Below are 144,179 nucleotides of genomic sequence, written 5' to 3'. Positions count from 1 at the left end.
AGGACCAGCAAAAAGGTCAGCTAACCACACTAATTCTGAGCCTCAAATTGCAGAATCACCTGATATAGTATATCATAGAGGAATAAGACATTAGAATATTGGAAAGGCATCAGAGGCAGGTTATAAAAGCCAATAAATAATTTTATATTTATTCAGGGAAAGTAATAAGGATCTACTAAAGTTTACTGAATAGAGGATGGCAGCATGGTCAATATGGCTATTCCTTTAAGAAAATCACTTTGAAAATTGAGTTGGAAGATATAGTGATCAAATGAGATATATAATTTATGTAAACTTTATAATTATAATTATATTTATAATACATATAATTATAATTTATATAATTATATATGTAAACTATATAATTTATGCAAACTTTAAAGTGCCATAAAAATGTTGGTTCTTATTGTGATCAGGATGAGTATCCAGTAATAGCTCTTTCTAGTTGATTAAAATGAAACTGTATAATCCAAGTTCCAAAAAAATTGCATGGATGATACAATTTAGTAAAATTGTTAATCAAGTCAATTGAATTATCACAAAATATTTACTTCAGTTTAAAAGTCTATACATCCTAATAATAATACTAAATTGATCTGTCAGGGCAATTAAAATAAAAATTGAGGAACGCAATTTGTGTTCCTTCCCTCTTCAATGGATCCATTATCTTTTCAATATGGCTACTTGTCCCACTTCTTATCCTGTAGCTTCTCATCCTGACTCACTTTTGTACATATTCTCATTACATGAGTACCTCACTGCCTGTTTTCAATCATATGTTTCTTCTCTCTTTCATTTCTTGAGCAGAGGTCATTATTGGAATTATGCTACAGTCTACTGTAGCTACCACCATGAATCTCCCCATGACTCTTGCTCTAGCAAGATCTTTGGATTTACCACCACCACCTCATGTAGAATTTCTTCAAGTGGGGGACTTTACCTTCTGTTTCCTTTACAGTAACTGTTTTCTTTCTTCACATAGCAACTAGTACAGTAGTTTATACCCCATTGAGCTTGAAGAAACAAGTGATTATAATTGTATATAGCAGAAACATTCTTTTTATTTTATTTTTAAAATTCTGTATCTCTATTAAAAAAAAAAAAAAAGGTATAGGGACTGGATCTATGATTTCACTGGTTTAAAGAATACCAGGTGAGGAAACTCCTTTCTAGCAGTGCAAGTTAGCATTTTCTCTGCTTCTTATGGTCATAGAGATTTTCCTCTTAAATAAGTGACTTGCCCAAAGGACACATAGCAGTTTAGCTTATAGGCAGGACTTAAACTGAGATCTAACTGGTCTTAAGGCCAGCTTCTTTTCCTAGTTTCCCCATTACTAATATTTTCACTTTGAGAATACATTTAATTTACACTGTTTATATTTTTTTATAACTTTTTGTGTGTGATATCTCTTCTATGAAAAAAATGTGAGCTTCTTAAGAATAGGAATTACATTTTTGCCTATCTTTGTATCCCTGGTTCTTAGCACAGTGCCTGGCACAGAGTAAATACTTAATACATGCTTATTCACTGAATGAATGACTGACTCTACCCACTAGAGGATATGACCTCTGATAAATGATGACTTCTGTATCTCCTTTCACTAATGGATTTAATACAAATATGATAAAAGGCATCCAGATATAATGGACAAAGAGCCTGCAGTGGAGCTGAGAAGGTTTAGGCTCAAGTGCTTCTTCTGTGTCATACTGACTGGCTGAATTTTAACTTATCCATCTCCTAGGAAACTCTATTAGACTGCAAATTGCAGAGAAAGTACCAAATTGCCTTGCAAGAGTGAGTTCCTGCTCTAGAAGTTCCCTATGCAAACAAAATTGTAATCTGTTCCTTGTTACTATTTCCATGCTGAGGTCAGAAAACATCTCCCCCTCTCTGTCTTTCTAAGATTATCCCTGACAAAGGTATGGAATGAGACTGCTTTTTTTTTTTTTTGGAACATGGTAAATGTGGCCAATATGTTTGTTTGTTTGAACAGATTTTTTTCCCCTTTTTTCTTTTTCCAATGGAGACAGGGAACGTGAGAAAGGAAGTAGATGTTTTTTATTAAACATTAAAAAAAATGATTCCTGAATTAGCCCCCAAATCAAGAAATTTCTGATTAACACATTCACTCATCAATTTGAACTTGCCCTACTTAGAACAGTTTTTCAGCCTCTTGGGAGGATGGGGATCCTTCTCCCTGCTTTATAGGCAGCTGTATGAATATGGCTCATTGGACTAGAAGGGAAAATGTCATTCAGGTTGAAAAAGAAGCTAATGAGATATCTCCAGCATCTGTATTTAGAAAAGAAACTCCAAAGAGCATCAGAACATTTTCATACCAATAGCTCTCCAAACTCACCTTTCACAAATAACACCAAAAAAAGAAGCATACTTTACTTTACTGGGAGTTTTCAACCCTCTGGGATTTGGCTAAACCATGAATACGAATGGCAGACAGGAACTTTGGCTGCATTCTAGCTGGTAAACAGATTTTAAATGCTTTACTTAGTCACTATTCCCTGGAAAGTATGGAGATGCTGTGATAAAAACAGAACTCAGTACCAGTACAGGGTTAGGCAATGATCCCTTGGACAAGGCAGCTATTTGTCTAGTGCCAACTGTATTATTTGTGTCAAATGCTGGCTATTGGGCTGGCTTTAAGGAAGCTCTAATTCTTCAGTTGTAGGAAAGAAGGAGTCCTGGTCTCAGGCAAAGGCAAAGGGCCATGAGTCTCACAATTAAGTAACCTGCAAATCTGACACACAAAGTGAAAGGCTCTAAAGCTGGAAGAGATCGTTCAATCCTTCTCCCTTGTTTTATAGGTGAAGAAACTAAGACCCAGAGAAATAAAATTATCTGGTGACTTCCATAAGAGGCCTTTCCTGCTCTTTCTCGGGGGTATTGCCTTAATTCTGAGATTACCTCCAACTTGACCTAATCTTTTATATACATGGGTTGTTATTTATTTTTTTTTTGCATGCTGTCTCTTCTATTAGAATGTGAATTTCCTGAGAGCTACCCCTATTTTTGCCTTTCTTTGTATCCCCAATACTTAGCACAATTCCTGGCACACAGTAAGTGCTTAATAAATGCTTGTAGACCAACTAATTGAATATGAATGATCTGGCTATAATGTCTGTAACCTTCACTCATTGATTTAACTGACCTGGTCATTGAGTTGAATACCGCCTTCCTGTTATTTTTATTTATATCTAATCTAAAACTCTTTAGTACTAATAACCTTAGACTCAGAGGAGCATAGATTTAGAATTGGAAGGAAATACAGAGTCCATCAAGTCCAGTCCTTCATTTTACAAATGAGGAAACTGAGGTCTGAGGAGGTTATGACTTACCAGAAATCATATTGATAGTAAATGTCAGAAGCATAATCTGAACTGAGGTTCCCTCATTCTTCCAATGGAATTAAAGGCCAATTATGTTTCAATAAATTTAGTGAAAATAATTTCCTTTGAATGGGCTGAATTCAATTAGCCAAATTAAAATCAAATAAATATTTATTAAGTACCAGTTGTGTACAGGGTACTGAGTTAGACCTTGGAGAGAAAAATATAAGGATAAATAAGAAATACCTTCAGTCCTTCTGGAATTCATATCACAAGCTAAAATAATAAATAGTAACTGCTTGGGAGGGAAAGACAATGTGATTCCTTCCTGCCTTCTAATCTTACTAGGAAGCAGGTGTTTCTGTAATAGAAGGTGAAAAATAACTGAATGGGAATCTTGTCTGAGACATAAATGAATATCTCAGAATCGGACCAGCAATAAGGACCAGAAATATTGTCAGTCTCAAGGGGATAAGGGTTGTGTTGGTTTAGGAGTGGCTGAAATGAGGTAAATGAGTCACTGAGGATACCAGCAGACCTGGCCCTGCATATTTCACCAAAGACCAGGGATAATTATATAAACACTTCCCTTTTTCTTTACCCCTCTGTTCTACAAATCACTGACTCTTCCCTTCAAATAAATATTGAGTTTTTGTTTCAGAGACAGAGGGAGGTTAGGATGATGGCTCCACTGTGAACCTGAGAAGGCAGGAAGGCCTTAGAGCTAGGGTTGCCAACTTACTGTTATTTGACCATTTTGATAAGTGTTTTATCCTACAATCTGATAGAAAGATTTTATGATTTATCCTGCAGTAAATCAGTATTGGTTTTATGCTTTGTTTTGTTTTAGTTTGAGGGTTAGGCCATCATCTAAATTATCGAAAAACTGTGCCCAAATGGATGGAGTTTGGAAAGAAGGGTCAAAGTAGGTGGCCATGGTAACCAGAGTTCTTAAAAATGTGTCTTGTTACATAATTTGATGTTTTGGAGGGTGAAGTTGTCATTTATTTAGTTTTGATTTTTGATAACACTACTAAGGACTTTTGGGAAAATAGTCAAAGGGAGGTGTCAAGGTACTGAAAAATATCTAAGGATTTGATGCAAGACCTTTTCCTGAAGAACTGAACTCCATATTTGCTCTCTAAATGTGAACGGGATTATAAAAGCCTGTCTATTTTAAGGGAGAAAAAATAAGTTCAACTGGTATTTCACTGAATACTGTACCATATACCCAACAGTCCTGTCATTTGAATTGTTTTTCAAATGAAGAGAAAACCTTATTCTTTGATTTGGTAGCCTGGGATTGACACAGTCTTACTTTACTCACCATTTAAAATAAGAAAATTGAGGCACTGAAAATTACTTGGTAGAAGTCACCAATGCTCAATTCTAGGCTAAACAGTGAAGCCAGAGATTGTTGTTCAAATAGTCCAGCTGTTTTGATGTCATATAAATATAGCCTAGGTTGATGAAAAGAAATAAACTAAAGTATCATGGGTAACAGAGATAAAATATAGCTTGAAAAATGTGGCAAAAACCTACCCTGCATTTTAGCAGTCTTTGCATTTGTATATAATCTGTATGGCTATAATTGGCTATTTGTAGAAAGAACACACTTGAAAATGTCTTTTAAAGAAATTCATAATTTAGAGTTGGTTAAATAGATGAAGTTCAAAGCCCTTTATAACCTGCTCATCCCCACCTTTCTAGTCTTCTTGTACTTTACCTCTCCTTTTTCTGCCCCCTTCATTCTGTAATTCAATGACACTGGCCACCTGGTTGTTTTTTTGAATAAGACACTCAATTGTTGGACTTCAGGCATTTTCTTCAACTGTCTCCCTTTTCTGAAATGTTCTCCCATCTCATCTCTACTTTCTGGCTTCCCTGACTTCCTTCACCCTCTAGGAAAAATCCTACTTTGTACAGGAAGCCATTCCCAATCCCTTTTAATTCTAATGCCTTCCCTCTGCTGACTAATTCTAGTTTATCCTGTGTATACCCTATGTGTACCTAACTACTTCCTTTTTGTCTCCTCTCCCTATGACTCCTCCATTAGTTTTTGGGGAGTAGAAACTGTCTTTTATTTTTCTTTGTCTTCCTACTACTTGGCACGATGCCTAGTACATAGTTGGCATTCAATAAATATTTATTAATATGGGGGGATATACTCTGAATTTAGTAAGGAGAGCCAAAAAGATTATAGCTTTACCTAGTGTCTAAATAGACAAAATGACCTAGCTTCTACTTTAGTTATGTGGAAAGCATAGCTCTAGCTAGTTTGTGGTAAAGCAATTAATTTTTTCTTTCTCAGATCTCCATTACTCATTGGGTCAATCAACTGGGGCTTCAAGTGGTTGTATATGGCCCAGATTCTTCTTTTTTAATAGTTGTTTATTTTCAAAATATATGCATATATTCATCCTTGCCAAACCCCATGTTCCAATTTTTTTCCTCCCTTTCCCACCCCTCCACCAAATAATTCAATATATGTTAAATATAAGCAATTCTTCTATACCCATTTTCACATTTATTGTGCTGCACAAGAAAAAATCAGTTCAAAAAGGAAAAAAAATGAAAAAGAAAATAAAAAGCAAGCAAACAACAACAAAGGAAGTAAAAAACTATATTGTGCTCCATATTCAGGTCCCATAGTCCTCTCTCTGGATACAGATGGCTCTTTCCATCACAAATGTACTGGAATTTGGTATAGCTTCTTAAACTGTGGTTTGTGATCCCATATAGTGTCTTGTAATTAAATGTGGGGGGTCACAGAAGGATTTATTACAAGTAAATGTTTGATTTCTAAACCTATTTTACATTCCTGGGTCATGTAAAAAATTTCTTGGGCAATGTCATGAGTGGTAAAAGTTTAAGAAGACCTGTTATATGGTAAAGCTTTAATTTCTAGTCAGATTAGTGACTAGACTTCCTATTCACCTCTACCTCTTAAACCTGTAGTTTCCTCCAAGGCTCAATTCAGATGGCACTTGCTAATCCCCTGAGTTAGTGTTCTTTTCCCTCCTCAAATTATCTTGTTTTTATGTGTGCTCATCTATACCCACATCTAAATGTGTGTTCATTGGGAACAGTTTATTTCATTTTTGTCTTTGAATTCTCAGTCCCTAGTACAGTTCCTGGCACATCGTAAATGTTTAATAAATGTTTCTTAAATCGAACTGAATCATAACATTTTTATTAACATCCACTAACCATCAGAGAATAATCCATTCAAAAACATCAATCCCTTTTTCTAGCATCATTAAATGCCTCAATATTTGGTGAGAAATGTATCCATTGACTACATAGATATCTAAGTTTTGGATAGAGCTGTTTTGGAAGTCAAACAGACCTTAGTTTAATTTGGCTTATGACAATTATGGCCTATTTGGCTGTGTGGTTGGTATGACCCAGAATATATTATCTATTCTTTTTTTTAAATTATAGCTTTTTATTTACAAGTAATACGCATGGGTAATTTTTCAGCATAGATGATTGCAAAATCTTTTGTTCCAATTTTTCCCTTCCTTCCTCCCACCTCCTCCCCCAGATGAGAGGTTGACCAAAACATGTTAAATATGTTAAAGTATATGTTAAATACAATATATGTATACATGTCCATACAGTTTATTTGCTGCACAAAAAGAATCAGACTTTGAAATAATGTACAATTAACCTGTGAAGGAAATAAAAAATGCAGGTGGACAAAAATAGAGGGATTGGGAATTGTGTAGTGGTTCATAGTCATCTCCCAGAGTTCTTTCCCTGGGCGCAGCTGGTTCAATTCATTACTGCTCTATTGGAACTGATTTGGTTCATATCATTGCTGAGGATGGCCAGGTCCATCAGAATTGATCATCATATAATATTGTTGTTGAAGAATATAATGATCTCCTGGTCCTGCTCATTTCACTCAGCATCAGTTCATGTCAGTCTCTCAGGCCTTTCTGAAATCCTCCTGCTGGTCATTTCTTACCGAACAATAATTTATTCCATAACATTCATATACCACAATTTATTCAGCCATTCTCCAATTGATGGGCATCCATTCATTTTCCAGTTTCTAGTCACTACAAACAGGGCTGGCACAAACATTCTTGCACATACAAGTCCCTTTCCCTTTTTTAAGATCTCTTTGGGATATAAGCCCAGCAGTAACACTTCTGGATCAAAGGGCATGCACAGTTTGATAACTTATATTATCTATTCTTTAAGTACTCTGGACAATTCTCCAAGATTATCAATTGCAGAGAATTTGCAAATACCATTTATATTGGTAGAAAGTTCTTCACTGGCAGTTTTCTTTTACTTTCTTTGTACCCCAAATTCTTAGCACAGTATTTGGCACACGGCACTTAATTAATGCTTATTGATTTGATCAGACTACACTGATGAAAACTTAGGTCCTGGAAAAAAAAAAAAAACTACATTCCTGTCACTTTAACCAAATCTCCTTGAACTGGCACAAGTATTTGGTAGTAATGTGTTTTTCCCAGAAATAACTTCTAATGTCCCAAATTGATTTAATCCACTAATTGTACCTTTCATTCCTTTTCCTCTGGAGCAGCTGTGGTTTGATTAAAAGGGCATACATCTGGATTCAGAAGGACTGGTTTAAAGTCTGGGCACTTTCACCTAGTAGTGATGAAACCTGTGTAAGCTGACTGACCATCTCTTTGGGTTTCTATATTCTTAGCTGTAAAACCAGGGTGATGATACTTGTAATTTTTACATAAAATACTAAAGCCTAATGTAAATTAGATCTAACATAATGGATTATTCCAATCCATTCTGAGGACAGGGAAAATATATCTCCACTGTACATATGGGTATTTCCTAAAATTAGTCAATGACCATTTCTACTTCAACAAGCTTAAATATGGTTTTCGATTCAACCCATTCCTTTTTCTTGTGATATGTTCTACCTTTATGGAGTTTCTCCCAAAGGAACTGTTTCTGCCTTCTTTTTAATTAAGTGCTCCACTCCTGGTTTTCCTCTTGAGGATCCCTTCTAGAATTAGAGACACCTGTTTTGCACAGCACTTTGCCCAATGAATAAAAGAAATACATATACATAGGACAAAGAAAGACATGATTCCAGGGTTTCTTTAGCCTACCCAGAAAAATCAACTATTCACAACATTCTCCCACTAAAAGGAAGAAGGGCCATGTGAACAGTAGAAAGAGCATCCCAGTCAGAAGAGCTGAGCCAGAGTTCTTCCTAGCTGTGTAACTAAGAATAAGTCACTTGACATGAAACTCACTTTTATGTTATGAAATCCTGGAAATACCTACTTCAAAGCATTTCTAGGAGGAATACCAGATCTCTCATAGTCTTTTCTTGGTTCCCATGGCTACCACCTCTTATGGACCTCATTGGGAGAATAAGTATTCATATACTGCTCACCAGGCACTGCACTAAACCCTTTGTTGTTACTGTACTCTATCCACTGTGTCACCCAGCCATTCCTAAACACTATATGTTATTTTATTTGATTCTCACAATGATATAATGAATTGTTATTACTATTCACAATTGAGGAAACTGAGTTATGTAGGGAGTAAGTGACTTCCTGGGTCACAAAGCTAAAAAATATTTGAGGTAGAATTTGAATTCAGATTTTGGACTCTAAGTCCAGTGCTGTACCCATTACATCACTAAACTGCCTCATTACCACCTGCCTGGATTAGGGATCAGCAAACCACAGCCCTAAGTCCAAATCTAGCCTGCAGGTTACTTCTGTACATTCTAAGCTAAAAATGTTAGGTTTTTAAATAATAGTAGTTTAAGATATTATTTATTAAAATGTTTTAAAATAATTGTATTTGAAAGCACAAAAATTTTCTTTCCTTTGGTCATACAAGTTTACTGACTCCTGACTTTGACTGTTGAAGTAGTCTCCTGCTTAGTCCATCTTTTTATCCTTCTTTAATCTTATTATTACTTAAAACTATTCCATCTCCATTTCTTCAACAATGAAATTCTTTTCTCTGGCCCCCACTTCTTGTCCTTTCACACCTTCAAATCTGAATTTATTTTTTGGCTTAATCCTGATTATTTTTTTAATCTTTCTTTCCCTTTAAGCTTCATGCTATGATCAACCATTTCAATGATATAGGGTTCCACCCTTAAATTCCTCTCCCTTTTAGATTGCTTGGTTTTTGTTCAATAGATCCCCAGTGATGATAACTCCTCACCATCTGACTTTTCTACTTATATTATTTAGCAGCAGATAGTTGCTAGAGGACAGAAGACATCTTGAAAACATGTTATTGTAACTAAATTTATGTCATTAGGTTAATACTTTAATTTTTTATTTATTCTTTATCATATTCCTTGTAGTAGGATTTTTAAAAACCTCCTTTCTCCTCAAGCCCTTTAACTCTACACAACCCTTTAAATGACTTCATTTCCTCATTTACTGAAAAAATTGAAGTTCATTAATTTTTCCTCCTTCATGCCTCAAAACTTCTTTGTATCATTACCTCTCCTTTTCTCTTTTTCTCAGAAGATGAGGTCACCTTCCTCCTTGCCAAAGGATAGTTCTGCATGAAATTTTAACATAAAATTATACCATTTGCCATAAAATGTGTCCTGGTTTTACAAGTGGAAAACAGGAAAGCATATTTATAAAAATGGATGTCACTTATTCTTAGATGAGATCATCGTGCTTGCCTATCTCTTTTGAAACCATGCTCCTTGATAGGGAGTAGTTGTGTTTGAGTGGACTGGAGGATAATCTCTAAACTCTAATGCTCAATAAAATGACATCACCTTCCCTCTTTCAATTTGCTTTCTTCTTCCCTATTTGCTCTACTGACTCTTCTCTTTACAAACAAGCTTAGGTCTGTCCATACTAAAAAAAATAACAAAGCAAAACAAAACACCCCAAACCTCTTGTACTCTTTTAAGTTAACATCTTTCTCACTTTCCCTTTGTAGCTAAATTTCTAGGAAGAATAATTATACTAGAAATCTCCTATTTCTTACTATCCTTACAAGTTGTTGTTTTTTTTACTCCATTTTACTCCAATTACTAACATAATTATTTTCTCTCTAGATCTCTTGGATAAGAAGCATCATTGGCATAATGGATTGAGGGAAGGGATGTTATAAATATAGAGCTAATGAATGTAAAACACTTTGCAAATCTTAAGTTGCAAAACAAGATCTTAAATATTGTCATCATCTTATCAGACCCCCTCTCTCGTGACGACTTTATTCCCTAAACCTTCTACCTCATTGCTGTTGAACTCAAACTATGTTATATGTTTTATGTTTTATATGGTGTATAAGGAGGGGAATATATATATACACTTTTTAAAATCTCTTTAAAAATTTTTAATAATAGCTTTTTATTTTTAAAATACACACAAAGATAGTTTTCAACATTCACCCTAATAAAACCTTGTGTTCCAAATTTTTCTCCTTCCCTTCTTGCTTCCTACCCCTTTAATGAGACAGCAATTGTTCCAAATAGAGGTTAAACATGTATGCATGCACTTTTAAGTTTAATTTGTATCATTAACACTTTTAAAAGTCCAGAAATCAATAAAACAATGAATCAAACTCAGATTTAGAGTGATTACCAATTTCTTAAATGTAAATGCTTCACACCAAAAATCTATCAGTTCTTTCAAGTTAGTTAGAACTGAGCCCAATACACCCTTGACTGAGGGTCAGTCTTGGACATAGGAAGATATGGATATAAGTTCTCCTCTGACTCCTACTGGTTATGGCCACTCCAGGTAAAGTTGCTTAAACTCTCAGTGTCCCAGGCAAATCTCTTAAGACTCCGAGAGGCAAAGTATCTGAATATCTGCATTGGTAGAGGAATTTTCCTTATTGGGAGTTCCCTAAATTCAGTCCCACTTGGCAATATTTAGAGAACTCAAAGATTTCCAGCACATTGTCTGACCCCCTGAGGGGATTTATGGGATACCATGAGAAAAAGTTATAGGATCATGTATTTGGGGACCTTGAAGGTCACCCAGGTTAACTTATCTTATTTTGTACCTGAGGAAATTGATGCCAAAAGTTTAAAGCCCAGTGAAAAGTGGTATTCTTTCCATTTCAACCACATGGGAAATTGAATTTTTTACCATGGAGGGATATCCACAGATCCATGGAAAGGGATGAAAAATAAGACTCAAACACACAACACCATTTCCATTAATCTTAATGCCATGATGCTTCTTATCCAAGAAATATAAAAGGAAAATTAAGTTATATCATTATAATTAATGTTACTTTTAGATTTTTATTTTCATTATAGTTTCTTAAAACTTTTCTGAATAGTTGATTCTCTTCACTCAAGTAAGACATATTCTGATAATTAATTGTAGGCTGGGAAAGTCTGAATTCTCAAAAGTTACTTAGGATTAATAGAATTCAAGCTCTGGTATTGTACCAGGCTACCTCTGAATATAAACCCTGTGTGTACTATCTGTCTGCCATCTGAGAACCAGTCTTAGAAAATTGAGAAAGACTTGTCACTGGTTTGGCTAAAGGAGAATGAACATTTTTGCAAAACAAAACAAAACAAAAAAACAGTTCTAGAGCAATGATTTCCAGATTCCCAAATATTTTATATTATCTACAGTTATTTTAAATGGAATTTCTCTTTGTGTCTCTTGCTGCTGGACTTTGTTGGTAATATATAAAAATGCTATTGATTTGTGTGGATTTATTTTGTATTCTGCAATTTTGCTAAAGTTGTGAATTGTTTTTAGTAGATTTTTAGTTGATTCTCTAGGATTTTCTAAGTATACCATTGTATCATCTGCAAAGAGTGATACTTTGGTTTTCTTTTACCTATTCTAATTCCTTTAATCTCTTTTTCTTCTCTTATTACCAAAGTTAACATTTCTAATACAATATTGAATAGTAATGGTGATGGGGGCAACCTTGTTTCACTCCTGATCTTATTGGTAATGGTTCTAGTTTATCCCCATTATATCTGATGCTTGCTGATGGCTTTAAATAGATGTTATTGATCATTTTGGAAAACTCCATTTATTCCTATACTCTCTAGTGTTTTTAATAAGAATGGACCTTGAATTTTGTCAAATGCTTTTTCTGCATCTACTGAGATAATCATATGACTTTTGTAAGTTTGGTTATTGATATAGTCAGTTATGCTAATGGTTTGCCTAATATTGAACCAGCCCCGAATTCATGGTATAAATCCTACTTGGTCATGGGGTAATATCCTGGGGATAACTTGCTGTAATCTCTTTAGAGTAATGATTTCTAAAATGGGAACAAGTGGAATAACTGCAAAGGAGCTGTGTAATGACTTCATAGGTATGTGATGAACCAATTTGAGAGTGGAAAAAAGGGTCACATCTCACTCTACTCCAGTGATGGAGGAGTCATGGAGACTTGCCTTTAATACTCCCCCATTCCACTCCCTCCCTCAGCTATGGATCTCCTACTTCTAAGGGAATAGGCTCCCAAGAGCAGGTATATCTTAAGAGCACTCATAGAAGCATTTTGTAGTGCCACTAGAAAAATTCCATATCCTTAGTCCACTCCATTTTCACCTCCTGAATAGACAGGCACTCTTGGTAAGGTGGGCTCTGTATTTCCAGACAATGACTGATAAGACCCTTTCCATCCTTCCCCACCCAACTTTTCCTTTTGGATGAGACAGAATAAATTTCACAGCATCCCAACCAAGAATGAATGAGATGTGAGCTCTTTACATTATCTTTCCCTGCCAAACCCACCCTTCTTTTGAATTTCCCTGTTGGTAACATTTTAGTTTAGCAACTAGGTAGCACAGTACATAGAATGCTGGGCCTAAAGATAGGAGGATTCATTTTCTTGAGTTCAAATCTAGCATCAGATACTTATTAGGTGTGTGACCCTGGACAAGTCACTGAATCCTATTTGCCTCAGTTTCTTCATCTGTCAAATAAACTGGATATGGAAGTGGCAAACCATTGCCAGTATCTTTGCCAAGAAAACCCCAATTGGGATCATGAATAGTTGTACATGACTTATCAACAACAAAAATCATCTTTTTAGTCACCAGGTTCTCAATCTTGGAGTCATTCTGGCCTCTTTAATCTCCTTCACCCTATACATCTAGTAAATTGTCAGATCTTGTAATTTCTCCCTCCCCAACATCCATTGTTCTCTTCTCAGTATACATTTTAAGCTCTCATCATTTCTCATCTGTAATATAGTATAATAGCTTCCAAATTGTTCTCCCTGTGTTAAGCTTCTCTCCACTCCAATACAATATTCACTTATAGGTGTAAAAATATTTTCTTTAAGGACATAAATACAGACTTTACCATGTTAACCTGTCCCCACACCTATTCAATATATAAACTCCAGTGGTTCCCTACTACTTTGATAATGAAATTAATTCTATTTTTATCTCATCCTTGAAAAAATTTCTATTTTATTTAAGTTGCATTAATGTACATAACTCTAAGTATAATACTAAATATACTTCATTTACAAACCTGTAGAGCATGAGTATTCAAAATTTTTTTGATAAAGATTCATGGTCAAAAAAATTAGAGACAGTCATTGAAAGGTTGCTGCATGCATGTATAGGTCCTTGAAATATTGTGGGCTTGTCTCCAACAATCTCCCATTCCACTCTCTCCCTTTGACCTTCACATTTCATTGAAAGGATTAAAAAATAGCAAGAAAAAAAGGTTCTTGACTTTTTACTATCTTGGCCACAATTTTAAAACTTTTAACTGACATAAATGTTCATTGATGGATACCAAAACCTGAGTCACAAGGAACCCAACTTCTCCCAAGAGGTAGTCCTTTGTAAGACTGAGGGGTGTGAAAGAAGAAGAGAGGAGAGGTAAAAGGAAGTAAGTTTACATCATTAGAGGTTTTAATCTCCAGGGTTGTACCCTTAACCAGTTCCCAAAAGCATTAAATTAATTTCTATATCTTTTCTTAGAAGTTATTTGACATAAGTTTTTTTTTAAACTTCCCAATTATTTTTAATTACACCCCTATATAATTGCTACAATACCTTACAGCCCTGTTTATGTAAAAATCGGTGATATTTCTGGATCTCCAATAGATATTCTCGGCATTTCACTCTTTAAAAATCTGTTTATCTTTGGTAGATTGACCAAAAGAATTCTAGGTTGCTTTCTGATTGCTTCTTTCTTAAAAAAAAAATCAATCAGCTGTTAACATAGATATTTCTCATCTTTAACTAGTTAACATTGGAAATACACTCAGGTTTCAAGAAAGTCCTTATTCTGAAGAGTGAGCTGTGGTAGAAACATAAAGTCCTGCTGACTATGACAATGTGTTATTTGTTTAGATTCTGAAGATTGTACACTATCTCTCATTACAGATCAACTTCCTGACAGGAGAGACCACCAACCATTTATCTTTGGGAGGTAATGCCATTCTTAACTTCCAAAAGTCTTTAAATGTAATTTCATTTATGATGATAGAGAACCAAAACATTATTAGATAGAATTTAAAGGGGAAAAATCACAAAGCAATTAAAAATACCAGATTCTAGTGATGCGGGAAAGATTCCAATCTTTGATTCCCAACCCCCCTAGTTAATGTAAATTACCCTTTGACTCACAAATCCTGGTCCCTTTGAATTCCAATAGAAGATCTGGACCTGTCCCAGCCCCACCTGGATCTGAGCCAACTCTGGGGCTATGCCCCAAAGCCCCTCGAGCTAAGTCTCTGACTTAAAAGGGCCATGCTGGGAACCCCTCTTTGCAGAGATTCCAAACATGCCAGCCATGTGAGGACCCTCTGTCCAATGGACCCTCTGTCCAGTGCCCTCCTTGTCTCTACCTTCACCTATCTCCTACTTCTAGACTCAGTAATAAACCTCTTTTATCAATCTAGCTCTCCGGGTCAATAAATGCTTTTATTGGGAATTCCGCGCAGCTACTAGACCTCATTTACCACCGTATCCTTGTGCGGAATCCAAGGGGGTTGCAGGGGAACTCTGTTTGACTCCCTGTACCCCAAACCTGCTACTAGACTTTAACTAAACCCTAATTTCATTTAGGTACCCCAAATCTAGACCTCAACATTCGATCCACACCTCAACACTAGGGCCTGGCTTTCTATTTTGGTTAGTTTTATTAGTAAATGAAGACTCAACTAGAATTCTTATTTTTTCTTTCCCTTCACAAAAGGCTAGTTGGCTAACCCACTATGAGCCCTAAACTGTTTTTTTAAAACCCCTACTCAATTCAAATTATAAACAAATCTGTTTTGTTTTTTTCTACTCAAAGTAAGGAAAAACTATGCTTGTTGCTTGTGCTGGTATTTAGAAATTAAGGGCCTATACTTAAATATCTACATTTACATAAATGTAAAAGACATTCTTTTTCATATCTTGGGAACTAGAACTTGATTACAACTACTAAAAACAATAATAACAACAAAAATAAAATAAAAATGAGCAAAGGAGAAAGAGATCACAGAGAGCTTCTATGAGAATAGAGAAGTTCTAGGTTCATATTTAGAGGAAGACTATGGAGCTAAAAAAAGCAACTTCTTTTTCAATGAAAAACATCAAATGGTTCCAAACAAAAAGTGATCTCAGAAGCACTTAAAAAAGACCTTAAAAATCAAATAAGAAAGACCAAGGAAAAATTAGGAAAAACAAGAGCAATACAAGAAAATCATGAAGAGAATGTTGAATGAAAAACTTAAGAAAGAAAATAATTCCTTGAAAACTAGAATTGGGGAGCAGGATTCTAAAAAGATGGTGAAGTAGGTCAATAAACTTGAACCTCTCCAGATTTCCCCCACAAACAGAACAAATTTGCATCTCAGAGTGAAGATAGACTGGTGAAAAATCAGGACAATTTGGGGCAGGAGTTTTCCTGGTACAACCTGAGAAGATCTGAAAAAAGACTGGGGGGCTGGGGATTAACCTGTATGAGGTACAAACACCTCCAGGCTAGTTTTATAAAAACACCAAGTGGGAACCCCTGGAGCTAGATGGGTGTGGCTGGAGCCTCAGTCAGAACCATAGAAACTTTCATATCCTGGACAGCATAAGGAGTTGGGGGTCTGAGTTCTGGATTATTGAGAGAATCTTGACTTATTGGGAAAGCCAGGCCCAGGTGTGCTGCTAAGACTTAGTCCTGAATGAGAAGGAACCAGCATTTGTGAGTGCAGAGGCAGTGGAGCAGGGATGCTGCTGGCTGTGATCACTTGCAGGAGGATGAAGCTCTTAGTTTGGGGAAAGGGGAGAACTGAAAAGCACACCCCTCACCCCATAATTAGAGGTACTTATACTAATACTTCTCAATTTTAAAAAATGAATTGGCAAAGAAGAAATAACTCCATCATAGAAATTTACTATAGGAATACAAGGGTTCATCCTCAGAGTAATTCTTATAAATAAGAATTTATAGAACTCAAAAAAAAAATTTCAAAATCTAATGAGAGACACTAAGGAAAAACTAAAAAAAAAATCTAAGAAAAACAAGATTATGAAAAAAAAAAAGTTAACCAACTAGAAAAGGAGATAGTCTTCAAGAAGAAAATAACTCTTTGAAAATTAGAATTGACCAAACGGAAGCCAGTGAAGCTATGAGAGAGCATGAAATAATAAAACAGAATATTAAGAATGAAAAAATAAAACAATGTGAAACATAAGAGAAGCAACAGATATGGAGAATAGATCAAGAAGAGAAAATTTAAGAATAATTGCATTGTCTGAAAGCTGTGATCAAAAAAAGAACCTCGATACAATAATGCAAGAAATAATTAAGAAAATTGTCCTGGAATGATAAAATATGAGGGAAAAGTAAAAATAGAAAAATAAATTCACTGATCATCACCTCAGAGAGATCCTTTGTGAAAAGAACATAGGAATATTATTGCCAAATTATTGCTCAGATCAAAGAGAAACTTTTTCAAGAAACAAGAATAAAACAATTCAAATGTGCTAGAGATACAATTAAAATTGTACAGGGCTTATCAGCAGCCATAATAAAAGATCCTGGAATCATATATATTGGCAATCAAAAAAACTGGGTCTACAGCCACAAATATCACATCCAGCAAAATTATTCATAATGCTGAATTTAAAAAAAGGACTCAACAAACTTGGAAATTTCCAGGACTTTCAACCAAACCTGGACTCAATAGAAAATTTAATATATGAGTTAATATCAAAGATTAATTTCAAGGAACTTAACATGATCAAATTGATTTATGTTCTTTACATGGAAATGTTTAAGATTTAAATCAGTAATTGAATAACTCAAAAGAAAGATTGGAGCAGAGTTAAGTATGATCTAATGCTAAAAAGCAAAACTATCTAGGAAAAGGTAAAAATAGTAACTATATTATACAAAGGAAATACAGAGGATAGGTGGAGGAGGAAGCAAAAATTGGGGGAAGAAGCCAAGAGAGGGAATCCCTTGGTTGAGAGAGGTTAAGTAATAGCAAGGAAAGTTAAGGAGCAGAATTAAAATAGAAGGGGTAGCAGGGAAAGGAAAGAAGATATACAGAAATATTACAAGGATCAGGACTAGAATTTATTAGAAAAAAGTATAGTTAGCATAGTATAGCAATCAATGACAAAGTCAGATTTAAAGATTCAGTCAAGAGAGAAATCTACATTATGTCAGCCATACTAATATTGATTTAGATGCATATTTACATATGGTAAATGCACATGTCTAAATATATGGGTAAATATGTATGAGTATATGTAGATATATATGCATGTAGCTCTATGTATGTGTATATATACATGTGTGGGGGTCTGTGGGTAGCTGTGAATGTATATGCATATATGTGTGTATACATCTACCTCTATATTTACATATATGTTACATATATAATAATTATATAAATGTAAATATATTTGTGTGTGTGTATATATATATATATATATATATATATATATATATATTCCCCTGTTTGGGGGAAGTGGAGGGGAGAAAAGAGAGAAAAAGAACAAAGTAAAAAAAAGTGAAGTAGAGAAGAAAAGAACAACTTACAAGGAAGTAAAGAAAAGATGGACACTCATGAATATAATTTCTTTTGCTATTATATAACCTTTTTGAAATGGTAATTTATTATTATATATTTTGAATCCTCCCTAATATTCTGCTGGGCACATGACAATGTTCTGTTTTATTTTGTTTTGTTTTTATTTTCCTTTTCTAATCTGGAGAACAGATTGAGAAGAAATAATATAAGAATAATCAGACTACTTGAAAATTGTGATTAAAAAAAGAAGAATCTTGATATAATAATGCAAGAAATTGTCAAGGAAAATTATCATGAAGTTCTAGAACAAGAAGGCAAAGCAGAAATGGGAAAAAGTCCACTGATCACAACTTGAAAGAGATCCTAAGAAGAAAATTTATAGGAATATAATAAACAAGTTTTAAAACTCCCAAGTTAAGGAGAAGATATTGGAAGAAATAAGAAAGAAATAATTTAAATATCATGTAGTTACAATAAGGATTAAACAAAACATAGCATCTATCATGCTGAAGGACCACAATTCTTGGAATAATATATTTCATAAAGCAAAAGAAGTACAGTTATGATCAAGGGTAACTTATCCACCAATGATAAATATAATTCTGAATTTAAAAATGGACATTTAATGAACTTTCAGAGATCTGTGACAAAAATAGCCGAACTTAAGGGAAAATATGACATATAACAACCAAGAGAAATAGAAGGTACACATTATAGACCAATTATAAGGGATTCAACAAGGTCAAATTGTTTACTTCTTATATGTGAAAATATTATCAGTACTTTCATGAATGTCATCATTATTTTGATAGTTTGAAGAAAAAAATCCTGGGCTGAGCAGAATATGATGGGGTGATTCTAAAAAAAAGTAAAACTACAGGGAGAGATTTAAAAGTAGCAATTATCTCATACAATTGAAGCATAAATTGAAAAATTTATAAAGAAGAAGCTAGTAGGGGGAGGTCTAACACTAGACCTCTCATCAGGAATGGGTTAAAGAGGGAATAACATATATATCTGGAAGGGTATAAAAGTCCTATAAATTCAGAAAGAAATAAGAAGGCAAGGAGATAGGGTAAAGTGGGTAAATTAAGGAATAGGAGAGCAAGGTAGTGGGTAGAAGTAAAGTAGAGAAGTGAAGAGGGATAAGAATAGGGTGAGATGAATAATGAGGGATTAAAAAGGAAGAAGGAAAATTCTTAAGTTATTATAGCTTAGAATGTGAATGGGATCAATTTACTCATAAAACAGAAAACAGCACATTAAAAATTTGAAATCAACAATATATTAATGTCATAAAAATGAGAGGATATGCACAAAGTTAAAATAAAGGTTGGTAGTAGAATTTGTTATGTAAAAAAAAGGAATACTAATCATGATCTCAAACAAAGTTAAAGCTAAGATAGATTTAATCAAAAGAGAAAAATATGAAAATATAGTATATGTTAGTAGTATTATCCAATATTATTTTGGATCATTAAAAATAGCTAAACAGTATAAAATATCTGAGACTACATCTGCTAAAACAGACACAGGAACTATATGAACATAAACATAAAACACTTGTACAAATAAAATAAGATCTAAATAAGGGACATAATCCTGGGCAGGTAAAGCTAATATTAAAAAAATGACAACTTTACCTAATCTATTTATTCAATGCTTAATTAAATTACTAAAAAGTTATGTTACTGAGTTAAAAAATAATAATAACAAAGTTCATGTGGAAGAACAAAAGGTCAGGAGCTTCAAAGAAAACAGGGGAAAAAATGTAAAGGAAGCAGATTCAGCAGTATCAGGCATTAATTGTATTATAAGAACATTGTTAAAGTATTAAATGGATAATTTTGATTATTAATTTTAAATTGAAATTGTCTTGTGTAAATAAAACCTATGCAGCCAAGAATAGAAGTAATGCAGACATTTTGGGGAAAACTTTAATTGACAATTTCCCAGGTAAGATATGATTGTTTTGGAATACTGATATGATATAGAAAATGATTAATTTAGAAAAACATGGAAAGACTTGGACTTGAGAAGGAAGATGCTATCTACCTTCAGAGTAACATGACAAGTAGAAATAAGCATAGTACAATCTTATATATATGTATATGAGTATATATATGTATGTGTTTTAGATATTAATGTATATGTGTATATATCTATCCATTTATAACTATGATTAATTATAGGTTTCTGGAGGGGCAGGAAAGGGTAAGGGGAAAGGAAGGGAAAAATTAAAGTAAAAAATGCATAGCAGAGAACAAAAGAGAACCTATAAGGAAGTAAAGAAAATCTGGACAGCTTTGAAAACAATATGTGATATTTATTTTGTAGGTTTTCCCTAAATGGAAATTTATTGTTTTACATTGAATCCTTTCTTATGTTCTGCTGTGAATGTGACAATTTTTTTTTCTTGTATTTATATTGGTTTATGTATTTAGGTTTAAAATTTAAAAATTTATACCAAAAAAGTAAAAGAGGGCAGATATGCTGAGAACTCCAAGTTTTATAAAAGACACAAAAAAGAAGCATTAATTAAGCAATAGGCATTGTAAACACTTCACAAACATATTCTTATTTGATCCAGGCAAGAACCTTGGTGCTATCATGAGCACCATTTTACAGTTGAAGAAACCGAGGCAGACAAAAGTTAAGTGATTTAGCAGTGTCACACAGCTAATAAATGTCTCACATACCATACTTGATTCAGATTTTCCTGACTCCTGGCCCAGGGTTCTATCTACTCAAGAGGCTACCCAACTGCCTACAAACAGGATAAACTCACAGGATAAACAACCACTACCATTAAGAATTGATGTATTTTTCTTTTAAAGACAGAAGGAAAGTCCACATCCATAACTGTTTTAAAATTCAAAATAGAGAAAGAATAGACTATGGGTGACATCATGCATGGGATTAAAGTCAAAAGGCTCCATTGGAGCCAAAGTACAAAAAAGACAAACTTAAATATCTTTGAAGACAATATAAAGGTCATAGGATGAGAAGCTAAAGGTCTCCTTAGAGATTATTCAGTACAAACCTCTCATTTGACAATTATACCACAGGAATAATGATGAATAAGAATATATTTTTTGTAGAATCAAACCCAACATGATTGGTCACACAGTTTTTGTTTTGAAAATCTTCACTGAGGAAGAAACAAGTATCTCCCCAGAGAGCCCATTCCACTTTTGCATAACTCTAATTGGTAAGAATTTTTCTTCATTACTTTTGGCTGAAATCTGCCTCTTTGCAATGTTCATGCATTAATCCTATTTCTGTCCTGCAGGGTCATGCAAAACAAATCTATTCCTTATTCTACTGAAGATCTTTTAAATGCTTTAAGAGAACCGTAATGTCTTTCTCCCCACCAATAATTTTCTTTTCCAAGATAGATGTTCTCAATTCCTACAACCAATTTTTTAGGGCAGCAGTTCTCAAAATTTTTTCATGTTAGGACCCATTTAAAATTATTGAGGACCTTTTGATCCCCTCTCTTGTTTATGTGAGTTATATCTATCAATTATTATTGTGAAATGAAAACATTTTAATATTATTATAGAAATAGTTTCGACCCTATACACCCTCTGAAAGTCTTGGGGATACCCTGGGGTCCCTGGCCACAGTTTGAGAACTTCTGCTCCAAGGCACAATCTATACGTCTTTCACCATCACAAATAAGCTTATCAAGTTTATCAATCTCTCTCCTATTACTGGTGCTAGGAACTGAACACTATTCTCTAGAATGACCTGATCAGGGCACTGTATAGCAGAACTATCATCTCCCTAATTCTAGATACTGACTTTCATAATGCAGCCTAGGATCAAATTTATTTTTGGCTGACAGTGGCCAATTGGTTCATATTAAGTTTTACTTTATTAAAACCCCAGATTTTTTCAGTAAAAAAAAATTGCTGTCTAGCTATACCTTCCACATCTTGCAAATGTCAGTTAGTAGACAAGTTTAGAGCTTGGTCAGACATTTAGACCCAAGGTCATCCGCTACATTTCAATCCATCACTGGTAGTCTTGTCTTTTGTTTTTGCAACTAAACTTGGAGAATTTTGGAGGAAAGAGTGAGGTAGGCAACTTTGTGTAACTCAAGTCCAGTTAAATCCAATTCATGCGCAAGCCAAGACATCACCCTGGATGTCACTGGCCTTAAAAAATGAAAGAAAACAAGAAGAAGAAGAAAACAAGAAAGAAAACAAGAAGAAGAAGAAAGAAAAAAAGAAGAAAACAAGAAAAGTAAATTACAGGAGGTAATTTAAGAAAAGAAAAAGTACCTACTTTCATAGCCAGGTACTATGTTTCATACTGAAAATGCAAAGAAAGTAAAAAAAAATAATAATAGTTTCTGCTCTCAAGGAGCTCACAGTCTAAGTAAGGGAGACAATATGCAAACAACTATATACAAACAAAATATATACAACATAAAATGGAGGCAATCATCAGAGAGAAAGCACTACAATTCGAAGGAAACCTTGATGATTATGTCTCAGGCCGATTCTGCTATTACTCGGTAAGATCTTCTTTTGCTTTACTCTTCATTGGAAGCTTGAAAGATTGATTGTTTGCACTTTCAGTCCACTTTCCCCTGGTCAGAATTGATGGACAAAGTCTTGACAAATTGACAAACTTCAAGAATGACACACATTTAAAAGCCCTTTTATAGGTACCATAATCAACCCTCATTTCTCAGATAGGTACTTTTGGGACATTGAATCATTCCTGCCAAAAGTGGGTTCCAGTCTATTCCTCTATAATTAAGCTCTTGCAGGAACCAACTATATTAATCATCTCTTCAGTACTTGGAGAATATTAATCACCTCTTCAGTACTTGGAGAATGAAATGGATTTACTATTATTAAACTGGATTTGGTTAGGATCCCTGCCCTATTGCAGGAATCTTTATATTGATTGAAGAAGGAAGGATTTGATTTAGGTGTTCTCACCCGAACTCCTGAAGGCAAATCTCTCAAAGTAGCCTATTACACAGTAGATCTTGACCTAGGTTTTCTAGCATGGCCTTCAGGCAATGGTCATTGAAACTTCTCCAATGGAACTTTGGTTTTCTAGCTGTCTCACCTTGGAGCAGTCTTCCTTTTAAAGACTAATTCTGAACACTTTAATGTCCTAATTAAATAGGAAATGTTGATATTATTAACAGAGGATATTATACTAACCAGATTTACAGTCCTCAGCCCTCATAGTTATTTCTATTGCTGATGACTTAACCAAACCTACCATTAATCTTAAGAATGATCCTGAGAGATTGGCTAAGATGACAGGAAAAAATAATGATGATTGTTGGAGGGGATGTGAGAAAACTGGGACATTGATGCATTGTTGGTGGAGCTGTGAACGAATCCAACCATTTTGGAGAGTAGTTTGAATTCTAAAAAGGGTAAACTGTGATACCCCTTTGATCCAGAGTGTTACTACTGATTATATCCCAAAAGATCATAAAGAAGGGAAAGGGACCTTTGTAAATAATGTTTGTGGCATCCCTCTTTGTAGTGGCTAGAAATTGAAATTGGATGTCCATCAGTTGAAATTTAATAAATTGTGGTATATGAATATTATGGAATATTATTGTTCTGTAAGAAATGACCAACAGGATAATTTCAGAAAGGCTGGAGAACTTACACCAACTGATGCTGAGTGAAATAAGCAGGCCAAGAGATCATTATATACTTCAACAACAATACTATGTGATGATCAGTTCTGATGGACCAGGCCATCCTCAGCAACGAGATCAACCAAATCATTTCCAATGGAGCAGTAATGAATTGAACCAGCTACGCCCAGAGAAAGAACTCTGGGAGATGACTAAAAACCATTACATTGAATTCCCTAATCCTCTATTTATGCCCACCTATTTTGATTTCCTTCACAAGCTTAATTGTACAATATTTTCAGAGTCTGGTTCTTTTTGTACAGCAAAATAACAGTTTGGTCATGTATACTTATTGTGTATCTAAGTTATATTTTAATATATTTAACATCTACTGGTCATCCTGCCATCTGGGGGAGGGGTGGGGCTAAGAGGTGAAAAATTGGAACAAGAGGTTTGGCAATTGTTAATGCTGTAAAGTTACCCATGCATATATCCTGTAAATAAAAGGCTATTAAAAAAAAAAAAAAAAGAATGATCCTGAGAAAGAGCCAGATCTTGTTCTGTTGGGTCCCATGAACTTCCAGTATATCTATACCCCATATGAGCCACTAGAAAGTAAACTCAAATTTTTTTTCGGTTCTATTGCTGAATGGTTTGTCCTTATTTAACACTTATTTAACATTTTTTATTCTGACTCTGCTAAATCTTCTATTGTATATACTGATTTTCATTATACTTACATTTTGAATCCCTGGATCCCTTTAAGATTAAACTCAACCACCACCTTCTCCAGAAGGTCATTTCTGGTCCTCCTAGTTGCTAATTGCCTCTAAATTTACCTTCCATCTATTTTATATTTATCATATATGTACTGACATATATATACATACACACACACACATATATATATATATATATATATATATATATATATATATATATATATTCTAGATTATAATGTATCCTGCTTGGGAGCAGAAGCTGTTTTACTTTTTCTTTGTTTCTTGGATATTAGGATGGGGGGGGGGGGAGATGGAGGCATAGGTGGAATTGGTACAGTTTTCACACTGATTATTAACAGCAACAGCAGCAGTAGCAGCAGCTAGCAATTATACGGGGCTCTAAGGTTGGTTATCTCATTTAATACTCAGGACAATTTTGTGAGACAGGTATTGTTATTAGGCCATTTTACTGATGGGGAAACTTAGTCTGAGAGCTAATAATCTTGATTGATTGGTTAGTGCATGAATATGTTCAGCTGTGGAAATAAAAAGGTTATTTTATTTCAGGAACCCAGAATTAAAATGAACCTCATGCAGCTGTGCTTCTAGGTAGTTTACAATTGCCTAGTGAAACTAGTTCTTGTTAAGTGTGCAATATAAAGTTGTGCAAATGACTCAGATAAGACTATGGTCTCTTCCTACCATCTCAATCCCCATCTCTGGTTTACAAGTTCATATTTTCTCTCCTATTAATAATAATTGTTATTGTTGAGTCTGGACTCTGTGACCCCATTTGGTATTTTCTTGGCAAAGATCCTGGAATGGTTTGCCATTTCCTTCTCCCACTCATTTTACAGATGAGGAAACTGAGGCAAAAGTGAGTTAAGTGGCTTACCCAAGGTCACACAGCTAGTATTGATCTGAGGCCAGATTTTAAATATCATTTAATATTTATTACATACCAACTATTATTAAAATAAAAATTAAAATACTTCAAACATTCCTGAGGTAATTCCTAGCCTACTGCTCTACTTTCTTTGCCACTCTATCTGCAGCACTACTTTCATCACCAATGGTATACCTTCTTATAATTCTGCTTACCCAACAATTTCTTCCCTTTTTAATACCTCACCTCTAACCCTCATCAAGTTAGAAGTCAGAGTACCTGCTTATGTCACAATTAAAATCTTGCAAAGCTGGTCCTGGTGGAGGAATAGATTTATAATGTGGTGTCAAAAAGGCATTTGTAGAGATATTAACTGGGAAGTTGGGGACCTTCATTGGTTGTGATTTTTGCCAGTAGCAGTGATCTATGGAAGTATATTCTCCAAATGCTACATTTACTGGAATAGTGAGCAACATCAAAAAGACTTAGAATATTAATAGTAGCCTCTCTATTAGTGCTCTTTCATAGTTATCCCTTCTTCTAAAAAGGATATTAAATAGAGCTCAGAAAAAGAAAGAATCAGACATCCTACCCCCCTACCTATCCTCATTGAATATTGTGCTAAAAATGTTCCTTGGAAAAGAATTTGTTAAGACATGTATTCTAATTTATAAATGGGCCTGTGATGATTGATGTATAGTTTCTTGACCATACCATTCTTTATGTTGACATTACTATCTTTTATAGAAGAATAGATTGGACTGTGATCCCTAGTATTTGTGAACTGAATGAGATAGGATCATTTTGTTACCTCATCCTAGAATCTAAAAATGGGAAGAGAACTTCTTATTTAAAGTCTTCCCAGTCTCTACTCATAATATACCTTTTAAATCTATTGTATCTCTGAAGAAGAGTGGATTCCAATTTCTAAAGCCTTGACAGAAGGCGGATATATGTAATATTGGATATTTCATCATGGCACCTGAGAGGTGGTTACTTGGTTTATAGTAAATGGTCCTCAAATAAAACCAGATATTTAGCATTGAACTGAGTATTAATGAACTCTCTGGCCTTTGCAGCTACCTCAGTTGCAGTGATAATTTACAAAAATTATTTCAGGTCAATGATTGCTGTATTGAAGAAATGTGTATTAATACTCAGGACAACCTATATATAATAAATACAGCCAAAGAAAATCATTCCATCTCCAGGTTAGCAGAATAATGCCATTTTAAATTTCTAGATGCTCTTTAATTGGACCAATATGATCTGAAACTGTTTTGCTAATCCTACTATTTAGCGGATATCCAGATTAAGGAATCTGAAACTCAAATTTCTGTTTTGCAGAATATGCATGATTTGAAATGGTATGCCTTTTAGTAAATGCATCCTTTTCAGACCACGATGCAATGAAAATTACATTCAATAAAAAGCCAGGGGAAAATAGACCAAAAATAATTGGAAACTAAGTAATCTCATATTAAAGAATGATTGGGTGAAACAGCAAATCATAGACATAATTAATAACTTCACCCAAGAAAATGACAATAATGAGACGTCATATCAAAATGTGTGGGATGCAGTCAAAGCAGTAATAAGGGGAAATTTCATATCTCTAGAGGCTTACTTGCATAAAATAGAGAAAGAAAAGATCAATGAACTGGGTTTACAACTAAAAATGCTAGAAAAGGAACAAATTAACCCCCCCCCCCAGTCAAACACTAAACTTGAAATTCTAAAAATGAAATGGTATGCCTTTATTCATGCCCATAGAATAGTTTCTTTTAAAATTATTTATTTTATTCTGAACCTAAGAAATAAAATAAGCATTTCCATAACATAGTAGAATAGGGTAAAGATCCTATTGCAAATCGGGTATGTACAACTTGATATTCCCTTTAAATATATAATATTATCATGTAACTTCCCCCCTTTTTTCTTCCTTCCCTGTGCCCCTATCCTAGAATTGGCTACCATTAGACACAAATATACATACTAATATGTAAAATGATTCTATACATTCTTTTATTTATCAATTCTTTCTCCGGATACAGATAGCATCTCCTGCATATATCCTTTGTAGTTAATTTGAGTATTTATAATAGTCAAAATGACTTAGTCACTTGTACCTCAGCTGACACAATCTGCATCATATTCAAAGGAGTGCCCCAACTCTACCCTGTCACTTAATGTACTACTATATTAACTGGAATAGTCCTCATCAACTTTCTATCGCATTCTTTGTGTAAAAGTGAAACACAGAGAATTCCATTTTTATAGTGAACTAGAATAATGTATTTTGATAATTGAATATTTGCATATTGAAGAGCAAGAGGAACAGCTGAAGAAAGAAATCTTAACAATTAATGACGATTATACTTGGAATTAGTTTGTACTTGCTGCAATAATGGAGGGAATGTGAAAACATAGTAAGGGCTCTCCTAATTTCTGTATACCAAAGCTTCCTCTATCCCTTTCTCTTTTTAGGAAAATATTAAGAAATATTATTATCTTGGTCTGACCTCCTTTTGAACTAATCTGAGTGAAATAAACTTTTTCAGTACATCATCACCTTTTCAAGGAGTCTGTGTTCTAGCTTGAAATATTCTTGTAACAATTATGTGAAAAGGCCTAACCAAACTCCTAACGGGAAACTAAGTCAAAGTTCATGGAGGAATTCTGATTCACCTGAAGATAGAAGCAGAGTGGTGACTGGCAAGGTCAGGAGTCCCTTTAGTTAATCTAATTAAGTGAAGTTCCCCTTTCTCTACCCTTTACCAGATTGACTAGATTTAGGAAAACAATTCTCTAGGGTTTACTAAAGTTGTTACTAGTGCTCTGTTCAGTGAATCAAAAATTCTAACCTAAACTTTGTGACCTTGTTGAATTTTGACTGTGGAATTTTGTCCTTGTCTCTTGAACCTTACAATTTCTAAGTAGAAAATCATTTGGATTTCAGAAAATCCCTACAAGTTGGAAAATCACCATTCTTTGATTACCTCTTTAAGAAAAGATGCTTGGATTTTGATAATTTAAAAAATTATTTCTGACACTTGTGTCAAGCAATGTACTGAGTTTTTTTCCCCATGCTGGGAGATAGAGGTCAATGAGAATGACAAAGCCTTGGGAAGTATGGAGGGCAACTAGGATGGCTGCTGCTTCTGAAATACATGTGTCCTTTGCTTCGCATTTTATTTAAGCCTCTGGGTGAAGAAAGGCCTGAGGCTCTCTTCATACTGGCTAAGTCATGGCTTCTGTTCTTTGTCTCTTTGTTCTTTTCTGCTTTTGGATGAATGGGTATTGGAGTAGATTGCAACTTTTTGACCTTCAAAAGGTCCAGAGAGCTAGTTGCCAGAAGTTAGAAGTTGTAGTTCTCTGTGAAAAGTCAGCCTAGATGAACAGCAGAAGGATTCATCCATCTTAACCAATGCTGTACATTAAAGATCCTTTGGAGAAAGGATATTGTAGTCGTGTAGTTTTAGAATTATGAATTGCCTAGGTCTTGTATATTCACTACCATATGGTCTAGCTGCTAATGTACTTTAAGGTCAAGCCCACTCTTCTCTCTCTGTGGACTCTGGGTATATTTAAAAGGAAGTGTGCTCCTGGTGTTGGAGGACATTTTTAATTACTGCTGTTCTTATTATACTGAGTAAATACCTTTCCTAAAGAACAGAGTCCACTGGCTGATTGTTAACAGAAAACATACTGGAGGGGGCTTCTAAGCTAATATTTAGGAGGATAGCCATCTATAGCATAACCCCTAAAACCTTAAAAATAGAAGCAGCTATCTCTATGGGAACCAAACCTGCCAGAACCTAACCCACCAGTTAGGTGAATGAGCCCCAAGGTGACCATTATATTAAAATTACTATTAGGAATAGAGGCCTATATAGAAGCTGGAACTCACTAGAAAGGAAAGAAGAATTATAATAACTATTGTTTATAGTCTATTAGGATTTTTTGTTTTGTTTTGATTTTGTTTTTTATTACTATTATCTATCCAGTAAAATAAATTTGTCTTATACCTGATAGACACAGGAGGTAGGGACTTTTTTTAATCCCTATTTGTTGAGAACTAGAAATTTGCTATTTTTTACAATCCCTAAGAGATCCCAGAAAAGTTAGCCAAAGGGGTACATTTGAAGATGTAGTTTCGAGATATATTCTGGCCTTGGTACACCTAAAATTACATGGTCCAATATAGTATTATTAAGTGTATTTGAGAATATGCAAATTCATGCAAACATTTTCCTTTTTAAATAGTTTATTTTAGGGTAGGGGCTTCTTCCTTCTCCTCTTCCTCCTCCTCCTCCTCCTCTCTTTCTCCTTTTTCTTCTTCTAAAATAACAAACACAACAAATTGAGGGGAGACAGTCATTAGAGTTAATAACAAGTAAGCCGACACAGACAATGTGACTTTATTTTTTCAAATACATTTCCTAGGACTGGTTTAATGAAGTGTTAGTAATTAGGACTCCTTGGAGATTTTAATGGACGGATTAAATTGACTTGTAATTGGTGTATAAATCATTTGCCAGAAGGTAGACTAGGAGGATATCTAGGAAGATAGACTAGGTAGGACTAGGTGAGGCGGGCTTGCATGGTGCCTACTCAGGCAGAATACTGGATTCACTGAAAGGTTCCAAGGGCTCCTACCTGCTCAGCCAATTTTTGTTTTGTAGATGGGATTTGAAGGGGATGGGAAGATGGGTTTTTTCTCTCATTCAGGTTAGAAAAGAAGCAGTAAAACAAAAAGCTTTGGCTCCCTCCATATCCAATATGGGCCAGTTTGCCCTTTTTAGGTAGCCTGGTGCTCCTTTGCCCTGTCTAGGAGCAAATCATGTTGGCCCCAGTCAGGATGAACACCCAATGGGCTTCAGAGTTATTACAGCTTAAAACTTCAAAACTCAGGGGAACCACCAGCCTCAGGCTCCCCAACAACAGGAATTACAAGCCTGTGCTCCCATGCCCAGCTGTCTCCTCTAATGTTAAAGAACCTTACTTGATTCAATCATCCTTGCAACTGTTGTCCTACATCTCTCCTCCTGTTCTTAGGTTAAAAACCCTTTAAATTCTTTTTCTAGACCCTCTGCTACCTGACTTCCTGATTCATTATTTAATTGAAATTACTCTCTCTAAACTTATTAATTTTTTACAAATGTAAGTGCCCTTTTTAATTCATAAATTTAAATGCAAAACATGATCACAGTAATTAAAAAACAACAACCAATAGTTTTGCTCTTTAGCATATTTCAGAATGGCAATGTCTTGTTTTTTGTGGGATTGTGGTTGCCCCCTTTTCCTCTGGCTATGTCATTTTTCATTTTGAATCAATTTTCCACCGAGTGTTTGTTGCAGGGAAAAGCTTCATTCATCAAGATATTTGCAGTAGTTATAAGATTTGAAGTGTCTTATTAATTCATTTCTTTCTGGACTGTTAGAACGCTTTAAAAAAAAACCATCTTAAAGTCAATACTTAAAAACAAAACTACCTTTTAAGTGAAACAATACCTCAAATCCCCTTGGGTAATTTGATTTCTTTCATAAATTATTTCTGTCCCTAACAATATTAGAATTTTTGTGTCTTTTAAAGTGAAGCTAAAGAAATTTAAAAGTATCCATAGTTTTACTCTTTTTAATAGATATGCTCAAAGTTTCAAGTGTAATCATAGTATATACTTAATATTGTAAAAAGGCAGGCTACAAAGGCAGGTTCAGCTATGTCACCCTTTCCTTTCCCTCATTTTACACACACACACTGAACTCCAGCAGATCTCGATCACCTTCAGGATCAAATACAAAATCTATTTGATGTTCAAAGTCTTTCATAACTCAGCATCCTTCCCTCCCCCTTACTTTCTAGACTTTTCACATCTTACCCTCTGCCACGTAGTCTGTCATTTAATGACACTGGCCTTCTTGCTGTTGCATGACCGACCAAGATACTCAATCTCTCTCAGCTCTAAGCATTTTCTCTGGCTCTCCCCCAATCCTTTCTCCTTTCTTTCTTTCTTTCTTTCTTTCTTTCTTTTCTTTTTTTTTTTCTGAGGCAATTGAGGTTAAGTGACTTGTCCAGGGTCATACAGCTAGAAGTGTCTTTCTCCTTATCTTTTGTCTCCTGACTTCCCTGACTTCCTTCAACTCCCAACTAAAATCCCATCTTCTACAGGAAGACTTTCTCAACCCCTCTTAATTCCAGTGCCTTTTTCCTTTTAATTATTTTCTATTTATCTTATGTATACCAATATAATTACCAAAATTTATTTTATGGAACTAGAAAAAAATAATAACAACATTCATCCGGAAGAACAAAAAGTCAAGAATTTTTTTTAAAAAATTGAAGATGGCTTAGCAATACAGAACTCAAACTATATTATAAAGCAGTAATCATCAAAAATAATCTGGTATTGGTTAAGAAATAAAGCTGTGAATCAGTAAAATGGAATAAATTCACAAACACAGTAGTATTGGGGCACATAGGTGGTACAGTGGATAGAGCATATGGTTTGGAGTCAGGAAGATCTGACTTTATGACCCTGAGAAAGACATTTAATCCTTTTTGCCTGTAAATTATTCTGGTATCTTTGCCAAGAAAACCACAAGTATGGACACAAAGAGTCAGACATGATTGAAAACAACTGAACTACAGTAATAAAATATAGTGTTTGATAAGGCCAAAGAAAGATCCAAGCTTTAGGGATAAGAACTCAAAATTTAAGAAAACTTGCTGGGAAAACTGGAAAGCAGTTTAGCAGAAACTAAAAATAAACAAATATCTCATATTGTATGCCAAGATAAGGTTAAAATGGATAAATGACTTAGATATAAAGAGTCATAGCATAAGAAAATTAGAGGAACTTAGGAAAATGTACTTATTAAATCTATTAGATAGGGGATTATTTTGATCAAATAAGTGATACAAAGGATCCTGGAAAATAAAAGGGATAATTTTGATTACATGAAATTAAAAAAACAGTTTAAATAAACAAAATTAATGCAACCAAATGTAGACAAAAACAGGAAACAGGAGGAAATTTTTATAGCAAGTTTCTCTGATAAAGACCTCAAATATGTAAGGAACCAAGCTAAATTTATTTATTTATTTATTATTAAAGCTTTTTATTATCAAAACATATGCATGGATAATTTTTTGACATTGACTCTTGCAAAATCTTGTGTTCCAAATTTCCCCTTTCCCCCTTAGAAGGCAAATAACCTAATATATGTTAAATATGTTTAAAATATTGTTAAATCTAACATATATATACATATTTGCATAATTATCTTGTTGCACAAGAAAAATCAGATCAAAAACTAAGAAAAAAAACAAAATGCAAGCAAACAACAACAAAAAGAATGAAAATGCTATGTTGTGATCCACACTCGGTTCCCATTCTGGGTGCAGCTAGATGGTTCTCTTCATCCCAAGATCATTGGAACTGGCCTCAATCATCTCATTATTGAAAAGAGACACATCCATCAGAATTGATCATGGAATAATCTTCTTGTTGGCATGTACAGTAATCTCCTGGTTCTGCTAATTTCACTTAACATCAGTTCATGTAAGTCTTTCTAGGTCTCTCTGAAATCATCCTGCTGGTCATTTCTTATAGAAATTTCATAGCATTCATATGCCATAATTTATTCAGCCATTCCCCAACTGATAGGCATCCACTCAGTTTCCAGGTTCTTGCCACTGCAAAAAGGGCTGCCACAAACATTTTTGCATATATGGGTCCCTTTCCTTCCTTTATGATCTCTTTAGGATATAAGCCTAGTAGAAACACTGCTGGATCAAAGGGTATGCATGGTTTGATACTCTTTAAGCATAATTCCAAATTTGAGCTAAAACATTTTCCAATTGATAAATGGTCAAAATTTAAGAACAATTTTCAGAAAAAACAAACCAATGGTTATCTTCTCTAAAATATTATTGATTAGAAAAATGCAAATTAAACTACTCTGACGCACTACCTTATATCTACAAGATTGGCTAACATGATGGAAAAGGAGAATGACAAATGTTGGAGGGGATGTGGGAAAATAAGGATACTAAAGTGCTACTGGTGGATCATAAATTAGTATAACCATTCTGGAGAACAATTTAGAACTATGTCCAAACAGCTTAAAACTGTGCATATCATTTTATCCTGCTATCCACTACTATATATGTGTCTCAAAGAGATCTCAAAAAGGGAAAAGGACATGTAAAAATAAAAAATATATATGGCAGTTCTTTTTTGTGGTGGCAAGGAATTGGAAATTGAGGAGATGTTCATCAACTGAGGAAGACTAAAACAAGTTGTGGTATATGATTGGTATATGATTGTGATAGACCACTACTGTGCTATAAAAATGATGAGCAAGATACCTTCAGAAAAAAAAGTCCTGGAAAGTCTTATTTGTGAAGTGAAGAACCAGGAGAATGTTGTACCCAGTAACAGCAATATTGTAATTATGATCAACTTAACTCCTCTGATCAAGACAATGATCCAAGATAATTGCAAAGGATCCATGAAAAATGTTAGCCATCTCCAGAGAGAGAGAACTGATCAACTCTGAATACAGATAGAAGCATATTTTATCACTTAATTTTTCCTATGCGTGTGTGTGAGATTTCTTTTGCAACATGATTAATATGAAAATATGCCTTACATGAGGTCACATGTATAATCATTATCATATTGCTTACCTTCTTTAGGGGTGGGAGAGGAAGAAAATTTGAAACTCAACATTTTAAAAAACAAAATTTAAAAAATGGTTTAAAAAACCATCTAGCTTAATTAAAAAAATGTGAAATATTTTTTACATATAATTGGGAAATATTTAATAAAACAAAATTATACTTTAAAAATCTTTATGTTTCTAATGTCTTTCTTGTTACATCACATTGTAGGATTCTCTTTTCCATTTAATTCTGCTATCCTTTTCTGCTTTATTAGTGAGTTTATCCCACTCACATTTATAGCTGTGATCATTAATTGTGACTTTTCCTCTATCCTGTTCTCTACTCTTTTCATTCTCTTTGTTTTATTTTACTCCCATTCTGATTTTAAAAAGAAGGTAGCAAGAAGGGTCTACGTGGTAATAATGCTTTATTTGGTATACTCTGCTTCAGCTAAATTACTTCTTTTTTCTTTTTTTCACTTATAACCCAATCACAAGTTTGTATCCTTTCTTTCTTTTTTGAAAACAACAACAACAAAACCCAAAACCATTTTCATGAATCCAACTTTTAAAATTAGAGCTTGTTTTGTGTAGGACTAATTTCCAAGTGAAGCTCATTCTTCTATTCCTTTCTTCTTGTTTGTATAATTTTTCCCACTCTTTCTCTGCTTTCCCCTACTCCTGCAGATGAATATTTTTTCTTCCTTTTCTATACTTCTTTTAAGTTCATCAGAATATAGCAAACTTTCTCCATTATCTTTGTTTAATTGGAAACCATATACAATCTTGATAATAATAGTGTCCTAAGGAAACATATGCCCCATGTTAGAATATAAACAGTTTATCCTTGTTTAGTCATTTATGATGACTCACTCATATTTGTTATTTATATGTTTATATTTCAAAGTTTTTATTTAGCTCTGATCTTTTTATCAGGAATGCTTGGAAGTACTCTATTTCATTAGAGGAACATTTCCCTCCTTAGGGTTATACTCTGTTTTGTTAGTTAAGTCATTTTTTATTGTAAACCTGTATCTTTTATATTCTGAAATACTGTATTTTCTCTTATAGTGATGGGTACTATATATCACATAGCTTCTTGAATTCTCTTTCTAGCCTATTGTAGCATTTTTTCATTTGACTTGGAATCTCTGAATTAGGAGTTATCATTCTGGCGTTTCTTTTAGGAAGGGATTTAAAACAATTTTTATTTTCAATTTGTCCTCTGCTTCCAAGAGACATGGGCAGTTTTCTTCAATAATTTCTTGAAACAATACCTAGGCTGTTTTTTGGGAGAGTAGTGTTGTCATAGCTTTTAGATAGTCCAGTGAAAATAAACTCTACTTAATTTGTTCTCCAGACTTTATTTTTCTGTAAAATACAACACAATTTCTCTCTCTCTCTCTCTCTCTCTCTCTCTCTCTCTCTCTCTCTCTCTCTCTCTCTAGTTTTCTGACTTTGCTTTATAATACTTCTTTGTTTCATGAAGTCAACAACTTCTGTCTGGTTCATAGTAATTTTCATGGAATTTGTTGTTTAGGTTAGGGTACTTTTTGGTACTTCTCATACATACCAAGTTGCTAATTCCTTTTCCAATTCTTTCTTTCATAGTTCAAATTTTTTTTTTTTTGGCAGGAATAGCTTCTTTTGGGATTCTGCAAGCTTTTAATATTCCAAATGTGGTCTGATACAGGGAAAAATATGGCCATTGCTCTCCTGGTATAAATTCTGCAAATTGATGATCTGGGTTTGCATCTGAGCAACCTATCTATGAGCTTGCCTCTGGTTGGAGTTCTAGTAAAATACTGCCGGACTTAACCAATATCAGCCAGCTAGACAGTGATTCAGTGGAACAAAACTTTAGGCTTGGGTTGGATTTTCTGCCTTGATTATTTCACTACTGGCTTCTTACTGGGCTGGAGGCTAGAAGTGAGATCCGACTTTACTCCTGGGTCAAAGCTTTAGAGCTGCTATTTGCTTCTGAACATGTTTCTTGCTCAGTAGGCAGCTTAGGCACTACAATGAAGCCTTACACAGGAAACTAAATAGGGGTACAGGTCCCTCCTCAGTTTTCCCTCTTTTTGTGACCTGGAGCTGAATGAGTACTGAGCCACAGAAATATCTACTGGCACCTGTTCCTGCACTTTACACAACTTTAGGCTCTTTTGTGCTAGATTTGGGTCCTTTTATTGCCTTTCCCTATCGGATAAATCCATGTAGCTCTTCCAACCCAGCCTTTATTTTGAATGTCTTCAATGTCAATTTCTAATAATTAAAAAAAATTAATTTAATTCATTAATTTATTTTTAATTAAAAATAATTTTCTAATGCAAACTTAGGCAAGAAAAATGACTGATTATACCTTGTCTTTATATTTCCCAGTCAGGATTTGGTTTGGTAAGTTTTCTAGATCTTTGTGAGGCGTTGAGGAAGAGCTGTTTTACTTCTTCCTACTCCTCTGCCATCCTGGTTTTCTCCACTTTTGTTGGTAACTTTTCAGAAATAAGTAGTCCTTAGCTTATTCTTGCCAGCTTAGATCCTTCCACAAACTGATGTTTACACAAAAGCTATAATATATAGAGAATGGTAAATAAACTGATTTGTCTAAACAAAACAGCAAACAGAAACTGGTGATTAGAATATGTAAGAAAGTACACAAGAGTGAATAAACTGTTCTACTAGAAGACAGATAAGATCTAGCTTAAACCCAGAGGGAGACTCCCATCTCAATCAGGAGGAAATTTTTTCTTCAAATCTCTAGGGAATCAAACCTAGATAAAATTCAGGGAAATGTTGAAAAGCTGACTGACTTCCCCTACATGTCTACAGATTCTAAAAGCGTTCTCTCTTTTTCCTTCAAGTTCTAGCAACACACAAGTCTCTGTTCTAAGAACCCTCTTCTGCTCTTTCTGCAGATATAAAACTTCCCCTTCTCCAATTAAAAGTCATGTCATAATTGAACAGAGCCAGAAGATCATAGTATACAATAATTGTATAATGATTAATCGTAAATGATTTGATTATTCTTACCAATACAATGATGTAAGATAATTCCATAGGGATTATGATGGAAAATACTATTCACTTCCACTTGAAGCATGGATGGAGTCTGAATGCAAATTGAAGCATACTTTTTAAACTTTTTTTTTTTGCTTGTTTTTTTTTGGTCTGTATTCTCTTTTGCAATATGGCTAATATGGAAATATGTTTTGCTTGACTGCACATATATAATCTATGTCAAGGTGTTTGCCTGCTCAAGGAGAAAGGAGGGAGGAAAGGAATTTGAAAATCAAAAATTATTTTTAAAAATAGTAAAATTTGTTTTTACATGTAATTGATCTTTTAAAAAAGTACTGTGTGGCTCTCTTCAACAATGAGATGATTGAGGCCAGTTACAATGATCTTGTGATGAAGAAAGCCATCTGTACCCAGAGAGAGGACTGTGGGAACTGAGTGTGGATAGCAGTTTCATTCTTTTTGTTGTGGTTTACTTGCATTTTGTTTTCTTTCTCATTTTTTTCCTTTTTTGTTCTGATTTTTCTTGTGCAGAAAGATAATTGTATAAATATGTTTGCATATATTGGATTTAACATATTTTTAACATCTTTAACATATATTGGATTACTTGCTATCTAGGGGAAGAAGGGTGTAAGAGGGGGAAAATTTGGAATACAAGGTTTTGCAAGGGTCAATACTGAAAAATTATTCATGCTTATGTTTTGAAAATAAAAAGCTTTAATAAAAAAAAGGATAGAAAAAAAAGTCATGTCATAAATCCAACATACAAAAATGCCTCAGGCTTGATTGGAAGCTGAATTAAACACACACACACACACACACACACACACACAATCCAAGTAAATACCAATAATGGAAAGTAGCCTTTCAGATAAGTGGGCTGCCTCCTTATTTATCCTAAATCTTTTTTTTCCCCTTTAACTACACCTGCTAATATAATACCCTCTCTTATCCCTTCTTCCAAATAATTCCCCTCAATTTTTTCTTTCCATTGCTTTGCAGAGTTTTAAGTATTTTAATTCCTCCACTGTCCTTCATGAAAGAGTTAATGATTAAAAATCATTCCTTGAGTTTGTCTGAATTCCAAAGAGATCTGGGAAAGGGAAAGGAGGGAGTTCATGAAAGAGTTAATGTGCATTAGAAATCATTCCTTGAATTTTTCTGAATTCCAAAGAAGAGATTTGGGAAAGAGAAAGGAAGGGGTGGTCCATCAAGGGAACAGTCATGGAAAAGACTAATAGTTAAGAGATTTCATCATGTCAACATCTGGACAAATTTGTTTTTACAGAACACTCTAAACAATGATGAAATGTGCAGCCAAAATGCTTTAGGGTACTTGACTGGTAACCCAAAACTAGTGTAGTATGGCCAGGTACTTGCTTGTTTCAGCAGTTACTAAGCCAGTTAAAAGCAAGATTGCACCTGGACACCCACAGGGAAGACCTTAAAATAATATTCCAGATGCAAAAGTAAGGCTAAAATAGTAACAAAAAATACAACTTGTCAATTTAAATCTTTTTTCTTTAAATTGAAAAGGATTCTACTCTAGCCTAAATTAATTATAGCACTGAAGCCTGGAAAACAGACATTACTATCTTTCCACAAGGATGATTGTTCACCCACAAAAAAATGCCTTTCAGTCAGCATGTGCATCTCATAGCAGCATATTTCTGCACTGTTTCCTAAGAGATTTGTGTACTGAAAAAAAAAGAGTATCTCATCGCAGCTAATAATTCACACTTTTTTTTCTCCTTTCCTAAAAGGTCCTTTCCTTCTGAAGATGACCACAATCTGCTGTCAGGACACACCTGTCAGGTTTAGATCACCATCTGACTTGGCAAGAAATGTGTCTATAGCAGAACATAGCCTCAGCATTAGCTATTCCATTATACACATTTCCTAAGGTTTTAAAGCAGGTGATCAGGCTCCAGGAGTCCATCTATGGAAGCAACTGAAAAATTATTTTCCAGGTTTCTTTGTAGATTTCCATCCCTGCCCTCAGATTTTTTAAAAAATCTGGCTTCAGACTCTTACTGGCTGTGTCACCCTGGGCAAGTCCCTTAACTCTATTTACTCACTTTCCTCATCTGTAAAATGAGCTGGAGAAGGAAATGGCAAATCACTCCAGGATCTTTGCCAAGAAAACCCCAAATGGGACCATGAAAAGCTGGACATGACTGAAACACTACTGAACAACATTCCCATTCTTCTTCCCATCCCCCCAACCATCCTTTTACTTATAGTTCATCCCCAATTCCTTTGTCTTATTGCAAAAACTATGCAACCCAGAAGATAATAAAAGCTTGGATTTAGTGTTGGAAACAACTTCAGAGCCCACTCCCTCATTTTACAGATGCAGAAATGGAGGCTCAGAGCTATTTAAGCAACTTGCCTCAGGTTACAGAGGTAGGAAGTAGGAAAGCCAGGATTCAATTGATTTCTTTCCTTTAATTATTAGGATGGTGTAGCCACTGCTATAAGAATCAAACATTTAAACAGTTGTAATAACTTCCCAAATTATCCCCTTGAAATCTAAAACATCCCAGTTAAAGGGCTATCCTATACTATTTTCAAAGCCTTTCAAATTTTTATTCTGGTGTATTGCAATTCATTTACACAGTCCATTTCCTTTCTGTCACTGAAAAAAAGATCATTTTTCCCTTGTTCGTCTCTAATGAAGATGGGGGGAAAAAGGCTGACCTGGTCCTCTCTTAATATACTTTTCTATTTGAAATTCCAAAGCATAAATGAATATACTATGCTTCTCTAAGACTTGTATTATTTTTTCTCAGTGTAAATAAAAATCTTGATTGCCCAAAGGTTCAAAAATTGACTTTTTTTTTTTTATGGAGCCAAGCATATAGAAAAACTGCCCAGCAGTTTTTCTGCAAATTTTAAACTTTCACTTTCAAAATGTCCTTTTCCTGGAGTTTACTGTATCAACTAAATAAACACTTTCACTTCTTGATCTCTGGTGCCACATTGGTTTCCACCTGCAGTGCTCTTTTGCAATGCTGCCCATTTTGGCTTTCATGTTGGGAATCCACAATACTAATTAGGCCAGTTAAGGGTCTACAAAGGCAAAAATCTGTTGAAGTGTAGTTTCATTCATTTCTTTCAGAACAGCATGCAAGGAAGAGCCTGTCAGCTTTTGGACTGGGGACAGACTCTCAAAACCTTGGCAGGAGAAATAGCTTGGGATGCCAACCTTTCTGGCCGAAGATTTTGGTCACAAAGAGTCCCAATTCAACTTATTCCCTTGAGACAAACTTCAAAGTTAGAAAGAATCGAGGAATTATGTAATGAAAATACTCCAAGGAATAACACGATCAGTTTATGAGCTGACCAAAACACATTTCTCTCTTTTTTTATATATAGTATTTTATTTTTCATCAATTACATGTAAAAACAATTCTCAACATTAATTTTTTTAAATTGAGTTCCAAATTCTTTCTCTTCCTAGCCTTTTCATTAAGAAGACAGCTAATTTGATAGAGGTAAAAATTTATGCATAGTAATGTAAAAATATTTCCATATTAGTCATATGATAAAACAGACCAAAATAATAATAAAAAAAAACCCCTAAACGTTAAAAAAAAAAGCATGCTGTAATCTGTATTCAGAATCCATCAGTTCTTTCTCTGGGAATGGATAGAATTTTTCATAAGCCCTTCAGAGTTGCCTTGGGATCATTGTACTGCTGAGAATAACTCAGTCATTCACATTTGATCACCTTACAATATTGCTGTTTCTGAATTTACTCATTTCACTTTGCATCAGTACATGTAAGTCTTTCCAGGTTTTTCTGAATACATTTAGGCCATTATTTCTTATATCACAATAGTATCACAATCAAGTAACACAAATTGTTCAGCCATTCTCCAATTGATGGGCATCCCTTTAATTTCCAATTCATTGCCACCAGAAAAGAGCTACTATAAATATTTGGGCATAATTCCAAATTGATCTATATAATGGTTGAATCAGTTCACAACTTCGCCAACAGTACATTAGTGTCTCAATTTTCCCACATCCCTTCTAACATTTCTCATTCTTCTTTTTTGTCTTTTTAGCTAATCTAATAAGGGCAAAGCAGTATCTCAGTATTGTTTTAATTTACATTTCTCCAATCGATAGTGACTTAGGGTATTTTTTATATGGCTACTACTTTATCTGAAAACTTAATATTTTTTTGATCATTTGTCAATTGAGAAATAGTTCTTATTTTTACAAATTTGACTCATTTCTTTATATATTTAAGATGAGACCTTTATCAAAGAAACTTGCTTCAAATTTTTTTTTCACATTTATGATTGCTGTTTCTCTCCATCCTATTTCCCTCTTATTCTATTCTTTCTCCTTACACCCTATCCCTCCTCAAAACTTTTCCTTCTGACTTCTACCTCCCTAACTCCACTGTTCCTTCTATAAGCATTACTCCTTGCTCTTATACATGTTCCCTCCTACTCTCCTATAGGGTAAGATATACCCAGCTGGTGTGTTTGCTTTTCCTTCTTTGGGTTAATTCCAATAAGAGTAAAGCTTCAACACTTACCACCACTGCCTCCATCTTCTTCTCCACTATACTGGCTTTTTCTTGCCTTTTTTCTGTAAGATAATTTACCCCATTCTACCTCTCCCTTTCCCTTTTTCCCAGTGCATTCCTCTTTCTCTGTAATTTTATTTTCTTAATTATCATCCAATCATATTCAATTCACATATGTGCCTTCTGTTTATATATATATATATAATATATATTCCTTTAAATTACTCTCATAAAGTTCTTATGAGTTATAAATATCATCATGAAATTGTTCAACTTTATTAAATCCTTTATGATTTCCTTTTCCTTTTATATTTTTATGTTTCTCTAGAGTATTGCATTAGGAAGTCAAAATTTCTTTTTAACTCTGGTCTTTTCATCAGGGATGCTTGACAAAGTGCTGTTTGATTGAATGTCCATTCCCCTCCTTGAAGTAGTATACTCAGCTTTGCTGTGTTGGTGATTCTGGTTGTAATCCTAATTCTTTTACTCTCCAGAATATCATTTTCCAAATCCTCTTATCCTTTAATGTAGAAGTTGCTAAATCTTATGTTATCCTGACTCTTTATCTCTTCCTAATTTTCCCTCTACCTTTCTTCCTTGATTTTTAAAATCTTTTTTGATATTTTTTTTGGTAAGGCAACTGGGTTAAGTGACTTGTCCCAAGTCACACAGCTAGTAAGTTAAGTGTCTGAGATCAGATTTGAAGTCATGCCCTCCTGACTTCAAGGCTAATGCTCTGTCCTCTATGCCATCTAGCTGCCCCCCTAAAATCCTTTTTGAGCTCTTCCAATTGTCTGAGACCAATTTTTTGGATGTAGAATGAGTTTTTACTTTGCTGTTGTCTTTTGAGATTATGTTTTGTTCTTCCTCATTACCATAGTAACTTTCTGTAGTCAGAATGTTTTTTGTTGTTTGCTGATTTTTTTCCAGCCTATTTCTTGGCTTTTAACTCTTTGCTAAAGTAGGACTCTGTTTCCAGGATGGAGGGGGCAATAGCAGCACCTACCCTACAGGATTGTTGTAAGAATTAAATATATTATTTATAAAGTGCTTGGTATACTGCCTGGCACATAGTATCTGCTATCTAAATATTTATTGCCTCTTCCTTTTTTTTCCCTCCAAAGTTACCTCATGAAAGTTATCTCATATCCATCTGTAAAAATAACAAAAGTGATCTTAATTATGATATATTATTTTATGTCCAACACAAATATATTAACTATAATAATATACTAATATTCTCCATAATCTGCTGCATCATAAATGTTTGTCAATCAAAAATTTTGTTTTCTACTTTCATATGCTGATTTTTCCATTCCTTACCTCTTATTTTGTGGCATTATGAAATTGTATCATTTAAGACCAGTTGTTTCACAATGATACAGAATAATTAGAAAATGAGTCAAGATGGGTATATTATATAATTATCTCCAGACACAGATTAGATTTTCTTGAGGATTACAAAGTCACTTAATGGATTCCATATTCTGGGGGATCAATAATATTCTCAATAGGTATTTCCACCAATGTCTTAGTTGACTAGCCTTTCATGCCTGTCCATCCCATACGTATATCTCATAGGATTTACTTAATATGCTGGAGGTCTTCTAAGTCTCCTAACATTCTGATTGCAGGGATGTCAATGAAGAATATAGTCTATCCATTCATTATCTATTCCTTATTCTCATGATATGACTAGTACCTGTTTTTTTAATTGCACATTTTTAAATTTAATTTTTTGTTATTTTTTTTGTTCCAAACTGTTTCCTTCCCTTCCTCCTCATACTGTACTAGAGACTACCATTTAGTATTTATAAATATATATAAAACAATACTATGCATACTTCTATTCATCAGTTCTTTCTCTGATTTTATTAACATTTTTTTCATGGGTCCTTTGTAGTTGATTTGAGGATTTATAATACTAAGAATATCTTTGTCATTCATGATTATTTTTTGAACAATATTACTGTTACCATATAACTTTCTCTTGGTTCTTCTCATTTCATTTTTCATTATCTCATACAAGTCTTTCCAAATTTTCTGAAATCAACCAATTCATTTTTTACAGCACAGTAGTTGATTTCAGATTATACATTTAAAAATATATTTACCCAACTTTCTAAAATTTCTTGTCTGCTATGTATTTATAATGTATTTGTAATGTATGTATTTGTGATGTCCTGCCCATTTTCACCATATGCATATTCTTCTTCCAGATGATTTTTAATTTTAATTTTTAACACACTTTAGAGTTCCAAGTTTCATAGCCATTTAATAGAGAGAAAATTCATAACAGTAAGATGGAATTTTGTTTCATTTAACATTCATTTAAGTCTTATTTAATTTTTCCCAGATAGTGGATTATTTCAATAATATATTTCTTATTTGGTTCATCTGGGTATTTTATAGTTTTATATTCATCCATTTCATCTAACTTGTCTATTTTATTGGCATATAAATGCAATACTTAGCCATTTCAACTGTACACCGTGCTCTGTTCTTCAATCTCTTACCTCTTTGTCCTATTCATCTCTCTCCAAACCTCAACTTTGAATTATGATTAATGTCCACTTTTTCCACTCCTATTCAGGAGATACTTGAGAAAATCTCACAACCATAATGGCAGGGTACATTATAATTCATGTAATTAATTTCAATTGGGCCTTCACAGCAACAAGGCAGTCTTTAAAAAAACATTTTTTTTTCCACTTACCAAGCAGTCAATTTTTTTTCTCTCCTATTTCCTCTCACTTATTGGGGTAGGGGAAGTAAGGGTGGAGAGAAGGAGATGAAGGAAATAAGAAAGAAGGAAAGAAAGAATATAAAACTCCTTTACCATATAAGCAAGCAAAAGCAAGCAAAACATCCCCACATTGATCAGGGCAATACATTTCTTATTCTTCAAATTAGTTCATCATCATCATCCTCTGTTTCCCTCCCTCCCTCTCTCTTTCTCTCTTTCTGTCTCTCTCAGTGTAAAGTGTTGCATATTTGTCTCTCTTCTTTCTCATTTTCTTAACACTTTACATTCTGGCTTTTGACTCAATCATTCAATTGAATCTTTTCTCTCTAAGGTTATCAATGATTTCTCAAATCCTAAACTTTGTTTTTTAAAATCATTTTTAATCCATCCTATTCTATTTCCTGCATTTAACACGACATATTACTCTTTTCTCCCAGATACTCTTGCTCTTTTAGGTTTTCATGACAATAACACCATCACCAAGCAATTATATAATACTTTAAAATTTTATAGCACCATACATATTATTTCATTTAATCTTCAACCCCTATACATCTCCTGTTTTACTATTCCTCTTCAGTATTTTCACCCCCTCACTGTGAGTATTCCCAAAAGTTTTTTTCTAGATCCTCTTTTCTTCTTTATAGTTTCTCCATTATCTTATCAGCAGTGAAGAATTAAACTATCACCTCTCTTTCTGTCTCTCTCCCCTTTCTTCCTTCCCCTATCTTCCACCTCTCTTCTTTCTCTTCATTCTTCCCCCTCCACATCCCCAGCACCAATTTATCTTCCATATTTTACTCCTGCATCATCATTTGCCTACTGGACATTTCAAAGTAGATATCTGAGTGACATCTCAAATTTAATTAATTACAAATTGAACTCATATTTCTTTATACTTTGAGTAAGTTTCTTGTAGACAATATATTGTTGAATTTGATTGGAGCTGGATTTGGGCAGTTATAGTATGAGCCAAGGTATAATAAAAACACATTTCCTTAAGGAAAAGTTAAAATCTCTTAGATGAGTACTTAGGAACTCACACCAAGTAGAAGAAATATCCTGTTATCTTTGCAAGTTATTCAAATCATGACTTTATTCTTTCCTATTGCCTGTCAGGGTTATTGAGAGTTTTAGTTAGCATCTTATCTTTGGGTTTGAATTGGAGAATATTAAGTTTGGAATCAGTTTCCCTTTATCATATAGTCATAGAGAGTTATCTGAGATACAAAGGGGTGATCACTCAGCTAGTATCTATCAGAAGAAATATCTGAACCCAGATCTTCCTCCTTTCAATTCAATCATTTGAATTTATATCCCTATCAATTGAATTTATATTATCAATTCATTATATTATAAAAATTTATATTAAAATTTCTAATAATCAGAATGACCAGTACATGGTTTGTTTAAAGTTCTATTTAATTAAGGGTTAACTAGAAAATTTTTCCATATAAATAAGCTCTTAGTAAAAATCTTTGTAAGATATTATTAATTCACTTTCCACCTACAGATAGCCAAGCACTGAGCATGATTTAATCTTTCTTTGATGATTCAAGTTCTATAAAGGGTGTTGAATTTATTATTCTTAAATTAAGATCAGTCACTACTATATATGTAAACAATGTAGTAGACTGAGTTGAATCCAACCTCCTCTCAAGAGTTTACCATGGAAGGTGTTTCCTATTTAAGCTAAATCCCTGATAATTTGTTTTCCTGTACTTCATTTTTTGATTTTTTTTTCTTTCAGAAATTTCTCTGGAAAAAGTTGGACATATAATATTTTAAGGTTTGAAAAGCATGTCACATGTTTTCTCATTTGGATTTCATTACAACTCCTATGAAGCTAGTATTAGAAGAATTATCATTCCTATTTTACAGATGATATAGTTTAAGAGATGTTAAGAGACTTGTACATGTCTACACAGCCACTAAGAGTGAGAAGCATGCAAGACTGTTTCATGTAGTGTATCTCTTCCACTGGGGAATCTATCCTCTAACTGAACTTAATTTTTAAAGGCGAAGAAACAGAAAGAATTCTGTTTAATATGAGCACTTATTTGCTATTTATACAACATGCTCAGGTCCCTCTATAATTGTAGAGACTAGATATTTAACAACCTTGATCTTGGCTAGAACCTCTATCCCCACCACCAACAACTACCACTAAAAATTAATTTTTTTATTATTCATGTTTGTGACAATTGATAAAAAATGAAAGACAGTGGACAAAAGGGAATACAGTCAGCTCAGGGTAGTGCTTGTCTGGGATGCTAGCTCTGCTACAGTTGAGGAAGAAAGGAGTCATCCTGAAGACAATCCATTGCAAAGAACCAGAGTGGATAAAGCAATGGGCTTAGAATAAAGAAGACTAAGTTCAAATCTATCCTCAAATACTTGCTAGATGTATAACCTGGATTGAAACTTTTAACTTTTGTCTTTCTCAATTTCCTCAACTGTAAATGAAAATAATTCCTCCCAGAATTTTTGTGAGAATAAAATAAGATAATATTTGTAAAGTATTTTACAAATATTAAAGTAACTATATATACTTGCTATTATGTTTGAGAGCAATTTTCTTAAAATATTGACACTACTATGCAAATGTCTCATGCTAAAATCTATATTAGTTAGAATAATGATTCTCTATTCTTTTCTGTTAATTATGAGTATTAGTATTCTGGTTCATGGATTTTTTGGGTAAGGCATGTATTCAGTTGACTTTGTTCTTTCCTGTGCATTAAGAAACACATGTTTCCTAACTGTAGTCTAGGGACAGCCATATAATCTATTAGCAGAATCACTGAACTGTTCTCAATAAATATTTCTGACTATATTCAGCACAGTATCTGCAACATATTAGTTGTGCTCACTGACTGACTGATTAATTGAAGAGGTTAATTCTACTCCCGAGAGGATGGTATCCCACTATGCTTTCCGTGAAATGGCAAAATGGTGGGTGAGATAGATGTATAAACTCAGTGAGAACCCAAAGGCTTATGCATTCCTGGGAATGTTTTTGTTAGTCAATCATTAAGCCCAGAATATAAAAGATCATATAGTTACTGGTTCTCACACTTTTTACAGAGATGCAGTGAACAAAAGATTGATGGAACTCTTTCAGGAAAAATTTTATTAAAAATTTTTAAAGGTCTACCACCCTTCAAAAAACTGAATTTTTAAAAATGTAAAACTTGTGTTTTTAGTTCAATTTCATTCCAAATTTAACAAATTATGAATTGGTTGCTTAGGACGAGGAATAGAATTCCTCTGCCCCCACCGGCAGGTTTTTGTAACTGAGAACAATATACCTTACTTTATAATTTTTGTATTCCCCTTTCCATTATTTGAGGAATCTGCAATTCCTATCATTTTCTTTGACTTTTGCAAGTTCTTACAAGTGTGCTTTTTTTCTTTTTACTGAAATTATGTAACTATTTTTTAAAATGGTAACTACTCTTAATGATTCCCTATCTTGAAGCTCGCAGTAAATCTTCCTCTGATCTATCTTTAAACTTCTCCCTTACATACATGTCTACATAAATTTGCCTGCATAAACGCTCAGTTCTGCTCAACTTTGATCGAAAACTCTTTCTCTCCTGCCTCCTGGATCTACCCTACCCAGCAGGAACAGCTGTAATAATTGAGGAGAAAGACCCCTGTGGAATGAATCCGATATTGGGCTTACTAAGTAAGCTTCAGGGCAGAGACACATGCAAAGGGCTTTGGTGAAGGGAGCTGGATACATGGGGAAGGAAGGAAAGATCTGGTACAGCATGAACTTTTCAAGAGGGAGAAAGGAAGATACAAAATTATTATTGGCACAGAGACTGTGGGACTCAGATAGCAAAGCTTTACCCCAAGGACAGCAGCAGGATTAATAGTACAGAGGTTTTTTTTTTGTTTTTTTTTGCAGCAAGACTTGGGGTGAAAAATGGCTTTGTCCAGAAGTGTAATGAATTAAAGGTACAAATAATCAGGGGAAGGCTAGTGCCCCCCTTAAAGGACTTTTGAATTTGAGTGTCCAAAGTGTTTTAATTCTTAACTTTATTTTGGAGAATTACTTGGGCTTAAAGGGGACCATGGATATATGGTAGCTATCTTTAGTTAGTCCTGAAAGCCATACAAAGTTTAGTATTACCTTGGACCACCCTTTGCTGGAGGTAGAATTCATAACCCCTAGGAAGACTGCACTTGGTCTTTGTTACAGAAGAGTATATATACTTGGTTAGCAATGTACTAACTCACAAAAAACCTTTTCTTGATCCTTCTGCCCCATTCAGCTACTGAGTCATCTGTCTAAATTACACTGCTAAAATTACACTAAAATTATCTATACTTTCTCAGTCTCTTGATCCTTTTCCTCATATCCCATCTAATTTCCAAATCCTTTGATTTTTTCTCCCATTCTCCTAGACCTTCTTGCATTGTTTCCCAGTTCTGGACCAGTTCTCTTAATTTGAATATTTTCCCCCTCCTCACTTTAGATATAGAACAGGGTCTTACTACTATTACACCTTGTTTCCTTCACTAACTCTTTGAACTATTCCTAAATCCTTAGTGGATGTTCCCCAAAGGTCGGTCCTTGATCTTCTCTTCCTGTTTTCTTTGGCAATTTCATCAGTCCCACTCTGTCTAATCAAATATCTATGCAGATGACTCCCACATTTTTACTTCTAGTCGCAACCTCTTATTTGACCTGAAGAACTTCATCTCCCACTTCCTTGAAGACATCTCTACATGGATGTCCCACCAGCACTCAAATTTAACACATCTCAAACTTATCTTTCTGTCTAAAACTACTCCTATTTCAACTACAAAAACTTCCATTCATCTGTTCTGATTTACAAAATTTTTGTATTATCTTTGACGTGCATTTCTTCCTCAGCTGTCATATGTAAGCAATTACCAACTCAATATCCTTCCCCACAACCTCCATACCCTATAATATATAATCATAGATTAGGACTGAATGGGAAGTTAGCAATCAATTAATTCAACATTCTCAATTTTTACAGATGGAAAAATTGAGACCCAGAAAGGTAAAATAACTCTCTCTCTTTGATTTCTATCTTTATCCCCACCCAGTTTGCAGCTAGACAGCAATATTCACCTTATTAGTCTAAGTATTAGTCTGTATTTATTGAGTCTAATTAGATTCTGGGCTCAGTTCCCATGTAGTGGTAAATTAAAACTTTGATCTTTTCAGTGGAGTTCAATCACAAAAATATAGTATAATTATATTCAGCTCTTTACTCATCTTACTAATTTCTCATTCATAGATCTGGATGTCCTGCACATTTTTTTTCATGACTAAACTTGAAAAAATATCTGTGCTTCTATTTTCTCTTCTTCACCCTTCAATCTAGTTTCTGAACTCATTCTGCTAAGACTGTTATCTCAGAGTTACCAGTTATTTCTTGACCTTCATGACTTCACTTCAACCTGATTACCCGCTTCTCTATGTGATTTCCTTTCTGGATTTTTAGGATACTGCTTTCTTCTGGTTATTTTATCAATCTGACACTCCTTAGTATTCTCTGCTAGATCTTCATCCAGATCACGCCTACTAATTAACTAATGGCTGTCTTTCCCTTCCAGGAATGCTCTTCCTCCTCACCTCTGCTTCCTGATTTCCAAAACAATTTAAATTTTTGCAAGAGACCTTTCCTAGTGCCCTCCCAGTGTTCCCTAGACTACAGCCAAAGCCTTCCTTCTGGGATTATGTATGCAATTATCTGCAAATTGTCTCCCCCAGTAACATAGATGCTCTTTGAAGGCAGTAAATGTTTGGCTAGCATATTGTGCTTAATAAATATTTGACTAGATGTTATTCTTTTGTTCAAAAATCTCCTCTGCTTCCTGATGTCTGAGTAAAATTAAATTTTTGCTTACCATTCAAGGTCTTCCACAATTTGGCAACATTTTCCACTGTCAGTCGGATCTCATATTACTTTTCATGAATTCTCTTCTCTAAGAGTGAACAAGTCCCTTTCCCCCAAATAGATCCTGCATTTTTCTGCCTCCAAACTTTTTCTTCTACTTTTTTATCCTTAAAATTTCCTTATCAATCCTTTAAGACCCAACTCATATGCTCCCTACTCATGGTAAATTCCCTATAGGTAAGAACCTTTCTCCTTACATTGTTCTGAACCTTCCTAACATATTTAATCTATATTATAACTTTCTTTGTAAGGAGTCTCTAAGGACAAAAGATCATTATTTATAATTGGTATCATTTGAAGCAGTTTTATACAGTCATCACTTAATAAATGCTTATGTAACTAAATAGCATACATCAGGATTCAGGATACTTAGAAATGAACCCACAAATTAGAGATAACCAGAGCCATAATTATATTCTTTCTTTATTTAGAGTTTGACAGTCAATTGATTCAAAGATTTATAACTAGAAAGGACTTTGGAGAGCAACCCTCTATTTAAAGGAGAGGGAACTGTCATTAAGAAGTTAAGTTAGCAAACATATAGGGAGTATTTTAGTGGGTCTAAAATTCAAACTCAATTCCTCTGACCACAAATTCGTCCAGTTTATAAGCATTTATTAGGTGCCTACTGTATGCCATGCATTATAAGTGTTGGGGAAACAAAAGTCAATGGTCCCCAACTTCAACTTAGAACTTTTTTTTTTCACTACTCCACACAAATGTTTCTTGTTTAAATATTAAAATCTTGTTTACTGATACATTTGCTTGCATCTTCTAATTCCTTAGTTTTACCCTAATTACTACAAAGGCAATTAGTATTATAAATATTTACAAGATTTGTGATTTCTTCAAAATATGGAACTCTCACTATCAATGCAGATATCAAGCTTTCTATTATTTAGGACTGAAATTTAAGGAAATAGTTCAAGGCACATAAAAGTTAAACGATTTGTTCAGACTAAAGATAGTGTCTGAAGAGAGATATGAAATCAATCTACAAGCATTTAAATACCTACTATGTGCCAGCCATTATGTTAAGCATAGGTCTTCCCATTCTAGGCTCTATGCCAAGTGGTGTCTGGAGAAAAACTCTGGGAAGTTGATGCTATAATTTTCATTTTACAGATAAGAAAATTGAGACAGTGGTTAATTTTTATAGTCACAAACACAAAGATTGCAAAAGAGATTATTTGTAGTACTCTCTTCTGATACAAAACAATCTAGAATGCTGCGCGTGGGAGATTTTCAAGGATGAGCCTTTATGAATAGATTCCCAATTTGATTTGATAAACTACCCAATCTGCTTCAAACCATGGTATTAGGAGATAGGGGTTAACTAGAAAATTTTCTTTTAAAATTGATCTTCCTTTCTTTTTATATATTTGTATGTGTTATATGTACATAGGTATCTATCTATCTATCTATCTATATATGTGTACATGTATATTGACTTCTTATGGCTCTAGAATCCATCTTTAAAAGTAATTCTCATATATATATTTTGTATATATAAATATTATGTGTATTATTTATGGACATCATCTATAATGATGGATTCTAGACCCATAAGAAGTCAACTTTTATCTCATGTGATTGATATTGATGACAATTAATCTCTGATGGTTTTCTAACCCAGCCAAATGTATACAATTGTCTAACACAAATAAAACATATGGTTTGGGTTGTGTGTTCTTTATTACACCTTTTTTCTTTTTGGTATCCCTTGATTTGAATTCTGTGAAATAAAATCAGCTTCTATTTATAAACAGTCTCTTAAAAAATCAGAGACTGAACAAGAAAAGGAAAATGAGGATAGGCTTATGTATTTTCACTAAAGCCATTTGCTCTTTAATATTCAAAGAAAATAAGCAGAGGGTCATTTATGTTATTAAAATCCTGCCTTCAATAATTATGGGGTGTTATAAGGATCAGATTAGATAATGTCTACATAGCTCTTTGCAAACCTTAAAGGTCCAGAGAGAGTTATTATTGTTACTATTAAAACATTAGAAAATATTTTAGTTTGTGAAAGCTTCAGTGACCTTAAAGATAATGCAACATTGCAGCACCCTGACCTAATTAGGCACTAATGAATACTAACATAGCACCCCCTAATGGTTGGGGAGAAAGGAGACAGTTTCCCAGTCTGGGGACTTTTTAATATTGAACTGCTTGGTAACCAGCAGATAAATCAAATTGAGACATAACCAAAAAAAAAAAAAAAAAAAGGACCTTCCACTTACCTTCTCTTTCAGCTTTAGCTGGCTCCTTCTGCTGGGAATTCTGTTTACCTGTGACTGAGAATAGCTACCCCTAATATAGCTTTGATTCCAGTACCTTTCAAGTTTGTAAGAACCTCACTCGGGGATAACAAGCTATTTTGGATAGAAAATTCTGTATGGCATCTCTTTCTTTGGCAATCTTCATATGAATATATTAAAATAGCTAGTATTTATATAGTTTTTAAGCTTTAAAGTTTGCAATGTGCTTTTCAAAAATTATCTCATTGAGCCTCAAAACAATCTGCGATGTAGGTGCTTTTATTATTTCTATTTTACAGTTGAGGAAATTAAGGTAAAATAGAGGTTAAGTGACTTGTCCAATGCCATACACCTACTAAGAGTATGAGGCTATATTTGAACTCAAATCTTCCTGTCTTCCAGGTGCAGTACTTTATGTATTTTTACTCCTAGCTGTTTTTTTTTAAAAGAGATTTGAGGGTTTTTCTGTTGTTTTTAAGTCTTTGTGAGGAATGAGCGTGGTAAAATTGAGTGAGTGGTGGAGAAAGCATGGGTTCAAGTCAAATCTCAAGCAACACTTAGTGTATTGCTTCTCTGAGCTCAATTTTCTCACCTGTAAAACGCAAATGACAAAATCTACTTTACAAAGCTGTGAGGATCAAATGAGATAATATATTAGTATTATACCAGTCTTAAAGCTCTCAATTCATGTAAGTTTGTAAGTAGAGAGAAAACCGTCTGTGATATTACACACAGCACTTTTGAAAGTTGTATGTTTGATAAGCTAAATAAAACAGTATTATCAATGATCATAATTAATAATAATGGTCAAAGAGATGCTGAGATGAGGAAGCTGCTTTGAATTCTGGGTGGACAGATACAGAAGTTTGTGCCATCCATCTGAGGAACTTTTCTTTGGGATGAGAAACCTTTAACATATATTCCTAATGGGATGACCAATGGAAAACCAAAATACTTTACTGGTACACTCATGATGTCAGAACAAAATAAAAGACATTCAATGTGTTGATTGGACCTCCTATGGAAGACTCTGCACAAGAGCCACATTGGAAAGGCAAGTATGGCTAGATCTAACATTGTTGAATTGATGATATTCATTATTTGAGAGACAAAGGGGATAAGGGTGTGTGTGTGTGTGTGTGTTAATAGCACTTCAAATTCTCATCCTAGACTTCAGTGAGAAAACTGTGTATCCTCTATTGTCCAAGGGCCAGTCCAGTTCACCCTTGTAGCAATAATTTTTTTTGGAAACAGTAACTTACCAAGAATGTCTACAATGTCTTGGAGGGTCAATGAATTGTGCTGTGGATGAAATGAGATCCTTTAAATAATTCATTATCTGAGACCTGGCAGCCAATAGTGGACTTGGGCCAGACAAGAAAATGTTTAGGTTCTAAACTCACCCTACCTCCTCCCAAACCTCCAAATTTTGGAAGGGACCCTTTATCCTTTCAGATCAAAAAAAAAAAAAAAAAAAAAAGAAAGAAAGAAAGAAAGAAAGAAAAGAAAAGAAAAGAAAAAGAAAAAGAAAAAGAAAACAGGTCTCTAAGACAAAGCTTCTTAAACTAGGTTGTGACCCCATATAGAGTCACAGAACTGAATGTGGGAGTTGTGAAATTATGATTTATTATAGTAAATGTTTCATTTGTATACCTATTTATATAGCCAGGGTAACTTAAAATTTTGGGGGTAAAAAGGGGTCGTGAATAGAAAAAGAATAAGAAGTCCTGATCTAAAAAACATTATTCCTTCTCATTCAGGGCTTACAGTGTTAGGTTGACTCTGGAGTTAGGGGATCTGTCTTACTAATTATATGACTTTGAACAAATCACTTAACTGCTACCAGGCTCAACTTTCTTACTTAAAATTAGTCATAATACATGTAGCATGCACTTCATATTTATTAATGTGAAATTATTACTATGAATAAATATGACTAGTCAAAAAAAGATGTCTGAAAGAATGGGATTTTTTTTCCTTAGGTTGGTGTGGTATATTTGACAGAAAACTAAAATAATTTTGTCTTCTATTATTAATTTATATAATAGCAAGATAAAGTTATATATTTTGGCTTAAGTCCTGGATATCTTAAAAACAAATATAAAATCTCTCTATTCTTTATATAGGCTCCCAGTATTGATGCTTCATGCTGCTGGTCAGACCCGCAATCTCCAAATTCTATGGTCATATAAATCTGACAATTTTCCACAGGAGCTTCATAGATGATCCCTTACTCATGTGGCCTAAGAGACCCCCTAATTTATTCTAGGTCACAACACTGAAGTGCTTTACTGATTTGTATCTAAATTTTTTTTTTTTTTTTTCACTGTGGCAATTGGGGTTAAGTGACTTGCCCAGGGTCACCTGGAAAGTATTCAGTGTCTGAAGTCAAAGTTGAACTCAGGTTCTTCTGACTTCAGGGTTGGCGGTCTATCCACTGCGCCACCTAGCTATCCCTTCTTAACTTTCCTAATGTATATGTTTTAATTGTTATTCTTTTGTATTTATACCTGGAAGTGATTTTCAGCACAAAAGCTGTAATTTTTAGAAACCCAACAAATTAACAAATGAAACTATTTTGCTTATTTGAAGGCAATGTCAGCACAGAAATCACAGAAGTTCCTAGAACATCTAATATCTTCTGCAATAATTAAAATAGAAACAAGACACTTACTAAATTTAGAGACAGCACACTAAAAAGCTGAAATTTTGCAGGCAAGAAAACCTTTTATTTTAAACCATTAAAAGAACCAAAAATAGTCAGCAGGTGGCCACAAGTATCCATGTTTCATTAAAATCACATAAAACCTAAGTACAAAAGCACCACTGATTATTGCTCTAGAAAAACTGCATGAAAAATTCAAATATGCACAGTAAAAACACCACCGTCTGCACAGGACTAATTTTCAAAGCAAGTGCGTGGAATGCTGATCCAATTTTACACACGGCTTCCAATATTCAACTGATGTTCATATTACTTTGGGGGTCAGGGGAAGTGATGAAGTGATGGGGAGGGGGGCTTCCAAAAAGCATTGTTATGAGAAGGGAAAATATTCATTGATATACATTTTTTAATATGCTGCCTATTGTAGTCCTAAAAAATTAGCATTTACAAAATACTTGATAAAAATATCTTTTAAAAGTTGTCCCGAGAGGTACATAAAATCCACCCCCAATTTTCGTGATAATTCATTCTCCCTTGTCACCTACAGATTCAGTTTTCCGTGCCTGTGGAAAGGAAAAAAAACAAAAAACAAAAAGAGAAGAAAGACGTTACTAACCAGACTCAGACCCTGGACAGATAGCCACCCCACTGACACAACACTGGCTTTTTTTTTTTAAGCATCCCTCCTGAAGCAGCTCCACTGCAAAGCCTATGTTCATTGTAGGTGCTCCACAGACAAGACAGGCATACATACCCGCAAACACACTTCTGTTTGTTTATCGGTCTCTGCTTTTCAGAAAGCCACAGAAGCCTTCCTTACCTGCAAGCTTCCATTGTTCATAATGAAAAGCAGCACACTACTATCTGATTCTAGCCACTGCACACAGGCAGACATTCTCTACCGTACCCTTAACTTTCACTGTTTCAATCTGCCCCTTTACTGACAGTGTGCTGGGTGGGGCACCTCGGGATGTTGAAACACTAACAGTTGAGCGATAGATGCGAATCTGCAATAACATCATGGGCAATAAAGAGAAACATTATGAACATGCTATCAATGGCTCGGATTCCCGAATCAATTTGAAAATGCACTGAGTCAATCAGCGGGAGGTGTTGACAGAAAGTACCTCTTCGACTTTAGTTTCACCATTTTCAGACGGTGTAGTACCTTCCTTTCCAGATTCCTGCTTCTCATCCTTCTTCCCTTTAGCGCCTTTGTTAGCCTTTGTTCCAGGTTCCTTCTAACAGGAGGAGAACACAGGGAGATAGAGAATCATGAGAAATGATTAGTCTTCTCAAAAACCATTGAGGAGCCTTAACTGCGAAGGCTTTCACAGTGTGGCTGCCATGATTATTGCTTATTGATAGCCAATGAAAGAAAGCCTTTTGGCCGATTAAAAAACAATATGTTTGCTTGGCTCCATAAGGACAATGTATGAAAAAGGAGCTATGATTTTCTCTCCTGGTGTGGGAAACTCTCTCCATCAGCACATATACTAATCCATATTTAATTTGGTTTGCTCCTCATACTTGGAATGCCCTTACTCTAGCCTCTTAGTTCCCTTCCAAGCTAAGAAAGACTTCTTCCTGAAGTTTTTCCTCATTCTCCTACTTGTTAGTGCTTCCTCACTTTATATTACTTTGTATTTACTTTTTAAAATTTTTTTCCTTCCTCTTTCCCCCAAGAAAATGTAAATTCTTGGAGGAAAAAAAATGCTCTGTTTTGTATTTACTTTTTTTTTTACCCATAGGTTAAAAAAAAATATTTTTTCTACCTATAAGTAAAAAAAAATAATTTTTTTCCTTTCCCTTTCCCCTAAGAAAATGTTAATTCTTGGAGGACAGAAAATGGTCTGTTTTGTATTTACTTTTTCCCCTACTTTTTAAAAAATAATACTTTTTTTCTACTTATAAGTAAAAAAAAAAATACCTTTTTCCCCTTTCCCTTCCCCCCAAGAAAAATGTAAATTCTTGGGAGGACATAAAATGGTTTGTTTTGTATTAATTATGCTAGTAGGTTCTTAGAAAGTTATTGCTAAATATAATTTAGTTGATAACTCTTTGGGATATCTGAGGCCCAAGTGATCTATCCAAACAAGGATTGAACACATATCTTAGTAAGTCCAGGGCCAGCATTTTATCCACAAGTCCTGCAATGCCTTTATTCCAATAAATCACCACTTAGAAAATCCACTAGAGCTTGGCTTATCAGGAATACTTTTCCTTTTTTTTTTCCCCCTGAAAGACAATGATTTCACTTCTTGATGGAGAATGTATCCCCATTGATGTTAGGAGTGAATGCTACTTAGCAAGAAGAATATCAGATGTCTGACAAAGGGGTCAAGACATAGAACTGTGCCAATTGTCTTGCTGTGGGCCCAGGGATTTGATAGAAAACAAAATCTGGAAAGGTGGCTTGGAGAGAGTTAGAAAGAAGGGTCACCACAGTTGGTACAGCCATTAATTTCAATTAAGCAGTGCACAGGGTGAAATGTGAGGCAGGCAGCGAGGGACTGAATTTAAGAACTCAGGTGAAAAGATGCTATTTTTAAGATCAAACACCAGGAATGAATTTTTGCTGCTTCAAAAATTCACCTGGAACTATGGGATAGAGACAATTCACAAGATCACAGGACTCAGAGCAGGGAGGGATCTCAGAGATCATCTGGTACCAACCCCCTCATTTTTCAGAGAATTCAGATTCAGGGATTGGCTCAAGGTCATACAGGCAATAAATAGCAGAGCCAGGATGCAGATGGGAGATGTTTTGACTCTAAACACCAGTGCTTTCCCCACTATACTGTGCCTGGGAAAAAATCAAACAACCACAGAGCAAAATGCCAAACTCTGAGCCAACAATGAAGGCTGGGATTGGAATAGAGCAAAAAAGGCTTGTGGGGGCTCATGCACCTGGATGGACCCATCACCTATCAGTTACATGCAAGGCAATGTGACCCTTGGGTCATCCAGCTTGTTGCCAATAGCATCCTCAGGGACCATTCAACTCCTCTAGGTTTGAAATGAAGCATATTTAAACTAGGTCCTCTGCCAGAATGGCTCTCAGAGCACCTGCCTTGGCAAAGCTGGATGCCCAAGAGCATAGTGAGCCCTCCTGTTTCCACTTTACTTAAGAGAAAAATGTCCTTTTTGTAGACCACAAAGTACACGTATTAATTTTTTGAGGATGTCTCTAATTAGCAATGACAGTGTTCTAGCTAGTTCATTTAGCAACTATTCAGCCTGACCTTTCTCAGGAAGTGGAGTTAGTGAGATTATTATTTATGCATTTATTTTAAAATACTCCCCCCCACCATGACTACCACCCAAGAAGAGGAAAAAAAATAAGCATCTCTTACCTTAGTGGTTTTTCTTGGTTTTGGTTCAGGTTTTGGTGGCGCAGGTTTCTGCAAAGACATTTTTAATCATGCAAATACTTAAAAAAAATCCAACACTGAATGCCTTTGCCACTGTAATGCACAAAAGAATGCAGAAAGTAAATGACATATTCTTTGACCCTGCTAAGGTCTGTAATGTGATAGCTCTTAAGTCTTAGTACTCCAAACACCTGTTTCACATGAAACAGGCCTCCTCTAACCAGAGTGGCCTAAACCAGGCTCAGCAGAAATCCGATTCATCTTTAAAGTGGTGTGTCCTATTCTGAGCAGAGGGAGTATTAGAAAGACCTTGAGAATTACTGTTATTTTGGACTCTATTCCAATTAAATGCATTTCAAGTGAGATGAAAAAGCTACTCTAGCACCATTCAGAATAGTTCTTTGGGTATATATCTAATCTTGTTATCTCTATTTCTTTTTATTATAGCACATCAGTGAGTGTGATGTCACAGATACTTAAAATGATATGAAATGCCCAATTAAAGGCTTCTTGTCTGACAATGGTCAGGTTAAACTTATCCATGACCCCTGAAATCATAATGCAATCCTAAGCAAAGCTCAACCAGTAAGAAAGAAGGCTGCTGATGAAAATTATTTCTAAATGTCATACACAAAATCGATCTACAATCACTGCAATTGCGCTCACCTGAAATATCACTTTAAGTTAGGTGGAAACTATCTGTCTAACTCTTATCACTACCACAGGCAGACAAGAAGCTCCACCTGATGGTGGTACAGGTCTTTATATTATATTATTGCATTATATTGTATCATATTATATCAATATATTATGCTATGTTTATTATGTTATGTTATGTTATGTTATGTTATGTTATGTTATATTATATTATGTTATATTATCGTACTAACATGAGAGGCAGCTAGATATAGCAAATACATATGTAAGTGGGCATCATGACAGAGCACCAGACTTGGAATCAGTGAGATCAAGGCTCAGACACTTACTGGTTATGTTATGCTGGGCAAATTATTTAACCTTTGTCTACCTCAGTTTCCTCATATATAAAATAGGAATATTAATAGGATCTACCTCCTACGGTTGCTGTGAAAAATCAAAAGAGATAACATGTAAAGCACTCAGCAAACCTTAAAATGTTATATAAATGTTTTTAATTATTGTTAGTAGCTAGCCTTGGATCCAGGACACTTAGGGGTTCAAGTCTTGCCTCAAACACCTTATATAAGTCACTTACCTTCTCTCAGTGTCCCAGACAACTTACGGCTATAAGGTACAGAAGAGGAGCCAGCTAGCATTGTACCACAACAATGTACTAACATGACACTATATACAGGAATGTCATCTCTCTTTAACTAATTTCCTACTCCAAAATTAAGATAATCAAGAAAAAGCTCACTGGAGAGGAGAAACAACACAAGTTTTCTTTGTTTTCCTTTCTCTTCTGGAACTTTAAAGGTCTCCATGAATAAACACCTGCTAGTTTTGCTGCCCTGCCTTCTTCCAAGGAGACCCTGCCATTGGCAGGCTGGATCCCAGCTTCCCCAGATGCCCTTGTGGCTTAGAGACAAAACCGGCATACTGAAGACATTATAGAAGGAAATGTTAGATTTTCAACCCCTAATTCTCTGCAGTAATGAAAGCATAAAAGGTTAACTTTGAAAGAATATGGTATGAAAAATCAGTCCTGCCACTATACCCCAGAACCGACCTCAGGCAGAAGTGGAAAGGGCCAAACCTCAAATAGGGTTAGGGAGGGTGGTTGAAAGGGTCCTGGATTCTAGTACTGCTCTGCCTAACTAGCTGTGTAATCTCAGGCAGGTTATATATGGATCTCAGAGCCCCTCTGGGTCCATCAGTTTCTTCATCTGTATAATAAAAATATGTAATATGCAATTATATAAGTATATACTATTATATCATGTTATGTATTAAAAATATTTAAGCCTGTCTCCCAGAATTTCCAGGCAACACAGATTTTAGGTACCCACCTGGATTCATTGTCCAAAGTATATTGTGAAGCTATACACAATTGAAGTTTAGAAGAGCTCAGACTTCTAAAATGTTCTACCAGTCAAAGAATGGGTCTTGAAGAACCAGTAAATGTTAAAGCTCAAGCCTGCAGAGGCAGAATGAGTGTTGCAAAAAAGAAAGCCAGGAAGATCTGGGCTCAAGATTTCTAACGTCCCTTCACAATTCTAAATTTCAGGTGCCATATGTCTGGACCCAATGGCACTACACTAAGTAAGAATGGGGTGGGGTTCCTAAGTCTAGACGTTTCATACTTAAAACTGTGGACTCCAGATACAATCAACTCATCTGTGCTCCTTTTATTTTCTGTAAATTAAATCAGGCCAAGACTCAGCTTTCAAGAGTCAATTTAATGGGAATGAACAAGGGTGACCTCTGTCTCCATAGGTGATCCTAGTGACCCTAAAGATAAAGTTCTGCCCCAGTATGGCATATATTATTATATTTCAGAGAAAGCAAGGGGCATGTGCCTCTAAACTCAAGCATATGTGTGTGTGTGTATATAGGTATGTGTGTGTGTATGTGCTTCTGCTTCCTAGTCACCTGAAAGCCTCATTAGTTATTTACTTAAAATAAGACATAAAAATTTACAGATAAAACAAGAGATGGAGTCACTGAATAAAATAGTTTGCTATATTATCTGTTGTTTAAATCTGAAGATAGGAAAGACTTCACTTTTTGGGTCTTTCCGAAAGGTGTGAGAAAAAGGGGGAAATTATGCATTGGGCCTCCTCCCTCACCCACTATGAGGTCGGGAATAATGCAATGCAGTTTAACAACTATTATAGAAAACCTGCCCTTCTTATTTCACTTTTAACCCCCTCCCTTTTCCCTATCCTTCATTGTGCTCTCTCTAATAATTCTTTTAACACTCATTTTCTTCCTTTTTGGGAGGATGGTAGTGGTATGGTTTCAGGTTTGTGATTTTTTTCTCTTCTGATGTGAAAACTGCTCCCTATGTTACAGATAAGCAACTTAAAATCTGTGTTGAAAAGAGATTAAGATAACACAACTATAATGTATCATAGACAGGACTCAAATTGGACAGTTTCTAACTTCTAAGGCCAGAACTCTATGTATTATGATCTCTTGTTATATCTTACTCCTTTTAAAAGTAACTGATTAATATGAGACATACAGAAGATTCTCTAATTCACATCCAAATTGCATCTTCAATTTGGTCCCAATACCATTTTCTGATTTGGGGTCCACCTCTTATTACATGCCTGGATGGTACTAGAGCAAAAATAGGCATATGCCCCTCAGTGTGAAAGTCTGATAGGATCAAAACCAGCATAGAACCCAGCACTGGATAGTTTTCCATTTACTCTTTGCTGTTTACAGGCCCTCCTGCTTATTTGTATACTATACCTCAGCTTCTTAAATTGTGACTCACAACCCCAGATAAAGTCTCAAAACAATGTGGGGACTGAGAAATTATGACTTATTTTTTATTTCAATACCTACTATGTATATAATATATATATATATATTAAAAATTTATTTATATACCTATTTATGTGACTATTGGTATATAAAAGATACCTATTTTAGGTATATAATAGCATATTATGCATATATATATATATACATATATACCTAAAATAGGTATCTTTTATATACCAATAGTCACATAAAAACAAATTTCTTGGGTGTAAAGGGGTTGTGAGTAGAAAATTTTTAAGAAACCCTGCTCTATACTATTTCAAGGGTCCTCCCAGACTATACTCAGTTAGTATAAAAGAGCTATAAGAAGCGTTAAAAATTATCTCATCTGGGGTTCTTAACTTTTTGTGTTAGAGATCCATTTATCAATCTGGTAAAACATACAGACCTCTTCTCATAATGCTATTAAATGCTTAAAATAAATACTTATTAAAATAACAGTTAGCAAAATATTATTTTCAAGTTCACAGACCCTTCCCTATCCACCCAGGTTAAGAAACCACGATCTCCTACCACTGTCACTATGAAGATAAAAGTGAACTGATGGGCTGCCCAGAGGGGCTCTGAAGTCCATAGAGTTAAAGTAGCCTGCCTAAGATCACACAGTTAGAGCAGTACGAGAGTCCAGGCCCTTCTCACTCTCAATCTCTATTATTTCTACCAGTCTCAATACTCTGCCCAAACTCCATTTTAGATCTGGCCCCCCCAACCTCCTCCTGAGGTCAATACTGGGGTCTAATGGTAGGAATGATACTGAAATTGCAGTGAAGTTAGGAGAGAATGAGCTAGCAAGATCAGACTGCTGGCCAATTAAAAGCAGCAGTGTCCTCCCACCAGCTTCCCTCCCCAGTTAAGATAAGTCCTCCTCTCCAGTCTGTTGCAAGTTAGAAAGTATACCTAGGTGGGGTTGTGGGAGGCTTGTTACCAAGCCCCAACACCACTGGTCTTTCAAGCTGGGTGAGCTGGACCACTCCTAGAATTCCTCCTGACACTGACAATTAGCAATCTTTCCAGGTCTTAATCAGGGAGAACCAGAGAGCCAGACTTCCTGTCAATATCGCATCATTAAATAGGATCCAAATGCCAAGAAAGTACCTAATATATTTTTTTTTTGCCTTGGTGATTTAATTATTTTGTATAACTCCATGCTGTCACATTTCATTGGTGCCTCTGATAAAATGAAGCTGCTTTAGATTGCTCCATTAAATTTTAAGCCCCTTGAGGGCAGGGATTTTGCCTCTTTTTGTATTCTCAGTGCAGTGTCTGGCACACATGTGCTTAATAAATGTCTGCTGATTGATTAATTGGCAGCACCGGTGAAATGTGACTGAAGAGTTGTGACACCAGTTATTTTAAAACAGAGAAAAGGGAGCAAGGGAAACATCACCTTACCATTCCTTTCAACAGCAACGTCACTGACTTGCTCTGGAATGGGGGACCATGTGCCCACAGGGATTACCCCAAGGGGCTTTATAAAATACTTACAGCTGACAATCTTGCAGATCGTCTTGTGGGCTAGAAAGAAAACAGAAATATTTGAGTTAGATCATATCAAACCAAAATAAAAAATAACAAAAAAATTCCATTAATTTTCACTTTCAGATGTCCTTTAAAAAAATTTTGGTTGTTACTCATAATAATAAAAACCTACCTTTCATAGGGCTGTTTCTATAACATCAATTCTGTGAAGTAGATTTGGGAAAGAATTATTTTTCCCATTTTGTTGATGAGAAAACTGAAGCTCAAAGTCGAGCAAAGTCACACACAACTAGTAAATAATTACCCCTCATTTAGCACCAGTGCTATCACACAATGTCACTAAATAATTCAATAATTCAGTAGCATTTGGGCAAGTATTTTTTAAAGTTTTTTATTTTTCAAAACACATGCATGGACAATTCTTCAACATTAGTCCTTGCAAAACCTTGTGTTTCAATTTTCCCTCTCTTCCCCCATGGCCTCCTCTAGATGGCAAGTAGTCCAACATATGTTTATAAATATAGTAGAAATATATGTTAAATATAATGTATGCATACATATTAATACAAGTATTGTGTTGCACAAGAAAAATCAAATCAAACTAGTAAAAAAAAAAGCAAAATAAAATGCAAGCAAGCAACAACAAAATGAAAATGCTGTGTTGTGGTCCACACTAAGTTCACACATCCTCTCTCTAGGTGTATATGGCTCTCTTCATCACTGAACAATTGGAACTGGTTTTAATCATCTCATTGTTGAAGAGAGCCACATCCATCAGAATTGATCATCATATAAACTTGTTGTTGCTGTGTAAAAAGATCTCCTGGTTCTGCTAATTTCACTTAACATCAGTTCATGTAAGTCTTTTCAGGCCTCTCTGAAATCATCCTCCTGATCGTTCTTACAGAACAATAATATTCCATAACATTCATATATCATAATTTATCCAGCCGTTCTCTAATTGATGGGCATCCATGGGCAAGTATTATTTTCCCCATTTTGTTGATGAGAAAACTGAAGCTCAAAGTTGGGCAAGGTCACATACAGCTAGTAAACAGGGACTCCTCACTCAAGCACCAATCCTACTACACAATGTCACTAAATAACAATAATTCAGTAAACATTTATTAAGTACCTACTAAATGTTAGGTATGTTCTTTGTTCAGGAACAAAGAACAAAGATGAGAGAAAGAAAAAGAATAAAAGGAATATAATGGTTTGCCATTAACAACACATACTTTTACAAAAACTAGCTCTTATCTTCCTCCCCCCTCTTTGTAGAGGTGGGGGACAGTGGGTGTAGAATATTGGGATATATTGCCACATATGACTGATGTATTGATTTATTTGGCTAATGACTTCTTAAAACTTTTCTTTTAAAAATCTTTGTTACAAGGAATAAGATCACTGCATTAGAGGGGATAAATTTAAAAATAAAGATGATATAAAAATAAGATATCAATGAAAAAGTGAAAACAAAACTGCTCTCTACTGTCATTCTATTTCTTTAAAAGGAACTAACTTCAGTTGATACATGAACAAACTTGTTTCATTTAGAAACAAATGCAAATATTTATAGAGGACCAGATGAGACTGAAATTCCCCTTCTTTATTCCTATACTATTACAGAAAAGAATATTAAGCAATTTTTTCTAAGTTGCAGTTTGTCTTTAAGTAATTAACCAGTTGCAGATTAGACTGATAAGATTATTCACCAATTCAAACAACTTCAGTGGTTCTCTATTGGCTATAGGATGAAATAAAAGAACCCCAGCCTCTCATTTTAAGCCTTCCAAATCTGGCTGCCACTCAAATTTCCAGAAATTTCATATTACTTCCTTTTATGCAGAGCCATCTATAATGACAATTTTTGCCTGAGGCAATTCAACTGGGTGTGTGGGGTGGTGGTGACAATAGTACAGACAATCCTATGTTTTGGTATAGTTGAGACAGTTCAATCTTGAAAGAAAGAGCCTGTACTACTGTGGAGAATGGGAAGGGAGAAGATGAGCCCCCGTAGAGGGAGAACCATGGTAATAGAATTCCAAAGGGAATGCTTGTCAAAGGAATATAAGGCTAGGTGCAGAGGTTCCAAAAAGGAAGTGTATCCTAATTTTTATCAGCTGGCCCCCATTTCTAGAATTCATTCCTTTTTCATGTTAGCCTTTCAGAACTGCTAAAATATCTAGCTTCCTTTTAAGGTTCAGCTCTGTATCTCCTACTGAAGAAGGAAAATCTCAGGATTTTGGGGTCAATTCCCTTGGTTGTTTTTCTAGGTGACCTCACTGGCTCTCTCTATTCCAATTCATTCTAGACACAGCTGCCAGTGATTTTCCGAAAGTCCACATCTAATCACATCACTTCTCTATTTAATAAATTCCAGTGACTCTTTATTTACCTCTAAGATCAATTAAAAACTCCTGTTTGGCGTCTAAAGCACTTCACAATCTGGCTCTAAACTACCTTTTAGGCTTTATTACACATCACTCCCCTCAAACACATTCTTTGTTCTAGCCAAACTGGTCTTCCTGTTCCTTATGCTTAAAAAACAATTATGTCTCTACAGCTTTGTACTGGCTGTGTCTCTCAGGCTTGGAATGTACCACCTTTCCATTCTTGTCTCTTAGAATTTCTATTTTCCTTCAAGGCTCAGTTCAACTACTACATAATACTACATAAATATGCCTTTTCTGATCGTCCCAAAGCACCAACCATCTATTTTTTTATATACATACTTAAAGCTACGGAGATTTCATTCCTTTTATAATCCCAGTACACAGCACAGTATGTAGCACACACTAGGTACTTCATTAACATCAAGATTGAGTCCCCCATTAGTACTCTCTTCATCATGAATCAATTTGTACTGCATTTACTTTCTGTGTAAAGAATGTATTTTCTCTCTAAATTATAAGCTTCTCAGGACTCTTTCATTTTTTTTTGTCTCTGTACACTTAATAACTAACTTTATAAGATGCTCTATATATGTCTGTTGAATTGATTTTAAAATATATATCTTTAACTTCCAAATTTTGAATATTGTAAAACTTCATTAATTAATCTCATTTAGTCACACTATTCTAATATAGAATTTCTGCTCATTTGGACAAGGAGGTTAGAATGAGAGGCAACCCAGCAAAGTAGATAGAAAGGAGGCTTCATGATCAGGAATACATGGGTTAAAGTCTCATGTGTGACACTGAATGTCCCTGAACAAAGAACTTAAGGTTTTGATCCCTTAAGTAACCCTCTAAGACTACAAGTTACATGACAGTGGCTTATCTGCTTTGGTAGAGGGACTGTGCTCACCAGGACCATCCAATATCCATAAAATCACAAGTCCAGCCTAAAATTCATAGTCTGCTAATTTTGATTTTATGTTCATTTAGAGAAGGAGGTTTATCTTCCTATATCAAGTTCTTTCTTTATGGATAGTACAAATTAATACAATAAAGAGGCTGGCAGGAAGAATACTTAAGTCATTTAAGAAAATATTCTAATATGACATTAAGCATCTTCAAAAGCACATGTAAACAACAGACATGCTACTTACAAATCAGTCAAGTAATTCTCCAAACAGAATTACAAAATACTCTTTGCTAAATAACAGATAAATCATTGGCAAGACAGTCATTATTCATGGTTGGGCCATAAGGATATAATAACAATGGTGATACTATGTAAATTAACCTACAGATTTAGTGCTGTATCAATCAAACTTGTCAAGAGGGTACTATATAGAATTAGATAAAATAATGCTAAAATTCATTTGAAAGAATTAAAGGTCAAGAATCCCAGGAAAAATAACAGGAAAGAATCCCAAGCATTACAAATTTTAAATTACATTATAAAGTAAAAATTATCAAAATGATTTAATAATGTTTTAAATAAAATGTTAAAAAAAATCAGGACTCCATAAAAGAACCATAAACTACTGAATATAATAGTTCAATATTTGATAAACTGAAGAACAGAAATCATAAGGGGAAAGGAAACATACATTTATTAATATTTATTAAGGCACTTAATTTATTAAGTCCCCATTATGTATCAACAGTTTACAAATAATATCTCATTTGACCTTCATCACTATCCTTGGAGGTTAAGGGGTTATTATTATTCCCATTTTACAGCTGAGGAAACTGAAAACAGACAGAAATGAAGGGCTACAATAGCTATTAAGTATCCAGGGATAAATTTAAACTCTGGTTTCTCTAACTCCAGGTCCACAGCTCCATTCAATGCGCCAAAGAGATGTCCAAGGAAGGCCTCTCTAACAGTCAAAAACTGTTAGCTTAGACTAGCATTTTAAATGACAAAGCAGAGACTGTCTTTTACCTTTTTTTGGTATTCCCAGCACTAAGCACAATTCCTGGTATATAGTAGGTGTTTAATATAACTAAGAAAAAAGAAAGACATTGGTCATGTCTTAACAAATACATGTAATATTCCATACGTATAGCCAGTCAATAAACATTTATTAAATACTTATTATATATCAGGCACTGGGCTAAATGCTGGGGATACAAAGAAAGGGGAAAAAAGACTCTTCCTGGATACCATTAAAATCCTGCAAAGGAAAATGTCACTTAAAGGCATCTGTCTTCCTAGAGAGGAAGAATCCAGTTTTAGGTAGGAAAGAAAATACCTCAATTAGGAGAGAGACTGTATGTATTCATTCTAAAAAATATAACAAGAATAAATTAAACATGCATTCTAATGGAGATAATATAAATATCTATGAAACTAACCTGAAAGGGAAGAAGGTATCAACAACTGAAGAGGGACTGGGAAGACCAGGAAAGGCTTTCTGCATAAAGTGCAATTTAAGCGGTATCCTAAAGAAGCAGGGAACCAGTCAGATGGAGGGAGGTAAAGGGGGAGAGCATTCTAACTATGGGGGACAATAAATAGAGGTATGGAGGAGATGGAAGATTGAGTATAGTGCTCAAGAAACTGCCAAGTAGATTAATATAGATAATTTTCAGAGTGTATGGAGGAGAGTAAAGTATAAAAAAACTGGAAAAGTAGGAAAGAATTTTTAAAGGTCAGAAATTCTACACTTGCTAAGAGGAGGAAGGAATACTTTATTCCGAGGTCTCAGTTTGTCTGAGTCCATGTCCATTCAATGACTAATGGCTAGATTAAAAACTGAGACACAAGGTGGCCCAACTTATCATCCTAAAGATATTAACCAGGAACCTGGATGACCCTTAAGAGTTTCTGAGCAGAATAGTAAATAATTGCTATTTATACTACTTTTAAGCCATCAATATCTAAACAATGTGCCATAGAGGTTTGACCATTCAATGAATGTTAGAATGATATGTGTTTAAAGGTCTACACAAGTAGTTCCATTTAAACAGACTTTTTTTTAAAGCCTGCTTTTCAAGAAATCAAAAATGAAAATTCTGCAGGACAAAAGTAAATTGTCCCAATTTTTTTTTGAGGAAAAGGAGGAGGAAGAAAAGTAAATTGTCTCAGCTTGAAGAAAGAAGAGGAGAAAACAACAATGACAAAGACAACAAAAGTACATGTATAAGAATTTTAAAAATACACATAGAATAAGTTCTATAATTAATTTAGAGGGGAAGACACAAGTCGCTGGGGGAGCATGAGGAATGTGATATCGGCATTAGAAGACTGGAAAGGTGGATAGAGCCAGGTTGTGAAGAGCTTTAAGCATCAAAAGAAATTTTTATTTGATAATAAAAGAAGATAGTACATTTTATTGATCTGAATAAAGTAGGCCTTTGTTTCAAGGAAAAGTGTGGAGTCATTAAAAGAACTTTGGAATTTTTCAAAAGCAATACTATCTGCTCTTATGTTCAATTCCAACTTACTGTCTGGCCTATTTGTAATAATTGTTTGTGTATACACATATACTCATTTATATATGGTTACAATTTGGAAATTCATTGATGAGCAAATTCTAAAGGTTGGCAAAGGTCATAGCATGTGATCCTTGATTTATATGTTTTTTCTTCCTAGATGGATCAAATGAGATATTTGCAAATAACTTAGTTCAGTGCATGGCACTTAACACTTTCCTGTAGCCATCCAGTCCTTTAAAAAGTTTCAGTGATATCTTTTTCATTTATTTTCCTAATAAACTATCCTCTCTGCCAATAAAATCTTCCTTGTACCAACAATTCTAGCAAATTTCAACCAAAAATAATTGAAATATTATTTTACTTTTAATTTTAACAGCTAGAAGCTGCCTGATAAAGCTAGAAGATGCTTAATAAATGCCTGTTTCCTAATAATCAAGTATTTGCTGATTAAAGCCATTTTAAAGCTCTTTTGGTTTCTTTGTAATGGCAAATGAATTATATCAGTTAACCTCAGGTATGAAATTATTACAAATGATGTTGATGCTTTTTTATGACAATCTTTCCCATATTCTAGCATCAATAGCTTGTTTAAAAAACAATTTTAATTATCAATCATATTTCTCATATCTATTTTCCAGTTTTTTATTCAATTTCATTTTTGCCTTAACAAACAGGTTCTGATTATAATTATAAAACTGATTTGGGAGTAGTGTGCACATATGTAATAGGCCATTTATTGCCTTTAAAAACTGAGACAGATACACTGAACATCGACTGTGAACTTGATAAGGTGATAGATGCTGTTATAAAAACTTTTTTTAAGGTATGTTTTCTATTCCAACGAGCTTACAATCTTGTAAGGATAAGATAGTGGTGACTGAGAAGCAAGAAACAGTGAATATTTATGGTATTGAAATAAATGTTCAAGTTAAACTGAACAATATGAGTTGACTTCATCAGCAAATAGATAACCAGGAAAGATTCTAAAGTCTGAGTTAATAAATAAGTAACAATAAACTGGAATTTTTGCATGATCATCAACAATAGTTTCACGTAGACCATATTGGATGAATTCAATATCTAAATTCTAGCAGTATAGCTAAGGGATATAAGTTCTATCTGAGATAAAAAATTTCCATCTTTATGCAAAACAAATTCAATTAAACAATCCTAATAACTGTAAGCTTTTATAATTTTAGATACAAATGTGGATTTTGGACTGCAAGGCCTTAGGGCTAGCAAAAGTACTCAACATTTCCAACATCATTCTTAATGTTTTCTGTAGCTATCCAGTTAGTCCTTTAAAAAGTTTCATTGATGTCTTTCATTTTAAACTACATTCATTCCCCTAATAAACTATCCTCTCCTCCAATAAAATCTTCCTTTTACCAACAATTCCAGAAAATTTCAATAAAAATAATTGAAAATTTATTTTTAATTTTAATAGATAGCCAACACATCTAATAGGTATGCTACATTCCATAGCCATAAGTCCCCATACTTCTGAGAAAGAAGGTATGTTTCCTTATCATCTCTCCATCATATTTCAACTGATTTTACTAGTGTTATCATTTATATTATTATAAGCATTGTGCATATTATTCTGTTGCTTCCGCTTTCTTTACTGCATCAATGCATACAAGTATTCCTAGATTTTGTTGAATTCCTTATACTCCTAAAAGTTAGTACCTTTTACACCCCAATTATTTTGCATTTAGTAATCTATACACACATTGTTCCTCTCAGAATTCCATTAGGTAAAAGATTTTGTCTTTGTAGTATACTGTCTGACACAGAAGGTAGTTAATAATAATTATCTATTGAATTTAATTGAATTCCTCATAGTCATTGTTTCTTATGTTACCTATTTGGTCTTATCTAGATTTAAGACCTGTTAAGTAAAAAATAGTAATAAATTGTGAGTTCTGTTGCCCTTGTAACCTCTTTAAGGGACACAACGAGCAAGTTGTATAGAAACTTGCTTCTTATATAGAAAGATAATGGAAGAGAATATTAAAAGGGTTCTAGTTGAGAAATGTTCACATTGAAGCATTTTGCAACTGAGCTCAACTTCTACTAGTCCAATGAGCTTACTAGTTTCATACAATTCAAGGGGATCAGAAGAATTTAAAAATATAAAAAAAGGCCTGGGACATGAAAATGAGAAAGTATTTTATCTTGATTTTATCTACCTTAATCTGTTATCTATTCTAATTACTGAAAAAAAATCTTATTTTCCCTTGCTCAAAATTTATCAACTGAAATCTACCATTCTTCTTTAGAAAACAATTTATCATTTTTCTTCTCATAATCATCAAAAGGGATCTTTCTTTAATATACACACATTGGAAACTGTGATAAACCTTTGGTTTATAGCCAGCAGGTACATAATGGGTATGTACATATGTACAGATAGATGAATGGATACCTTCTAGAAAATCTGTTCCCTGAAAAGCTCCAGTCTTTGAAAGCCAAGTCAACTTTACAAGACTGCATGGTTCAGTGGATTCAGGATTTGCAGTCTGAGAAGTTAAGTTTAAATTCTGATTTTTTACTGCCTGTATGGGTATGATACTGGACCAGTCATCTCATTGCTTTGGGATTATGTGTAAAATATAGGGGTTGGATCTGATGATTTGCAAAGTTCATTTCAGGTCTAAGTCTATTACTTTTTAAATAAATAATTGGATTATCTTACAGATATGAAATATAATAACCAGATTTTTCCCCTTTTCTTAACATTAGATTTAAAAAAAATGTTTATTTTTAACATTCATTTTTAAAAACAATTTTGAGTTAAAAATTTCCCCACTTATTCTGAAGGCAGTTATGATATTAATTACACATGTGAAATCAAGTAAAACATATCTCCATACTAGGTATGTTATTAAAAAATAGCAAGAAGAATAAAGTTTAAAAATTATACTTCAATCTGTACTCAGAGTTTATCAGTTCTCTCTAGAGATGGTTAGCATTTTTCATCATGAGTCCTTTGGCATAGTCTTGGATCATTGAATTGATCAGAATATCTAATTTTTTCTTGTTGATTATTTTTATAATATTGCTATTACTATGTACAACGCTCTCCCAGTTCTGCTTGCTTTACTTCATAACAATTCATATAACTTCAGGATTTTCTGAGATCATTCTGTCCATTATTTATTATAGCACAATACTATACCAGCAAATCAAAAACTACAATTTGCTTAGTCATTTCCTGATATTCCCCTTAATTTCCAATTCTTTGCTACCACAAAAAAAATTTGCTATAAATATTTTTGTATCAATAGATCCTTTTCCCTTTTCTTTTATTTCTAGGATAAAGAGTAGTAGGATTGCTGGGTCAGAGGGTATACACAGTTTTATAGATCTTTGGACATAGTTCCAAATTGCTCTCCAGTATAGCTGGATTAGTTCACAAATCTACCAACAGTGTGCATTACTTTCCAATTTTCCCACATCCCCTCCATCATTTGTCATTTTTCTTTTCTGCAGGTTAATCAGACAGGTATAAAGTGGTATCTTAAGAGTTGTTTAATTTGTTTATCTTTAAGCATTTTTATGTGCTTATTTGCAATATTTGATGTCTTCTTCTGATTGTTTATATTCTTTGACTATTGATCAACTGGGGAATAGTTTTTATTTGGCTCAGTTTCCTATCTGAGAAATAAGGTCTTTATCAAAAAAACTTGCTGCAAACAATTTTTTTCCAGTTTCTTGTTCTCCTAATCCTGGCTACATTAATTTTATTTATACAAAATCTTTTTAATTAATGTAATCAAATGACCTATTTTACTTCCAATAATATTCGCTATCTTTGGTATGGTCATAAACTTTTTCTCAATCATAGATTCAACAAGTACATTTTCCACGCTCTACTTATTTACTTATGTTATCATCTTTTATGTCTAAATAATGTAGCCATTTTGACATTATTTTGATATCTTGTATGATATGTTATTTTCTATCACACTGTTTTCTAATATTCCCAGCAAATTTTTGTCAAATCGGAGTTCTTATCCCAAAAGCTTGGATCTTTGAATTTATCAAACATTAGATTACTATTTTCATTTACTACCATATATTGTATACCTAATTTATTACACTCATCTACGCTTTATTTCTTAGCCATTTATTTAATGACTAGCACTTTATACTATAATTTAAAATCTGGAACTGCTAGGCTACCTTTCCTTAACTTTTTCTTCCGATTTCTTTGATATTCTTGACCTTTTGTTTTTCTAGATGAATTCTGTTACAACTTTTTCTAGCTCTATAAATTCATTTTTGGTAATGTGATTAGTATGGAACTCAATAGGTAAATTAACTTAGGAAAAATTTCTTCCTTCTTTTAATCAAATATTTCTAATATTATGAAAAGGTGAAGAAGTTGGGGGAGAGGTATCCAAAAAGGCTAAGTCATCGATTATAGTTTTTATCTCTTACCAAGATTTAATTATATTGGGAAAGTCCTAAGGATAGGTTAAAACACTGGATAGATCAATTGCATCAACTAATACCAAAATTTAATGAACTTTTGAAGTAGTCTAAAATTTTGGTTCTTTTAGACAATAAGAAGCCTATATTACCTATAACTTTTATAAACACACAGTAAGGCACTAGATAAGAAACCATTCTCAGTAATTAGCTGTTGATTACATAATTATGTTAGGATTTTGTTAGTCTATAGAAGGTACCCTCAACGCTGCCTTATCTGGGCCCATATTTTCATTTTGGAAGGATGTTCCTTTCAGTCAGAAAGGAAGACACAAGTAAAATTTCATTGTGATAAATATTCCAGGGTGTCCATAATTTTTCAAAGTATTATAATTTCATCTCAGTTAAAATACATCAAATGTTCAATAAAACTTGAACATTTAAATATTTCAGTTATTTCCATTTTTATAGCCTTTATTGTAACTGGATTTGATTTATATAGACTATATGGCATTCATCCACAGTTTGGAAGGTGAACTAGACCACTTCTAATTTCAGGTTCTGGGTATGGGTTGATTTTCCATTGAATCTAAGTAAAATTTGAAGCTGAGCTTTTGGAGGTGGGAATTGAGACAGAGGTCAAGGCTTAAGGAGTGGAGGCAACATTTCTTCCTAAGCTAAAGTTTCTTTCAGCTAGTACAAAAACACGGGGAGAAGAAGCAGGGTTTCCACTGCTAGAATTTCAATTATTCAAATTAAAAGGATTTTAAGAATTTTGATTAATACAATGACAAACCACAATTTCATGGGGCTGATGATGAAACATTCCATCTCCTGAAAGAGAAAGAATGGAATCGGTGTAGATTGAGACAGATTTTTTTCCTAAATGAGCAACAGCTGAATTTATTTGTTATGAGACTCATTTTCCTTTCTTTTTTTTTTTTTTTCTTTTTAAGAGAGGTAGGAAGAAAGGGGAGATAATATATTTTTGTCCAATGGAAAAAAAAGGAAAAATGTAAAAACAACCAAACAAACAAAACTAGCCTTCATTATATTATGAGTGCAAAACTTGATGGTAATTAGAGAGAGGGGAGACAAGGGACTTCATCACAATAAAGTAATGTAGCTTTGGGACGTGGTTATTCCTATGTGCCTTTCCTTACACATCTGTCTATTTTCCTTATCCTGTGAATACTCTCTGGAGGAGCCTATGTGCCAGGCTGCACTGTTGAGGTGCCAGTCATTTCTGGGTACAAAGAACACTAAGAAGATTTGGCTAGGATAAATATTTCACAAGGTCAGCAGAAATAAGATAGCCTTGACAATACTTTCTGTCTCCATTAAATTGTGAATTCCTTCAGAGCAGGGACTTTTTTGTTGTTGTTTTGTTTTGATTTTGTTTTATATTTTTTGCCTTTCTTGGTTTGTCTAGTGTTTGGCATATTGCCTGGCAGATAGTACGCATTTAGTAAGTATTAGCTAGCTGACTGATTGTAGCAGATGAAGAGGTTATTACAATTGGACTATATGGAACCCCAAAAGCTTTTAATTCACAGAGCTACATTTGGAGCCAAATCGAGATCATCTCTGTTTATGATTATTTATTATAAAAGTCACTAGGAATATACTTATTCTAGCAATGCCACTATTCAAATCTCAAGGAATTCATGGTGGAAGATCTCCCAATTTATAGCCAAAGACCGTATTCAATGCCATAACAATTGGTCAATTCAAGGAATTAAAATACACCACACATGAATAGAACAAAAAACCAAAACAAAACAGTGAAATCAGTTGTTTGACATTATGTAGATGAAAAATAGCTTTCTGAGTGAATTTTCTACTTTTCAAAACAGTCTTGTTCATAACAGGCAGACACAGTCTCAGTCTCAGCTGCCCCTTTTGGAATGCTCATGCTGTCATCTTATGTTGCTTTTGGAGATCTGCCTGGTAACTTAATTTTTTTGAGCTTTTTTTCAAAGAAATTAAAATATTAACCATTCTTTCACAAAATTTTTGGATATGATTATTTTAAATTATTTGATTTCATATATTTTAAAAATAGAAATAAAAATTAATAATAAATTAATGTGAATTATTACATATTCTATTAATATCATTATTGAATATTAATATATGATATTGAAATTATTTTAAAACATTAAGAAAGAAAGGGAACTGTCCTGTTTTCCAAAAAAATATGTCTTAGAGCCATGATCAGAGACCCAATACTGGTTCAAATCGGTCTAGAAGTCCTTAGAGTCTTGTCACTGAATTTGATATATGTTTTTTTTAACACTAGCAAAATGAATTTGAAAGACTTTCATATTAAACAAGTATTACTCTTGTTCAGTTTGACTTCATAGGTACAAGCAGAAAATTGAGAGGACATGGAAATGTAAATTTAGACTTGATGTCAGGAAAACTTTCTGACAATGGGAGCTGTGCAGAAGTGGAATGGGCCACCTCTTGTGTTATCCCTAATTATGGGTTTTCAAACACTAGCTGGATGACCCCTCATCAGGAATGCCACAGAGTGCTGGGTTGGGAGTCAGAAGAACTGGCTTTGAATCCAGTCTCTCTCATGTGGCTTTAGGCAAGTCACTTAAAAGTCTTAAAGCTGTACAAATGCTAGTTATTCTTGTTATTTTTATTATTACTTCTCCCTTCAATGTAGAATATATTAGTAGGCCAGGGACAAATCACTATGCTGCTTTTTCTTTTATAGCTAATGTTCTGCAAACTATTGTACAACTGGGAAAAAAATAATTACTTTGTATAATTGAATAAAAGTATTAGAATAAAAACTTTTGGAGTTTACTAAAAGCATCCTTGGTATAACTGTAATAGTAGAATGTTGAGGATTAGTGTATTACTTTAGCCTACTTTTATTTTTTTTTCATTTCTTCTTTTAGGTCTCTATATTTTGAAAAGTTTCTTTTTCATGAGGGGCAGAGTGATTTAGTAGATAGAAAACTAGTTTCATCGAGAATCTCAAAAGAACTAATGAAAAAAAAATCAAATGAAGGTGGCCTAGCTGTACCTGATCTAAAACTATATTATAAAGCAGCAGTCACCAAAACCATTTGGTATTGGCTAAGAAATAGATTAGTTGATCAGTGGAACAGGTTAGGTTCACAAGACAGAATAGTCAACTATAGCAATCTAGTGTTTGACAAACCCAAAGATCCTAACTTTTGGGATAAGAATTCATTATTTGACAAAAACTGCTAGGATAACTGGAAATTAGTATGGCAGAAATTAGGCATGGACCCACACTTCACATCGTATACCAAGATAAGATCAAAATGGATCCATGATTTAGACATAAAGAACGAGATTTTAAATAAATTGGAGGAACATAGGATAGTTTATCTCTCAGACTTGTGGAGGAGGAAGAAATTTGTGACCAAAGATGAACTAGAGACCTTTATTGATCACAAAATAGAAAATTTTGATTACATCAAATTAAAAAGCTTCTGTACAAACAAAACTAATGCAAATAAGATTAGAAGGGAAGCAACAAACTGGGAAAACATCTTCACAGTTAAAGGTTCTGATAAAGGCCTCATTTCCAAAATATATAGAGAACTGACTCTAATTTATAAGAAACCAAGCCATTTTCCAATTGACAAATGGTCAAAGGATATGAACAGACAATTTTCAGATGATGAAATTGAAATTATTACCATTCATATGAAAGAATGTTCCAAATCATTATTAATCAGAGAAATGCAAATTAAGACAACTCTAAGATACCACTACACACCTGTCAGATTGGCTAAGATGACAGGAAAAAATAATGATGATTGTTGGAGGGGATGAGGGAAAACTGGGACACTGATACATTGTTGGTGGAGTTGTGAACGAATCCAACCATTCTGGAGAGCAATCTAGAATTATGCCCAAAAAGTTATCCAACTGTGCATACCCTTTGACCCAGCAGTGCTACTACTGGGCTTATATCCCAAGGAGATACTAAAGAAAGGAAAGGGACCTGTATGTGCACGAATGTTTGTGGCAGCCCTGTTTGTAGTGGCTAGAAACTAGAAAATGAATGGATGCCCATCAAGTGGAGAATGGTTGGGTAAATTGTGGTATATGAATGTTATGGAATATTATTGTTCTGTAAGAAATGACCAGCAGGATGAATACAGAGAGGCTTGGAGAGACTTACATGAACTGATGCTGAGTGAAATGAGCAGAACCAAGAGATCATTATATACGTCAACAACGATACTGTATGAGGATGTATTCTGATGGAAGTGGATTTCTTTGACAAAGAGACCTAATTCAGTTTCAATTGATCAATGATGGACAGAAGCAGCTACAATTAAAGAAAGAACACTGGGAAATGAATGTAAACTGTTTGCATTTTTGTTTTTCTTCCCGGGTTATTTTTACCTTCTGAATCTAATTCTCCCCGTGCAACAAGAAAACTGTTTGGTTCTGCACACATATGTTGTATCTAGGATATACTACGACATATTCAACATATATAGGACTGCTTGCCATCGAGGGGAGGGGGTGGAGGGTGGGAGGGAAAAATCGGAACAGAAGTGAGTGCAAGGGATAATGTAAAAAAATTACCCTGGCATGGGTTCTGTCAATAAAAAGTTATTATAATAATAAAAAAAAGAAAACTAGTTTCAGAGCCACAAAGACCTGTATTCAAGTCCCAACTCTCACATACATTGTCTGGTCTATCTCTGGGGAATTAGCATATCAGTGATCTTTATAATTCTCTAAGAATATAAGTTTCAGAAAACATGCATTGATAGAAGAAATTTCTCTTCTGGCAGTTTCCTATATTCAAAGAAATCATAGTCTTAGTCTTTATCCCCACCTTTTTACATAATTCAGAGACTGAGTCTTTAGTATGATGAAATCTATATAAAACAATCTCAGAAATTTATGTATCAATAGTTTATCTTGGTGATTTTGGACAACAGCTTATCTATTTGGTAATAATTCTCTAGTTTATTTTGGAAAAAACTGGAAATTTTTCTAAGAAAGTGAATGAAATTATTATACTCTTTCACTCAGATTTCCTACAACAAGGCATGTAGCATAAGGAATCAAGGATAAAAAGAAAGTCCTTATATACATCAAAATATTAATAACAGCATTTTTTTGTAGTACTAAAGAATAAGACACAAAATAGGTGCCCACTGAGGCAGCTAAATGGGTTATAGTTCATAAATGTCATGGAGTATATTACTGTAGATGGTGAACATGATACATCAAAGAAATATGTATTGAATTGAAAATAACACATATAAATGATGATGATAGTTCTTTTTTCTCACTAGCTGCCTTACTATACTAGTAATACGTCTACCCTGAGACTGTGATTTCCTGATTGACACCTGCTCTGAACACTATTTCTGAAAGGTTTCCCTATTTTTCAGGTCTCTTGTATGAGTTGAACATAAGTTCCTTAGTTGAACATAATTTTCCTGATTTTGGAGCATGTCATTTCTTGTTTCTATTTGTATCCCCAGCATTTAGCACAGTGCCCAGAAAGTTCTTAATAAATGTGCTGTGACAGTGAAAAAACAATAAAACAGTAAAAATTGGATGATGAATGTGAAATAATTATGAAAAGCTTTTGTCCCAAAGACACACGAGAAGGTATCCCTTCTTTGCAGGGAAGGCGGCTTATGGATATAGAACATATCACGTAAGCTCAGACTTCTTGGATGTATTAGTTAGTTTTACTGAACTTGCTTTTGCTCTTTTTTTGAAAAAATTTTTTTATTATAATCCCTCTCTAAAAGGGGTGGAGGATAAGGAACTCACTAAGAAATGAAGGTAATGTAAAAACAAAATACAAACAATAAAGTTTTATTTTAAAATTTTAAATGTATACTATTTTGTAAAATAATGTTCTGGCTCTAGTGGTTGGTTTATTAGTTGTGTCAAGGATATTTTGAAATTATATTGGAATGTGGAATTTATCATCTGTCAGACCATGAAAAGTCCACTTCTTTAGTATTCTTCAGCCATCAGTCTGCAATGATATATTATACAGTTTCTACTTTTTCCTTGGATTATATACATAGATTCATTAAGTCCAGGATCCTTCAGGGACAACAGGATTATGCTTCTATAATTTCTTGTAGCAATGACTTAACCTCAAATTGCTACCATAAACCTTTGTTTCTATATAAAATCTGTAACTATACTATTTGTTTAATGCTTCTTGTCAGTACATTATTGGTAGAGTTCATGTAGATGTCACCCATGGAAAGCTTTTTGTTTCTACTCTTGGATCTTAGGAATTTCATGAGCTCCATCTGGAAGCAAATGATTTTCAGTTCAATTTGACAAATTTAATAAGGTAATACGCAATGTCAGACTTTACTACTATTGTTCAGAGGAAGCATTATTTGTAGGTATTTGTATAAATACCTGTAAGTTTCTGACCTTTTTTTGTCATATATGTTGCTGTTCAGTAGATCAGTCATGTCTGCTTCTTCGTAACCCCATTTGGGATTTTCCTGGCAGAGATAATAGAGTGGTTTGCCATTTCCTTCTCATTTTTTACAGATGAGGAAACTGGGGCAAACAGGGTTAAGTGACTTGCCCAGGATCACACAGCAAATAAGTTTCTTCTTTTATTAGCTTTTTATTTACAAAACATATGCATGGGTAAATTTTCAACACTGACCCTTGTAAAGCCTTTTGTTCCAAATTATCCCCTCCTTCTCCTCAATCTCTCCCTTACATGGCAGGTAATCCAATATATGTTAAATATGTTAAAATACATGTTAAATCCAATATATGTATACATATTTATACAATTGTGTTGCTGCACAAGAAAAATCAGATCAAGAAGGAAAAAAACTGGGAAAGAAAACAAAATGTAAGCAAACAACAACAAAAAGAGTGAGAATGCTATATTGTGGTCCACACTCAGCTCCCACAGTACAGCAAGTAAATTTCAAGTATCTGCTCTATCTACTGCATAATTTACTTTTCAAACAAAGAAACGCCTTTCTCTTTACACATTAAGTAAATATAAAAACAAAATCCTTGTTACAAAAATTTATTGTTAAGCAAATCAAACTCCTGCATCAGCTATGTACATCCCCACTCAAATTATGGCTCAACCTACACTCTGATTCCTATCACATTTCTATCAGGAGGTGGTAGCATACTTTGGAATTGTGATGCTCAGAGTTCCTAAATCTTTCAAAATTGATTGCTTTTTACAATATTGTTCTTATTATAGAATTCTTCTGGTTCTGATTATTTTGCCAGTTTAAATTAGTCCTTCCATGTTTTTCTGAAACCATTCTCTTCAACATTTTTATTTTTAAAATTAATTTTATTTTCATGGTATCTTTATCTTACTTTCCCTAACTTTCTAGCAAGAAAGCAAAAAACCAAAAACCAACAAACAAACAAACAAACAAAAACCAAAAAACAAAACAAAACAAAGAAACAAAAAAACAACCACCACCACCACCATCAAACATTTAAAAGCTCTATTACCAAAAAGTTTAATCAAACAAAACAATGACCATGTTAAAAAAACATGTAATTTGCACTCTGAGTTTATCTGTCTTTAAAGAATTGGGAGGTACCTCTATCAAAAAGTGAGAAGTATCATTTCAGCACAATAGCATCCTATTATATTCACTTGCTGAGCCATTCAGCAACTGATTACCACCATTCCCTACCCCAAGTTTTCAATTTGCTGCTATAAATATTTTTGTACATATGGGTCCTTTCTCTTCTGATCTCTTTGTGGTATAGATCTAGTGATATTGCTGAGTCAAAAAGTAGGGAACAATTTAATAAAATTTTAGATACACTTCCAAATTGCTTTCTAGAATAGCTAGACCAGTTCACAATTCCACAACATTGTAACCTTAATGTACCTGTTTTCCCACAGCCCCTCCAGCATGTCATTTTTCCTTTTTGTCTTTGTAGCCAATCTGATGGATACTGGACTTAGTAAATTTTCATTCTCTAATTATTAATGATTTAGAAGAACTACGATTTCTTTTAACAACTTGTAGGATTTTAATTGGTTACACAGTTACAGTTATATTGGAACTAAATTCATATGAATTTTTCTCACACAAAAAGCTAGCCATCGTTAGCTTTTTTCTTTAGTATGAATAGTAAAAACCACGTATTTATGAGTTCAAGTTTTTATGTGAGCCTATTAAGTCTATGAAAGACGTGCTAATTGGTGCTGTTTGTCTTGACTTTGTTTAGGTTCTATATTCAAGGGCAGGAAATTGTTCTTTGCACATTTGGTAAAACTCTTATAGTATTTAGCAACAGGTAATAACATTGTCCATGACTGCAATCTGATTCACTGCTTTTTGTCTTATCTACTGACTTTACAGAAAATTTTAAAATGCCCCCCCCCAGTTAAAATTCAAACATTATTTGACTGAAAACTCATTTGGACTCTACTATTCCCCTTAGTCAGACTTTTATCTTGATGGTGAGCTTTTGAGAGATGTTTCTTGGTCAGCTGCCTTAAACACTGAATCTCTCCCATTTATAAATCAAGTATTTCCATAATTTTGTGTCTTTATGTGGTTTTTCAGTTCAGATAGCCCTTGGGCAAATATAAAATATGAAAGGTTTTAAAAAGTAATTTCACACTTTCCCACTTCCTCGAAGCAGAGAAGCCTTCTTCCCCTTCCTAAATAATTTTTCTATTATTTTTCCTTCTTGCATGGAAGAAAATACTAATATCCTCTTTATTTCAACAGTCACAAGGAGGTATAAGTAGACATATAAATACAAGCAGAAACATCATATATACTTGGGATAGAGGCAGCTGGGTGGCACAGTGGATAGATTATTTGGTCTAAAATTAGGAATACATGATTTTAAATCTGGCCTCTGACACTTATTAGATGTGTGACCCTGGCAAAGTCACTTAATCTGGGTTTATCTCATTTTCCTCAACTGCAAAATGAGGATAGCAACAGCACTTACCCTCCTAAGGAGGTTGTGAGGATCAAATGAAGCATCTGCAAATACCTGCTATGCTGTAGGTATTATATAAATGTTGACAATGATTATTATTGTTATTTTTGATAACCCCACTAAAGTATTACTGTCTAAATATTAGGGCACAAAAGGAAAGTAAGTCTCCAAAATAGGGACCCTTTTACAGGGAACATGCTATATTAATTTATATAAACATAAATATATTCACATATATTATTTACTTATATAAATATGTTTATATATTTATATATGTAATTTATATGTATAAATATAAATAAATATTTATTTACTATACTATATTTAGTATATATATAACATATATAAAAAATATACTATATTTAATAGTGTGTTGTGCGTACATTTTTAAACATTGACCAACACACTTGTGCCCTTTTATCTCTATTTTATATTCCATAAACCATCATGTTAACATTATACTAGCGAGGGGCAGCTAGGTGGTGCAGTGAATAGAGCATCAGCCCTGAAATCAGGAGGACCAGAGTTCAAATCTGATCTCAGATACTTAATACTTTCTAGCTGTGTGACCCTGGGCAAATCACTTAGCCCCAATTGCCTCAACAAAAAACAAAAACAAAAAAACAACAACCCTATTATCCTAGTGAAGACCATCTTTGAAATTTTTGGATCTCCAATGAAAATAATTAGACATGGTATATGAAAGAGATACTCACCTCTTGTTTAGTTACTTTAGCTGCATCTTTGCCCTCAGCACCCTCTGGAGACTGAAAAGAAAATTATTTAATGTAAGTTAATTTTTTTTAAATAGGGAAACATAAGATTTTATTAGATATAACACAAGGTACTAGAATATCCTAGGTAAGATTAAATCATAATAATTCTGGAAAAAAGTAAGTTGGTAACTACACATACACACACATACACACATTCTCGATTTTACTCATCACTTTTCCTTTTTATATTTTTGTTCTCACTCCTAAGAATAGAAGTGGGGGACCCTCAAAAGTGAAAAGAGCTGTGTTCAGGTTCTGCCCTCTGATACTGATAACAGAGCTGTTTATACAGAGTGTGTCTCAGGGACAAGATCTATGTTATTTTTACTTGTCAATTGTACCAAATTAGCCCTTAATCAGTGGATGATTGGAGCCAAACAGAGCAAGCTAGGGATAGCAGAATCAATAGCATTTTAATTTCAAAGTGAAGGGAAACAATTTACAAGCAAATATACATGAATTGGAACCCTGGCCCTGGTGGGAAGGGACTCACTTTAGGGTGGCTGAACCTTGATTTATATACTTGTGAATACACAAAGAGTAGGTATATTCTAGCAGCAGTAATAAGTCACAACAGCAAGCAATGAGGCAAGGTTGTTTAGTGGCAAAAAGTCTGTTCATAGCAGGGCATCATGTCTGGACCTTCTGCTGCTTGCCTGACATCAGTTCCAGAAGGTGTGCTCAAATGGGACTGGTGTTTGCCAGGTTCAGAGCACAGTCTTCTTGCTGGGCCTTGGCTGTGGAAAATGGGGTGTCTCCTAATATCTTGACATTCCCATATTGATAGAATAAGCCACTTAACCTTTCAGTGTCCCAGGCAATTCTCTAAGACTATAAATTACTCAACAACTGCCAAATTTCGTTGGTAAGGTAATTTTTCTTTCCAGGAGTTTCCTATATTAATGAAATCACAGGTCTAGACACAGACATACATAACCTAAACAAGGGAAAAAGGAATTATGTAATTAATTGGATTCTAACCTATATCAAAGGCACTTAGCACAATAATGGAAAGAGCACTGGGTCTGAAATCAGAAAGATCCATCTTCCTGAGTTTAAATGTGGCATCAGATACTTATTAGTTGTGTGATGCTGGGCAAGTCACTTAACCTTACTTGCCTCAGTTTCCTCATCTGAAAAAAAATCTGGAAGGAAACAGCAAACCACTCCAGTAATCTTTGCTAAGAAAACCCTAAATGGAGTCACAAAGTGGAACATAACTGAAAAATTACTTGACAGAAGAGGCAGTCTATATCAAATCTAAGCAGCTTTGTTCATTTGTAAGATCCTCACACTTCCATTTATACAATAAAGATAATATTTATATAATAAAGATAATAAAGAATGTAGACATAGTAATATTTCTTCTTTTCTTCATCAATTCACCAATGTTTTAAGGGAAAGACCGAAAGAGTTACGAATAAGAGGGATATGTTTAGCAAAGGAAGTGATTGAAAATACTTATACTTAGGATTTCCCTTTTTTTTTCCAAGTTGAAACATTAAACTATTGTCCAAAGAAAGAAGGCGTAAGCAGTTATTATGGCCACATAATATATAATCTTTCATATATAAATATAAATACATATGTGTATATGTATATACGAGTATATGTATACACACATAATAATATATAATACATATAAAGAAATTTCTACATAAATATATATTTACTTATATAAATGACACACACATATACAGACATACACATATTCACTATATGAAAAAAGATTTAGAGAAAGGAGAGAGAAAAATTTCAAGGAATGGACAATTATATTCTCTTTTATTTTTACCCTCAAACAATGAAAACAACCATTTGTGACTTTAGCTGCTCTACTCATAGCAAGGACTAAGTATATTCCACCTAGAAAAACCTCTGCTAGCTTAAATATTTATGGTTCTGAATTAAAAGGAAAAGGAAACAAAAAGGTTAAAATTACATGAAGGGGAAAATACAAGAGAGAAAAGGAGGGGTTTATGATTGTCCTATACCATTTCATCAATTAATGTAATCAATCAACAGATTGAATCAATCAATTCAATCAAACAGGATAAAGTTTTAGATGTGCAATTAAAATAATTTATGTCCTGTGATCCTTTTGATTGGGTCAAAAAGGTAACAGTTAATTGGCTAACCAACAAGCCAACCATGGCTCCAAGGGCCTTGAATATCTGGAAGAATTCCAACAATTACTCCTTTTAGCTTGTGGAGAGTGATAAGTTCAGGAGCTGAGTTAGAGCCAGGTGCCTGGAGGGAATCACTCTTGAGAAGAGGAGAGATTCTCACTCTCCCCACTCTCCCCACCATTGATCATGGCATTAGAGTGACTTTTTCATCAGCTCGGAGTATATTCAGCTGGGATCAAAAAGACTGATCAGTGGGCAGCAACATACACATCTCAAAACAGAGACACACTGGAAAGGGAAGCAGCTTTAAGGACATGACCCCTTGCACCAGAGAAGGATGCCAATTATGGATTCAAGAAAGACCTTGAATTCATAAACAGTCAAGATTTGTAAATTATACTCTTGACACATACTGTATCTCTAATATTGCATTTTAAGTTCATGCCTACTTTTCATGGGCATGAAAAGTATGCCCAGGCTTTGGGGGCAAAATATTTTGTATTAACTATTCTTACTATTCTATCTCTATAAATGTCTCTTTAAAAAAACCTAATTAAATTTACTGCCTAATTTTTAATAAGAAGTCCACTGATGGGGACTTCTAAGTAATAGTGTCAAAAATAGAGCAGCTGGGTAGCAAGTAGAAGATTTTTGGACTTGGAGTCAGGAAGACTCATCTCCATGTGTTCAAATCTGACCTCAAACTAGTTGATTCTGGGCAAGTCACTTTGCCTCAGCTCCCTCATTTAAAAGATGAGCTGGAAAAGGAAATGGCAAACTACTCAAATATCCTTGCCTTGAAAACCCCTAATGTGGACTGAAAACATAGCTCCGCAATAGCAACACCAGAAATTCAGTCCTAAGGTTTCCCGAAAACTCTGAAAACAATAGTACTCCAGCCTTTGTATATAAACGAGCCCAGAGCTACAGTATACAGTATATAGAGCCACAGATACAGTACCAAGGCTCATCTGGGTTTGATATTTCAGAGGGGCTAGTATAATTTAGTATTGAACTACAAATTCAAGAATGCCGGTCAATTCTCAGAATCCTTATTACACTAGGATAAACACAGCACATAGACTAGTGCCAAGTACAACAGCCTGAATCTTACAGATACTTAATGGAGATGAATTGATAATAATGAAGACTTTTTATTTGTCTTTGTATTAGAGCTCCATGTTCCTGATCCTTTGATTTAATGTAACCATGCACTAATATTCCTTTTCCTCTATCATTCTGATGTCTGGCCATTCAAGCCCTCCAAGCCTGTTGATTTCACTAACAAATCATAACAACTTCTCTCCAAGAATGCCCTCTCTTTTTTCAACTAAACCAGCCTTCTCTTCCTCCTTCAAAAATTTTCATGAAACCTTTTCTGGCTAATTTTAATGTCCCACATCTTTCTCCTGTCCAATATTTCCCAAGGCCTTATGGAACTACAAATTCAATTTTATTATGTGCTTTTTGCCAATGCCTGTGTACAATAGGAGCATGCATTTGTGGTCATTGACTTCCTGTTTATATTGCTACCCATATGTTTATATCTCATAGTTTTATGTATATCTGCAGTCTCATGTAAATCACAAGCTCCCACAGTACAAGAATTTGTTTCAAAGGTCATGTGCTGTACTTAGCTCAGCTGAATGAGGCACTGTGCATTATGCCCCAGTATATTTTCACAAATCATGGCTCTAAAAGAGCAGGGAGTAAGCTCAGTTAGCAAAGGCAGACATGCAACTCTAAGCTGAATCTGGAGCACAAAGTCATCATCCCTTTCTCAATAAACTCCAACAGCTACTATGTGCTAGAGATACAAATGTATCAATCCTCAAAAGTACAAAAGTAACAATCCTTACTCCCCAGAAATTTGCACTATCTCAGGGGGAAATTAAAAAGAGCACCTGTATGTATAAAGAGAAGTGATATAAGGAGAACAAATGCAAATAAATATAAAATAAATACAAAGTAGTTTGAGAGGAAGGACAATAGCAGTTCAAGTGTCAAACTTCATACAGAATAGAAATTTTTAAACTGTGACTTTAACCCACATGGGTCGCAAAATTATGATTTATTAGCAGTAAATGCTTGATTTGTATACCTATTTTATATACCTAGATATGCAAGGTCATATAAAATTTCTCCAGTTAAAAGGAGTTGTGAGTTGAAAAAGTTTAAGAAGTCCTTATATAGAAGATGGTAAAGGTAAGGAGGGATTATACTCTAGCATGTGTGATGACCAATGCAAAAGAGATAAGATTATTATATGTGGAGAACAGAATTTGGCCAGAATGCAAAGAGTGGAGAAAATAATATCCAATATAAGGATAGGCTGTGGCTGGTTTGTGGTTTTAAATTTTAAACAGTGGAATTCCAGGAAGCCACTAGAATTGATTGAGTAGAGGAGTGACATGTTCAAATCGTTTTGGAAGCTATATAGAAAAGAGATGGAACTGGGAAAGACTTGAGGCAAAGAAGACTAGTTAGGAAAATGTTGTAATAAAAAAGGGGAGATAATAAGACTAATATGGAAACCTGTTTTATGGGACTGCATTTGTGTAAACTCTATCAAATTGCTTGCTCTTTCAAGGAAGGGAGAAAAAAGGAGGGAGGGAGAGAATTTGGAATTAAAAATAAAAAAAATGAATGTTAAAATTGTTTTTATATCTAATTAGAAAAAACAAAATATTATGTTTTAAAAAGTAGATGAGAAGTGATCAGAACCTGAATTAAGGTATGACTGTGTGAATAGAGAGCAGGGGTTGGATTTTATAGAGGTAGAAATAACAAGAATTGGGGACTTGTTAAATAAGAGAGGTGAAGCATGAGAAGTCAGTTATGGACCTGAGAACCTGGAAGGAAAATTGTACTTTTGAGGAATTGTTTTTTTTTTTTAATTCTCCAAGATGACAGGATAGGAAGGAGTTGAGAAACAGAGGTTGGGCCCTAGCTTTGGCTTGGTTCCTGGTGCCTGGGTCATTGTTCACCAGGCTGGAGGACTTGTACTTCAAAAGTTAGAGGCCTCTCCCTTTTATCGTCCCTCTTACTTCTTTATCCTGTTATTCATTGTTATTGGTTATAGAAGAGATTTGCTCTATGTGGCTCTCAGCCAATCCCTGCACCTAATAGTAAGTAAATGTATTTCACCTTCTGGAATAATTGCAATTTATTAGTAAGCCATCAAAGTCTCACTTAATTCAAATTAGAGACTCAGTAATAGAACAGCTGTAGTGGGAAGCAAAAGGAATATTTCTGGTAGATGGGAAGGATCTATCTAGACCAGTTGAGGGAAAGGATATTTATTGGATCAAAAAATAAAAAAGAAATTATTAGCACAAATAAAATGAATAAAGTAACATTCGTGTCTTTAAAAGAGTCAGAGGATATTATTTTAGGGAAGAAAGAAATAATATGTTTTCCCTTATAATTAAGTTAGAGAGAGAGAAGGAAATTTGTTCTGTATAGAGAATATAAAGTAGAAGAAAGTTGGGGTTACTTAAGAGTAAGAAGAAAGTAAGGCATAATTTTAGAGCAGGGTCTATGTAGTTCACAAAATGTATAGGACTGTGAATTCCCGAGAAGTCAGTCCAAGCTGTTATGGGTCACTTGAAGGGGAGGATCCAGATTAGCAAGCCAGGGTTTTAGGATAGCCAAGCTATTTCAGGCAGGAAGCTGGTATCCAGGAATCTCTCTTAGGCTTCATTCTTAATGAGCCCAGGCCATGGTTTTGTGTGAAGATTGTATTCACTTATGGATGAAGGCCAATTTTAAAAGCAACAGCAGCATCAACTGTCAAGAAAGAAGAGGGACTAACTGAAAAGCTCCTGGGCAGACTCCCAACTATAGTATGTAGACACAATTTCAATGGAGTTTTTTGTTTTGTTTTTTATATATTTTTTTGCAGAGGGCCAACCACATTCTGATATATCTGCACTGCCCCCATCATCAGGGATTGCCTCATTAGGACTGACCCCAAATGTTTTCATACTGGGAGGGTTGGGACATAAAAAGTGACAGCGAGGTAGACTTCTTGAAACAGAATCCTATGTTGGGGAACACCTAGAAAGGCAACTATCCTGGGTAAAGGGACACCTGCAGACCAATGCCATTATTCCAAGGAGTTTCCAATTGAAATTATACAGGAAGAAGTGTCCTCTTAAGCTGTCTTATTAGGCTCTGTTTTCACTTTCTCTGTGCCAGGTATCCCACATGCCTAGAATGTGTTCCCTCCTCACCTTCACATCAGAATTCATCTCTTGCTTAGAAATGCAGCTCAAGGCTCTAAAGTTCTCAGTACCCCTGCAATGTTGAGCAGGTCCTCGGTCTTCCAGACCCAACTCACACAGTGATGATTCTGACAGAATTCAGTTAAGTTTGGGAGAAGAGACAATTTGGGACAAGTTGGGGAGAGGGGAAGATGATGATTTCAGTTTGGGACACAGTGAGTTTGAGATTTCTCCAGTTTGAAATGTCTCTTGGGAAACTGGTAAAGGAGATAATCTGAGATCTGAGTTATATACCTAAAGATGACAATTAAATCCATGGGAACTGATTAAGTCACTCAGAGAGAAAATAAAGAAGGAAATACAAACTGTCCACTAATTTAATGTTTTAGAATCTGGCTTCAACCTACCTTTCCAGACATCTATATTTAAGTTCAATCAAACTGGCCTTATTAATGTTCCTCACATATGATACTTCATTATTTCCATGGCTCTGCACAGACTATTTCCAATGCCTGGAAATCCCCATCTCTCTTATCTCTGCCTTTCCGAATCCCTCGTTACCTTCCAAATATAGCTCAAGCCATTTTCTACATAAAGCCTTCTGTGATTTCCCCATTTCCTGATACTTTTTCTCCCACCCCCAATATAACCTCATATTCATTTTGTACATATTTCTATATGAGAGACATCTGAGTGCAGAGCAAATAGGGAGATGGTTTCAGAGCCAATAAAATCTAGGTTCCCATCCTGTCTCTGACACATAATGACTGTGTGACCCTGGAGAAGTAACCCTTTCAGTGCTCTATGTAACTCTCTTAAGACTTTAAATTATTTTTAAAAATTGCTGACTTGCATTTGTAGGAGTCTTCTCATTCAGAAGTTTCCTTTACTAACAAAATTATAGGTCTGGTCTTAATCCCATAATCATGTAAATACTTTCTCCTCCAATGAAACAGAAGTTCCTTAACAATAGGGGAAGTTTCATTTTTGTCTCTGTAGTCCTAGAAGCTAATATAGTTTCTGGCCAAATGATTAATAAATATTAACAATGATTAATAAATGCTTGCTGGCTGACTGGTTGCTCAATAGTGAAATCAGGATTCAAATTCTAAAACAGCATGTTTAGATTCCGCCAGACACTCAACGGGACATGTATATCACTCATGTTCTAGGCTGTCTTTCCCAGAATACTAGGAATATATACTTAAAAGACAAACAAAAAGATCCAGGAATCCCAAATCATTGTATCCATATTGCTACATCACTCCCCTAAGTCCTACATAGCTCCCACTTTTAATTCTCCTTCCAAATCTCTCTCCAAACTAGCAATGGAAAATGACCAAATTCATTTCACCAACATTAAAAACCCAGTGGTCTTCCAGCTATTAAGTGCTGGCAATAGCCAGCTTCAGTGGGGGAGAGGGGCTAATATAGACCTTTGCTGACCCTAGAAGCTTCCTTTCCATCGGTTGCTTTCTCTTCCCTGTTATGTTAACAAAAGCATTCTTCTCACCAAATTCATTGGTTTCGTCCCTGGTATAATCTGTTCACCATAATCTTCTATAAGAAACCTTTCCTGAAACCCATTTCCCCCACAACAGCTACATGCCCCCTCTTTCCCTGAATTACTCTGTATTTATTTTATATTTATTCTGACATTTCATGTAAGTTCCCTGAGGGGAGGGACTACTACTTTCAGTGCTTAGGACAGCATTAATCCCATATAACAAATACTTAATAAATATGTACTGATTGACTGTAGATTGATTTGACAATTCACAGCCCTCACTGTACTATTGTGTTACTCCATAATGACTGAGCATCTATTCCTATCCATCAATACACCCAGATTTCAAACTATAGTATATAGTAATTGACATTCATTTAAAGAAGTAGCAGACTGTTGTTTTTTATTTTTTCATAAGACTGATGCTGAGGACATTATTCTCAATCTCCTTCTGGATGATGGATTAGTGATAGGTTAGCATGACAATATTTACTATGAATTGAACACAAATTACTGGCAGAAAAAAATGGGTGATGGCAACATTCCAAAGAAAGAAACATTTAAAATGAATGTTAATTACTAAATTCCAAAGTCCCGCTACAGAGAGTTGCAACTACAAAACTAAAGAGCTATCAATATTACTATTATTATACATTAATACATCTATACATATTATACATTTATACATCAAAGTGCAATGGTAATTGATTTTTGGAATAATGGCCCTGACATACAGTATCATCTTTAAGTACTTTATGAATTATAGTCAGAATAATTTGAGCAATGAATATATTTTACCATGCTCTAATCCAGGATAGCATGGTATACTGGAAAAGTACACTGAACTGAGAGTCTGAGGACCTGGGTTTAAATTTCAATTTTACCAAAGGTCATGGTCATTTGTGACTTTGGACAAGGCACTTAACATATAGTTGGGTCTCCATTTCATCATATATAAAATGAGGAGGGTTGGACTAGCTGGAACCTAAAAAGGCTCTAAATCTATGATTATATTCTACACAAAAATAACTACTTTTTCAATTCTCAAGCACTTACTTTTTCTCAAACCATCACCTCAAATGAAAAAAAAAAGTGAAATCCTTATAAAAATATGCACAGTCAAGCAAAACCAATTCCTACATTACTCATAACACAAAAAATAAATAACAGACTTAAATAGTCCTTTAAGGATTTATGAAATATTCTCTTCACAATAAACTTATGAAATAAGCATTATAAATATTCCAATATTACAGATGAGATAATTAAGTCTTGACAGAGAATTTCAGTGAATTACAAATTATAACTCAAAATCAGGCTTATGAAGTCAGTTTTCTCTTGCTTTTAAGTTCAGTGTTCTTTCCACTAAGTCATAATGTTTCCTCCAATCCGTTTCCACAAGAAGTAGTGAGGGAGATAACAGAATTTATTGTATTTTTTTATGATGTCTAAAAAGGAGGTTAAGAGAAGTAGCTACCTCAGTGACAATATATTAACCTATCAGTAAACAGACAAGCATCCACTACATCTTGACTAAGCCCCTGGCTATGGTGAGGACCTCAATTTAACATTAGTCCCTGTGGGACCTAACATTTTATTTACTTTTCAAAGAAGACTTTGATCCTTTGAAGGTAAAAAAAATATAGTGTGCTCTGAAAGTAATATTAAGTAAAATATAATAAAACCATCTCTCTCTTACATAAGGGATACAAGATAATAGTGGTGATGCCTTAAGTCCTTGGGTTTTCTATAATAACTTAATTATTAGCACTTCTTATACCAAGTAAAGTCTGCAATTCTATGTCAAACTGTGAAAGTCTCCTTATAACCAAAGTTATAATGTGATTTGATGGAAGGGAAAAAAGGAATCTTCCTCCTCCTCCTACTGAAATCCTCCTTGAAGTACTTCATTATTAAATGGACATAATCCCATGTTCTTGGAGACCATGCTAGCCAATGAAAGCTCTCACAGGTCCTACCCAAGCTGGAAAGGTTCAAGTATTAGCCTGAACTAAAGTTCAGAAAAGCTCATCCATAGGTTGCCCCAGAAGCTAAGATCTGGAGGGGCAACATTGGGTGATGAAACTTTTTAATAATAGCAATTCATGAGGATTTCTACTAAAGTGCAAAGGAGTACAAAATACATTAGAAAACAAATAAATGTTGCAATTTCAAAGCACTACATAAATGCTTATGTATTAATATTTACATTTATTAGAATTTATTATTAATTAGAATTGATACCAGGAAAAGAAAGCCAGATACAATTGCATAACAGCTTAGCTTTCTGAAGAGCAAATTTTAAAGAATTAGGATAGTGGGAGAGGTAGGATCTTATGAAATATATTTTACAAAGTCAGCCCAACGAAAATGAGAAGCTTTCAAAAGTGTTTGGTTTTGTGTCTTCAGAATTTTAATTTTCATGAGGCAGAAGAAGAGTTTTTTGAGGAGATTGGGATGTAAATACAATTAATTCATTGCTTGATGTTTCACTATTAAAAGCCCTATAGGGAAGATGGAAACAAGAACATGTTGATGACATGGTCCTGTAAGAAATGTTAAGAACCCTAATTTTCAAAATAAGATGAAGCTTTTGAGGAATCTAAAAATCAAAAGAAAAAAAAAGGATTTTTAGAAGGTTAAAGAAGGGAAAAGAAGAGAAACAGAAAGGGTTATAACAGCTGTGGTGATAATGATAAAGAAAAAAAGAGAAGGAAGAGCTGCTCAATTCTTATTTTAATTCAATATTTTGGGAGCAAAGTGATGTGTGGATAATGTCATTCCTAAAATAGTGGTCCTGGGGCAGGAGATTTCCCAGGGTTGCAATATGGCAGACAAGGTGAATAATGTGGGATCTGGAGAAAAGCCAAAGTGAATTGTCTGGTGTCCTTAATAAAATGGCAAGAACCTGTGTGATACAATGCATAAGGTATTGGATTTAGAGTCAGGAAAACTAGGATCCAATGATTTAGAATCTACTATGTGTGAGGCACTGGGGTTACAAAGACTAAATGAGACCGTGAGGCTATGGGGATGTACAGCACATGAAAATACAAATAAACTGCATAATTTTAAGAAAACAGATAGAGTTAACAACCAAGAAAAGGTTTCCTATATAAAATGGCACAATAGCTAAGAATTAAAGGGAAGCAAAGATTATAAAAGGCAACGATTCAGAAGGAATGAATTCCAGATTTGGAAGACAGAGTGTGCAAAAGCAAAGAAAGACGAATGGCAAACAGGCTACTTTGCCTGGATTATAAAGTGCATGAATTGGAGTAAAATATAATAAGACTGGAACCCTAGGCTGGAGTCAGATTCTAAAAAGCTTTAAACAGAGGAGGCTGATTTTATTCTGAGGCAATAAAAAAGTTTCAAACCCTAATTCTAATATTTATCAGTTAAGATTAATTCAAACTAGTAGTTTAACTTTTCTAAGTCTCAGCAAACTTGTAATTAAAATGGGATATTAAGGATTAGAGATTTAGTCACTTAATTTAGCTCTCTTAAATATTTGCATTCTATATGATTTTTTTTTGGGGGGGGGAGGGAGATTTCTTGGTACCTCAGATTTTTTATGATCTTACAAGATTGTTATGAGAAAAATGCTTTACAAACCTTAAAATAATCTACAAATGAAAAGTTGTTATATTTTATGAGGTAGCAGGACAGAGCAAATTGAGTATCTTGAGTAACTAAATATTGGCATACATCCTTATTTTAAACAAAAACTAAAAAAAAAATTCTTTCCATAGAGTTAATGCTTATGGATGGATCTAGAAGAAGTTAAGAGATGGTGATGAGATGTCTCTAGTGTTCTGAAAACATTTCCATGGGGATTTCTTCTTTTTTCTTGCAGTATGGGTAACAGTCCTGAGCAGGACTTCAAGAAAGAAAAACTAAATTTCCTTATTCTTCTGCTTTTCAGCATGGGGAAAAAATTAACCACATAATAGAATATTTTTTTCTCCTTTCTTGTTCTTTAAAGAAGTAGTTAGTGGTGCAGTGATTAAAGTGCTGTGCCTGGAAGACCTAAATACAAATCTAAACTCAGGTACTTACTAGCGATGTAATCCTGGGAAAGTCACTTAACTTGTTTACTTCTGTTTCTTCAACTTTAAAATAAGGAAAATAACAGCATTTACCTCCCAAGTATAATGTGAGTATCAAATGACATATTTGTTTAAAAAAATGTTTAGCATAGTGACTGGCATATATATAATGGTGCTAGATGAATACTTATTTTTTTATTCCTCCCATCTTTCTTTTCTCTGTAATCCCAGGGACTTGCAAATAACATATAAGGAAGGATCTTCTGAACAGCCATTCCTATAGAATTGCTTGGATATTGTTCCAGTTATATGTCCTAAAAAACAGTCTATATTATCTGCTGATTTTTAAGGCAGAGCAATTCAAGATTCCAGGGAGCAATGAGGGAATGAAAAATCTTAAGAATCATCCTTTAAACTGTATACTCCACAGAAGTGTTTTAAGAATGCAAAAGCTCTTATCATTTTGAATCCAGAACAAGAGAAGAATTTTCAAGAAATGGGCCTACCAGTTAAGAAAGCTATTTGTAATTTTCTGTTTCAACAACTTGACACTCAAAATGCTTTGGATTCTTACCACACTGAGCCCACTTCTTCTTTCTCCAAATATACTGAGAAAAGAGAGCCTTGAAGAGGGAGGAAGGCTAACAAAGGAGATTAAAAAGGAGGTATCATCATATTACAAGGAAAACCATTAGTTACTTAAATAGTTGGAAAATAGGTTGGAAAAACCAGGAAAGCAAAAGGAAGGAGGTCAATGAAATATCAATGAAATTAAAAAAAAAAATCAGGTCCGGGGGAAAAAAAAACACCTTTGCATTTGGCAATTAGGAAGTTCACTTGTTACTTTAAAAAGTAGTTGTTTCATTTTCTTAAAATGTTAAGTAGCATCTATATAAAGTCAAGAGCAAGCAGTATCAGTATGTAATAGGGATAAATTTAGAAACCTTTCCAATAAGATCAGGATGAAGCAAGAATGTCCATTATCACCATCATTATTCAATAATTATACTAGACATACTAACTATAATAATAACACAAGAAAAAGAAACTGAAGGAATAAGCATGGGGAATGAGGAAATGAAACTATCGGTCCTTGAAGATGATATAATAGTATGCAGAAATTTGTTTCAGATGTGTAATGGATCACAATTGTATCTCTTGCCTTCTAGATGAGTGGGGGAGGGAAACAATTCGGAACTGAAAATAAAACTGAATGGAAAAAAAAAGTAGCTACTACTCGTTGCTTCCACCTCCTGTTTCTCTGCCTTTATGTAATAAAAAATAATAAACATTTATATAGCACTTACTGTGCATCATGTACTTGGCTAAATGTGTTACAATTATTATCTCATCTGATCCTAACAATCCTGGGAGGAGGGTGCTATTATTATCTCCATTTTACAGACAAAGTAATTATTTAAGATCACACAGCTAGTAAGCGCCTGAGGTAGGATTTTTATTCAAGTCTTCCTGACTCCAAGCCCAGTACTCTACCTACTATTTAGCTACTTGTATAAACTGTCCTCCATGCTTAGAATGGATATTCCCTCATTTCTCCCCAGTGGAAAGCTCAGTTCCTTTTCAAGTTTCAGCTCAAGTGTTGGTTACCTCCACGTGTTTCACCCACCCCTATTTTGTTTTTATTGTGTACAACTTTTATCTTGAACAATTTGTAACCCCCCAAAAGAATGTAAGCTCCTCGAAGGCAGGGACTATTTCACTTGTGTATTTGTTTCTGTGATGTTTAAGAAAGTACCTGGTACAAAGTAGACACTTTTAGCTACTGAATACTTGATTGTAGGGGCTACGATGCTAGTTACTGTCAGAAATGTGGATTCAAATTTTGTCTCTAGTGTCTAACCCTCCCACCCCCAAATTTCAGTTTTCTTATCGGTAAAATGGGGATATTAATAGCAGGGAAATGGCAGCTAAGTGGCTCACTGAATACAGTTTTGGGCCTGGAGAGTGACCATGGGCACAAGTCACTTAACACACATATAAAAAGCATACAAATACTTCAATTTGCCTTAATACACTGGAGAAGAAAATGGCAAACCGCTCCAATATCTTTGCCAAAACCCCAGGTACAGTAAAGTACACAGGGTTATGAAGAAACAATGACAACAATGGCATGGAATTCACAATGTTACTGTGATGATTAAATGAGATATATGTAAAATATTTTGTAAATTTTACTTATATATTATATTATTATATATCTTTACTTACATATATTATATATTTAATTTAATTATATTTTTATTTTAATTATGTCATATATTATAATATACTTATATTGTTAAGTAATTATTATTATTGTTATTTTTTCCAACATTACTTCAGAGGACTAGCCAATATGTTATATATTACATATTATAATATACTTATATTATTAAGTTGTTATTTCTACTGTATTTATTTCCTCCAACAACTACTTCAGAACACTAGTCATTTTGGTGCACAATAAATGATCATTCACTTATGTTATTCATTCACAGTTGCAATAAGAGAATGAAAGATGAAAATTTGCTTTTTTTAAATAAAAAGGAGAAGCAACAAAAAATGAGAGCAGGCATTTTTGTATATTTTAGATGGACTCTGAAAATTGTATCAGCAATGTATTCTGTATGGACAGTGAGATTTTCTGTTATTAAAAATGCATGCAAATATTAAATAATATTTAAAGTTCCTACCATGTCTGCCCTGAGTTCTGATATGAGCTGAAGTAGTAAAGAAGGTGATAAGAGGTAGATGCAAGAGAAAACTTTAGAAGGAAGATTATTTGCATTTTAATAATGGAGTAAGAAGAAAAATCTTCGACTCCTTCCCTAACTCTCTCCCTCTCTAACCAGGAAGTAAATAAATGAAGATTTGGTTAGGAAGATCAGGTTAGCAATTACTCCAAAAAAAAACTTTGACATGCACCTGGAGTGCCCAAGGCATAACTTAATCTCCACTTTGCAAAGAATGCCAAATTTGGATCCAGTTCATACTTGCCATTGATGCTAAATACCTAATGGGTAGTTCAGAGAAACTAGTCTCCTTAACATAGGATTTTAAAATTAAAGCAGAACATCAGAGGCCATTCAGAACAACTTTCTCATTTTAGAGATAAGAAAATTGAAGCCAAAAACTGAAAAGGGATTTGCCCAAAGCTATACAGGTTGTAAGGAGCAGAAGTAGGACTTGACTGCCAAGTCTCATTTATTTGACTGTTAAGTGGGATAAGGGATGATTAGGGAAGTACTCAGAACAATTTTGTTATTTCCTCAATTAATCAGATGAGATTTCAGATAATGGACTTTTGTCAAGAAAGGTACTTCTCATGGATGTAGAAATTCTCACTGGCTTGCTCAGGATCTTCAGGATTCCCTTTTCTCCTTATTCCTTCAATCAGTCAATCAATCAATCTAATCAATGAAAATGCCTAATATGTACAAGTCACTATGTTACATATTGGCAATACAAAGACAAAGAATGAAATAATCCCTACTTGCAATTGTTAAGAAGCTTCCAAGGTCAAGGGGAGATGACAAGAAAAAAAAAATTTGCAGAACAAATATAGAGAATAAAAACAAAGAAATAGAAAAGAGTTAAATAGTTTGAGGAAAAAAGGCATTAGCAGTATAGTAGGAAGATGGTCAGGAAAGGCTTTGTGCAGAAACTTGGGCTGCATTTTATAAAGAAAAGAGGGACTTTACAAAATGAAGAAGATGAGGGAAAGCATTCCATCCATCAAACAGACCAGTAACAAAAGGAGACATAGGAGATGACAGAGTGTCTGTGTGTGAGGAACAGAAAGAAAAGTCCAGTTTGGTCAGATCACAAAGTGCAGGAGGGCAAATAATGTCTGATGAGGCTGGAAAGATAGGCTGGGGCCAGGATATGAAGGATTTTAAAATCTAAATGGAAGTTAATATTTGAACCTAGAGGCAATAAAGAACCACTGAGATTAACTGATTAGGGGAGTGACATGATGAGATTTGTGCTTAAAGAAAATTACTTTGGTAGGATGGATGGAAGGGGGGGAAATTTTGAGTCAGGGAGACCAATTAGCAGGTTGTGGCAATAACCTAGGTGAAAAAGAGTGAGAGACTGAATTAAAATGTAGTTATGTGAGTAGCAAGAAAGAATTGTACATATATATGAGAAAATTATGAATTCAGAAATAATAAGATTTGGCAACAGACTGTGCACAGAAGAGCAAAGAAAAAAGGAGTGCAATTTTGGACAAGTAGAGTTTGAAATGTGTCCCAGAAAGCTAGTTAGAAATGTTCTATAGGAAACTTGTGAATGTAGGCTTGGTGCTCAGAAGAGAGACTGAGGCTAAATATGTATGTAATATAAATCATATAGAAATGAGAAGGTATTACTTGGATGCTGATGAGGTTGCTGAGACAGGGAAGAGTTCATAGAACAGAACCTTCAGAAATATTTATTAGTGATGATCAAAGGATAATAATCCAACAAAGGACACTGTAGAGGAGAGCCCAGAAGGGAACGGAGGTTACCAAGAGAGTAGTAGTGTCAGGAAAACCCACAATCCACAAGGAGAGGATGGCCAAATGTGTCAAATGGAGCAGATAGGTAGAGAAGAATGAAGAATTAGAAAAGATCATTGATGGTGGCTTGGCAGTACCAAACCTAAAACTTTATTATAAAGACACAGTCCAAAAAACCATTTGGTACTGGCTAAGAAATAGAATAGTGGGACAGTGGAATAGATCAGATACACATGACAAAATAATCAAGCCTTGTAATAATCTAGTGTTTGATAAACCCTCAAGTTTCAGTTTCTGGAATAAGAACTCACTATTTGACAAAAATTGCCAGGAAAACTGGAGAATAATGTCAGAAACTCAGCACAGATCTACATCTCACACCCCATACCAAAATAAAGTCAAAATGGATACATGATTTGGGTATAAAGGATGATAACTATAAACAAATTAGGAAAAAAAGGGGTAATTTACCTATCAGATTTTTGAAGAAGAGAGGAAGAAGGGAAGACAGCTTGGATCATATTAAATTAAAAAGGTTTTGCACAAAAAACCTAACAGAAATAAAATTAATAAAGGAACTACAAAGTTGGGAAAAAAATCTTTACAGCCAGTGTTTCTGATAAAGGTCTCATTTCTAAATTATATAAAAAACTATCAAATTTATAAGAATTACAAGTCATTCCCTAATTGATAAATGGTCAAAGGATATGAACAATTTTCAGATGATGAAATTAAAGTCATACAGTTTTATGAAAAAATGCTATAAATCACTACTGATTAGAGAAATGCTAATTAAAACAACACCTCTCAGATTGGTTAAGATAATGGAAGATTATTGGAATCTAATAAGATAATTGGAAAAGATAATAATAAATGTTGGAGGGAATGTAGGAAAACTGGGACACTAATGCATTGTTGGGGGAGTTGTGAACTGATCCAATCAGTCTGGAGAGCAATCTGAAGCTATGCCCAAAAGTTTATCAAACTGTGCATACCTTTTGATCTAGCAGTGCCATTACTGGGTCTGTATCCCAAGGAAATCATAAAGGAGGGAAAATGACCCACCATGGGCAAAAATTGTTGTAGCAGCTCTTTTTGTGGTAGCGAAGAATTCGAAAAGGAGTGGATGCCCATCAGTTGGGGAATGGCTGAACAAGCTATGGAACATGAAGATAATAGAATATTATTGTTCTATTAAAAAAATGATGAACAAGTTGATTTTAGAAAGGCCTGGAAAGATTTACGTGAACTGAGGGTAAAGGAAGCAAGCAGAACCAGGAATACTTCGTACATAATAATAGCAGGATTGTGCGATGATCAATTATGAAAGACTTGGTTCTTTTCTCAGTGGTTCAGTGATCTAAAAGCAATTCCTGGAATTACTATTTTTATTTAGAAAAAGAATTAAGGAGTTGAATGTAAATCAACACATGCTATATTCACTTATTTTTTCTTTCTCCCATGGTTTTTCCCTTTGCTCTGATTTTTTTCCAACATAATTCATAAAGCAATGTGTTAAAAATAAATAAAAAATGAAATGAAATGAAATTTTTAAAATTAAAAGAAAAATTTAAAAAAAGATCATTAGCTTTGGCACTCAAAAGATTGTTTTAAGAATAACTCTTAGCAATTAAGTTATTTTGACTATTACAAATGTCGAAATTAACTACAAATGATATATGAAGGAAATCACTCTCTGTGTCCAGAGAAATAATTGATAAATAGAAGTGTGTATAGAATGATTTTACATACACATACACAATTTGTATCCAATGGTAGCCATCTCTATTGCTGGAGGGGGGGAATAAAAAGAAAAGAAATTTACTATATATTTAAAAGGAATAGCAAGTCATATGTAATAAATTTGCAATTTCATTAGCAAGTATCTTATTATTCTACTACATTAAGTAAATGCTTATTTTATTTCATAAGTTAAAAATTTAAAATTTTCCTGGTAACTTGGGAGAGAGTAGTTTTGGTCACCTTATAAAGTGAGGGAATTTGACTAAGAAAGGGAAGGAGAAATTTAGGATGATAGCATGAGGGATGCTAGGATCTCGACAAAGATAGTGGTTTAAAAAAAAAGAATAGAGAATTAGGTGTATTTGAAGGAAGCAGCAGGATGCTGAATATGAGAGGGAGAAGAGAGGGAGAAAGGGAAAGGGAGGGAGGAAGGGAAGAGAGAGACAGAAAAAAGAGAGGGGGGAAGAGAAGAGAAGAGAAGAGAAGAGAAGAGAAGAGAAGAGAAGAGAAGAGAAGAGAAGAGAAGAGAAGAGAAAGAGGAAGAAGAGGAAGAGGAAGAGGAAGAGGAGGAGGGAGGAAGGGAAGAAGACAGAAAATTGAGGTTGCAACCTATTCAAAAAGACAGCAAGGAGTGAGATCAAGAAAATATGTAGGAGGGTGGAAAAAGAGAAGGGGCTCCTTAATGTCAGAGACTAGATAAAGTAGGAAAGAATAGGGGTGATATTAAGGGGTTTTGAGATACACAGAATGGAAGAAGAGGGCACTTATGATGAAGATGTCTATTTTCTTAAATAAAAGGCTGGGTCCTCAGCTTTAAAAAAAAGAGAAGAGGAATTCTGAGAAGCTTGAAGAAAAAAGAGAAAATTTAAAATAGTTTCTTCCCAACTGCCTTTGAATATGCCCAAATTTCTCTCATTCTTCCTCTAAAGCAGGGATGGGGAATATTTACAGCCAACATGGTCTGCAAAATTATTTGCTAAGCCAACCGCAGGTGGAGCTGAAAGCAAGGTGCAACAATCTCCCATTGCTTGACTTCTCTAAGTCGATAATTTTGTATGGCTCTTAAATGATGTTATAAATGGTCCTTAGCAGAAAAAATCTCCCCATCCCATTTCTAGTATACAGCAAATGTAGTTGGAGAGATGGGAGTGAAGAATGGAGTGGGACAGTGAGGAGAGGTATTTCTCCATCCTTACTACTAAGACAATAAATGTTAACTTGCAAAAAAAACAATGCTTTGAGAGAAAAATTCAAGGATTTTCTTTAATAGACTCAAATTAGTGTAAGTCTGAGTTGGAGGGGAGGGAGAATATTTTGAATTTCTGAGGCAAAATGATTTTAGAATCTAACCTTCAAAATGGAGGAGGGAGATTTCCTGGGAAGCATTTGTTGTGGGAATAGTCTCTAAGTAACCCCATATTTGAGAGTTGAGTTCCAATAATGAATCTGAGAGTGAAAAAGACAGACAATTTCCTGATAGACTGTATGGTTTAAAGATGACAAGTCCCCATGATTTTTGTGAGGTTTTTTATTTAGAAGAACAAAACCTACTTGAATTTCTTGAATCGCTCAGGATCAGAATAAATGGGAAGCATTTGATCAGTAGTCCCAAGTTTCTTTACTTAAGGAAGAGTTTAATGAGTTATTTTAAGTGCTTTATATTTCTGAATCTGTTATCCATTTTATATTACGGGGGGAAGATATAAAGGTTGATATTCATATTGTATACTGAACGTCAGAAGTAAGAGTTGGGAATGCTGTTATAAACTATTTGTAAGCTTTAATTAGGAGCTCTCTTTGGAGTAAAATTTTGGGCAGCAGTAAAGAGCCCACAAGAGAGAAACTGAGCAACTCTCCATGGTGAAACACTAGGAATGAATCTGGTTCATATGAATTTAGAGGCTCTGTAAGAAAACTCTTTATCCAACGGGTATGTAAAAAATGCAACTGAGCATTTCATGAGTAGTACTGATATAGTCAAATAAATGTTCCAATTTAAAAAAAGATAATCTGCATGGCTACATAACCATTGCTTTCCTTGAAATCAATCAATCAAATAAGAATTCATTAAGTGTTTATTACATGTCAGGCACTATGCTAAGAACTGGAGAAACAAAAAACTTTAAGAACTCAAATTAAAGAAAGTCTCTAAAACACTTGAGGAAATTTGAGTGACATTATAGAAGATGGACAAGCATCACACAGAATGGCAAGCATGGATGCTATTAAAACTGTGGACTCTGAGGGATATCTATAATCTGTGAGAGCACAGATTCATTTGAGTTTTGAGCCTCCTGGCACCTTGGTGCCCTTGGTATCAAAGTATCTGAAGTATAAATGCCAAGAAAGTGAAATGAGCAAATCCCCTCCAGCACCAAGCCAGTCTTAATACTTCCATAAGGAAGAGCTACTTAAGAGTCATTAAAAAAGAAATATCAGCTACATGTAATAAAATAAAACTATTAAATACTGCTTGATGACAGCCAGTATTTAAACAGTGCTATAAGATTTACAAAGTACTTTATAAACGTCTCCTTTTTTCCAGAGAAGATTTCCTTGTTTCTTTTTTAATTTTCAAAAGTACTTTATTTTTCCAAATACATGTAAAGACAGTTTTCAACATTCATTTTTATAAGACTTCGTGTTCCAAATTTATCTCCCTTCCTCCTTTAACTCCCCAAGATAGCAAGCAATCTGACAAACTTCCTTGTTTCTTACTGATAGTCTCATCAAATATGTTCTTGATTCAAAGAGAAAACTCAAAAGACTTTATATAGGTGAGAGAATAAGTAATAGTTTTGGGGGGAGTATTAACAAGGATTCAAACTTTTTCCAAGCTTTGTATCTTAACTTCCTTCAGGTGTCCTGAAGGCGATCTCCTCCTGTACAAATCTTCTCTATGTAAACACACATCCCAACATGCCTATAATTCCTGGCTTCTTTTCTATCCCATTCTTAAAATTTCCCTTATAAACACATCTTTTACTGTTACATTGAATCTAAGTGTGGCAGTCCCATTGCCTTTGATGATAAAAACAAAACAACCCCCCACAACTTTTCTATTTTTATTCTTTTTGTAGTACTTCCATTTTTATCTTTCAGTGTCCTTGAGGCAACTGCTTAGTTGGATGTCTTGACCAGTTTATCCTCCACTGTTTCCCTGTTTTGTGAGAAATATCGCTCATAATTGTTGATCACTGTTCCTAAGATTTTACTGATATCTATATTCCAACCTAGTGTTCTCTTTGGCAAGCATCTTTATTTGGCAAATAAGTCAAATGTTTGTTGACTAAAGGTCCTTTTGGGATTATTTTGGTCTCTTTATTATAGCAATATATTACTCAGCACAGTTAAACTTCTATGTAAAATTATCATGATCATGTCAATATTAATTCTGATATACCCAGAGTTGATTCTTTGTTTAAGTAGTTTAGGACTGAGCTGTTTCAATTATATGCATCTTTTTTCTCATTATTCTTCCTTTTTTGCCATTTACTAATTCTGATCTTTGCTACGTTGTCAGAGGTCTTATTTTACAATTGATTCAGATACAATTCCATTATTAGTAACAATCTTTTCCCATCAAAATATAAGCCATTTTCTTTTTTGTTTGGTAGTGTTATTTGGTGTTCACCACACCCAAAGCCTAATTTTTTTTCTCTACAAAAGTATTCATGATATGAAGGAATCAGGCTTCTTTGCAAGTTTATATATCTTTAGTCTCTAATTTCTTTTTCCTTTCCTACCATCTTCATCTTTTACAACTTTGCATTGCTACCATTGAGTTGTACAATATGTTGGTTTCTATTGGAGAGTCTTACTAATTCTTCATCCTCAGCAACTGATGTTGGTATATAAGTTGCAATTATTTTCCTGGTGTAAAATATTTTACAAATATTTATGATCAGTTCTATAATAAGATAATTTGTTTTCTTTAAGACGATGTTCCTTGTTGGCTTTGGATATATATATATATATAATTTTTTTAAAGCCAATTCCATTCTTTTCTACTTCAATGGGTAACCATGACCCATCCTATTGAGCTTTTTTTTTTCCTTCTGAATTTTTTATAGAGCAAGAATGTATAAATTAGTATGATTTAACTCCTCCAGGAGTACATCTACTAGGTCACAAGACAAAAGATCTCACATTACATATCTACAATTAAATTAAAGAAATTATGAAACGGCTCCTTTTCTCTTGTCAATTTGCTACCATCATAGAAGCTGTAGTAGTCAACAAAGACAGAGGACAATTTAAAACTTTTCTTTGCAATATAGGTTGCTAAAAATGTTTTTAGAAAGCATTTCAAGCTTTACAAAGTCCTTTATAAGTATCATATCTCTTAATTGTCAAAATAAACCTAGGAGATTGGTTCTAATCTCTCTCTTTTTTACAGATGAAGAAACTGAGGTAAAAGTTAAATGACCTTCCCAGAATCACAAAGCTAGTGTCTGAGACTGGATTTGAATTCAAGTCTCCCTAACTAGGGCCAGCATTCCATCTACTTTAACATCTATGTAAATTATGATATCCAAAAGCAATAAATACTATACTCAATTCTACCACCACCATCACTACCCACCACCTACTCTCCTATCAATCTGATAATTTGTGAAAGCTTTTTATGTCTGCTTTTGACCTCTTATAAACATATTTCTTAGATATTATGCTCACTCTTTAAGGTGAAAATTATATATTTGTAGGAAAAGCCAGAAATTAGGACATGTCTAGATATACAGCATGAACTGAGCACAGATACAAATATTATCATTGACAAATCAAATGAAAATTGATTGATTATACAATTTGGCTCAACAAATTCGGAAGCCACTCCTAATATGAATAGTCTTATTTAAAAAAAAAAACCTTTAATTTAAATGAATCATAATATCACCATACAACAAAATCAATATACAAAAATGTTTGTCTTAGCTCTTTTCCAAGTCTCTGTAGTTACTAAGGCACCTAAAAGACTTGATCGTGAGATAGCTTCACCTATAAAGTTCATCTTGGACCTGAAATTAGAATTAAAGCATGACTTCAGTGAATAGATGTGTGTTTAGATATCTTGTTATTTTAAATAACTGTAGGCAGTACCAAATAACTATTTTTGTAAAGATAAAATTTTAGACAAACGAACTAAATTTATTTGCACTGTTAATTCGTACTAAGGTTGCCAATCAGCTAATATTTAACTAGCCTAACTCCTATTCATTTTATCACAAGCTGAAAATTTGCTCTTATTTGTGTTATCTTATGATCAATAGGATTTTTTTTTGCCTTTTTAAAAAATAAAAATAAAATATATTTTAAAGTATTTAAAATATTATTTTCATTTCCTAATTACAAAGTGGTATAAATACCCTTAGGAAAGAAATAAGAGTATACCATTTTATAATTAGAGAATTCTCTTTTCCTTCCTTATTCCCCGCCCTGATCCCCAAATTCCAACAGCAAGTAGAAGGCTTATTCTACACCTTCTAAACCCTTGTCTCTTCTTTGCTTCCTATATTTCCCTTCCAGACCCCCTCCCCACTCCAAGGGAAGGGAAAAAAGTTACTACCCACCACCTCCTTGCCTTCATTTTGCACCTTTCCAACCCCAAGACTACTTATATCCATCAGGACTGCCTGTTGGAAAGGCCAACACAAATATTCTCACTACTTGAATGAGAAGGGAATCACTAACTCTAATAAGACAAATACCATCTGTCAGAACATGAGCAAATTAATTAGTGTCCTAAGTAATGCTACAAGACTATAATTTACTGATGAGTGGTGATCTACATCAGGGGGAGAATTTCCTAGGATTCCCTATACTGATAAAACCATAGGGAAGACAAAAGCATATACATATTTTATGTTAATAGCAGAGAGATACAACAAGTGAGAAGTCATCAACAACCACTAATACAAGGATTCCCAAAAACCATAGCACAGCACAGTTTTAATAGTTCAATGCTATACTAAGATTCTTGGGTTATTTAGTATGTGATAATGAAATTATTATTGGATTTCTCTGGTTTTCTCTTTTCTACATAAAAATAATGTATTAGAAAGTTCAATTTTACATTGTGTTAGATGCTGTATTAGACACATCATAATTCCTCCCTTTCTTGGGGAGCTTCTTGGGGAAAGAAAATATATAAGCACACACAAACAATCAGTACTGCAAAGCCATGTGGAAGATAGATGGTCTCTCTTCCACAGGAGGGAGAAGCTGGATTTCTCAAGGAAAGCTTTGTGGAAATAGTAAAGCTTGGACTGGGCCTTGATAAATGCATTGGTAGGATTCAGAAATGGCAGAGAAGGAAAAGTCCATCAACAAAATGGGGAACTTTGTGAGAAAAGTTGATGAGAAGTAATATGGTGTAATGGAAAGGCACTGGAAGACACGGTGATTTTGGGCAAGTCATAAATTTACTATACTTCATAGTGAAGAAAATGCAGGGCAATGGAATCTCTAATACCTGAATTCAAATTTAACCTCAGTCACTTAATAAATCAGTGACCAATTCCATAGGGGATCTTATAACTAAATGTGGGAGTCACAAAATTATTTTTATTATCAGTAAAAGTTTGGTTTGTATACCTATTTTACATACTTATATATCCAGTCATGTAAAAATTTATTGGGCAAAAAGGGTTGTGAATGGAAAAAGTTCAAGAAGCACTGTTTTAAACAATAAGGAGGACCCAATGGATTCTGAGGTCCTTTTCCCCTCTATCAACAATCTTGTGAACATAAAGGCATATCTTTCAGAATAATGAAATAGTCTGACTGAAGCAGATAAGTTTGCAAAGAGTGACAAGGGTGGACAAATAGGATAAGACTAGATGGTAGAGGATTGAAAATCCAGTCAAGAGTGCAAGATATTATCCAGCAAGTAATGGACAGGTAATGTACCTTAATTTGCCTTACACACACACACACACACACACACACACACACACACATGACACTGTGGACATGTCTGAGCCCTTCTATTAGGCTGTAAGTTCCTGGCAGGAAGACAGGAACTGCTTTGGCTGCATCACAAAAGTTTTAATATGTTGTCTAGTTATTATGTTGATTTTTTATGATATGGTTCTTTGACATTCTTTTGGATCAAATAATTTAGTTTTCATTTAAGTTTAAGTTTTTTCTTCCAAAGATCTTTTATTAGTGATCATTTTTATAGCATTGTAGCCAGCACAGGATATGTTTAATAGTTCTTTTCTGTATTTATTTGTGAGGTTTTTATGCCCCAAAACACTCTCAGTTATGGTAAAGTGTCATCAATTATACACATATACACAGAGAGTTAAACAGGGAACCTTATAGATAATTATTGTTTAATAACTAAATCTGGAAAATATTTATTATAAAAACTTCAAGGGTCCATATTATTTCAGTTCAACCATGTAGGTCAAATTCTAATTTCAAAAATTAAGCATCATAGCTTTTTGCTTCTCCTTGCAGTCAGGGACTGTGTCTTTGTATTTTCAGCACTTAGTACAAGATCTTGTATGCAGTGGATGATTAATAGATGTTGAATTGATTTAAAACAATTTGTGGTTTTAGGTTTAAAGTTACCTGTGTTTTCTCATTTATTAAAATTTAAAATTTTCTTTATGATTGTGAATTAACAACAAACATGAAAGCTTCATTACTAGTATTTTTGATTAAATAGTAAAAGGAATATGACTTCATCCAAACATTACTGATTTGCTACATTAGAAAAGTCTGATTGTTCTATAAATGAAGTGGGGTGGGGCTGGGCTAGGGAGCAAGAAACACAAGTGAGCTTTCTGTTGCTCATCCCATCAGCTCTGTAGTTCCTAGACCATGCTAGCAATTATATTTTTGTACGTGCTCTCATGACTACACAATGAAGAAAATACAACAGGCATTCACAAACATCTGCCTAGAAGAGTCTAGAACTCAACTCTTCATTGTTCAATTGCTGCCATCTGAGCACACACGTTTCCCTAGACTTTCTAATTCAGTCACTATCGGAGCATAGGACTACATGCACATTTCCTAACACCCCTATCTGTATTAGGAAATAAATACTGGAGCTGAACTACACTTAAACCTCACACACCCAGAATAAAAGATATTCAGAGGGAATAAAAAGCTAGTCACTACTCATTGTCTGTTGAAATAAAGATTTCATAAATGTTCCATCAAGAACAATAATTCTTTCGATGAATATGACTAATAATAGCATATTCATGGGGAGAGAGAGATTCACATGAGAGCTGAAACCACAAAACATTAGATTGTCAATAAGTACAAGGTGATAGACAATGGGGCAGCATCACCTTTGATGACTTTTGGTAAATGAAAAAGTAATAAACTGAAGCATTTCCCAGAATTCTGTATATCCGATAATTGCTGTGTCATCACATGGGAAATTTCCTGTCATTTATAAATGGATTGTAGCAATTCCTATAGGTCTCAGCAAAATCCCGATGGGCTTATAAAACTGGAGATTAAGGTAGCACAGAACAGGAAGTGGGACCTGCAAATTTCATCTGTTTAGGAAGACCAGCACCTTTTCTGCAACTTAGTTGCAATGTTTTCTACAGCACCCAGGACACCAGACTAAACACAGAACTCTCCTGCAGTCAGGAGTCAAATACCATCTTGGATGCTACCTGTGTAGTAGCCTTGATTGGAATTAAATTGGAGAGGGTTCACTTGAGTAGCCTCCAAATACCCTTCCAGATCCTTATCTATGATGTTACAGTTCTGGAATTGCCTGGAGTACTGAGAGATTATGTGACTTTGCCAGAATCATAGAACCTCTCTGTGTCAGTATAAAAGGGGAAAAAAATCTTCAAAGAGCATATTAAAGAAAAAATAAAACAAAACAAGGTGAGGTTGTTCTGAGCTAATGTGGATGGAATGAGGACTTTTAGCTTAGATAATGGAATCTGGTCTGAAGTCAGAAAGATTCTTCTTCCTAAGTTCAAATGTGACTTCAGACACTTACTAGCTATGTGACCCCAGACAGTTTTGCCTCAGTTTCTCATCTGTAAAATGAAGTACCTAATCACTCCAATATCTCTGACAAGATCTGGAAAACTAAGTGGCAAATCACTCTAATATCTTTGACAAGAAAACCCCAAATGAGGTCCTGAAGAATCAGATACAATGAAAAACAACAATAATAGCTTAAATAATGGAGGGTCAGGCTAAAGATTATCTAATAAAATATTTAAAAGGAACATCAGACAGAATAAAAAGAAATAACTATAAAATCAACTACAGTAAGTGCTTTTGTACAGTCCAAATCTTCACAAAACAAACAAAAATTAGGGGAACGTCTACGTGCATTGGAATAATCCTGCCTGAAGCCTAACAGGAAGGACCAGAAATATTTCTATCAGAGAGAAGGAAGGACCAAAAGTACTTCTGTAAAAGAGAAGAGGTAGATGGGTAGGAAGACCAAAGTGCTCCAGTGAAAAAACTACAGTAAGCTGAAGACCCTCAATATTCTGAGTAAGCCTTGGGTTGGGAGCATTTAGACCAGGCATCAGAGGTGATTAAAGTTTACAAGAATTTGACCTCAAAAAGGCCCCAAAGTACCCAACATAATGCACTGCTCTGAACCTAGATGGGACTTTCTAGGGGAATGTGAGTGAGGAGGGAAGGTGCACCTGGAGAAGTAGAAATCAAGATAATCAAGGTTAGAACCTATGAACCTTACTACCTTATCCAAAAATCCAGGATGGAGCCTGATCCTTTCTACAAAGTCCTAAAACAGTAACTGAGGCTGGAGATGTAAGTAAATAGAAGATACTGAAAGCTACTAAAAAAGTATGGACTCAGAAACAATGAAGAGAAAAACCCAGAACAGAAGTGGGTCACTTCAAAAGTACAAGTAGAGCCTCAGAGGAAAAAAAAAAGCTTCCCCACAGATATTTATGAAAATGTAAGTTAAATAAGAGTTCTAGGGGAAAGAATCAGAAGAAAAATAACTCAAAACCAAAGGTGGAAAATCTTAAGTTTAGACCCCCTGAAAATTTTAGTGAATCAAAAAAAGGAATCAATGACTGTATAATGCAAACAATAATAATAAAATCAAAAGCCTGAAAAAATTCCTGAAAACTATGACCAAAACCCTCACTAAACTTGGATACCATTTATATGCATAAAAATTAGTTAAACAATTATTTATTGAACTTCTATGTGTAAGGGAATGTGGGGAGTTTACTGATCAGTCATGTCTAATCAGGAAATGTAGTTAAGTCACTAATAAATAAGTTAACATTTAATATATTCTATTTTATTTTTTTCTTTTTTTAATAAAAGTTTCTTCTTTTGAAAACATATGCATGGATAATTTTTCACCATTGACCCTTGCAAAATCTTGTGTTCCAATTTTTTCCCCTTTCCCCCTACCTCCTCCCCTAGATGGCAAGTAATCCAGTATATGGTTAAACATGGTAAAAATATATATTAAATCAAATATATGCAAACATATTTATACAATTATCTTGCTGCACAAGAAAAATCAGATGAAAAAGGGAAAAAATGAGAAATAAAGTAAAATCTAAATAAACAACAACCAAAAGAGTGAAAATGCTATGTTGTGATCCACATTTAGTTCCACAGTTCTCTCTCTGGGTGTAGATGGCTCTCTTCATCACAAGATCATTGGAACTGGCCTGAATCATTGGAAACCATTTTTGTAGAAATTACAAATGAAAATTGCACACTACTATTTTTAAACTAGAAGGAAAAGTGAAAATTCAGAGAGTCCTGATTACTTCCTGAAAACCTTAAAATGAAAATTTCCAGAAACATAAGCCAAAATCTAAAACTTCCCAGGTCAAAGAAAAAATAATACAGCCAAGGAATCACATTCAGGGTTACACAAGACTTGGCAGGTGCTATAAAAGAGAGAAAATCTTGGAATACATTCCAAAAGGCAAAGCTAGCTGTACAATAAAGAATAAGTCAACCTGCAAGGCTGAGTATAATCTAACATGGGGAAATTTTATTTTAATGGAATAGACATCTTTTAAGAATTCCTGATGTTCTGACATAACTAGAAATTCTGAAATAAGAACACCAGAATCAAGAAAGCTAGAAAGGTAAATAAAAATTAGTAATTAGGTGACTAAATGCTTCTATTCTAAAAGAAGAAAGAAATCAATGTCCCTTCAAGGACCACAGAGGACCAGGAGATAGTATGGGAAGGCTATTCTGTTTAAGTGTTTTTTAAAAAGGGAAAAAAATAAGAGGCAAGAAATAGATTAAGGAAGAAAGGAGGAATAAAATAATATTACATGAATCTCATTCTTTTCTGATTCAACTCTTATCTCAACCAGACAAAGGAGGTTTGAATACACACATACACACACACACAGAGAGAGAGAGAGAGAGAGAGAGAGAGAGAGAGAGAGAGAGAGAGAGAAGAGATTTATACATAATTAAAATAGAATTTATGGTGCTTCAATGAACTGAAAAATTCAAGACCTTGCAATCATAATTTCAGACAAAAAAATAAAAATAAAAAAGTCAGGTTAAAAGAGATAAACACAGAAATTATATTATTTTAAAGGTAATATGGGCAATGAACTAATATACTTTAATATAATTACAATACATATATTTATGTAAAGGAAATAAATTTAATCATTAATTTAACAATTTAAGTAATTTAATGAATCAATTTTAATGTCATTGATTTAATTATTTAATTTTATTACATCAAAACTATAGTAATTGAGGACTTCAATAGTAATTGAGGACTTCAATATACCTCTTTTCAATTTATCTAAATCTAATTAAAATAAATAAAGAAGTTCAGGACTTAAGTAAAATTTTAGAAAAAATAGATATGATATATTTCTGGCAGTTACTAAATGGAAATAAAAATGAACGTACATACATATATATGCCTATACACAAATATATATGTGGATATATATGTATGCACCTATATGTATGCTTTTGTATATAAGTATATATGTTTATTTACCTATATCTATCTATTAGTGCCTGTGTATATGTATATAGCAGATGACACTTTTACAACAACTGACAAGTATTTTGGAAATAAAAACCTCACAAATAAATACAGAAAAAAAGAACTATTAAACATATCCTGTACTGGCTAAAATGCTATAAAAATGATCATTAATAGAAGATCTTTGGAAGAAAGAATTTAACCTTAAATGTAAACTAAATTATTTGATCCAAAAGAATTAGTTGAAGAAAAAATCATAAAAAATAGATAATTTCATCAACAAAAAATGACAAAGTCAACATATTAAAACTTTTGGAATGCAGCCAAAGCAGTTCCAAGGACAAAATATGTATCACTAAAAACTTTCATCAACAAAAGAGAATGAATTTGGCATGCAACTGGTTAGAAAAAGCAATAAATTAAGAAATTTCTATTCCACACTGGAACTGAAATTCTGAAAATAAAGATAAACAAAATTGAAAGCAAAAAAAAAAAATTGGTAAATAAAAACTAGGATCTAGGAGCTCTGTTTTTTAAACAGAAAATTTATGAGCTAGCCTGGTTAAAAAAAGAGAAGCAAAATCGAACTGCTAGGTTAAAAAAAAATAGAAAGAATTAATAAATATAATGGCAACAGAGGAAATAATTGGAAAATATTTTGTCCAATTATATACAAACATAATTCATAATCTAAAGTGAATGTATATTTATAAAAATATAAAATACTCAAATTAACAGAAGAAATAGAGAAATTAAGTAGCTCACTCTCAGAAAAGGAAAATGACTAAACAATAAATAAATTCCCAAAGTGGGGAGAGTACAAGATGGGCTGACAAATGAATTTTATCATACATTAAAGAAACAATTTAATATTATTTAAATTGTTTGCAAAAACTGGAAAATTAGGGAACGATCCTACCAAAATCCAAGTTTCTTTTTATAAAGGTCTGATATTTAAGCTGTATAAAGGATTAACTCAAATATATAAGAATAAGGTTATTCCCTAGTAGATAAATGATAAGGATATGAATAAGCAGTTCTTAAGGGAAGAAATGCAAGTTTTCAATAACAATAGAAACAAATTCACCAAATCACAATGATAAAAATATGATTTTAATAACTAAAGAAGGGGTAGACAAAGCAGAGGAAGAAAATTAAAACCAATGTTTCTGATGGATATTGTTACAGAAGTCAAAATATTAGCAAAGAGCCCACAATAATATATTCAAAAGATTATTTATTATAATCTTTTATAAATTATAATTATTATAATTAACCTATGCCTGGAATATAGGGTTGGCTAACTGTTAAGACAATTCTACTTATAATATTCAGACAACTATAAATATCATTCATATTAATAACCAAATCTAAAAATTACATTACCATATCAATAGATGCTGAACAAATTTTTAAAAATACAACCCCCATTTCTATTAAAATTAGAAAGCAAAGAAATAAACAAATTTTCCTTTAATACAGTAAATTGTATTTGTAACTGAGTCATCATTATATTCTATGAAGAAACATTACAGTATTTTCTAGTAAGATGAGAGGTAAAACAAGAATGTCTGTTATCAACATTTTCATTTGATGTCGTGCCAGAAATACCAACTACAGCATATGACAATGGTAAAGAAATTAAAAGAATAAGCATAGGCAAAACAGAAATAAAATGATTTCTTTTTGCAGAAGACATGACAGACTACTGGAAGCTGAGCTAAAACTTAATTGAAATAAATAATAACTTCAGTAAAGTAGCAGAACAGAAAATAAACTTGCATAAGTCATTGATTCTTCTATATATTAAATCACTAACTTTTATATAATACCAACAAAACTCAACAGAAAGCTATTCAAAATAAACAGAGAATGTATCAAATACTTAGGAGTCCACTTAACAAGAAACCAACAAAAACTACGAATATATAACACTTTATAGAAACAAATGCAGACATGAATAATCATGGAAATATTAATCACTCATAGTTGAGCCATGATAATATAATAAACATGATAAAACTACCTAAGTTAATTCATTTATTCAGTGCTATGATAATCAAACTGCCAAAGGATTATTTTAGAAAGCTAAAAAAAAAAACACCAAACAAAATTAATATCAAGGCACAGGTCAAAAATATTGAGAACTAATGGAATAATATGGAAGGAAGAGGGCTTAACAGCACCAGAAATCAAACTATACTGTAAAACAGAAATCATCAAAAAAAAAAAAAAAAAAAAAAAAAAAAGGGGAATTGCAGAAATTAACAAATGTAATAACATAATGTTCAACAAACCCAAAGATCACAGATCTTGGGATAAAGACTCACTATTTGACAAAAAATGGGGCAGCAAGGTGGCCCAGTGGATATTGCCATATCTGAAGGAAGGAAGATTTATCTTCCTGAGTTTAAGTGTCTCAGACACTAGTTGTATGATACTGGACATGCCATTTAACTCATTTGCCTCAGTTTTCTCTTCTGTAAAATGAGTAGAGAAGAAAATGGCAAATCACTCTAGCATTTTTGTCAAGAAAATCCTAAATGGGGTCATAACTTAACAGCAACAATTAGGAAAACAGAAAAGCAGAATGGCAAATTAGGATTAGGCTAAAATTTCATACCAAATACTACATGTTCCAAAAGACAGGACCTAGATTATAAAGTTATATCATAAAAAAGAAACAGAGAAGGAGATCTCTTTTATAACTATGAATTGGCCAAGAATTTTTGAGCAAATAAGGCAAAGAGAAGATCCTAGGAAATAAAATGGACAATTTTGATTACATAAAATTGAAAAGTTTCTGCACAAACAAAATCAATGAAGTTAAAATTGGAAGTTAAATGGAAAAAAATCTTTGCAACAAGTTTCTTTTATAAAGTTCTGATATCTAAAATGTATAGGGGATTAATTCAAATATATAAAAATAAGGCTATTCCCCAGTACATAAATGATAAAAATATGAACAAGCAGTTCTTAAGGGAAGAAATGCAAGTTTTCAATAGCTATAGGAGCAAATGCACCAAATCACAAATAATTAGAGAAAAGCAAATTAAGAAAAACTTGTTCTATCTTACATTCATCAGATTGGCAAAGATGATATAAAAAGGAAATGACATTTGTTGAAGAGGTGAATATGTCTTCAGTACAAGTATACTAATGAACTATTTTTGATTGTGAAATGGTATAACTATTCTAAAAGTAATTTATAATTATATTCTGCAAAATCACTAATCTCACTATCAATACCAACACTAGACACACATCCCAGAAAGATCAAACAAGATCTATGATTTATAGCAGTACTTGTAACAAACCACTAGAAATTAAGGAAATGTCCATCAACTGGGGAAAGAGTTGAACAAATTATGGCATATGAATATAATGCATTATTTTGTGTAAGAAATGATGAAAGGAACAAATTCAGAGAAAGGTGAGGACTTATATGAACTGGTGGAGAGTGAGGACAATTTATTCAATGATCATAAAATTTTAAAGACAAGAAACTTTGAAAGAAAGGAACTATGATCAATGAAATGACTATCATTAGAGAAGACTAATGATCAAACAAACAACCTTTTTCTTTAAGGAGATAAACTGGAAATATACTAAGAGACAATATCTATGTGTGGATATTATTTTATTCTTTTACTTGACTATACCCATTGTTATAAGGGAAGTTTTTTTTTAAGATTGAGGGATAGGAATTTGGGACATTTTGGGGACAAGGGGCAGTGATGACAAAAGAAAAAGAGTCATTGAAGTATTTTTAAAATGCACATGAAATAAAATAAGTTCAGAGGGAGTCATATATAAGCAGGGCAATTTTTAAACTAACAAACTGAATTAATACTTTTAAAAAATAAATTATATATAATAGATATCCATAGTTTCACAAGCAATTCTTTATATATGGGAAATACTCATATCTGTGGGTCATTTATCAAGTTTAAAATATTAACAAAATAAAAATGGTATTCTTTGTTATCAAGGATGGCTTTCTAGGAAAGGAGAAAAGAAAGGATACAGGGGAAAATTAGGCAATATAAAAACAAAAGATATCAATAAATATCTATCAAGAATAAATCTTTTCATTTAAAAGTCTGAAGCAACTGAGGCATAGGAAGGTTTCCTGATTTATTTCTATAACAAAAAACATAGATAGTAGAAAACAGAGCCAAGATTTAAAACCACATATACTTTGATCCATCCACCTTTTTCAAGAAGAGATATTTTTAAGTGCCATACCAAAGAAAAATGTCTTGTTTCTCTTGGTTTACTCAGATCCTACCCAACCTCCATCTCCTGGCTTAAGTCTTAGCTCCTTTTCCTATTCTATCATAAATATTTAAAATATGACACACATTTGAATTCAACCATAAACACTCCTATACTTCTAACTATTAGCCTTAAATCCTGAATGATTGAAACTAGGGACTTCTCTATTTCTTTTCTCTCCATGATGCCCTGTGGGATGGACACATGAATCACATTTGATAAGTGCTTGTAGAATTTAGTATCCAAGTGCCACTTCTTGTTTTTCTGAAAGATTAAATTGTAGAGCCAAGAGTCCTACAGTCAGTCAGAAAATCTTGGTTTAGCTACTTTATTTACTATCTGTTTGAATTTGAGTAAGTTACTTGATTATTATGGGCCCTAGTTTCATTAGCTACAAAATAAATCTGAATGTGGAATCAAATCTAAGTTTTGTCATATATTACTTTAGGCAAACCACTTAATCTAGGGCCCCATTTCTTTATTTATAAAATGAGAGAAGAAAGATTGGATGTTTAATGCATCTTAAGTAGACTTTACATCTTCTCCAAATACCTAACACAAATCTCTAGTATTTCATGAAATTATGTTGATTTAAAATTAAAGGGGGGGGGCTAAGTAGGCATCATACTTTCCCCAAATACCTAGAACAAGTTTCTGGTATTTCATAAAATTTTGCTGATTTAAAATTAAAAGAAGGGCAGCAAGAACTTGATTCAGATAACTACTCTTTGATCCTATAACAAAATAATTTCTATGTTATTTTGTAGTCCTAAATCTTAAGAATCCACAATCTCTCCTTACTCAACACACTATGAAAAAATTGCTCTAGATGTCTACCATCATGTTAATTGGGTCCACCACAAAAACCAAATCTAAGAACCTGGGTTCAATTCCTACCTTTGACTCTTATCTCCCTGGGTCTCAAGTTCATCATCTGGAAAAAATGAAAGCTGGACTACATGTTTGACTTTAGCTCTTTATGATCCTATGATCTAATTGCAAATGGTCACTAAATAATTCGTGGCAAAACTTAATCTTCCATCAATTCAATTCCTCCTGGTCAAACTTTCCCTTATTGCTTCTTTTACTCCCTCCTCCCAGTAGCTATTATTAGCTTTTATTTTACTGAGAAAATGGAAGTCACTGTCCATGAGCTTTTCCCCACTCCATATGTCACAATTCCTCTACTTAGCACCATCCATCCATTGCTACTTTACTGTCTGGAAGGAAAAGGATTCTATTATTGCCAGCCTTAATATCTTGAGCTCATCTCCTCTGGGAGCTTGCTTTCTAATCTTTGAATTCTTCTAATCAAATAAATAGCTCTTGTTTACAAAACAAATATGCTCAGGTCTGTTCCATCTGTTTAAAAAACACACAGAAAAATTCTTTATTTGATTCCACCATCCCCTCAAACTATCATGCTCTATCCCTCTTTTCTTAGAAAGCAATACTTGTATTTGTTGTCTCTTCTCTATCACCCATACTCCTCACTCCCTTGCAATCTCTCTTAACAGTTCCCCAAATCAAGTGAAAATGTTAAAGCTGAAGCTAACAACAATAGCTTAGCTGCTAAGTCAAATATCTTTTTCTTAGTCTTTACTCTCCTTGAGCTCTTTTGGCAACTTTTGAAACTCCTGACCTTCCCCCCCCTTCTGGATACTTTCTTATTTTGCTTCTTGTGTGACACCATTCCCTTTCTGCTTTTCCTTTGACCCATCTGACTTTACATCTGTAAATTATCATGGCTCTTGTTCTGACTCTTAGGACAGGTCTCCCCCAGAACTCTGTTCTGTATTCTCTTATCTCTTATTCCTAAACAAATTTTTCTGGGAACATCTTTAGATTCCATGGGATCAAATCTAAGTAATCAAACCTAACCTTACTATCAAACTCTAATCATGTATTATCACTGCTGGACATTTCTTCCTGGATATGTTGTAGTCAATTCAAGGCTTAGCATAATCAAAATGAAAACTTGGAATTGATATCCCTTAGACTTGTGCTCTTCTATCATCACATCTTCCAGGTTGGTAATCTTAGAATCATCTTCTCTTTCTCTCTTTCTTCTCTCTCTCTTCTCTCTCTCTCTCTCTCTCTCTCTCTCTCTCTCTCTCTCTCTCTCTCTCTCTCCTTTCCTCCCTCCCTCTCTCCTTCCCTTCTTTCCTTTCTCCCTCCTTCTCTCCTTCCCACCCTCCCCTTTCCCTCTCCCCTTTCCATTTCCAACTAGTTCCAAGTTTTATTGATTCTACCTACACAATAAATTTTTCCCACTTTGTTTATTCACACAGCACCACCCTATTTCAAGCCCTCATTACTTAGGATCATAGATTTAAAACTGAAAGGGACTTTAAAGCCCATCCAATCCACTCCCCCAACCCCATCCCTACCTATCTGCAGTTGAGAGAGAAGCCAAATGATATGCCAGGATCACATGTCTAGTAAGTATTTATATCACTGAACCCAAGTCTCTTTCACTTATGCTATGCAAGTAAAACATGGTGTTTCTTTTAATCCATTTTCCACAAAGATGCCAAAATAAATATTCCTAAATTAGCACATAACTAATTCATTCAAAAGTTTGTTCACTAGGATCTATGCCCTAAAAAACAAACCCCATAATCTGGTATCTTAGGCCTTCCACAATCTGTTTCCCATCTACCTTTCTGACTTTATTTCTTATTATTTCCTCATCAGAAATGCTGTGACCCAGTCAATTTTTCCTAATGTCATTCTTTTAACCCTATATTCCACCTCCTTCTTCTGTCCATTCAAAGAAGTCATTCTTCATGCTTGGAAAACACTACCATTTTTTACCTTTGCCTCTCAGTATTCCTTTTTTCTTCCACTGAGACTCGACCAGCCTATCCCGATAAACCCAACAGTAATTTTGCTCTTTTCAGTTTCTCTTGTTATTCACACCCCTGTATTAAAATGTTAAGTTTCTTCTGGGCAGGGACTATATATTCACTTTTGTTTTTTCTGTCTCAGAGTTTAGCAAATTGCTCAGCATATAGTGGGCACATAAATAAAGAAGCTTAAGGCAATGAAAAGCAGTAAGGGAGATTTTCTAAGTCTTAAGGGAAATACCTCAATAGTAGATGAGGCCAAAAGTTCTTTTTCTAAAATTTTTAAGAACTTTTTATTTTTTTTCAAAAAACATGCAAAGATAGTTTTCAACATTCACTCTTGTAAAATCTTGTGCTCCAAATTTTTCTCCCCCCCCCTTCCTCCCACCCTTTTCCCCTAGCCAGCAAGTAATCCAACATAGGTTAAACATGTACAATTCTTCTAAACATATTTCCACATTCATCATGCTGCACAAGAAAAAATCAGATCAAAAGGGGGGGAAAATGAGAAAGGAAAAAAAAGCAAACAATCACCAAAAAAGCAAAAAAGGTGAAAATATCATGTTGTGATACCCATTCAGTCCTCTTTCTGGATGCAGATGGCTTTCTCCATCACCAGTCTATTGGAATTGAGGCTGAAAGTTCTTGCTCCAATAAAATAATCATGAAACAGTGTAGATTAAATAGTGCTTTGAGTTGAGTTCTGACGTAAGTTGGGAATTCTATATGGTGGAGGAGAGGAGGGAGGGAGTGCATGCTGGCAAGGGAGAGGAGAAGCTATGGAAAGGAGATGGTTTAACGAACTCCAGTGACTCCAGGAACAAATATAAAATCACACTTTCTGGCAGTTAAAACTCCTTCTCACCTTTCCAGTCACTTTACTCCTTTGTAACATATTCTATAAACAGAAAAGTTCTTCACGTAACAAAATTTATCTCTAATCCTTATATCTTTGTCCTTCAGACTTAGAATGTTGTATCTCCACCATTTAGGCTCCCTGGATAAATTCCTTCAAGAATCACCTCAATTATCACTAATGTAGGAGACCTTTACCAATTCCACTGAATCATTTGTGCTTTTCCCTCTGAAATCTACCACAATATGTTATCTACTGTATTTTTTTTCCCTCTGTTAAAATGTTATTTCCCACATTAGAATGTACATTCCTTGACCCCATGTCCGGAAGGCCTCAACAAGTCCTTGTTGGCCAGGTGGCTTTAGAGATAGAATGTCATAGTTGAGGAAAATGCCAGTTGAGGAGGAGGGAATATATAAGAGAGTCTAACTGTGTGACAGGTCTAGAAAGGAAGCCTGCAGCAAAATTGTGGAGAACTCTAAATGCAAAACAGAGTTTTGTTATTAGAAGCAACAGAGACCCACTGAAACTTTTTGATGAGCGATATTTTGTAATTTTTTTGAAATTTTGTATTATTTAAAAATATTATATATTTGAGAAGCCTTGGGTGAAATGGAATAAATGCTGGGTTTGTAATCTGATGGTCTGGGTTCAAGTCTCAGTTTTGCTACTCACTGCCTATGATTGCTTGGACAAGTTGTTCAATTCTCTGGACCTCAATTTTCTTATCTATTAAAGGTTTGGTTTAGATCCATTTTGTCAAACTCAAAAAGAAATTGATTCACCAAACTGAACATAACATTTCCTGCAAGGGTTAGAAAACCACTTATTAACATTATCTGTGTTTTATTGTGTTTTTATTTGTTTTGTCAAATATTTACCAATTGCATTTTAATCTGATACCATCTTCATTTGGGAGCCCAACTGTGATTTACATGGGCTAGTCTGACACTTCTAAGGCAACAGGTCCCTTTCTGATCAAAATTTGACCCTAATTTGATAATGAATTCCAATACCTCTCAGTTCATAGACTTAAAACTTATAAATAAAATCGATGAGAGAGAGAAAAAGAGAGAGACAGAGAGATAAAGATAAAGAAAGAGAAAGGGAGAGAGAGAGAGAAAGAGAGAGAGAGAGAGAGAGAGAGAGAGAGAGAGAGAGAGAGAGAGAGATTGAGATTGAATTTTGATTTAATTCTATTTGGAAACTTCCAGATGAAGAAATTCCCTCGGCCAGTTCAGATCAACACTTTCCCTACAACTTGTGTTCTTAAGAGTTACCTAGAACAAGAGGTTAACTGACTTATCCAGAATTAACAAAAAATATATCAGGGATAGATTTGGATAGATAGATAGATATGAATATAGAAATGACTGAATTAATTGACATCCAGAATCAACAATAACAACAAAATCTATCAGGAATGGATTTGAGATAGACATTCAGACAAACAGATAGATAGATATGGACTAAATTTGTGATTTAATTTATTTGGAAACTGCCAGATGAAGAAACTCTCTCTGTCAATTCAGAACAGCACCTTCCCTACAATTTATATTCTTAGGAGTTGCTTAGAACAAGAACAGGTTAAATGACATTCAGAATCAACAACAACAAAAAAAAAATATCAGGAATGGATTTGAGATAGACAGACATTCAGACAAACAGATAGATAGATATGGACTAAATTTGTGATTTAATTCTATTTGGAAACTGCCAGATGAAGAAACTCTATCTGTCAGTTCAGATCAGCATCTTTCCTACAACTTATATTCTTAAGAGTTACCTAGAACAAGAAGAGGTTAAATGACTTACTCAGAATTAATTTAAAATGTGTTAGGGATGGACTTGAGATTTCATTGTGCACACATATACACATATGCATATACAAAGAAAGTTTAGGAATAATTATGTGTATATATAATATAGACACATATGGATACACAAAAATTATTCAATTCAAAAAAAGCAGGCTCTAATTGTTAACTTTGTTTCCAGTTTTAGATCCAAATTTACCCATGGTGTGACAAGCAGTGGCACTGTTCTGATCCAGCTGTCTCTCTCACACTTGCACACGTTTCCCAAGGCAGCATCCCTGCCCTCACATGGGACTGCAGCAGCAGCCTGGGCCCCACAGGGGGAAATGCTTAACAGAGAAAAGTAAAGTATGGTGGTGTCTGGAAGGGAGAGAGGAAGGGAGGGCGAAAAGGGAGCCAGAGAGTAAAGTACCTCAGCAGGGGAGAGAAGAAAGAATTGATGAACCAAGTGGGAAGGGGGAAGGGAAAGAAAAAAGCTTCAATTTCAACGAGAGAGGGAGAGCGCGAAAATGAGGGCGGGAAAGAGAGCTTGCAGGCACCGTCCTTCCCTACTCTAAGTCTCGGGCTCCAGCCTCAGATGCTGGATTGCAGGAACAGCACGGTCCAGCCTTCCATGTTAACTCTGCCTCTTCTGCAGCGAGCCTTGGCAAAGCGTCTCCCCGAGGGCTCGGGCCCAGCCTGACACGCACCAAAGTGGGTACATACGGGTCTGTCACACAAGAGACGAGGAGGAGGAGGAGGAGGAGGAGAAAAAGGAGAAGGAGGAGGAGGAGAAAAAGAAGGAGGAGGAGGAGGAGGAGAAGGTAGAGGAGGGCGCAGCTGATTTTTAAACATGGCTTTTCCCCTGCTCGAACCTGGGAGCCAACCCCGAACGCAGAGCGGGCGGCTGGGGGCGCAGGGAGGAAGGGACTGCACATCTGGAGGGACTTAATCCTTCTCTCCCTCCCGCCCCCCACATCTGGGTCTTGCTTTTTTTGTTTGCATTTGTTTCTCTCTCAGTCTTCTCTCCGCCTTCCCCCACCCCATCCATACCAACCACAAGCTGGTAGTTTGCAAAGGAGGAGAGTTGGGAAGCGGGGAGAAGATGGTAAGAGATCTCCCCATAGGTTTTAGGGTTGTCTGGGTGGGGAAAAAAAAAAAAAAAACAACCTCCTCCCCCACCGTGCAGAGAAAGTGTCGATCCCGCCGAGAAGATGGGAGGAGAAGAGACAGAGGAGAAAGAGGGAGGAGGGAGCATAAGGATGGAGATCTGCAACAGGCGGAGGCACAAACGTGGACCCCACAATCCCGAGCTGTTGTAGTCAAGCGCATTGGCGACAGCGTAATGTGTAGACACACAACCATTGATCTCAGCACCGGAATTCGGGAGCCCATCGCCAAGCTCTAAAAAAGAGCCTTTGGAAATCATCTCAGGGCTACAAGGCTTACCTTTCTCTTCGGCATAATGTCCCTTATGTGGGCTGCAAAAAAGTAAAGCAATGGAGCTGGAAGTGCTGCTGCGGCGGCGTAGGCTGCACAAGAGCAGGGCACTCACAGGCGGCGGCAACCAGCAACGGGGACTCTCGGGTGACCCACACCGACCGACCGACCGACCGCAGCTCCCACCCAGTCACTAGCACACCCTCACACTCGCAACACCTCCAATAACGCTACAAGCCCGCCAGCCGCTCGCTCCCATTGGCTGCTGCCGCGTTCTAAATTCCAGGACGGGGAACGCCCACCTCCGCGGAGAGCTCCGAGCTCTTGTACTCTCCAGGCTAAGGCTGGGCCGGTCTACTTGCTACCCAACGCCTGCCCTGGCTACAGAGCATGCCCGGTTCAACTTGTAGCCCGTACGGAGCGTGGAGTTTCACTATGCGGATGCCAGCTTCCCTGGGTTTCCACAGCCTGAAGAGACTGTGGCCATGATGGGGAGGAGTAGAGAGCAAGTAGGGAGCGGATTTTAGAATGGAAACATCTATGGGGCAGGCAACAAGTCTTTGCAGCCCGCACCCCCTGGAGGCAATTCGGCAACAAAGATTAAGATCCTGCTACTTTGCAAGATGTTTGATAGATGTGGGATGGAAACCTTAGTTCGAATTTTCACTCTGATACTGACAAGGTCTGTGACCTTGAAGAAGTCTCCTGGAAAAGTCCTCTGGAAGGGGGCCTGAGAGAGAATTGAGAGACCGATCTCCTTAATTTACAAATAAACGAAACAAACAAACAAACAAACAAAAATATATATATATATATATATATATATATTAAGTTTTTATTATGTGCTGAGCTAAACTGTGCTAAACGCTGGGGATGCAAATATAAGCAAACTCTCCGCTCTCTTAAACTTTTCATTCTAATTGGTGAAAGCTACACATCAAGGAGGATTGGGGGCCAGAGGGATATATATTAGGTGGTATTAATTTGACTCCTGTTTTTAGAGTCAGTTAGGAAGAGATGGGAACTAGGAGTGGGAGGAGGGCAGAGAAATAGGCACAACATCATTATCGTGATCCGGCAATGCCTAAAGGTGGCTGAGAAGTAGTACGGTGTATCTCCCGAGATAGTGAATAACTCAGCAATTCAGTCTTCAGGGCCTTAAAATGGGACTTTGTAGTAGTTAAGTGACTTAACTAAGTGTAAGGAACTGAGATGTATTCACATTTCCTCTGACTCCAAATCCAAATCTCTTTCCATTTTACCATAGAGCCATGCTGTATCTTCATAATTGTTGTCTATCCCCTGAAGGGAATGACTAGATAATCTCTCAGGTCCCTTCCAGCTTTAAGATCCCACGTGAGAATAAAAAAGATCCATACTTAGAAGCAGAATAAGGAACAGGTTGGGGGTGGGAGCTTGCTTAGAAGAGTGCTAAGGACGTTGACAATATTAACTTTTTGAAAAAGTAGGAAATTCCTCAATGTTCCCAACTTTCCATTCTCTGTAATTGGAAGCCTCCCTTTAAAGATCAAATTTAGGCACATATGAACTCTTAGTAAATTATCAATCAATGAATGTAGTGTTACAGAATCTGAATTGGAAAGGACATCAAGGGACATTTTATAATCCAAGAAATAACTGAACAGAGACGCCTTCCGAGTTTCTCTTTAGGCATTCCCCCATTCTCTAGCTGATCGATGTCTTTACTAAAATGTGGTACATCATGACTGCATATAAATGCTTTTTAACTTATTTATAACTACTGGTACCTATAATTAAACACAATACTTTACATTCCATCTAGCCAGAAAAAGTAATATATGCAAAGGCTAAATCAAATTTAAGTCTTGTCAAAGGGTCATTGTAGTGCCAACACAAAATTTTCAGTGAGGGCAACAAAGTCTCATAATTTTAAGTGGGGAAACATTAAGTACTTACGTTGTGCTAGATACTGAACTAAATACTAGAAATCCAAAGAAAATTTAAAAAAAAGATCTTGCTCTTAAGGGGCTTACAGAATAATGGAGGCAACAACAAGATATATCCAAGTTACATTAGAGATAATCCACAAAGGGAAAACACTAAGATTTAAGAGGACTCAGGAAGATTTCTTTCTTTTCAGAAAGTGGAATTTTCTTTCCTTATAAAAAATTAAATTTTGTCATGGAGGGTTTACTATTTAAGGATTTAGTAAAAATAAGATGAAATTCTGTTAGGGTATACCTAGGCACAAATACTAACTTCATATATGTAAACAAGACACATTGACTCAGATTATAAGGGGTTCCCTCTCCCACTAAAGGACTCAAGATCTCGATTAAGTCTTGAGGAAAGCTGACTTTTTTTTACTCCTTGTATTTGGCTCTTTATAGAACTTCCCTGCCCTTGTGTCACTGCCACTTGACAGCCCCCATCCCCACCTTCTGCCCAGGTAAAGTTCCTTGAAGTTCAGGTGTGGCCTTGTCTACAATCTTTCCAAAAAGTTTTAACAGGATCTCTTTTAGAAAGTTATAGGACACTGGGTCCTATAGTGTGGATAACAACATAGTATTTTCACTTTTTGTTGTTTTTTGCTTGCATTTTGTTTTCTTTCTCATTCTTTTTCCTTTTTGATCTGATTTTTCTTGTGTGGCACAATAATTGTGGAAATATGTGTAGAAAAATTTCAGCATGTTTAACATATATTGGATTACTTAGGGGAAGGGGTGGAGGGAAAAGAGGGAAAAATTTGTAACATAAGATTTTGCAAGGGTGAATGTTGAAAATTATCCATGCATATGTTTTGAAAATAAAAAAGTTTTAATGAAAAAAGTTATAGGACAGCTATTTATTGCTACTACACAAAAGAAAAATTTAAAGCATTTTATTGAAAAAGATTACACATGCATGTCATAGTCCTTGGAAAGTAGAAAAGTGTGATCTCCTGAAAATATGACACATGTATTTTATGTTAATTATTTTCATGTTGTTTTACTCACTAGAATGTGAGTGCCATGGAGATCATGCTTTTGTCAAAATTTAGCCCAGTCGTATTTTGTTGTTCAGTCGTTTTCAGTCATGTCCAACCATTTCTGAACACATTTGAGGTTTTCTTTTTAAAGATACTGGAGTGGTTTGTTGTTTCCTTCTCCATGCTCCTTTTTACAGATGAGGAAACTGAGGCAGTTAACTGACTAGCTCAGTGTCACACAGCTAGTGTCTGAGACCATATTTGAATTCAGGAAGATGAGTCTTCTTGACTTCAGGCCTAACACTATCAGTTGATCCATCTTATTGCTCTGTCACATAGTGATTTATTAAATGCTAGATGACTAATTGATCTCAAAATCAAATTCCCATTTCCTGAGAAGCTAATACTTAAAAACATCAAAATATCATATATTTACCTTAGCTTGTAACATTTGAACAATTCTCTCAAAGTCCATATTTTTTAGCTATCTAGTGCATGCTTGGACTCATGGTCCTGACAGTAATTTATCTTCTTCTCTGAGAAGCATTATAGTAGTCAAAGGAAGCACCTCATGTTTCCAGTCACACAGATTTGTCAATGATTCCAGACTTTTCAAGTCTGTGAGACAACTTCCAAGGCAACTTACAGCACATCTCAGGATTTCTGTTTAGCGATCTGTGCTCCAGGAGAGCAAGGAAAGCTCCATAAAGCAAGAGGGGGGAATTGGGGCTTTGATACCTAGTTTTAAGCTCACCTAGCCAACACGTGTTCAGTACTAGGTGAAGAGGAAGAGAACCTCAAATTCCAACATGAAATCCAAGTCAGAAGCTCATAGAATTCCAACACAACTGGCAGATAGGGAAAGAAAAATTTAAAGAGAATTGAATCACTTTTTCAAAGTCTACTGATTGGGTTGTTCTTTGAAGCTCAGCAGGAGGAAGTCCAACTAAAAGTCTCCAATTGTGCATGTCTTTTTATCAGGGTGGCTAGAATGTTGAAATTGAATCAATAAGACCAGAGTTCAAATGTAACCTCAGATATTTTCTAGCTATGTGACCCTGGGCAAATCGTTTAAATTTTGTTCTCCTCAGTTTGCTCGAATGTAAAATGGGAATTACATTAATATTTCATTTCCCATAGTGAAGATAAAATGAGATATTTGTAAAGTACTTTTCAAACCTTAAAGAGCTATATAAATGGTAGCTATTATTGTGAGCAGGGATCCCTGGAAAGGGCAGATCATCAGTAATGATCCTTAAGGAAATTTCTAGTCAGAGCAGATAAGAGGGAAGGGGATGGGTCCTTCAGATTACCCCAATTACATATAATTATCCCCAGGACTTCATTTCAGGTAGAACTGATCTTGTTTATTCATATTGAAAGAGCTATATGAGTACAGTTCAGGTGGGTTCCACCTGGAAAGACAGAGTATAAGCCCATTTAAAAATCGCTTTGCTTAGTTTCCAAGAACTAGTCTAGCTAAGCTCAGGGAGGTTTAACTGGGTGCTGAATTATTTTTTAGGTAGAGAAATGATCAAAGATCATCTCCTAAATTATAAGGGGTGGAGAAAGTATGAGGCTGTAATGTGCTTTAATGGAGAGGAGTACCTACATCAACAAAATTACAGATTCTTAAATTATGGAAGTATATAATTAAATATAATTATATAATTAATAATGACGTCATTATTTCATACTACAGTCTATTAACAAATTAAATTACCTCATGTTTATATAGTGCTTTAAGGTTAAACAAAATGCTTTGTTCCCAACTATTTTATTATGTAGATAATACAAGTATTATGAGATAGCTTAATTTTTGTACCACACACAGTCCATCATCAAGAACCAAACTAGAAATCTTTCTCTATTAAGATATGTCATCTACATAGATAATTTTAGAGAACACAGAGCTACCTCCATATTATGATAATAAAACAGAATGGGACTTTTATAGAGGGTTATGTCCTGTGTCTAGGTTGATATAAAAAGACAGTCATTTAATTCAAGGAGCTTCCATTTTGCACTATATATATATATATATATATGAATAAAAGAATGAGGGGCTTTTCCAAACTACCGAAAGCAGGGTCAAGGCAAGAATTTCTATTGAAAGGAAATTAAATTTAAATCCTTAAACACAGAGTGACTAACTTTTACATATTTGTATAATTATATATTTATTCTTTCATTCATTTATTTTCTAATTCGTTCATTTATTCATTCACCTGTCAATTTATCTATTCATTAATCCATTTGTTTGTTTACTTATTTCTTGGTATGAGAAAGCATGAATCTATTATTTATAGCTTTGGGTTTTGTTTTTTTTAAGTCTAGCAAGGGACTGGCCAATCAGAATCCAGATGTTCAGTGGGCAATTCCTCCCTCCTACTGCCATAGACTTCAAAAAATATGTAGGCACTTAGTCACTGTTTCCCGAAAGCATGGAAAGGAGATGTAGAGTTTGCTTTGGTGGTATAGTGTCTTTTGGATGTACACTCAGTACCATCTTAGTACCCAATGAACAATCCTTTTCTTCATTACACAGAAAGGAGAGAGGAAATTATACACAGTCCACATGCTGGATTGTATAAGGTAGTCCTCATTGTGCATGTTTACAAAGATTAGGTATTCGTGGTCTAGTTCCTCAGTAATAGAATATAATAATAATTAATATTTTATAGCACTTTTAAGATTTTGCAAAGCATTTTACAGATATCATCTCAATGTACTCTCAGAAGAACTTTGGGAAGTAGGTGCTAGTATTATCTCTATTTTGCAGATGGAAAAATTGAGACAATACAGTTAAGTGATTTATTCAGAGTCACACAACTGATAAAGTCTGAGCATGAATTATAATGCTAGTCTTCCTAACTCCAAGTCTATCATTCAGTCCTTAAGACTGCCAGTTCATACTACATATTAAATTTAATACAATAGTACTTGAATAGGGGAAGTTAGATGGCACAGTGGATAGAGTTCTAGGACCAGAGTTAGAGAAACTGTTTCCTGGATTCAAATGAGGCCTTCAATACTTAAAATCTGTGTGACTTAGCCCTGTTTCCTCATTTGTAAAAATGTGCTTTAGAAGGAAATGGAAAAAAACATTCTAGTAACTTTACCAGAAAAATCCTAAATGGAGTCACAAAGACTCAGACGCAACTGAAAAGAACTGGACAACAGTATCCACATTGCCTTATTTGTCTATATGGTCTGTCTTTTCTCTTTTCTGTGTATTTTTACAAAGTTTCACTGATACCACCTTCTTCTTTTTGTTTTTTTAACCACTATCATTATTCTCCCATTCCCCTATAGTTTTCACCCACCAAATAAAGACCTTTCTTTTAATAAATATGTATAATAAGCAAAACACATACATATTTGACTATGTCTAAAAATGTGTTTTCACTTCTAGTACATTATTTTGCTGCTAAATTATGTTTCATTATCATTCTTTTGGAGTGACCACTGATTATTGTATTGATCAAAGTTCTTAAAGTTGTTTAGAGATATTTTTCTTCACCATGTCATCATCATTCTTATCAAATTAAATAATATTTGTAGAGAACTTTAACACAGTGCCTGGCACATGGTAGATACTCTATAAATGCTTATTCTCTTCCTTACCCTTCTCTCTACTCTGTACATTGTTCTTCTATTTTTGCCTAATCATTCTATATCAATTCATATGTCTCCTCAGGTTTTTCTGAAGCCATCTCTTTCATCATTTCTTAAATTGTAACACTATTCTATTATATGCATATACTACAATTTCTTCAGCCATTTCCCAATTAGTGGTTTCTCCCTTTGTTTCCAGTTCTTTATTACAATAAAAATACTGTTATAAATACTTTTGTACAAAGTGAATCTTTCCCTCTTTATTTGATCTCTTTGGAGTAAGTGGTATTGGTAGACTGAAGACAATTCAGTAACTTTGTGAATATAGTTCCTAAACTGGGTAGTCCAATTCACACTTCCACCACCAGTGCATAAGTATGCCTGTCTTTCAAACCCTCTTGGAACAAAGGTCATTTTCTATTTTTGTCATCTTTGCCGATCTGAGGTAGAGCCAACTGTCATAAACCTAATCCCTATTCCTAACTTTAATTCCATTTAGAGTAGTCTCAGAATCAGGAAACCTCAGGTTCAAGTCCAATCTATCACATATACTGATTTGGTCACCTTGAGGTATTCCACCTAAAATTTCAATACCCTCAAGTATAATTTTAACATTCTAAATTGCAGAGAAATGCCTATCTGAATTGGTAAAGAACATTCATCGCCAGGTGGACTCGGCACTTAATGATATCAAATATCCAGTCCAAAAAGAAAAAATTTACAACATCCTGGTCACAAAGAAAGGTTTAATGAGCAGCCTTCAGAGAAAGGACAGATTTTTTCCATTTGTCTAAATCAATCTCTCTCAATCTTAATTTCCTCATCTGTGAAAAAAAAAACCTACATTTTCTTTGGTACTTTCCAATTGTACTGTTGTCCGAGTGTATATAAATTGTTACATAAAACAGAATTGTTCAAAATGAAGTATGTTATTGCATAGAACCAGAGTATTACTTCAGAAGGGTCTTTAGAAATTATCTAGTCCAATTTTCTTATTTTACAGTTGAGAAAACTGAAGTCCAAGAGAGGCTATTGGGATGTATAGATTTAAGCTCTGGATATCTAAGTAAAATTTTTGTACAGAACTCTCCTAGGGACTATTCCCAGAAATACCTTTACCAATCAACTGGATCCCTGCCTTTAATAGAGTCATCATACACTGCAAAGACTTTTTGCTATCTGTTTCTTTGGATTAGGAATCTATAGCCAAGGTCATGAGAGACATAATTAAAAAATAAAGAATATTTCCTATACCAGAAAGGTGAAGACAATTTCAAGGACACAGGCAAAGTGGTAGGATTCCAGAATGAGGACATGACCCCCTCAGAACCATCCATCTTACAAAAATACTTTATCTTCTAGAAGACTTTTTAAGTTAAACAGTTTTACAAGTTTGCCTTACATCAGAGGAATATTTTCCAGGTGGAGGAAAATGAAATATATTTTGTTGCCCACTTTATAGATGCAATAGACCCAAACCAAAGAAGGCAAATGATTTACTCAATGTTAAACTATAAATCAGCAGAACTGGAAATAGAAAAATTCTAGTTGCTCTTTCCTCTCTTTTCACTCTAGTGGACTACCCTTCTCCTTAGAATAGGAAGAGCTCCATGATCTTGTGCTCATTTAAATGGTGGTGTTGGAAAGCAAGAAGAATGAAATTTCTATGAAAGCAGCTATAAATGGTAGATGGTTGGAAACCCTTATCTCTGCATTCTCAAAGGACTTCAAATCCAGAGGAATCTGCAGTGTGCAAAAACCTTTGTCACTTCACCTGACCAAGGTAGAAGCAGAATGGGAAAATTGTTAGCAGAGCAGTGAGGATGAATTGGCAAGTCCAAGAGAGATGCTCAGTATCAAGATAGATCAGAGGACATTATTAATGCATCCCACAATGTCCTCACAGCATGTTTCTCTAAGTGCAACTCAAGTATGGGTACATCTCTGTATGTAAATGTTTCTGGCTGATTCTCAGTATTATAGGCAGCCTTAAACAGAGGCCTACCTCCTCTAGGAAACTTTAAATAACTACTCACCAGCTTGTTAGCTTAAACCAATAGTTCTCAAATTTTTGTTCTCAGTATCTTCATATTGTTAAAAAACTATCGAGGATCTGTTCAAAGAGTTTTTGTTCACATGGGTTATATTTATAGCTATTTACTATATTAGAAATAAAAAATAATTTTGACCCTCTGAAAGGGTTTCAGAGACCCCAACAATTCTTCGGACTACACTTTGAGGACTACTGGCTTAAATCCTGCTCTATGCTTTCTCTTTATTATATAGATTACTTTGGCTTCACACTTGCTCAGATCACCTAACACGGAGCGTATTCCTATCTACATGGTATATGTTATCTCCTAAAAGCAGGTCCCTGGCATCTTCCACATGAGTGTCCCATTTTAGGTGATCTTTGCATTTGCAAAGCCAAGCCATGTATTTTTTTATATTTATAGTTATTTGTGTGTGTATGTATATGGATCAGTCAATAAATGTTCGTTAATCAACTTCTATGTGACAGGTACTATTGTAGAAAGTTATATAGACAGAAGTGAAACTGTCCCCATTCTTACATACATATATATATGTATATATAAAATCTGTCAACCAAGAAGGCTTTAGTAAGCATATATACTATACCAGATACTTCTAATAGAAAAAGAAATGTAAGACACCATTTGCTTTCAAAGAACATAGATTCAATTGGAAAGAAAGGACAAAAGTTGATAATACAAGAGTATTATTTAAATGTTTTTAAGGTCAAGAAAAGAAGGTGACCATTGAATTCATAGAGAAGGTAAGCCTTGAGCTGGATCTTGAAGAATAGAAAAGTTTTGGAGAGATAGAAAGGAGGGAACTTTATAGGCAAGGAAATAACAAGAGAAGAGATGTATGAACATTATATAACTTTAGGACCGTAAGGAAGCTAGTTTGACAGAAGAAAAAGACATATATGTTTATCTTGGTTGGCTTCTGATGCATCCATCACCAGTCCTGAACAAAGATGTAAGCTATGAGCTTGGGTTATAACCAATTGTCTGATCTTTCTTTCTCTGAATTAAATATGCTTGTCTTAAGCCTGAAAGAACAAGATATCTTAAATGTGAACCTTCTTAACACTAGCAAATTATCTTTTTCTCAAATCTTTCTCTTTTTTCTTTTCTTTTCTTTCTTTCTTTCTTTCTTTCTTTCTTTCTTTTTTTTTTTTTTTTTTTTTTTTACTGAGGCAATTGGGGTTAAGGGACTTGCCCAGGGACATACAACCAGGAAGTGTTAAGTGTTTGAGGTCAAATTTGAACTCAGGCCTTCCTGACTTCAGGGCTGGTGCTCTATCCACTACACCAACTACTTACCTCTCAAGTCTTTCTCTTAAACATATATACAATTAAAAGAAATCTTTTGATCTAAGTAATGGTAAATTGCTCATGAAAGAGAGAAGGATGTCAATATTCTATCAATTGCTAGGTAATTTGGGGTTCAACATTGTTTTGTTTTGTTTTTTTTTTTACATAAGGACTATTTAGATGAATAAATATTTTGAGATTGGTAGTAGACCAGAATACATACATTTCCCCCTTTTGCCCTGTTTGGTGTAAAATTTTTGACCAAAAAAGAAGGAATTTTTTGAGGGATATATGGATTCTAAACTCTTATCTTTATAGGGAACTACTACTGTGGAAACTTTCTCTATCACTGTTGATCGGCAAATCTGTAATATATGTGTATAATCAAAAAATAGGTAGCTACTTATTTGTAACCTATAATTTTAGGGATTTGTCTGGATATTGAGACATTATTAACTTGTCCTTTAATTAGTCTTGTCTCTTGCTAAATTGTAAGATCTCTAAAGTAAAGGGAGCACATTTAATTTTTGCTGTGGGTAGAATCACACAGTTTTAGAATTGGAAGGGACTTCAGTGACAGCCTAGTTGAATCCAAACACAAAAGGAATCCCATGAAAGTATAATTTCCATGACACAGGTGAGCACCTTCAGGAGACATATTTTTCACTTAATAGTGATAGTCAATTAAAGATAGCTCCATCGCTACATCTCTTACAAAATGTTATATTGATTTTAGAAAGATGGGAATCAACTTAAGGAGGCCCTTTAAGACTGAATTTTGCTCTATTGAGTCAAATATATTTTTTGAAAACAAAACAATATACACAGCAGTTTCTCTATGCCTCTCAGGCAACTGTGTGAAGATATGGCCTGGTATAGCAGTTTGCGAGAGCTTTTGTTCTCTTCTCATAAAGAATACATTTAATATGTTTATAGACTATTCTCTTAAAGGTTTTATGGAGACTTTTTTTTTTTAATTATGTAGGCTATCAGGGACAGTCTTTTTTGTCACCTTGTTTTGGTACTATCTGTACTCCTTGTACTTTTTAAACTTCCCTCTTAAATGTACCTTCAAGATCAAGCCATGTAATTTAAAAATAATGTGACCAACATCACAGATTTCTATATGTATTTGGTTAGATCCAGACATTCTTTCTAAATCCATCTTCTCAAGTGCCATTTCTGCTTTTCACTCAATTCATCAGATATTATGACAGAGTCAAGCAGAGTGAACTGATTGCTGATGAAGATAGATCACCAAAGAACTAAGGGAATTGCTGAAAAATTATTTTACTTTATGCTTTGAAATTAATTAAAATGTAAATTGTTACTACATTGAACCATAGATTTAGAGCCTAGAGGGACTTTAGAGATCATCTAGAGTCAAATCACTTCATTTTATAGATGAAGAAATATGCTCAGAAAGTTCATGTGTCTTCCCTAAGGTTTTATTGGATCTTTGACTACAAAACCCTGTGTTCTCTCCACTGATGCTCGATATAAATTGTTTTTATTGAATCTTTTTATTTTTCAAAACATATCATGGATAATTCTGCAATATTAGCCCTTGCAAAATCTTGTGTTCATTTCCCCCCTTCTCCCAGCCCTCCTCTAGTTGGCAAGTAGTCCAATCAATATGAATTTTTTAATAAAACATTTAATGTTTTAAAAAAATGACCACAGAAACACAAACACATCTGTTCCATTTTAGGTTTGTTTGTTCTTTCCCCATAGAAAGAACTAATATTTCTGGGATAATTTGAGTTAATTAGTTTCATGATAAACTCTTTTTAAGCTCAAATTTCAAAGCCTTATGAAGGTTTGTTTTATACAGGACAGATGATCAATAGAAATAAAGAAAAAAGGGAGACAGGAAGGAAGGAAGGAAGAAAGAAAGGAAAGAAGGGAAGAAGTTAGGAGGGGAGGAAGGAAAGAAGGGAGGGAAGAAGAGGGGGGGAAGAAGGAAGGAAGGAAGGAAAAGAAAGAAAGAAGAAAGGAAGAAAAAAGAAAGGGAAAAAGAGATTAAGGAAAAAGGAAGAAGGGAAGAAGAAAGGAAGGAAGGAAGGAAGGAAGGAAGGAAGGAAGGAAAGAAAAAGAAAGAAAGAAAGAAAAAAGAAAGAAAAGAAGGAAGGAAAAAGAGAAAGAAAAAGAAAGAAGGAAAGAAAGAAAGAAAGAAAGAAAGAAAGAAAGAAATGAAGAAAAGGAAAGAAGAATGTCAAATTTTGTATTGAAGTCTGCATATGCTGCAAACTCTTTAGGACTTTTTCCCCTTGGGTTGGTTTGTAATGAGCTGAGGCTTGAGTTGATGCAGTGAGGTCCCAAGCATGTGAGGCTAAATAGTAATTGGACTATACTATTAATATACATGCTTGGATAAAGAATGGCCCCACCCACTCTCTGTGCAAGTCCTGATGTGTTGTATAGGAAATGACTATTTTGGTGGGTGGAGGCAGAGAGACAGGAAGAGAGACTGGGAGAGATTGGGCCTGGGTTCTATGCTTATAGCTGCTGGTCATGTGGCTGCTGGTCTAGCTAGCTTCTTGACTCAGTTGCACACATTGCTATTGCCCATTCTCTTCCACCTCCGATCTTTCTTCACTGAGAATAAAGATTGACGATTTTCTCCTAACCTGAATTCCTGACTCCAGCTGATTTTGAAATATGCGGGCTTCACATTTGGTGCCCAAGCATGGGAACCAAGAACCCTACCTTCGCTGAAGAAGTCTCTGGTGACCAGGAACTTGGGTGAGTATTGTTAATAGACAAACAGGGAACTTATTTTCTTAAAAACTAAATTAGTAACCTTTTTTTGGCTGAAATGGGACAAATGCTAGCTAAAGACTCTCCATCCCCGCCCCCAACCCCTTCAACCCTACCCAGCAGTGGTGCTATAGAAAGCATGCTTAAGCTGATAGAAGGACAAGGGCTACTTATAACTTGGGAACAGGTAGCTAGACTTCTGGGTACATTAAATCGCATCTCCCCTTGGTTCGTAGAGAAGGAGCAGATCTCTCGAGATAACTGGTACCTGGTTGGACAACAGTGTCTGCATATTACAGTGAAAATGGTCCTCATTCAATTTCCATCGAGGCATTCTATTTATACAATATAATTCAGTTAGCACTAAGAAACCCTATTCCTAGACAAAAAAGAAAAACTGCTGGGAGTAGCCAAATGGGGAAGCCTGATATTAAGGAGGAAGCCAATGAAGAGATTAATGACCATATCCCCACAGGGCATGGAGACTTAAGTGAGCAAGGGTGTGGTGACTTTCCACCTCAGGAGGCAGCTTCAGCCCCACCTCAGAAGCAGGTGATTGACTTTCCTCCATCAACTCCACCCTCCAGGATGGAGGGAGGAGGGGTAGTGGGGGGGCAGTGACAGCACCAGTACCTCTCCCTCAGCATCCAGCTACTCCTATGACTAGATTGCAACAGGGCTTAATGAAGGCCAAAGAAAAAGGCATAGATGTGGCAGAACTTCAACCCAATATTTTTCCTGTAATGCAACAGTTTAATTCCTCAGGTCAAGAAAGTCAAAGATACGCTCCTTTTAACATAGAAATCCTCAAAGACCTGAAAAAGGCTTTCACTCTTTATGGGGCTACATCAGTTTATGTTAAGATGCTATTGTAGAATTTGGCTTTTGAAATCTTGACCCCTAATGACTGGAAATCTATAGCAAGGATATGCCTAGAACCTGGACAAAACTACTTGTGGCTTTCTGAATATAGTGAGCTCTGTAGGATACAAGCCCAACAAAATAGTCAAAATGCAGTTCATGCTGCTATCACCTATGACCTACTAACAGGTGTAGGTCCCTATGCAGACGTCACAGTACAGATTAATTATTCCATAGCAGCATATGAGCAAATTGCTGCTAATGTTATCAAAGCGTGGGCTTTGATTCACAATAAAAATGACAAAGGTGAGGCCTTCACAAAAATAACGCAAGGGCCAAATGAACCCTTTGCTGACTTTGTGGGACATTTGCAGACTGCTATCACAAGAACTAATGGGGAAAATGCATCAACAGATGTTTTAATAAGGCAACTTCCTAAGGAAAATGCTAATGAGGTCTGCAGAAGAATTATACTAGGACTGCGCAAGGATGCTCCTTTAGAGGAGTTCATAAAACGCTGTGCCACAGTGGGCACAAATGCCTTTTATAGCCAGACTATGATGCAGACTTCCCAAAATCCCAACATGGGAAGCCAGGGTCCCTTCTGGCAAGGGACTTCCAGACAGACTCATCAATGCTTTCAGTGTGGTAAAGTAGGGCATCTGAAAGCTCAATGTTGGTATAGAGGCATGTCCAAAATGCAACAGAGGTTTCCATTGGGCCTTAGAATGTAGACAGGTTCAGGGAAACGGGATGAGAGGCCCAGCCCCAGGGTCCCAGACAAGAAATACTTGGGGCATGATGGCAGCCAATGGTGCACCCAGAGAGTGCCTAGAAGTCCAATACCCCAGTATGATCAATCGGCCAGAAAGCCATATGATGGGAGAAAGGGATTACACAATCAATTAGCCAGGAAGCAACCTGATGGGAGAAAGGGATTACATTTAGGGAGAACAGAGTTGTATGCAGCTGAGACAACTGAGATACCCCCTGGAGAGGTGAAATCTGTTCCTCTCCAGCCTATGGATCCCTTGCCTCCAGGTACAGTAGGCTTGACCATTTTACCTCCTGAGAGTACATACAAAACAGTGTCTATCCACACACTGATGTGGGGAAACTGGGGAATGTGTAGATAATATTCCAGTCACCAATACAGGCAGACAATGTGTGACTTATCACCCAGGAGAAATAGTAGCATCAGGTTTACTCATACAGAATCCTAATAAGCAGCCTGGTGATAGTCACCCAGATTCTGATTCCAGATCACAAAATCCAGCAATTTACTGGACAGCAGCTGTAACAACTGACCGACCTATGCTCACGATCTATATACATGGTCTACCATTAGAAGGATTGGTAGACACAGGTGCAGATCAGACAGTCATTAGAGGTGCCAATTGGCCCAGTCACTGGCCAAAGATTAAAGCAGACACCTACATGTCTGGTGTAGGAGGATCAATAGCAGCTGAAGTTAGTGCTGCCCCTATGAGATGGACTTTTGAAGGCAAAACAGGAGTTTTTACTCCTTTTATAGTTGAAAAAATCCCCATCAATCTGTGGGGAAGAGACGTTTTACAGCAATTACGGTTAAAAATGAGTATTTCCGTTTTTTAAGCAGGGCTGCTGTTGAAGGCCTGCCAACACTTTCACCTGTTCCTATCCAATGGAAAACTGATACACCAGTGTGGATAGAGCAGTGTCCCTTAGGTAACGATAAAATTCAGGCCTTATTAGATATAGTACAGGAGCAGCTCGACCAAGGACACTTACAACCTTCTCTAAGTCCTTGGAATTCCCCAGTGTTTGTTGTAAAAAAGAAATCTGGAAAATGGAGGATGTTAACGGATTTAAGAAAAGTGAATGAACAGATGGAAACTATGGGAACTCTTCAGCCTGGACTTCCATCTCCTACTCAGTTGCCTAGAGAATGGCCTCTTTGGGTCATAGATATTAAGGATTGTTTCTATTCTATCCCTCTGGATAAGGAGGATATGAAAAGATTTGCCTTTTCAGTGCCCAGCGTTAACTTAGCTGAGCCTTATAAAAGATATGAATGGACAGTTTTGCCACAGGGAATGAAAAACAGCCCTACTATGTGTCAAATGTATGTTGCTGCTGCTCTTGCTCCAGTAAGAAAAGCATTCCCAAAAGTTATGCTATTACATTACATGGATGACATTTTGGGATGTGCACCTGAGGAACAAATGTTAGAGGCATGTCTACAAAAGACCATAGAAACACTAAGGAATTACAAATTATACATAGCACCAGAAAAAATTCAAAGACATGCTCCTTTTCAATATTTAGGATATGAAGTATACCCTAAGGTGCTTACAGTTCAAAAACTGTCCTTAAGAACAGAGAAGCTAAACACATTGAATGATTTTCAGAAATTGATAGGAGATATCCAATGGATGCCACCAGTGTTAGGCTTGACTATCTATCAGTTACAACTGTTATATGACATTTTAAGGGAAGACAGTGCTTTAAACTCACCACGCCAGCTTACAAAAGAAGCTCAAGAGGCTTTGAGAAAAGTTGAACTGGCTTTATCCAGTGTGGCTGAAAGAGTCACTCAAAAACCCTTGGAAATATCAGTTTTTGCCACATAAGAGGCACCCACAGCAGTCCTTCATCAAGGAGACAATGTGATAGAGTGGGTGAACCTCCCAGCACAACCAGAACAAAGCCTTACTCCTTACCCAGTGCTTGTGGCTAGAATTTTATGAAAGGCCACTAAGTGAGCAGTACAATTATCTGGGACAAGACCTGACAAGATATACACCTTTTATACCAATACACAAATTAATGTGTGTTGTGAGATAGCCATGGCTCCAAATTTTACATTAGCCATGGCTCCAAATTTTACACATGGGTCTCCATTAAAGATAACCAGACTATTACATAATTGGCAATGGATTCTTGAAGAAAAAGTTTCTAAAGTTCCTCTTAAAGGACCAACTATCTTCACGGATGCATCCAAACATAATACTTGTGCTGTGTACTCTCATGATCTAACTATAAAGAGAGTAGTCAGAACTCCTTTTGAGTCCACTCAGCAGAATGAATTGTACGCGACCATTCTAGCTCTTACTTATTATCCAGGAAACATAAATATAATATCTAATTCGGCCTATTCAGTAGGTGTAGTACAAAGAATTGCCACAGCCCAAATAAAATTTGCAGCCTCTAATATATATCAGCTCTTTAAGAAACTTCAAGAGCAAGTGAGAAAGCATCCAGGTAAGATCTATATATTACATGTCCACTCTCATACTGGACTTCCAGGTCCCATTTTTGATGACAATTCAAAATCAGATAGCCTTCTAATTATGTTGGTCAATACCCCTTTATTCCAAGAAGCCCAGGGATCTCATTTTAATATCATCAGGCTGCTTGAGCTTTACGTTTACAATTTGGAATAACAAGAGAGGAAGCTAGGAGCATAGTAAAAGCCTGTATGGCTTGTCTTCCTTTCCATGCTCCTACACTGCCTCCAGGGAAGAACCCTCGTGGTTTGAGACCCAATGAAATCTGGCAAATGGATGTGACCTATTATAAATCTTTTGGTCGTCTGTCTTTTATCCACGTTGTGGTAGACACCTTTTCGGGATTCACTTTTGCAATACCAGCAGCAAAAGCGACAGCCCAAGTGGTCACTGAATTCCTCACACAAGCATTTGCCATTATGGGTGTGCCACAAGCAATAAAAACAGGCAATGGTCCTGCTTATACTTCGAAACATTTTGCACACTTTTGTGCACAGTATAAGATTTTACACACCACGGGCATACCTTTTAATCCTCAAGGACAGGCAATAGTGGAGAGGAGAAACAGAGATATTAAGATGCTCCTCCAAAAACAAAAGGAAGGGGGAGCCACAGGTAACCTTAGAGAACTTCTAAATCTAGCTCTTTATACTATTAACTTCTTGATTTTTGACAAAGATGCACTGCCTCAGGTTTTATAACCCACTGGAAGGTCAGTGTCCAGTGTGAGCAGCTCTACTATCTTTAGATAATCGCCAGGTGATGTGGAGAGACCCAGAAAGTGGTGAATGGAAAGGACCAGATAGGCTAACTGCTTGGGGGAGAGGGTTTGCTTGTATCTCTACAGGTGGAGAAGGAATCAGATGGGTGCCAACGAGCCGTATTTGCCTTGTCCATTGCAGAGAGACAGAGCAGACCCTTGAAACAAAGGAGACGACACAAGAAATATCGGGTGGTTCTGTTGCTCATTGTGCTCACCATTGAAAGAGCGTGGCAGGTATGGTGTTTGACTCATGGACATCAAAGATTGTTGGACTTCAAAACCCTCAGGAATCATTGGATTCTCTGAAACATGATAAGATTGTTGTAGGACTTGAAAACCCTCAGGAATCATTGGATTCTCTGAGATATAGGACTTGAAAACTCTCAGGAATCATTGGATTCTCTGAGAAATGATAAGACTGTTACAGGACTTCAAAATCTGCTGGAATCATTGGATTCCCTAACACATAAAAAGATTTTTGCAGGACTTCAAAAACTCAGGGGGATCATTGGATTCCCTGACATGTGAAGCAACGGATAACAGATTGGTTTTGGACTATCTCTTGGCTGCTGAAGAAAGTGTATGTTTGACTGTTGTTTACATACCCTCCTTCTAGGACTTCTGGTGATCTTTTACAACACCATGTTGATGTATATTGTTTGTTATTCCGCTACTTGCGTGTACAATTCATGTTTGTTACACCACATCGAGCCTGCACTGACTGAGGTCATCCCTAATAGCCTCTGCGTTATTGCTATGTGCTTGTGTAATACCTCCCATGCTGATGGGTTTGTGCATAATAAGACCCCTTCAGCCCAGAAACCCACTAGCAACCCCCACTTCCCTTTGGTGCTTTTCATCTCCCTTCCTGAGATGTCAGGGAGGGAGTGATCATCTCCTTTTTAGTGCTTTCACCTCCCTTCCTGAGAAGTCAGGGGGGTCATGATCACCTCTTTTTCAGTGCTTTCACCTCCTTTCATGAGAAATCAGGGAGGCTGTGATCACCTCCCCTTGGGGGCTCTGACTGCCCTGAGGAGTCAGGGATGGCATGACCACCTGTGTTCTAAAACAAAAGAAAGCCAGAGATGTAATGGGCTGAAGCTTGAGTTGATGCACTGAGGTCCCAAGCATATGAGGCTAAATAGTAATTGGACTATACTCTATTAATATACATGCTTGAATAAAGAATGGCCCCCACTCACTCTCTGTGCAAGTCCTGATGTGTTGTATAGGAAATGACGATTTTGGTGGGTGGAGGCAGAGAGACAGGAAGAGAGGCTGGGAGAAATTGGGCCTGGGTTCTATGCTTGTAGCTGCTGGTCATGTGGCTGCTGGTCTAGCTAGCTTCTTGACTCAGCTGCACACATTGCTATTGCCCATTCTCTTCCACCTCCGATCTTTCTTCACTGAGAATAAAGATTGACGATTTTCCCCTAACCTGAATTCCTGACTCCAGCTGATTTTAAAATATGCGGTCTTCATGTTGTTTGTTTTGTTTTGTTTTGTTTTGTTTTTTTAAGCCAATCTAAA

At 34.8% G+C, this 144,179-nt stretch overlaps 1 protein-coding gene across 4 annotated transcripts; it reads right to left on the bottom strand.

Moving 5' to 3' along the window:
- Positions 1-55,443: 55,443 nt before the first annotated feature.
- Positions 55,444-125,326, bottom strand: HMGN3 (high mobility group nucleosomal binding domain 3). 4 transcript variants are annotated; one of them, XM_031964599.1, is made up of 7 exons: positions 125,094-125,326; positions 83,682-83,732; positions 63,740-63,769; positions 58,763-58,810; positions 56,534-56,647; positions 56,314-56,413; positions 55,444-55,969 (listed from the first exon to the last, which is right to left on the bottom strand). In XM_031964599.1, exons 1-7 carry the CDS (start codon positions 125,106-125,108, stop codon positions 55,956-55,958), a joined length of 372 nt encoding a protein of 123 aa, XP_031820459.1. In that variant the 5' UTR covers positions 125,109-125,326; the 3' UTR covers positions 55,444-55,955. The 4 variants fall into 4 exon arrangements, with proteins under 4 accessions (XP_031820459.1, XP_031820460.1, XP_012404631.1 ...); XM_031964600.1 differs by having other exon boundaries at positions 56,320-56,413; XM_012549177.2 differs by lacking the exon at positions 56,314-56,413.
- Positions 125,327-144,179: the final 18,853 nt, after the last annotated feature.

Source organism: Sarcophilus harrisii, chromosome 4 (genome assembly GCF_902635505.1).
Source record: "Sarcophilus harrisii chromosome 4, mSarHar1.11, whole genome shotgun sequence".
Taxonomy (NCBI): Eukaryota; Metazoa; Chordata; class Mammalia; order Dasyuromorphia; family Dasyuridae; genus Sarcophilus; species Sarcophilus harrisii.
Note: the sequence above shows the minus strand (reverse complement) of the source record. Positions and strands in the feature narration are given on the sequence as shown.

Coding starts and splice junctions, on each gene's coding strand:
- HMGN3 (XM_031964599.1), bottom strand. Junction 58,811..63,739: donor GATCTGCAAGATTGTCAGCT/GTAAGTATTTTA, acceptor ATGTCTTTGCAG/AAACCTGCGCCACCAAAACC. Junction 56,414..56,533: donor GTGAAACTAAAGTCGAAGAG/GTACTTTCTGTC, acceptor ATGTTATTGCAG/ATTCGCATCTATCGCTCAAC.